The sequence below is a fragment of the Thunnus maccoyii genome, chromosome 17, assembly GCF_910596095.1.
Source record: "Thunnus maccoyii chromosome 17, fThuMac1.1, whole genome shotgun sequence".
Lineage (NCBI taxonomy): Eukaryota > Metazoa > Chordata > Actinopteri > Scombriformes > Scombridae > Thunnus > Thunnus maccoyii.
Genome location: NC_056549.1, coordinates 8,215,621 through 8,336,887, shown reverse-complemented (window position 1 = coordinate 8,336,887; position 121,267 = coordinate 8,215,621). Strand labels below are relative to the sequence as shown.

Genomic DNA, 121,267 nt, shown 5'->3' with positions numbered 1-121,267 from the left:
AATCGCGGTTCACTTGTTCTGTAATCTCTCTAAAGGCTAACGGTAAAGATAGAGTGTGTATTAAAGGATGCAATTAATCAATATCTAGATGACTTTATTAGTATGCATTTTTATTCCTACCCTCTGCTTCCACTATTTCCAGAGTGACTGCAGAGCACATTGCTTCATTTTGACCATCCGACATATTACAATAACAACTTATTTAAACCCTGTCGTCATCATCATGTGGAATATATGGAAATGTCTGCGGCTGGTTGCGGAGCACAACATTGCCTTAAATTATTCCCGTTAAATAAGCTGACAAATACTACGAAACCTGTGAAACCTGTGAAGACAATTTTCTTTTTTTTTCCACTTAACACAAAGAATTTCATTTAATGTCATCCATAAGCCATATATATATATATATATATATATAAACTAAACCATACACACTCCTGCCCTGTATTCACTCAGTTAATTAACATAAAGTTATAACATGTTAGGTATCTACCATTCATTTAAATATGCTCCTCATTTTGTATTTAGTAATATATATATATATATGTGTGTGTGTGCGTGTGAGCCATACTTTGGATGATTTATATGCAATGAGTGAAAACTGAACGTGGACGAGACTTAAAGCGAGGTGTACGTATGATACTGATATTTCATATCGGACTGAAGTGTCTTTTTTTTTTTTTTAATTTAAAGAAATCGCATCTTCTGTCATGATTGATGTACACGAAGCTTCCTTCTTTGCCCAGGATATGCTACTGTGTGTTGAATGCAAGATGTTTTGAATTTTTTTTTTTTTTTTTGTCTTTAACTGACGATTATTGTTTAATATTTTTGGAGCTCAGACTCACTGTTTATATAAATTGCTTTGGCTTTGTATTGCATACTGAATGGGATGTGTGGATTGGATAATAAAGGTGGTACATTTCTTATACAGACCAAGTTTCTGTTGGCTTTCTTGTTTATAATACTGCATGAGTCATAGCAGCTTGAAAGAAAAAATAGTAAAATCTGATTATTCATTCAAAAAAAAACAAGAAATTACATGTAAAAGTTATTTAAAGACCCTCTCCAGACATTTATTAAGACATGTAAAGATACTCTGCTTGGAACAATAATGCATGTCTGATATGGTTTTTGCACAAAAAATGTATAATTACCTTGTTAAAATCCTTCTTTCTCCCTCAAAAACCCAGAATCTATGAATATGCAAATGTATTTCATGTCAGACGTTTAACTGCTGGACACAAGATGTCTTCTACTTCTGTAAAGTCAATTCTTAGTGTTTGTGCTCTGGAGGCTTCACATCACGCTTAAGTAAGTTGTTTACTGGATCACGATTGGCTCCGAGCCAGTTGTGATGTTATGAATCGTGCTTGTCGTTAAACGCCTTTAACTCAGATTTAAGTTGAGCACATTGAAACTTTCCACTTTCAGCAGATAAAAAGTGAAAACAGCTTTTGAGTGTCAAACTCTGCACATACATCCTGCAAACATCTAAAGTGAAGTAACAATATATATATATATATATATATAATATATAAGATAGAAGAGAGACTTTAAAGTTAGAAATGATTGAGACCTTTAGTAATTTCTGCAGTTATTTTCTCACAGTGTCAAAATAATTATTTGTAAATGTCAGCTCTGTCTTCTGCAGTTGTAGATTACATTACATGTGCCAAATACATCAAAATACATCTCGTGACATGAGTTCAGATTCTTGTTCTGGTGTCTTCCTGAAGGGGGCGACATGCTTCACTCCTCATCTTCTGTTTGTGCTGCAGGTTCAGTTCAGGGCTGAAATTCAAACAGCGGAGTACCTGGGATTGATTATAAAAATCCATTTAGCAAGTCACTTTTCCAATAAAGGTTTAAATTGTTAAACAAAACCATTTTACATGTGAGAAATCTGATCAATCATATGCTCCAGTGGTGCTGATGGGGTCACATTAGCCGCAGTGGTTTTGGGTAGTTTCATGATGCAGATGGTTGCAACACTTCTGCCAATAAGCAAATTATTTAAGCTCCTTTAATAATGAACATGGATGTCATTAACACATTCCTGTTAGATCATTTTAACTACTGATTGTCTCATGTGCTCACGTGATATTTAAGACTGCTCTTTTTTTGTTGTCTGTCGGCAAAATTCAAGAATCAGAACACTTCCACTTGTTCGCTTTAGAAAGTTGTTGCATTTTGCATTACGATTAATTATTAGAAAGCCATCATTGGCAAATAATGTATATTGAAGAACTTAAAGACAAGTGGAATTAAGCCATTATTAATGTTATTGACTACACAAGGCAATTCACTCTGCTGTAATGAAATATCTTTGAGTAAAATAAGACCAGTGGTGGAAAGTAACTAAGTACATTTACTCAAGTACTATACTTAAGTACAATTTAGAGGTACTTGCACTTAACTTGAGTATTTCCATTTGATGCTACTTTATTCTTCAACTCCACTACATTTCAGAGGGAAATACTGTACTTGACAGCTTTAGTTACTTTTCAGATGAAGATTTGACACAATGGATAATATAACAAGCTTTTAAAATACAACACATTGTTAAAGATGAAACCAGTGGTTTCCAACCTTTTTGGCTTGTGACGTCTAACAAAAAGCAGTGTGTAGTCGGGGTCACATTTCACATGTCTATGAGTTGTTAACAGCTCCACCAAATAGTGATTTTTCCCTCTAAACTTCTCACATGCTTTCATTTCAATAAATGTTTAATATTTCACCAAAAATCAAAGATTAGAGAAGAAGTCCAAAAACTGAAAACAGATTTATCTGGTGACCATTTGGAGGGGCCCAACCCCTAGGTTGGGAAACAATGGACTAAACTAGCTAACTGTATATAAAGTAGTTGAAACTAGCTCCACCTCCAGCAGCTACAACAGTAACATGCTGCTCTAACACTGATGCTTCACTATTAATAATCTAATGATGTCATATATAATAATATATCAGTCAGAGGGACCAAACCACTACTTTTACTGCAATACTTTAACTACATCAAGCTCATAATACTTATGTACTTTTACTTAAGTAGGATTTTTCATGCAGGACTTTTACTTGTAATGGAGTATTTTTTATTTACATTGCTGTATTGTTCCTTTTACTTAAGGATCTGAGTACTTCATCCACCACTGAATAAGACTCATACAAGAGCAAACAGAAATGTTCATACTTTTCTAACAACAGTTCATCCTAATGGAGATCCTTCAATGAGAGAAAACCATCAAGTGTAGTTATAAATATTTTGTATTTTGTCAGACAGATGTTCTTTTAGCGAGATACTTCTACCGCTTTACTTTAGGAAGACTAAAATGTTCCGAATCAATAATTTACATCCACTCAAGACTTAGTTACAATACATAAAACATTGAATTTTTCTGCAGAATCAGTCGTTTTTAACCCCTAATTTGTCCCCAATGCATTTCTTGCTGTGTGCTTACATCATATTCAGCCCAGAGGAGTGAATGAAGGAGCTATGATTACTCACTGGGAGCGCTCCTGTGTGAGCGCTGGGATGCCCTGAGTGCCTCCACACTCAGCCTGGGCACCGCCGTCCTCACCGGCCCCGGACGTATCCCAGCATTCCACTGGGCCAGCCGCAGCAGGGTCTTGGCGGTCTCCTTGGCGATGGGGTAGTCAGGACTGCGAGACGCCCAGTGGGGTCGAGACTGATGAGGAGGAGGAGGAGGAGGAGGAGGAGGAGGAGAGGGAGGATGCTTAGGTCTGCAGTTTGAGCTGAGGAACATCTGGAGGACGTGAAAGACAAAAGTTTTCAGAGAACCGGGGTTTCACTGGTTACCAAACAATTAGAAAAATGAATCTTTACTAAATCTGAATCTCTATTATGTTACATTTCACAACAGTTCCCTTGTTTTTTTGCTTAAATGTTGCAGTTGTGACTATAACCAGGCACTAAGGGAAGGCAGCTTAATTTATATAACACATTTCATACACTGGGGCAAATTTAAAGTGCTTTACAGAGTAATAAAAATACAGTAAAGGTAAAAGATTTACAATTAAAAAGAGTGAGAGAACAGACAGAGATACACAAAATAAAATACTCAAAAAGCAAACTAGTGCAGTTCAAATCAAGTGAAATAAAAAGATAAAAGAACACAACCAATACTCCCACTTTTAGCTGCACATTGTGAGTGAACCCACGTGTTTTTCTGTAATTTTCTTATCTGTCGTCCTCCCTGATTCTACTCTTGATCCAATATTTACCACAGATCTCACCGCCTGAGGCAGACGAGACTCATAGATTCTCCTTTCAGTCAAAAATTGATGGATGCTTTTCATCCATCTGTGGATGGTGAGGTTTCTGACCGATGGTGACTCGTGTGTAAGTAAGCATTACCGGGAAAAAACAATTAAAATGAAGACTACTTAAAAGCTCAGCTAAAAAGATGAGCTTTTAGCCATTACAAGATAGAGTAGACAGTGTAAAATAGCAAAGTTTTTAGCTTAAAAGTGGTCAGTCGGGGCTTGTCTAATATGATCTGGGAGGTTATTCCAGGTCTGTGTTGCATGATGACAAAACGCTGCTTCACCATGTTTTGTTGGGACAACAGATGTCCTAAGAGTCCTAGAAGGTTCATATGACACAAGCATGTCAGAGATGTATTTTGGGCCCAGTGTAAGGATTTTAGAACTGGTGTAATGTGGTCATATTTCATAGTTTTCATTTCAGTTATTACAATAAATTCACCAAAGCCTGAATATTTAATGCCGCAGTGTCCTCTATCTCACCCTCTTTTTCAAACACAATCATCAGCATAATTTGGCTTCCCCCCTCCTGTCACCTCCCTCACCGAGCAGCTCATCATTAACATGCATTACTGTGTAAACGCTGCTCCATAATGCATGATGCCTGCTGGTTGCGCAGTCTCCCCCGACATTTATCGGCTCCCTTTGATTCATACGAGGAGGTCACAGCCACAGTGGGGTGACGGTGGTGATGATGAATGGAGGGTAGTTTACCAGCGATTTGGCTTTGCGTAGTTTGTAATTCGCCTCAGACAGTGTTTTCTTCCTCCCGTCGTCTGGCTTCGGTGTGATACTGGGGCAGGTGGTGGCTCTGCTCCTTGTTTGCCTGCAGGTGGAACAACAGGATGAACATTTCAGTGGATCTGCGGTACCCTGTGAAAGTATTCAGACACATTAATCATTTATCTCCACCAGTTACAGTGTATATTCATTAGCTGCAGCAATGTTTTGATCTCGGTAACCCCCAGTTAATGGTCAAAGAGCAAAATGTGGATGTTGCTCTGCAAAAAAACACACATTTTGTTAATTATATTATCTAATTATACAATATAGTGTACGTCTAAAAGTATGTGGACAACCAAACATTATTCCCAAGTGTGCATTCTGCAACCATGAGCACTAATTTGCTGCTAGAACAGTCTCCACTCTTCTGTTTTCAGGCTTTCCACAGGATTTTGGAAACCGGCTGAAGGGATTTGCCACATTTCAGCCACGAGAGCACATCGGGCGCTGATGTTGGGCCATAAAACCTGGGTCACGGTCAGTGTTCCAGTTCATCCCAGAAGTGTTGGATCGGGTTTGGTCGAGGTGGGAGGTCTGTGCAGGCCGGTCAAGTTCTTCCACAGCAAAGTGGGAAAAACCATTTCTGTGTGGAGCTGGTTTTGGGCACGGGAGCATTGTCATGTTGAAACAGGAAAGGCCAAAAACAAACTGTTGCCAAAAAGCTGGAAGCACACTAGCATTAAAGGATGCTTTGACGTTTTCTCAAGTCTATCTTAAAACAATGCTCACATACCCATGTACACATTAAAAGGGTTAAAGGTTGCTGTAATTGTTCTTCTTGTCCACACTGGCTGTTAAGAGACTTCCTCTTACCGCAACTCCAGTTTAAGAAATGGGGACAAAATCTACAGGCCTCCGTGCAAAAATGCATGCAAGGTTTCAGCAGTCAGGGTTATCACAATATATAACAAATCAAGTGGGAATTTCCCAACATCATGAATGTCTTTTCAGTTTCTTTCAGTTTGCACTACATGAATGGACTTTGCAATGCATTTTTGCACAGAACAAGGACTGCAGAATTTGTCCCCTCATGTGTTAGATTGAAATCATGTTAGGGAAGGGATCTCTTCATGGCCAGTATAGACAGCAACCAGAACTGTTTCAGTGTACATATGGGCATGTGAGTGTTATTTTAAGACAAACATGAAAAAAGTGGAAGATATCCTTCAAGATTTCCTTTAGGAACTAGCACAAACTTTGAAATACAGCCCCAGAACAAACATACACAAACATGTCCACATACTTTTGGCCATATAGATTGAAGGTGAGCATTGCATCTGAATATCTATCAGTTTAACTATCTACTAACTACTAACAGTTCTTGATATACGATCCATTTATGGATTTATGGACTTTCTAATGACACTAATGAGCCACATGAAAGCAGTCTTACGCTCTGAGGGCTTGCTCGATGGAGTCCAGGTTGTCAAGGTAGTTGAAGCGTAGTGTGTCTTTAGGACATCTGTCAGAATCTCTCCATGGCGGCGGTACAGTCGGCTGCTTCTCCTTTCTCGCACCAGTCCTGGAGATGCTTTCACCTCGCTGTGTGGCCGACGCTGGACACTCCTCACCGAGGAAAACTGCTTCTGATGGATCTTCATGTCTACTGCTGATTGTTGTCACATCTGGGACCACAAACTGCTGCTGAGATAAGGCAGTGGAGGTGAACAGTACATCTACCTTTTTTTTCTAGTGCTTTATATTTAAGAAAAACAAATCATGAGAACTGAATAAGCTGAACTTTGAGCTAATTTTAAGTCTGACACAACTTGAAAAATGACCTCTGCAGACCTTTAGACGTGGCTTGAGTTGCAGCTCTTGCACAGTCTGGATGTAGTGTCTCTTCCAGACGCCCTGCTCAAACGGCGTGGGGGAGAAGTTGATGCACCAGCCGAGCCTCAGACACTTAGGCATCCACAGCTGGTCCAGCTCCACTATGCTCTTCCAGTGCCAGCTCACCTGCCCGCAGAGGATAACACCATACGTCACACCAATAATCTCCAGGGCACCAGAAATGAGTTTTGCCTCCAATCTGTAGATACTGTATGTATTATGAGCAGTTTGTGTACCTGGGCGCAGCGGCAGAGGCTGCGGGGGTCAAGGAAGGAGAAGAGGTAGAGGCAGAGGGCTCTGGGCAGCAGGCAGGTGAAGTCTGCGGCCTGCAGAGGGAGCCGTCTGCTCACACTGAGGCTCAGGAACCTGAGCTGCTCCACCGAACAGCTCAGCACAAAGTCCTGCAGCACTGCCCTCCTCTGGCTGTCAGACCACCTGTCAAACTGACAAGGAAGATGAAAGAATATAATAATGCTTCAGTTGAACCGAGCTGGTTGCGAAATGGACTCCACAGAGTGTGTGTGTATATACTGGATCTCTGCTTGTCTGCTTTCAACTTACCCACTTTGCCAGAAGGCTTCTTCTCTCCTCAAACACCTGAAGAAGAAGAAAGATGACCTGATGTTTGGCCCAAATGAGACCTTTTGGGTCCTACTTATAGTATGACTTGTTGTAAGCTGTTAAAAACCTAATTTCATAAACACAGTAAGATTAACTGTCTGTGACTTCATCCCTGGACTGCAGACGTATTTCAATCTTATTTTTTCCTACAAGAATGTGTGAGGATTTACTATCTACTATCTTTACTATTGTTTAAGGGTGCAAAAGGCTTAATTCTGGTCATGCTAGCACAAAGTAAACCACGTCTTATCTGTGCGTCAATGGAAACTTTTTAACTCCACTTTTTTTTACTTTACTAAATATTCCTCTATGAGAATGTCCAAAACATTTCAGTTTATAAAACTACTTCAAAATCCATCAGATAAAGTCAGACAACCAGTCAATAGTGAGAAAACTTTCCATCTAATAATCATAGTTGACAGCATCTGTACGATGTGATATTATAATAAGTCAAAGGGTAAGTATATATATAATAAAAACTGTATAATGGATTGTAAACATCTTGTTCTTTCCTTATTGTTACAGGAGAGATGAGCAGACCCGACCTTGCTGTTGGACAGCGGGTGGTTCAGAGGTGTCCAGGCGCTCAGTTTGGTCTGCATCTTTGCACAGTTGGCAGATGATCTCGGTGCAAGTGGCATCTTTCTGCTCAACTGGTGACACAACAGATGGATGATGTGCTAAAATACATAAAATGTAACATTATTCATGTGTTTGGTGCTATTTCCACAGAGATTTTTTCACATTTTCAGTGGTTATTCACTTCAGCTTCATCACTTACAGGCTTGTGTTTGACCTTCTTCTAAACTATTGATGTTATGTAACATACCAGCTTTATAACACTTAGAGTGTATGTAGTCTAGTCTAATCTAATGTGATGTCAGATGATAATCTTGCTGCCTCTCTGCTATATATTCTCCATCTCTCTTGTTATCATATTAGTGCGAACTGTAAGCTAATAACAAACCATTTTTAATTCTGTATCTTGTAAAAACAAGTCAGGAGAAACTTCCATAGTCGAAAAAGATTCCAACGTGACACACACACTTAACACCGCAGTGTTATATGAGCTAACAGTACATTGTTGCTCAGAACTGTACAACACACTCCTCTGGTATTTAACTCACCATCAGTTCTCCTCTGCTGGCAGAAGATAATAAATCTAACTCCTAAAAACACTTTCTCTCTACGTGCATTCTCCTCATGGCTTTTATGTCCGTACACCCAACTCTTCTCTTTCTCTTCTTCTTCCCACTTTCCTGTGCATAGTTTACTTGTTTCCATAGGAACCGCGAGTGCAGCTTTCCTTACATGGACAGGCTGTCACAGCCTGTCACACACAGGGGGTGCAGCGCTGCAAAGCAAACCACAGCGGAGTGTGTGTAGTGTGGAGCGTGCAGACGTCAGTGGCTCTAATGATGACAAATGTAGTGCAGAAGGCCTGACGCTGCAACTGCTGCAGAAGACACCATCTGTTTCTGATACACTGAGCGCACAAAACATGTTTCACAGCTTTAAGATTTCAGATTATGTTTGAGGACATGTGTGTCAAACTTAAAGAACAGAATTAATTCAGTAATTGGAATATATTTTTGGACACTATTCTGTATCAATAATCTTCTACACCACTGGTTCACAACCTGGTGATCCCAACCCCCACCAGGGGTGGCCTAAGCTTCATGGGGGGTCGCAAGGCCTTCTTGATTTCTTGAGGGCCGTGAGAAAACTGTGAGAAAATATATATACAGTATGTCTCAGCATTTCATTAATTTCTGTGAAGAAAAAAAGTAAATGTAATTGTTATTTTTAAAGTTTAGATTGTTATTTAAAATGTAAACTTAAATAGACATGAACACAAGCTGCATTCACAGAGCTTCACTCTCACTTAAACAGCCTTTTCCTGCATTAGAAAAGCACGTAGTTAAAACAACCAAACAGTTAACATCAGGGAGATAGAAACGCTGAATATATCAAAAAGAAGCCTATTAAGTATGTATGATAGTTAAACATTAAAAACTATATATAATACAGACAGAATTGCATAAGAATTCCTAAAAATAAGAGGAAAACTCATCTCTGATGCAGTGAAATATTCACAGGAAATAATCTGCTCAATATTCATCCAAACTGCCCGCTTTGCATAAACTTCCTGCAGTTACTGTGTTCACTACACTATTAGTGTTCATTGTACAGTTTATCAGTTATTCTTTACTCTTATTGTTATGCATTGAATATAATATGAAATATCCATAAGATATGTCAGTTGGTCAGGGGTCTGTCAGTTTTCTCTAGAATAGGGGTCCCTTAAGGAAAAAGGTTGTTGCACATACACAAATACAGCAGGTCAACCTGGTAAAGGTTAAAATTAATGTTTAAATGTATATATTACATACAGTATATTATATATATGAAGTATATGTAACTTCAAAATATTCAAAATTCAAATTATTTCCATTATCATTATTAGTAGTAGTACAAGGAGTTGCAGTAGTACAGCAGGTCTTGGCTTGCTGGTTTTTCTAATGTGGGCCTGATATCAATTTTTCGGCCTATTTTGTAACTAGCAACAACAAAAAACCCTCAGTCCCACCAGTCAGAGAAGTTTTTCATTCAAAAGCATAAAACCTGCTCGTCCTCGGATGAGCGGCCGCGCGCAACGAAGACAGAAAACGTGCAGTGAAGAAAGAGACAGAAAGTGCGTCAAGTTACACAAACACACACAGAGCACAGCCGGAAACAACGCAGCCGGCCTTCAAAGTAAAACTCCTTGTTTTCTTAATTTTTTTCTATATTAATAACTTAAAATTTTTGCTATTCTTGTTATCTAATATCTTACTTTTGATACTTCACATTTATATTATTGAAGAAAATTGGTTGTATTATGTTTACAAACCTTTAAACTTTGACTTGCTGCTGTAACAACTCAATTTGCACAAGTAGGGTGCATTAAAGTCTTAATACAAATTGGTCAGTACCTCGTGAGTACCTGAGGAGTAGCCTACAATATAATATTTCTGCTTTCCAGTCTTCCTATTCATTTTAATTCTGGGTAAAGTTGTCTTATTGCTGCAGTGATGTGTTTTGTTCCTGTGGTTGAAAGTGAAGGTACTTTCTTTACAAACAGGTTTATCATGGAGGAAATGAAAATCTCACCACTGGGTCCAGCGTACTTGTTGTTTCCAAAGCTTTCAACCACATCTCTCAGTTGTCATCAAGATGTTTTCACTGTTATTAAGAATGAACAAGAATGTTATTTGGTGTGAAACTCCCGGTTACTTAACTTCAGTCTCATCAGAGATCATCATAACTATGCAACAAGAGGCAGCTTAACAAACATTATTCCTTTCAGATTCAATTTCTGCAGACAAAAACACGTTTTTACACACTGCTGCAGTTATCTGGAACAGTTCTCCAAGTTCTCTGAAGGAACAACAGACAGAGAGTGGTTTTGAACTTTTGGTAAATAAATGATGGTTGGTGAGAAGCCAATCATAAGTGTGTTTTGCTTGTTGTATGATTCTTCTGTTTTTGTCTTTGTCTGTTGGTTAGTTTGATTGTGTGTTTTGTTATTGCATGTGTTTGGTTTTAACCTTTTATGGCTTGTGACCCCATAAAATAAAGCAATGTCTACCTGAGACCCCTTGTCACACGTTGCATTGTAATGAAAGATGACTTATTATGTTTTATTTTAAAAACTTAGAAGCTTACGGAGATAAAATGCAGGAATTCACAAATAAATAAAGTGTATATACTAAGTTGTGTATTGTCAGGACTGAGTGACTGCAGTATTACATGTGCTTTTATTGTTGTCAGATAAGTCTATCTACCTCGATGAGGCTTTTCATTTTTCTTTTTTTTTCTCACAGTTTTGATTATTGAAATTTTCCAGGCATATGTGAATCAGTAGTTCAGTTTCTAAGTCTAAATGTCCATTTCAGGACAGGTAAGTATACATAGGTAAATACCGCTATACATGGAGATATAGACATTAATAGTGATAATAAAAGTGAAGTAAAATGTACTTAACTGAAAACAAATAGAGAGATAGTAGTAGTGATACTAAAAATCTATGTTGAAAATAATTAATTATACAGACAAGAGTACTCCTCTATTTGGAATAATCCATCTATTGAAATAAGACAAAAAAAACCTTGTTTATGGAAATCCTGGCTGGAGGGGAATTTGAATAAGATTGGAGATCTGTATAAGGTTAGGGTGTTTTTATCATTTCAAGACATTAGTGAACATTTCAGTCTGAAAGAGAAGAGGGATTTTTGGACACACCTCCTGTTAAGAAGTAGCACTGGAGCCCCAGGCGACCCTCATAGTTGATGATGCGTGGGATACAGTATTAAGTATCAAATGATGTGCCTTAAAATGTTATGTCTATATGCTGATACCTTATTTTCCCTCTATGTATTTGTATTTAACATGGATGTATTGTTTATATGGAAATGTTTGTTTAGATAAAATGTTTGATGATTGTAATGTTTGATAGATAAATAAAAAATAATAGAGAGATGGTGGAAGAGTGATACTAAAAATATAAGTAAAAAAATCGAAAATTAATAAATAATAAATAAAAATAAAATAAAATAAAAATAGAGAGATAGTAATGTTGATGCTAAAAATCTCAGTAAAATGAATTCATTAAAAATAAATAAATAAAAAAACATTTTGAAAAAGAGGCTTTTAGTTGGACAGTTTAGACGGGAAGACATTTTCAAAATGGCGTCAGCTTGACGCTCAGCAGGGAGGAGGAGGAGGAGGACGAGAAGGAGGAGGGGGGAAGAGGTTAGAGGAGGAGGAGGAGGAGGAGAGGAGAAGAGAGGAGAGGAGGGGACATTCAGACAGACATTGTTACCAACTCGAGGAGCGGCGCAGACCTCGTTGCTACACGTGAATTTTTCGGCACAACATTCAGGTAAAAAGTTCCTTCAAATTAAACCGGTTTATCTTTCATCTCGTACCGGGAGTGTTTCCCATCAACGGCCGCCTCCTCTGCTGCCGCCCGGCTCGGCTACATTTGCAACGGTTACTCTCAGTTAGGATGAACTAACCGTCATCTTTTGTCTCCCGCTGCGTAGCTTCACATTTTATCTGTTTAATTCAATAAAAATCCGCTTTTAAGTGTGTCAGTTACAACCGGACACGAACAACCGTTACACTTTTAACGGCAGCGGTTTAAATTCATGCTAGGAGGAGGCAGAGGAGGACGCGCAGGTAGCTGCTAACACACTAAATATCACTTACAAGAAAAATTAACCTTTAAAAATGTTCGCCGGGTTTGTTTTAACATTCGTGTTGTAAAGTAGACGCATGTTTACAAGAAAGTCTTATTTGTGTTTTGCTTGTCAAGTGAATGGAAAGCTGTTGGTTGTGTTTATGGGTGTGTACCGTTAATTTACATATAATTGTCTAAACTGTGTCACAGCATTAAAATACACCAGTACCAGAGATAAATGGATAAATTACCATAAGGTCACTTCTACTTATTCTACCATAAAAACACTGTTAATACCCAAAGAAATACATTTATACCACTAATGCTTTGTTTATTCACCTTATATGTGATTATTACTCCTGACAATGATATATAGCTGTTAATTAATGCTGTTAATTTTTATCATTCATTCATACAACCCACCCACTACAGCACTTAAAAAGCAATTACCACCCCTCTTGAAACAGGCTTTTGTGTGTTTTTTTCTCAATTACAGCCTGTAATTAGTCAAATTTCCATTAAAAAATGGTCAGTTCTGTGGTACCATCTTCAAAATGCACCGTATATGTTGCTAATGAGCAGACTGAATTGAATTTTCCTGCTTTCATTTTTCAGATCACAGGCTGAAACATCATCTACGTCAGCGGCGGCTGTCAGACATATTTGTCCGGAGCATCACTGCCTGTCCTTCCGAGGTGGGAGGAGGGAGTAGCGCGAGAGACGTTCGGTCACAGCTCAGCATCTTAAAGGACCACAGCATCTCTCAGGTGATGGAGGTCTTGTGACGCGCCGCCGCAGCCTGCCGCCGTCCGAAATCCCACGGGCAATGGATGCAGCCAGCTTCAGCCATGGCCGTGTCGGATTACGCCGCCAGACTGTTTCTCTGTGATGTGAAGAGGAGGAAGGGTCGCAGACTACCAGACAGTCCTAAACACTCCATAAGCCTTGTGATTTCTCCTTCCTGGTGACGGAGCCAGATGCAAACAGGGTTTAACCTCTCTTCCTAACCAACCACCCTCCCCCCCACCCTCTCTTCTTCTCTTCTCCTGTACGGACCAATCATGGATCTCCTGTGGGCGCTGTCTGTGTCCATGTTGACCGTATGTGTCGCCATCCCCATGGATGCAGCTGCTGGGAGCCACAGCCTGTTCACCTGCGAGCCCATCACCCTGCGCATGTGTCAGGGGCTGCCCTACAACTCCACATTCATGCCCAACATACTGAACCACTACGACCAGCAAACCGCCGCTCTCGCCATGGAGGTACAGTAACAATGCTGAGAGATGTAAAAAGCTTCTGCTATGTCCATATTATTACTGCTCAACTAGAGCTGAAACAATCAATCAATCAGCAACTGTTTTGATAATTGAAAATGCCTAATATGTGTTAGTTCCAGCTTTTAACTTGTGAGGATTTGCAGCTTTTCTTTGTCTCATGAAAGAGTAAAATGAATATCTTTGACCTGTAGACTGTAAATCAGACACAACAAGTGTTTCGAAGACGTCACCTCGAGCTTTAGGATATTGTGATTTTTACTATTTTCTGACATTTTATGGACCAAACGATTGATCGATTCATTGAGAAATAATCTCTAGCTGCATACCTTTATCCGACATTCCCTAAAAAATCCAGGACAGATAGTTGCTGATATTTTGTGCTGTTGAATTCTGACCAATAAGGTGTCACTTTCTCCTTGTTGTCATTTCGACCATAATGAGACTCACTGAAATGTAGGATTTGGAAGTTGTTTTAGTTGCATTAGCAGGTTTGTGGACCTCACCCATCTATTCGATGTAGGCTTTTTAAAATAAAACCTATAGTGTGCATATTTATAAATATTCTGATTATAAGTAAAAGTGTAAAAAGTGCAAGAAAAATGAAATAGGGGCGTCTGATCTAGTCTTAGTCATAGATAAACCTTTTTATTACAGGTGAAGAGCATAACTAACAGATATTATATAAAAGAACAAATGTGTATTGTGTGTTATTCTGAAGTGTTAGCTAGTTGTGTTGCTGTTGTTCTTATTCCCCACAAAAATTGACTTTTTGGAGATAACAAGGTTTTTATTACATCTTATTTTTTTAACTCCGTGAGCATGTTTTTGATCTGCGTTTCCTTGCCGCTCTCTTCCTGTCTCTGACCTTTTCTGAGCGTTTTCCTTTCTGGAGCTGAAACGACGAGTCGATCAGTCGATTTAGTTGATAGAAAGACAATTAATTGGCGAGTATGTTGATAATCAATTAATAGTTTCAGTCATTTTTCAAGCAAAAATGTCAAACATTGTCTGGTTCCAGTTTTTCTTACATCAATTTAAACTGAATATCTTTGGGTTTGGACAAAAGAGGACATTAATATGAAAATAATTGTTAGTTGCAGCCTTTAATATTTGAAAATTTAAGCATATTTCCATATCAGCATATATTTTTTTACAAGGTGACCTTTTCTCGTTTGTTTGCTTGTAGTATCTCCTCTCTCTTTCTTCTTGTCTGTGACCTTTTCTCAGCATTTTTCCTCGGGTCCTTTCACTCATAGTACAGTCAGACACACACACACTCACATTCAAAAGCAGACAGCATCTCTATCCACATGTATACAGTCAGGTCAGGGGGTTTGTGGAATAATCCGGCTTCCTCACATGTTAAATAAGTGCTTCTGTGTGTGTATACGTGCTGCACCACCTGCCCCATGGACATCACTAGCCTAGATTGCTATCACCACGGCTAACTGGGTATCTGCTGAGAGTTGGTAATATCAAAGTGCTAGCCTACTTTAATTTGGCTCCTCTCGCTCGGGGGATTGGGAGTGTATTACCAAAACATTAAGCAGAAAATTAAGTTTTAATATTTGTCCCTGGGGGCCCACGAGAACAGTGCATTATTAAACGCCACTGATTTAACAGGGAGTGTTGTCCTAAAATGGTTCCAGGCCGCACATCTGGCACGTTGACAGACAGACAGACAGAGTGATTTACCACAACATGTAGGGACTCCTCACATCATTTGCTGTGCTTCAAAGCCATTTTACATAACAGGCTTTTGAGTTATAAGTCAACTTGGACTGTGAGTGAAGATAACAAACTGTGCCTTGTTTCAGTTTGGTTCAGCTGATGGATTAAAGCTCTGCTTCCAGTTTTCACTCCGTGTTTTATTGTTTCTCCCCTTTTTAGATAATCTATAGATTCACCAGCCACAGCATCTCGACTGTTGTGGCTGCGTTATCCTCTTTCAAACGCGGAGATGAGCATTTAAACACAATCACGGAGCAGATGCATCACCTCGTTAAGTTAATCCCATCTTTTATATATGGCTGATCCCTCTCGAAGCTCAATCTATCGAGCAATTACTGGTCAAACGGCACCAAAACATTAGACTGGAGGCTCCGCTGGCTGTAACTATCCGCCGGTCTGTCAATCTATATTTATCTCGGTTTATCCATTCGCAGCATCGCGCATCCCATTGGCTCCCGCTCCCTCTATCACTTTTACCCTTCGACCCCACCCCGCCCTGCCTGGCACAGCAGTGATGTGGACGCGTAGAGAGAGCCCTGCCGGCCATCTGTGCCTGCTCCACCTCGCCGTGCTCAGCATAGATGCACCGAGAGGATGAGAGAGAGAGAGATGAGAGAGATGGAGGGCGGGAGGAGCCGTGTGCCACGAAAATCAGGGTTATGTAACCTCTGAGCATGGCATGCCCGGCTCTGGGAGCACGCATCACATCCTAACACATCACAGCTGCACTCGCGTTCGGAGCTCGTCTTTAGAAAAAGATGCAAACGCTCCCACCGCTGCTGTCTCGCCTGTCTGCTCATAACCACGCTCTGTGTTGAAATATTCACTCTCACAACTTCTGGGTTCAGTCACTCTATCATGTTGCACTCAAACGTCTTCACAGAGTGATTTTTTTTTTGATGCTTTCAGGAAAATACAGTTTGATTTACATTGTGCAAATCAGATAGATGTGTTTTGGCTGTGTTGTTTTTGAAGCCAAGTTAGCTTTTTACGCCTAATCACAGCGCAGTGAACAGAGAGGCACTTCTGGTTTAGACGGTGTTCACTTCGATTGGTCATGGATCAACAATTAAGTCTCTTTTAGAGCTCACAAGTGCTCGCTGAGTTTGGAAAACATATAGAAACCCCAATAGGTTCCAAATCACGGAGACTACGCCTCTGTTTGGCTCTTGTTTTTTTTCCAGATAACTCTGCCTGCATTCAGTTCATGGGAGAATTCAAAGCCTATAAGATGTTGAGTGCAGCCAAATGAGAATTGACAGTTGATTTTAAAGGGAATTAGGTCCACTGAATAGCCATGATAATGATGATGAATGCCCTGCACCGTGGAGAAACTGGGAGTTGGACGAGAACCAACGCCTGCCGTTCTTGCTGTTTTTGTCTGAGCCCCCTGAAGTGTTGTCTCTCTGAATTTCTTTTTTTTTCATTCAAGGTTTTTTCAAGGTTTTGGAAAAGTGGACGCTATTTGTCTTGATATTGTTATAAACTTATGAGAAATACCAGTAATATTTCTAAAACCAGTCTAGCGATGTTCTCATGATCATATTTCATCTAAAGGTTGGTGTTTAGGATGGTGACACAGGACCCGTTTGGTGTATGAGAGATAGACAGAAAACCACATTTACAGGCTGGATTCACACAGGGAGAAAAAAAACAGGTTTTTAACCTCATTGCACAAATAAATCTTTTATGGCTGTCTGAACAGGAAACAACACAAACAAGTCGATTTCTAAAAAAAAAACCAACAGGATTTTCTGTTTTCGGTGTTCATCCTCGCTCAGTCAGTCTTCGCTGACCGCCGAATGACCTCGCAGCTGAAGTGGGACAGTGACCTCGGGGCTGGGAATCGGCTATTTCTGTGCCACAATGATACTGTGCCACACTCTTACAAGACGATTCGGAGCGTAGCGGATTTGACTGGCATTACAAAAAGAAAAAAAAAAAAAAGAAATGGGCTAAAATCCCCTTTTTTTTTTTTTTTTTTTTTTTTTTTTTATAGAGATAGATGCACGCTGTAGCTACCGGATGAATGTAAAGTAGCGTGGCTTCATCACAGTAAATCAATTAATCTGGTACAAACTGTCCTGGGCATCCAAAGCAGATGGCATCAGGATCACGGCTTTGTGATAATATACAGAGTGATATCATCTCTTTAATGGTCATAGTTGATCAGTCCTTCGCCAATGGATTTACATATTCTTCAAGAAAATGTCACGATATGGTCCTAAACCTTCCTGTTGCTTTGTCTCTTGAGAAACAACATTTCTAAAACCTACTGTGTTGTTAAAAGTGACATTTTATATTAAATTTTCATATCAATCAACACAGCAAAAAAGGTTATTGTAGATTTTATTGTACAGTTGAAAGAAGACATCAAGTGCAGAATGATTGCAAATATCTTTTATTAGTAAAGAATTCATAGATAAACAGGAAAATAAGCTTCTTTTCCTCCTTTTGTGTTTATCAGGGGTAAATAAATGATGCTTCCATGAGGAGAGGAGATGTGGTGACGTGGTTTTCAGGAAGGGTCGGAGGAGTCATGTGACTGTCGTCGTAAAAGTAATGAGAGCAGGGACTGCACCAACGTTTTCTTCAAGGCCAGATGAGTCGAGCGAGGTTCAGGGCCGACTGAAGATAGACGAAGTTAATTCAATTAGACTGATCGGAGGTTGTGTTTACATGAAGCCAAAGCAAAGTCAAAGCAAATCATTTTTTAACGGCAGCAAGATAACAAAAAACGAATGTCGTCTTGGCTAAACAGATCCTGGTGTGTTGTTTTGTATTCTGCCCGTTTAGGCCTTTTTACTCGCTCATGTCGGTGTAACCTCTGTATATGGTATCTGTTTGTTGCGTGCAGTGACACAAAGACTAATCAATAGTCTGCTCAGTCCCACTCACACCCTTTCCCTCCTCCTTTTCCAGGTTGTTAAATCAGCCTCTTGTCTCGGGTTTTACAGTCGGTCCAGATAAACTGTGTCATGTTACAACTGTTGTACAGAATAACCCAGATACTCCACCCAGTCTGTGTGAATGGATCTGTAAAGGAGAGGTGAGGTGTGTGAGTCTCTGTAAAACGCTGATAACAGCCCTCTGATGGCTGCAAGTTTGCTCAGACATGCAGCAGTGTGCTTTAAAAAAAAAAGAAAAGAAAAAAGTGCACCATTTAACTGTTAGCTTATTGTGTTAGCAAGTAAAGATGTATCCCAGCTAAACACACACACACACACACACGTAGACACACACATAGACACACACATAGACACAACATGGTCTGATAAATCCTACCCAGCGTGACCCAGGCTATAAAAGAGCCTCTTGTTTTATTTAATGTCCAACACCGTGTTTATTGGCTGGACTGAATGAGAAGCACATCCAGAGAGCAAGTCGCTGGTCCACAACAACCTTTCTCCAAGTGTGTGTGTGTGTGTGTGTGTGTGTGTGTGTGTGTGTGTGTGTGTGTGCGCAGACACTACACACTGTCAGAACGCAAGGTTTTCAAACACTTTCTTAGCGGTGAATGACACGGCTGACTCGGTCAACCCATCCCTCTTCTCCCTCCCCCCCCTCCACCTCCCTCACCCATCTCTTTTGTCCTCCCCTTCCCCCTATGCAGGGCTCACCCGTTGCCCAGGAAACGGTCCCAATTGTGTTGTTAACAAAGGGAGCAGAGGCTTTCTTGCCTCCCGGGAGGTGGTCCCCTCCGCCCCGTACCCTGACCTCCTCGAACCCTGCTCTCCTCCTTCTTCCTCCTCCTCCTCCTCCTCCTCCTCCTCCTCCTCCTCTTCCCTGGTGATGCATCACTCGTCGTCATGGCGCTGCGCTTGGAAATTTGGAGAATTGGAATGGCAGCAGAGGAGAAAGGAGGATAAAGGAGGGGGAGAGAAATGTAGGAGGCTGAAGGAGGGAGGTTGGGGGGGTTGGGTGGGGGGGGGTGATGGGAAGAGAGGTGACTGGGACGTATTTCTAAAAAGAGCAAATCAACACAGACCAGTTGGCCACGGTGGGCTTCTTTGTCAGCAATTCATCAGTCACAGCATCTTAGCAGCTGACTCAAAGCCATCATTAAAAACTCATTACTTTAGCATTTGGAACGTACATGGAGCCACATTTGGATGCACTTCAATGGATCGGGCGTTTATTAATAATTAATATCACGCCATTCTTGATCTTTATTCAAAACGCGCTGTATAATCTTAAAACTGCATAGAGGTGAAACTAAGGTCAAAGCTGTTTTTCTCAGTTCTTCAAAGGCCGACATTTAGGATATTTTAGGTTTTCACCCGAGAGAAATATTCTTAATTAGACACGTTTATGTTTATGTTGAACAGCAATATAAAGTAGTATCATTTTATACTATGTATTTACATATTTGGCTCCTCGTTTCAGTTTGTGAAGTATTTAATCTTATCACCAAAGTCAAAGTCAGTCTGGTTTTTGAGATGATTTACACTCAGTAGCTTGCAACCATGTGAATGCAATTAACTACAATTAATGAGCTGTAGGACAGCAAACTAGCAGCAGACTCTGCAGAATTATGTCTTCAATACCAGATCATCAAAAGGAAAGCAAAATATTTTCTCTATTCTAAAAATTTTTAGGAAAAACACAGGTATAAATAACAGAATTAATGACTCCATGTCACTGCTAATGTTATTAGTAACACATGTTCTTCAAGTAAGAACAGCTACAATAACCAGCGACATCTAACCAGACATTCAACTAACCAATCAGCCTGAAGTAATGGATCCAGTCAGACAAGTTAGCACAAGACAGGTCATTTCAGGTATTGAAGGATTATTTTTCATAAATGTGACCTTTTATTGTTTCTTCTCTAAGGGCTGAATAAACCCCCTGAATATGAGAACCAATCATGTTGCATCTGTCTGTTTTTAATCAGGACAACGTCTTGTTGCAATGACATGATGGCAGAAAGCTGAACACTGTGAGTTCTCTGTTTCAACGTCTTTATATAGGAAGTCATATTCATCTCTTAACATTTGTGTCATTAAATTATATATTTTTTATCCTTTATGCTATATTTTGTACTTGTGACTGCATCTGGTAGTATTTGGTTTTCAGCTGTCAGGAAACACTTCTCCCTCCTGCAGTTCTTCTTTTGTTGTGACAATTCATTGGGATATAGATAAATCATCTAGGGCTGCAAGTAATTATCTTCATGTATTAATCTGCAGATTATTTTCTCAATTACTCAATGAATCATTTGGTCTATAAAATATCAGAAAACAGTGAAAAGTGCCCGTCACAATTTTCCAAATCTTTGTTATTTACTACATCTCACTGTAAGACGAGGAAAAGCTGCAACTTTTTCAAATTGAGAAGCTTGAAGCGTCAAATGTTTGGCATTTTTGCTTGATAAATGACTCCTATGATTAATTTATTATCAAAATAGTCACAGATTCATGTTAGTTTAAGTGATAATCAATAAATTAACTAATCGTTGCTCTTAACGTCACTGATATTTAAAAACTGTAGCCGTTCTAACTACATTTACCCTCCTCAGTGGATGGTTTGTCGGCTCCTCCAGTTCTAACTGACACATGTGCGTGTGTGTGTGTTCTTGCTATTTCCAGATCGACATATTATTCCACATTTCATCAGAAATCCCCTAACAAACTGCCATGAATACGTAATGACTGTAGCAGCGGGTTTGAGGCTGAAATTACATTAGCATACTGCCCCCCCACCCTCCCTCCCTCCCTCCCTCCACCCCCTCCCCACCCCCCCCAGGCCTGCATCATTCCACAGAGTTGTGTATTACACGCTTGATTCTCCTTACACGGCCGGCTCTAGGGTGAAAAGCGCCATGAGAAACCCCTGGCCATTCATGGGACCAGCGGTTCACCAGCTGTTTCCAGTGTGGCCATTAACAGCAAATCACCATGGAGAGCATGTGGTGCTCCGCTGGGCCCTAAGATGTCGGTGTTTGGAGTTGTTTGGGCTGCTGACTCAGCCATATGCCCCATCCACCAGCAGTTCAGTTCAGTCGTGCCCACACTGGCTCACATGATGGCTTGACTGTAATAAAATGGCTGAATGGAGATACTGAAGAGATGGAGGGAGGAGGGGGGGGAGGGGGGCTGAGGATGATGGAGGAGTATAAAAATAGAAAAATGAGTAGCATGATGAAAAGGAAGAGGGATGAATAAGAGGAGAGTTTCTTTTCCGAGTAGATCATCACTCGTTGTAGCCTATATATTTATTCAAGCATTTCCTGTGGCGTCTCCGCTTGTAGTACAGTACAGCGTCGTACACTGTGTTCCACGGAGCATATCGATAGCCCGCGGCAGTCAAAACGGAGTGGAAGAGCGAAGATGCAACCTCACTTGAGCTGCATTAGATCATGTTTGAGTGGTTAACTCATGCTGACAGGGCACCACTGATGAAGTAATAGATGTCACAGGACTGCAATCTGGCAACAAAACACAACGACAGGGAGGATAATCAGTACAGTAGCACCTTTTTCCCCCAGTACTCGCTGGGCGGGATGCAAATGTTCTGCCTTTTTCAGAAAGGGTCAGTGTTATTTAGAGACTCTAGTTTCCTGTCTCTCGTCTTCTTTGACCTTGTTGTGCATGTAGCTGTAGTATGATATTAAAATAATACTTCATTGAAAAATGACTCCTTAATGTGAGTTGTGTCTGCATAATAGTCACATCTAACCTTAAAGCTTTTATTTCGAGCTAGAAATCCTTTTTGATTTTGATGACATCCATGTTGCTGAGCGGTCTTTTCTGACAAGAATGTTGTCGGTTTCTTTCAATGAAGTTTGTGTTTCTGTAGGTGTTTGGGTGTTTCAGTGTTGCTATGTTCATGTATTTGCATATATGTCTTCTGCCCTTTTAATACACACTGCTGCTGCTGCTGATGTCAACAATGAAACATTTCCTGAAGAGCAAATGGAAAAGCTTTCATGAAGAGTTTGTGTAGGTTTAAAAAACTATTCTTTAATATAATTTGGTGAATGTATTATTATTATTTTTATTATATGGATTATTTTACGATTAATCCATTAGTTGGTAGAAAATTAATCATTACATTTTTTGAGAATCTATTACAAGTTACAAACGTAAAGTTTATTACAAAATTTCCACAGAATATTTACTGTTTTTCTTTATTTTCTACTATATTAAATGAATGTCTCTTGGGTTTTTGGCTGTTTTGAAATAGTCAACTTGGCCTCTGGAAGGTATTTTATGGACCAAATAATTAATCAATGAATCAAGAAAATAATCTGCATATTAAGTTGTGATGAAAACAACAGATACTTGCAGCCTTTAGTAAACTGAACTAAGTAGTTGGTAACACCAGCTGCTGGGGGAAAATGTTTTGTTACATTGGTACGCAGTCATATTTTTAATTTTTTTTATTTTTAATTGGTAAAAATTACAATTAATCTCAAAAGTCAAATTTTAAAGTACTGAAAAAAGCAGACAGCCAGTGGTGAGAAGTCCTGAGACTCAAAGGTTTGATTGTGTTTGTAGCTGCGTTCACTACAGGAAGAGTTTTTAGTACATGTGTGATTGACGGTGCACATCTGCAGTAATAGACCAAAGTGGATCACTCTCATAGCCGTCGTGTTTATGCTTCATTGATAATTCCAGCTCTTAGCTTGCCTCTATTATTGTGTCATCGTACAGCGATGCCCAATGAAACGTGATGACTCCATTTGTACGGAAAATTACACGATCGACTGGTTGATTGATCTCGGTTATGACAGGCGTGTAAGTCACCTAAATTGAGCTAAGACTCCATTTAGACGTTACGGATTCTACGTGCGAACATAAATCCTTTTTTTTCTCATCACTCATCTCTCGCTGATCCCCTCAGCAGCCTGAGCACCTCGACACCCACCTGTCTGTCTCACCATCACTTTCTGTCTCTTCCTTAGCGGCTGAACGTCCTCCTGCCACAGACGTGATATGGATAAGGCAATGACAAAAAGCTTTTTTCGGATGTGGGTGCTTTGTGCTTTGACGGCTAAGCCTAACATCCATTATAATCCTTTTTACATAGAGACATCACATGTGGGTGGCAGACTAGACTCAAACATGATGTCAGCCAGGAGAGGGATACGCACTGGTGTTACAGACATATGGCGGGAACACCATCGCAAGAAGATATTCCTCCGACAGCACCATCATGCATTTTCATTTTTAAGGCTACGGTATTACAGCAGCCTTTACTTTACAATTCAAGTTTAAAAATCGAATCTTCTCTCGGTATGCGACTCAAATCTATTTATTTTTTTATGCTTACATCTGGGTCAGAAAAAGAGAGACTCAGCGATGTGTGGAAACTGAGCCATGTATGTTTTTGTATAAACTAAACTGTGTAATAACCAACCACAGCTGCTCCTCCTTTGACTCTGAACGGTCCCATTAGTTCAACATTTTTTACTTTTAAAGCGCCATGAAAAATATACAGAGAGCCAAGTGTATTTGAATGTGTTTTTAGATATCTGCAATTCAACTTGTCTTTTCAGATAAACATACTTTCTTCAACAAGGAGACTGTGTGTGTGTGTGTGTGTGTGTGTGTGTGTGTGTGTGTGTGTGTGTGTGTGTGTGTGTGTGTGTGTGTGTGTGCAGGTCTCAATTTTAATCTAAACTGAACAAGCCGAACTAAATGTTTAGCTTGTTTAAACCACACGGACACATCCTCCTTCATATCAACCCATCTAATAAACACAAATTCCCCCCCTGCCTCTCTTCCTCCTCCTCCTCCTCCTCTCTCCCTCCCCCCCTCACTGTCCCTGTCTGTCATACAGACCTCTGTCTTTAAATTTGGGGGGAGGGCGGTTAACGTGTGTCAGACTCACTTGGGTGTGGCTGGAGGCCTCTCTTTAACACACACACACACACACACACACGCACACACACATACAGAGAAGTATATGCAAATCCACAGATACAGAAACATGTGACCGTGCACTCGTGGACACACGGATTTGTGCTTTCTCACTCGGTATTCCTGCACACATACGCACACACGCATACTTACACTCTCCCTTTTTTTTTTTTTTTTTTTGCATTTGCATATTAACAACGTTCCCTGCAGATGCTTCCTGCTCTCACAACGCCTCTTGGCTCACTTTATATGTGTGAGACCATTATTGTGCTGTTGTGTGGGTGTGTTAGCATGTAAATAATATACTTCCGTTGGTACTTTTTGCTTGTGTGTGTGTGTGTTGAATGAGTGTGTGCACAGTACTGCAGTGTGTCAGTCAGTCACAGCGTGGTCCTCCTTGTTACACAAAGGCCTTGTCAGCAGCAGCAGCAGCCCTCTGTGTGTGTGTGTGTGTGTGTGTGTGTGTGTGTGTGTGTGATGGGGGTTGTCGAGCTTGTAGCGCTCCTCCTTTCTGGAGGTTGGAGGGAAGAATCAGAGAAGGGATGGAGGAAGGGGGGAGCTGAAAATTGTGGGGGTGGAGGGGATTATTAGGAATGGGGCCAGTGTTGTTTTTATGGACTCATCTCCAGAAACTGTCAGACGACATGCTCCACTGCTCTCTTTGTGCCTCCCTTTGGCCCACATTTTTGAAGTTTGAACACTCTGGATTAAGACTGTGGTTGTTATCTTCCAAAACTGTTTCAAATAAAAAAAAAAATTGTGCTGATGTGTTTGATATATGTTTCTTTTTCTCTGCTTGCAGCCGTTCCATCCCATGGTGAACCTGCAGTGCTCTCCGGAGCTCAGGATGTTTCTGTGCGCTCTCTACGCCCCAGTGTGTACCGAGTACGGCCGGATGACTCTGCCCTGCCGCCGCCTCTGTCTGCAGGCCAAGAGCGACTGCTACAAACTGATGGAAATGTTCGGTGTCAGCTGGCCGGAGGAGATGGACTGCAACAGGTTGGTACAACAACCATCCTGCATTAGTAATTTAAGCAGATTTTCTTCTGGTGGGATGAGTAATAATGCAGCAGCAGACCAGCAAGCATGTAAAACATCATTTGTTCTTTTTTTTACCAGAAATAAAACAGAAAAGGCTTAAAGGGTTCAGGTTAACCTTAAAATCCTCAGACCCCAAAACTTTCTGTAAATGTGACTTTTATCATCCAGGTAATCAGTCACAGTCACATTTAACTCTGCGTGTTGAGTTCATGTAGTAATGAGAAGCTCCAACATTTGACTTTTGATATCTGGCTGCTAAATAATGACATTCACAACCACTTTTGTCCCAGAAGGCAAATTATAATAATTAAAGATACTCAGCCAAAACAGAATTGCAGTTAAAGGTGTATCAATTATTCCTTCTTTATATAATTTGATAGTAAACTGAATATCTTTGTGTTTTGGGCTGTTAGTCAGATAAAGCAATATAAATGTCACTTTGGGCTTCAGGACATTTTGATGGACATTTTTAACTATTTTCTGATGCTTTAATTGAACACTAATTTTAGTACAAAATGTTAACAAGAGCTACAATGTATTTCCAAATTGTCACATAATGTTCCCTGAAAAGCAAATGCAAACATATTTGCATAAAGGCAAAGGTTTTTTTTTTTTTTTTTTAAAGTTTGGTATCTTTTACCATTTCAAAGATTTTGGGCGTCCTGGTGCGTTTGGGGTCTACAGTAAGACGCTGATCATGTAATTGCAAAGTCTCCAGTTCAAGTCCAGGTGTTGACCTTTGTTGGATGCCATGTGACCACCAATCTCTCCTCTCATTTGCTGTTAACTCTCCCAAAAAACTTAAAATGGCCAATATTTACCTGCATGACCACACAGTGATAAAGTTAATGTTCACTGTGATTGTCAACGATGTAAATGTTTCACCACTGATTGTCAGTAATTTCATGTTGTTTTGTTGTAAAAAGGTTTCTATTAAAAGCTTCACATCCGTAATGAACCCTGAGGTCATCATCTCTCGTCTCCACCCAGGTTGCCGGACTGTGACGAGTCCTACCCCCGTCCCGCAGACCTGCTGTCCAGCTCAGACACGACTGAATCCCCCATCTCCGTCCAGCGAGACTACGGCTTCTGGTGTCCACGAGAACTGAAAATCAACCCCGAGTTCGGCTACTCCTTCATGGGGGTCCGCGACTGCTCGCCTCCGTGTCCCAACATGTACTTCACACGCGAGGAGCTGACGTTCGCCCGCTACTTCATCGGGGTGGTGTCCATCGTCTGCCTCTCCGCCACCCTCTTCACTTTCCTGACTTTCCTCATCGACGTGTCGCGCTTCCGCTACCCGGAGCGCCCAATTATATTCTACGCCGTGTGCTACATGATGGTGTCTCTGGTGTTCTTCCTGGGGTTCCTGTTGGAGGACAGAGTTTCCTGTAACGCTGCGATTCCCGGGAGGTTCAGGGCTTCGACGGTGACTCAAGGCTCCCACAACAAGGTCAGAAAGTCTTTCCTTGACTGTGAATCGTTTGCTGGTTTACTTCTGCGAACATAACGATAATAATCCTCCATCTCTACTTTTCTTTCTCTCCGCCAGGCCTGCACGCTTCTCTTCATGGTGCTGTATTTCTTCACCATGGCCGGCAGCGTCTGGTGGGTCATTCTCACCATCACCTGGTTCCTGGCGGCTGTTCCTAAGTGGGGCAGCGAGGCCATAGAGAAGAAGGCTCTCCTCTTCCACGCCTGCGCCTGGGGGATCCCCGGCGTCCTCACCGTCACCCTGCTCGCCATGAACAAGATCGAGGGAGACAGCATCAGCGGAGTTTGCTTTGTGGGGCTCTACAACTTAACGGCGCTACGCTGGTTCCTGCTGGTCCCACTGGGACTGGATGTAGTGGTGAGGAAGACTATAATAGAGCAAATGAGGCTGGAGAGACTCACTATTTTTGCCTTTTTGATTAATTCAGTCTCCTTAGCTTGTTATGTGTATTACAAACACAAATACCCTTTAGTAATATTGATTCTTACTGCTTCATCTTTCATGGGAGCAATTTTATTTCATTTTTTTTGCATTTTACAACCTTTTTGAAATGGATGATACTGAAGCTTTATTTAATTAATGCTGTTTGGCTCCCAGTTTGAAAGAAGCATTCCTGAATGAATATAAATATAACATTTAAAACAGGTAAAAGATACAACCTCTCAACTGTCCATGATCTATTTAACAAGACGACTGAAAACCAGCAACCCTGTCCGTCTCTCATAGGTGGGTGTGGCTCTGCTGCTGGCGGGCATCGCAGCATTAAACCGAGTCCGCATGGAGATCCCTCTGGAGAAGGAGAACCAGGAGAAACTGGTGAAATTCATGATTCGTATCGGCGTGTTCTCCGTGCTCTACCTGGTGCCTCTGCTCACGGTCCTGGCCTGCTACCTTTATGAGAACAGCTACAGAAGCATCTGGGAGACCACCTGGGTCCAGGAAAAGTGTAGAGACTACCACATCCCCTGCCCCTACCAGGTAACACACCCAACTCTGTTCTAACCAAGGAGCTCTTTAGACATAAATAAAAACACTGATCCTGATGCGCAGACTCTCTTAAACATGAAACGTCCAACTGGGACTTCAGAGCAGGAGGTAACAGCTGGAAGAAAGCTGATAAGTGCCAGATGTGTTTGGGTGCAAATACATTAGAGAGCAGGATACTCGGTGAGCTTGTGTGTCCCATATATGACTGGACTCTGTGTGTATGTAAACACAGTGTCGGACATTGACTTACTCTCACAGTCACACATGAGACTGTGTAGCCGTGACTCTCAGGCTGCTTGTTTTTTTAACAGCTGAGTTGCTTCACAGAAGCTGCAGTCGCCTCCAGCAGCGGTACACAAGTACACACACTGCAGCTCATCTGATAGAGCTGTTAATAATTCAAATAGCTATTCTCTACCCCCCTCCCTCCCTCCCTCCCTCCTCATCCTCTCTGTTGTTCCTCTCAGCCAGGTATAACCTCCCATGTGAGCAGCTGCCTTTGCACATCTGCTTTTAACGCTCCATTTTCAAAGTGTTCCTGCACGAGAGAGAAAAAAAAAAATCCAGAGTGTGAGAGTGTTTCAGGTGTGCAGCACTCGTGTGTTGGTCTGTCAAATATTTACATTTTGACTTATTGTACATTTTAACAGTTGAGATAAATCTTCGCAGCACAAGACACAGTCGAACTCGTTGCACCTGCAGAAATGACCTGACTTGACTCGGCGGTGTCGGCATTTCAATCATTTTTTTTAAAACCTGCCACGACATGACATGACTACAGCTGAGAGGAGATGCTCTGAGGAGGATTCAGATCATCATAGTGCTTAATCTGTCACGTAAACGCTGCGTTGTGTAAGAGAGCAGTGCTGTAATCCAGTGTGTGTGTGTGTGTGTGTGTGTGTGTGTGTGTTTCTGCTGGGAGAGGACGGGGTCGACGGGGTCATGATGGTTACAGCAGATCTGAACATGTGCTGCCCAGCTGAGTGCTGCACTGTCGTCATACGCTATACACCGCTACACCGTTTACGTGCTTCTCTTCTCTCTAAAAACTCTATACACCCCACCTCCAACCCCATAGTATTCATGAAAGCACACACACACATGTACAGTATGTACTCACACACAGAAATCCATAACATGCATCAAAAGATAACGTGGACTCAAAGTGCCTTTCTATATTTATCTTAAAAGCCTGCCCCGAGGCACGGACCTCTACTGTGCTCAACAGCTCCTGAGTGATGCTCGACCCTTCCTCTGCACACACACACACACACACACACAGTCAGATGCTGCGCCGCTATCACTGTGATTGGTCAAAGGAACAAGAGATGAAGGCTGTTTTCAGTCTTAAAGCTGATTTTAGCCTCAAGTTTAATGAACTACATTCAACTATTCGACCACTCAGGTTTTAGCTGCCATGTAAAAAAACGCAGCAGAACTTCTGACGTCCATCCAGTCTGTAACGAGGATGTCGGTCGTAGTCGTTCAGTTTCTTATCTCTCTGCTGTAATGAGTGTATCTGTGGATGGCCGAGCCTCGGGGGCTCTCCACCTTGCCCCCCCCCCACTCATAATGAGGCCATCATGACTGCATCTGTGTGTCAGAGAGGCAGAGAGCAGTAAACCGTATTTGTGTGGCTCTCTGCGTGGCAGCTGTAGCGCTGTCGGCGTGGCAGCGAGCAGCAGCGTGGTGACTCGTCCTGCTCTGTTTTGTCTTCTAAACTCCGGCTGGAAATAAATGACCTCATTCTCACTGTGACTAAACATCCTCTCTGTAATTACTGGTCATGAGTGTCAACTTATTTAAGATATTTACAGTCTAGACAGAACATATTTGGACGGTTAGACATGTTTTTTATTCATCAGGCTCTTTACTTGAGCACATTCAATTTGAAATAAAGTAATAGACACGACATTAAAGTGCCAAATCTCAGCTTTAAAGCTTTGGTAACTTCCTGTGAATGAAGTGTTCATACCTGTATGTGTTTTCTTATATTTTTGGGTGATTGCATCGACATTAACAAGGCTTTGTATCACATCTGCGGTAGGAAATAGTCTATTAATGTCCTGCAACTTACCGTAAGTCAGTCGTCCCCTTTCATGTATGCATACACACACTCACACACACATATTCCTCCCTGGAGGCCGTCAGTGGGTGTATCACTGTAGCTGCAACCTTATTCTGTCTCTCTACCTCCAGCTCTTCCTCCCACGTCTACCAAACACACTCATGTGATTGATCTGTTTCTCTGTGTTTGTGTGTTTTTTCTGTGTAGGTGGAGCGCACCAGCCGTCCTGACCTGGCCTTGTTCCTGATCAAGTACCTGATGATGCTGATCGTAGGAATCCCCTCCGTGTTCTGGGTCGGCAGTAAGAAGACCTGCTTCGAGTGGGCCAGCTTCTTCCACGGCAAGAGACGCAAAGAGTACGTACATCAAACACTGCGAGCTTAAAGCTTCACGCCGTACTGACTCAGCTTCAGCTTTAAAAATGATGCTAAATATTTTAGTAGCAAACTATCTTTTAAAAGGTTTCTTTGATAAGTTTTGTCCTGGTATTTTTAGCTCAAACAGAAGTATTCAGAGCATTTTGTCTCTTTGTAGTGATAATTAGATTTAAAAAAAAAAAAAGAAGCCTTCTTTCAGTGCAGATTTGGCTCAAATCAGTTGGGAATGACACGTCTGTTTTAACGGCTTCCAACTTCCAATTATAACACAATACGACATGTTGACAGTTGTAAATGATTTTTAGTTTTGATATTTTTATTGAGTCTACCTTTCTGTGACGACAACTTAATGTTAACAAAATATAAGCTCTGATAATCCAAGTTCATTAAAACATGAAAGAAGCACCAAAAATACTGTTGGATTTAACAATGGCTCAGTATCCATGGTTACAATTCCACTTTTGCTATACACACTGAAACAAATTATTATTACTGAGCGTTAAAGGCGCCCTGTGGAGTTTCCCTGTAAACAAATGAAAGTTATTTTTACATTCAGTGTTTCTCACCAGAATCGTTTGTATCCATGAGGTCTAACAAACATGTCGAGTCCTTTTCCTTTCACGTAAAACTGAACTAAAGCTGATTTCTTTTTGAATATTTTCAGTTCTGATTTGTTTATGTGCTTGATAGCAGTTTTCTTCTTCACTGCCTTTGTTGGCATGTTGTTACATTTATTTGTGTATCTGTAGATCAGTGTGTCCTTTATAATACAAACAAGGATTGAGGTCAAATGATAAAGACTGATGTTGAAACGATGCGTTGTTGTAGCCCGGTGTGTGTGTGTGTGTGAGGCTTTGTGTGGCTCGGTGGTGAACACAGGCCCTTCTCTACACTCACTCCCCTCCCCTCCAAACTCAGAGCATTAACCCCGTCTCCCACCGCCTGCTCCACACACTCTTCCATCCTCTTCTACCACACCCGACATCCCACCACCTTCCCCCTCTCCCTCCCCACCCTCCTGCGTCTCTCCCTGCCCTACCTGCCTCCATCCCCCATTTCCTCCTCCTCTTCCTCCTCCTCCTCCTCCTCCTCCACACCGCCCCCGCCCTCCTCCTTTCCCTGCTGCAGCGGGATGGTCAACGAGAGCCGACAGGTGCTCCAGGAGCCCGACTTCGCCCAGCTGCTGCTCAGGGACCCCAACACGCCCATCGTGAGGAAGTCACGGGGCACATCCACCCAGGGGACCTCCACCCACGCCTCCTCCACGCACCTGGCCATGCTGGACGAACCGCCCAGCGCCAGCACCAGCCGCGCTGGCTCGGTCCGCAGCGCCCGCTCCAAGATGAGCAGCTACCACGGCAGCCTGCACCGCTCCCGAGACGGCAGGTGGGTTTCCAGGAGTTACCGCCTCAACTTTCACTCAACAGAAATCTAATCTACAGAAAATAACCTTTCCTTCCTCTCCATCGCAGATACACGGCCTCCAGTTTCCGGGCCGCAGACGACCGGATGCCCTACGGAAGCATGCCCCGCCTCAACGACCAATCACAGTCCAGGCACTGCAGCACCAATCGCCTGGACAGCCTATCGCGGCACGGCTCCACCCAGAGACTGGAGAGCCAGTCGAGGCACAGCAGCGTCAGGGACCTCGGCACCGCCACCCAAGCTGTTCTCGGTGTCCCTGGAAACGGGATTCACAGGGTGCTGGAGGAAGACGGAGCCACAGCCTGAACTGGAACTCTTGTTTGTTTTTTCTTCCAGGAACTTAAAGAATGTGCAAAGATCCACAGAAAACGTCAGTCATGTCAGATCTGTTTCAATTTGGAAAACTGAGCTGAAGCACAAATACTTCTTTTTTTTTTTTTTCAACTGTAAGCTAGTTGACATCCAGCTGGGGACTGAGTGTGGATTGATGCCTTAAAAATGTCCTCTCAGCTTTACCTGATCTTACTAGCTGATCCCAAAAACTGATGATTTTTTTGTCTGACGTGTGAAAATAAAAAGACGAACCTTCTTCTACACTACTGAGCCAGTCAAGAAAGAAAATGTGACCAACACACAGAGAAAACTTCACTGGACTGTCTTTCCTTCTACTGTACTGTTTGTATAAAGGACTCTGAACAGGATTTGAGTGATAAAGCAGGGTATCTTTTTTTTCCTTTTTTGCACCTGTTGAGCTTCTCACGTCTCCATGTTTCAGTTTCACACGCCAGATCAAGAGTAGGTTGACTGAAATCATATTTGCTTGTGTTGTTTTCACTCTCAACTAGAAACTCCACATGTTGGTTAACAATTTGGCATTTTAGGCAACAAACAACTGGTTTTAAGTAGGGATGAGCAATATATCGATATTATACTGATATCAAATCATATTATAGCCTAAGTTTTGTTTTTTCCTGGTTTTACAGTGAAGTGATGTCATTTTCTGAACTTACCAGACTGTTCTTTTATTTCCCTTTAACCACTAAAGTCATTATATCCACATTACTGATGATTATTTATCAAAAATCTCATTGTAAATATTTTGTGAAAGCACCAATAGTCATCCCTACAATATTGTCGCAGTTATTTGGTCAAAAATAAACCAGTTGTTTGTTCCCTAAAATTCTGGCAAACACTCTCCACAAAAGCTGTACATGTCTCCTGAACTTTACAAAAACCTCCATCTCATTTTAAAAAGTTTTTTTTAAAAGTTGCATTATGTCGCTGCATTGATGTGTGTAGTAACGAGAGGAAAAATGTCTCCTTCTGTCGGTCATTTTGAATGCAAGGGCTGAAACACGGGAACAAAAGCTGAATCCAAACTCCTGCCTTACAGTGTGAATAGAGACAATAGTGAGTTTATTGCCCTTTAAATTAGAGTCAAATTCTGAATAGTGTGTCCTTACTTGTATAGTTACTGTACATGTTAGACCAACATTTCCTCTAGCGGCAACACTTGTGCATAGGATGTAAAAACTGAACTTTTGTGGGTTCATTTGTTAAATTTTGTAATAAAGTTTTTATAAAAAGAGCAGACAAAGATGTGTTTGGGTTTTTTTTGCAGAAGAAATGACCACACAGTAACACACTGGCTCAGTATTTGTAACAGCCCTCCGCTTTATTGAAATACATCGGAGTCAGGTTAATATAATGAGTTCTCCACATAAGTGTGGCAGCCAGTTCCATACATTATTTTTTGTTTTGACCTTACACCTTAAATATTTTTTGTGCAAAAAAGAATCTACATCACCTGTAGTGGGTTATCCTCAGTAAAACGCCCAAACCGTTCAAAAAGGAGCAAGTCCAAGTAAAACAACAAACCGAAAACAAAAATGATTACATCTATAACATGCAAAACTGTACAAATTATTACAAAGCAATCCTAGAAAAAAAACAAAAACAAAGTGTAATATGATATGAAAGAGCAAAATAATATAGAAGGTACTGTAGATAAGACCTCACTGAAATGCAAAGGCGTTTGAATTTTTCGAGATTTTCTTTCCTCTGTAATGTTTCCACTGTGGCACCTCAGCCATCAAAGCACCTGTCACCCTTCACCCCTGAAACCATTTCATCAACACCTGTCTGAGTCCTCACCACCCTGTTTTGTTTTTTTTTCTCCCCCGTTCCCTTCCCCCCCTCCCCTCCCCCCCGGGTCACATCTACAACTACAGCCAGACTCATCTCTGCTTCACTCACTCCTGCTCATCCACCATCCGTCAAACAAAACTCTTTTTAAAACACGCTCGTTTTCATCAAAATGAAAAAGAATTCATTGGTTCTGACATTTTCCTGAGTTTCTCTTCCTCTCTCCTTTTTAAAACTGGGATATCTGGGATCACTTTTTTTCTGTACAATAAAACACCCGGCTAAGACAGTGTCCTCACCCCCAGCTAATACATTCTACAGATAAACCCCAGCAGGAACTAAGGAGACTCGATAGCTTAAACGGTTTCTTAAGAGGTGCTCGTTTGGAATTAAACCAGCTTAGTCGCACCGTGGCGCTCCAAACCTCTCTCTCTCTCTCTCTCCCTCTCTTTATATAAAATGGAATACTTAAAAAAAAAGAAAAACATCTGGAATGGGCTGTTTGGAGCCACTTGTGTGTCAACAGGGGAATCGGCAGGAATGACCACCGAAGTATTAGAGTTTTTGTTTCCCTTTCTAACAAACAAGACAACAAACTGGAGGATTCTGACCCGAAGATTGCGTGTGTGATCCTCTGTCTGTATTAGAGTACAGTTATGCTGCTTCTTAACAGATAAATACCACATTATAACCACGTTAAAGTTAGTGTTTTAAGGACAGTTTACAGCTCCGTGCACATTGTTCCAGAACAAAATAGACCATGTTCTGCCTCGAATGAGCTATTTCCTCCAGTTAAAAACGCAGCTTGATGATCTTTGTGTGTGTGTGTAAAAACTGAAGGAGCAGAATCAGAGATGAACAGAGGTAACAGGCTTTTTGGCTGTGAATGCCGCGCACCGTAAAACACTCTTATCAGAGGCCTTTTCCATCCCGCCAAAGAAAAACCGCCTGGAAGGGGAAGTCGAGCACTGATGTTATTTCATCTGCGGGTCAGTTATTTGACACCGAAGCGGTTCGTTGTAGTGTTTTACATTCTTGTTTTAGTGTTATTGAATCGAGAGCTTTTTATTTTTAAATGAACAAATAATCAAAACATTCTTCAGAATAAGCAAAAGGCTGTGAGAAGGACAATATAAAGTCACAAAGTCTCCCTCTTTTTGTCCATTTTTGGTTAAATCGAGCTGATTAGAAGGACTGACCTACAGTTACCAAAGCGGATTTGGAAACACACACGCACGCACGCACACACACACGCACGCACACACACACACACACACACACACACACACACACACACACACACACGTTAACTTGTTGATTAAGCGATCACAGCTCTCGCCTCTTGACAGTCAGAGGAGGAGCAGGACAAGGCATTTGCTGCATAAAAACACCATCTCAGTGTGCGGATACATGTGCGGTAGGTAGGAGGTTCTGTGATAAATGCATGTGTTCACTCTACAGTACGGGCAGTAGTGTCAATCCATACACAAGTTGATTCACTCAAATGCCAACAGAGTGTTGGGGAGAGAGGGAAAAAAAAAAAAAAAAAAAAGAAACACACAATGCGTGTCATACATACGATAAAAAACAAATCTAAAATCAATCAATTAAAAAAAAAAAAAAAAAAGAAAACTGGAAAGTGGTTTAAAAATGGCTTTTGTGTGAATACAACCCCAAATCACTCAAAACAAACAAAGGAAAATATAAGTCAAAGAGGATTTTTTTCTTTCCCGTGTAGTTCTCTATAGTATTTTCCTTATCATATATTACTCTCTACTTTGAACCTATGTACATTATTGTGATGGGAATCTGTGAGTTGGTCAGTTTGGTTGTACAGCAAAGTGGAACGTCTACGCTACAACAGAGGACACGTCCAGGGTTGCTGGATGATGTCGCTCGCACTGGACCAATGAGGAAGAGAGTAGCACAGAGCAGCTGTGATGATGCCTTATTAATGCTGTTTTTGTAGCTGTTTGCTGAAAATATTATAAAGTCACTGCACTTAGTATCATGAGCAAAATAAAAAAAAAAATCATTGCTTTCCTTTCTCTCTCTCGCTCTCTTTTTTTTTTTTTTTTTTTTTTTTAACATTTTCAATTTACGCAGCTTCTGACACCCAAAGAGAAAGCATTAGAGTTAAGTGAGGAGCTGTGGCATTTAAACTCCACCTGTCTGCTTCAGGCCGTGAAGCAAACCTCCCTTTCCTGTCTAAGATTGATAAATAAATTAAAATATTGTCCCCTAAAACCCAAAGGGTCCTATGTACAAGTACAAATAATTTTCTTTCAATAGTAATCCTCTTCTTTTTGTTGTTGCACGGTGAGGTTTTTGAGTCTCAACAGGTGGGGGGAGGGGATGGGGGGGGGGCATCAAGTGCTGTGAGCGGAGTCGTGTCGATGACGCTTCGCTTGGTGGCAGAAAGAGCCGAGAGGGGAGGTTGTCATTCCTATAATCATATGCCCTTTTCTGAATAAACACATGCACACACGCTGGCGAGCGCATACAGCTTCTCTCAAACACACACACACACACACGCACACACACACACATTTGCACCCTCAATCATCAGCACCCACGTGTACACCACCACTAATTTATGATAACTTCTCCCCCAAGAATTTCCCTCAAAAAAAGACGACACTTTCTTTGTGCCCCGACTTGGAAGTACGCTGAGACAGATCGAGGTTGTTTAAAGGTGGGACAAATGTTCATCGGGGAGGTGCGCGGGGAGGTAGGGGTGGGGAGGTGGGGTTGGGGGTGGGGGGGCAGCGGCAGACAGGAGGTGCAGTTCTCTGGGCAGTGAGGGGAAATATTTCAGAAAGGATGCGAGAGGCCGCGGTGGAGTAGTAGGTGGAGGTGGAGGGTTTGGAGTCCTGTGCTGTCGGTCGGTTGGTCGGTGGGGTTGGGCGGGCGGCTGGCGGGGCTCATGTGTCCCAGCCCATCCGGTCTGTGCTCTCCAGGGACAGGGACTTGGTCTTGTGTGGGGAGGCCGGACTTGGGGGGCTGCTGAAGGTGGAGCTGTTGGAGGCCGTGGAGTGACGGGGGGAGTCCGAGTCCTGGAGGAGAGGAGAGGAGAGGAGGAAAGAGGGAGTTGGAGATGAAGAAAGTGGGTGAAGTTTAGGAAAGAAAATAAAGGGACAGGAAGAAAAAAAAATACATTTGTTAGATTTTTTAAGTTGTATCATATAACATTACAAATACCACTATGTTTAACTGAGGTGGTCTCTGCTTGGTAATATGCTGTTTGGGATGGAGCCCCCCCCCCCCCCCGCCACCTCGTCTTCCACTACATTCCACTTCATCAGCAGATGAACGGCTCAATTGACCAGAAATGATCAGCTGGAGGAAAACAAACATGCAGCAGGGCAGATGAGGGGGGGAGGGATGTAGGTTCACCCTCATACTATATATCACATACAGTATGACTTTGCATTACTCTTATATGAGTGATAATAATAATAATAATTATATCTATTTCACTGTACGAGACAGAATTTGGCCCAAAACACACGATCCTCCAGATGGATGCTGACATGTGTGGTTCAGTGTGTTTTTCCAGTTCAGTGATAATGAACTCAGATTTATAATGATCTCATGTGCTGAATGGATTCATCTTTTTTCCAGTTCAGTGAGTAGATTTGGTTTGATGTACAGCAGTCGTCTCCGGTTTGCATCTAAACTTGCACACAAACACGTTTGGCCTGTAAATACCAAAGAGCAAAGTCATCCTACTGTCTCATTTCTACCATCTACAGCTACAAGCAAAACAGACTGCAGAGCTACATAAAAAAAAACAAGAAAACAAAAAAAACACACACACACTCAACGCTTGTCATGTAAGCTAGAAGAGATGAAGCGCGCACACACACACACAGGGGTCAGTGTAGATGGGCAGTGACGGATGTTTCTTTTTCTGTCACGCAGTAAAAACTCAGTGCAGGTTCTGATTGTGTTTTGTGAGCACTGCCCTGCTACACTGAGTCAAATATTTGTCTGTTACAAAATGTGTTCGCCCATATTGACTAATCAGATGTGCATCAGGATTCCTTGTAATTATGCAGCTGTTCTTCTGTATCGCTCTGGTTCTAGTATCCAATCAGTCTCATTTATAATGAATTTGGGAGGAGTGTTTTTGCATCGCTACAGAAAGAGAACATTGCAAGATCCTGGTGAGCACAGACTACACAGCGTACATATTTTATGTTCTTCTGGCCTAGTTGTGCTCTGAGCTGGACAGCTCGTGGTTATAAACATGGGCGGGCCGCCAGGGAGCCGTATGGAAGCAGACGTGCTCTGTGATTGGCTGAGTGGGCAGAGATGGGAAAAAGTATGCAAAAATGTCTGAGCAGCAGCAGCAGCAGCAGCAGCAGCAGCAGCAGCAGCAGCAGCAGCGTTGCACTGTTCCATCAGCGCAGCACAACCACAAACTAAGAACAACAGGCTGATCGTGCATCTGATGCTCCGGTGAAAGATGTGACAAGCATCAGACGCTGCAGATGTGACGGGGCTGAAATGGTGCAGCGAGGGGCCATGACAACGTGTGTGTGTTTGTGTGTTGTCATGATACTGTGAGTGTGTGCTTATGAATACACAAATAATACAGTTTCCATGTGGACACAGTGCTCTCAGTTGTGTGTTGGGTGCAAAGTCGTTGCAGCTGTTGACATTACCTTCATCTTACTAAGCAGGGTCCTTAAAGCCCTTTTCAGATCGGGGGTCTTCTCCGACGGTGAGACTGCCTGCCACTGCAGAGGAGAGTTCAGACTCAGCGCCCAGCCCACAGACAACATGCTGGGGTGGGGCGGGCAGGGGAGGGCGGGGCGCAGCTGGATGAGGGTGGAGGGAGGCGAGAAATGGGGCAAAATGGAGTTGACAGCGTCCGGGCTCTAAGGGCCATGAGGATGGGGAGCCACAGGAAGGATGGCGGGTGGTTTGAGGAGGGGTGGGTGGATGGGGGTAGAAGTTGCCCATAACCGCAAAAGCTACCGCAGTCAATGTTGAGATGAAGTTCCATATGCAACGCAACTGAAAATGTGATCTATGGGTGAACTATGTTCTACTAAACAGGAAGCGACACAGGGAGTCATTCTAACAATTCAAGGTCTTAATTCCTTGTACAGGCTGTTAAAGGGACGTGATAAACAGTGTAGGCAACAACTAACCCAAACTAAGCCTAAAGACTGTCTCTACATTTGTGGGTAAGAGGAGAAGGCCACAGGCCTCACTATCAAGCGCTGCTGCAGAAGTATGACATCACAGGGAGCTAACCAATCGGTCGGACACGTGGGATGGGGGTGAGAGTCCTGCACGCAGAGGCTGGGATGTTTGTGACGGATGGGATAGAGGGAGGAGTTCTTTCAATGGGGAACAACGTGATCCGTTTTCAGCAAATAATTTCATTTCTAAATGACTACAATCACATGGCAAGGACACAATCATGATTTGTATTTGGACAAAGCTCTGCATTCAATCTATAACAATGTGTCCAATTAGTTAATTAAAGATGGAGTGTGCAATTAAGACAAGATTAGAGGTTTAGTTCCCAGTAAGGCCAACCAGTCCTAAACTGTCCTCTCTTATTCCTGATCAAATCTTTTTAGTGATAAGTACAGAGTCAACGACGTATGGAGCTGTGTAAGAAGTGTGGATGTATGTACTGACCTCTCTGTCGAACTGTGAGAGGGGAGCGTCACCACAGTCCATGCCTCCTCCAGAGGACAGGGAGCTCTCGGAGGGAGAGGTCATGGTCTGGCGTTTGGATCCGTAGCTGCCTCCTGACAGCTCCCTGCGCAGGGCGCTGCCGTTCTGGGAGGACGAGCCTGAGAAAGGAGGACAGATGGAGGAAGTCAGTCCTGTCCTGCAGGGATGACGTTGACTACAGTGGGTTTTGGTTCCAAGAGGTTTTATGAGCTGCTGTTACTCACGTATGCCCAGTCCGCTGCTGGCGCTCATGGAGCGACCCGGCTCGGCCCGGTTCTTGGTGATGGAGGGGATGCTGACTGAACCGCTGAAGCCTGCGCGGCTCTCCTGAACACGGACGTTCTGGTTTAAACACGCATAGAAAAAAAACGCACGCACACACACAAACACACACACACACGCACAAGGCAGAGTGCAGTGCAGGGGAGAGGAGAGGAGTGAGGAGTGAGGAAGGTGCACAGTTATACACACTAATATGTCACGCAGGTGTCATGCTCACACAACTCAACACTGATGTAGCCTATATGTGATTAACCATTGAGGGTTAGGCAGGAAAACATGCATTCATAGTCTCCATAAAACACATTAATGTGACTTCTGATGCATATGCACAACAGGTCAGGTGGAGGGAATCAGTGAAAGAATGTGACTGTGGATTTATTATGTGATTCAACTCAGTCAGGTTATAAAATGGGGAACAACATGCTGGACTCTCAGACACTGTTTCTGTACAAGCAGCACGTCTACACACAACTGTTTCTATATGTTTATGTCTTTGTGTCTGTGTTTAAAAATGTGCATATTTCATGCTTGGTTTTCACTTGTGTAATGTATTATAAATTCATGTTTACGTGTATTGTGTGTGTGTGTATTACCATAGGCAGGTCTTTAAGGATCTGGATCCCGTCTCCTGGTCCCATGTGGGCCACGTGGTTGAAGTTGGTGGGGTTGGAGATCAGCTTGTTCCTCATCTCTGGATCTCGCAGCATCTCTCTGGAAACAAACACACACAAACAAAAACAAAAACATGAGCAGAGGAACGAGTGCAGGTGCAGATGTGTGCAGCAGAGTCAGACTGAGGCAGTTGTAGAAGTGATGTTGATGATGATTTTAGAGTTTACTACAAAACTAATTTCTTTTTATCCACTATTACAGTCTTTCCCCCATATATTTTGTTTAATGAGCTGACACATTTTATAAGCTTTTGCAACATTAAAGCACATGAAAAGTGATAAATAACACAATACAGGGACGATGAAGATAAAACTTAAAAGCAGTGATGCTTCTTTGATGGCTAATATGTCCAGGGGAAAGACAACAAAATGAAGTTATAAGCTGTTACACATAAAAATACAAGCTGGAAACATTTAGAAACTAAAATAATACAGATGAGAAGAGCGATCCTAATAAAAGAATTACAACTGCTGGAAAAACTGTCAAGAAACTTCAGTCACAGGTTGTGAAAACACCTTCCTGGTGTACAGTGCAACGTGCTGCCTGGTGAACTACCTCCTCTGCTGAAGTCGCTCTTCCTCTGGCACCCTGAAGGAGAAGCGTCTCTTGTTGTTCATGCTGCGCACCATCTGCTTCCTGCTGTTGTCTGACGTCTCCGGAACGACCAGCTCATCACCTTCTGGGAGATCACAAGAAAGTTTCCATCAGCGACTACAGAGTGTTGCAAATGTACACACAGAGTGGCCGAGAATAACATCTAAGCTTCTACAGCGACTTAATTTGCTTTTCTGCTACGATGCATTAAATAAGGAACAGAAGACACATTTCCATTCAACTGTTTAGACTCTGCTACTGACTGTCTCAACAGCTGCATATCCTGCTGACTGATGCACACACACAACACACATGTAAATTCTTACCAGCCATCTTGTTTCTAAAGTAGATCAGCCGGACTGTTTCCAACCCCAGCAGGTTCAGAGAGCCGTCGATGTTCAGAGGTCGCACCTGCAGAGAAATCACAGAAATCCATCATCAATACATTTTCAATAACTGAAATGTACTCGTCTGTTTCTTTCAAGGAATTTATGTAAACTTAAAAATCTGGATTTTATTCATCTGTTGATGTTCCAAAAGAAACAAAAAGAAAGAATAAAACCAGGCTACTACGGTGACAAGGCAAATAGAAATCATTCATTTAATCCACCAGGTGGAGCCAAAGATGCTTCGTTTGCTTGACATTTCTTCCTGTTTCTGCTGAAGCTGCAGTTATGTCACATTCAAAGCATTCACCTTCTTCAGTGGGATGGTCTGGATCCACTCCATGGTGTTGACGTCAAACACGTCCACAGCGTTCTCACTGTACAGTGACAGGTAGGGGGCGTTGTAGCCTGGAGAAATAAAAGATCAAGTTAAAATCTCTTTGGTTTGGTATTTTTTGCCACATCTACATATCATTACTGTATGAATTAATTTCTACACTTACAGGCAGCGTTGGGCACAGCTGGCCACATGAGCTCCTGCTGACGTGACCTGCGGCCCTGAGAGTCCACATATACTCCTATGGCGCTGAAGCACAGCAGCAGCTCCTTGCTGGAAATTTCCACGGCGCAGAGGGCGTCCAGGCTCTGCTGGGGGATGAAGGCCAGTGTGTGGTCCTCGTGGTGGAGCAAGTTGACCGGGGACGTGTCACCGTGGACACTGTGATCGGACAACACAAAGTCAAGATTTATTAGATTGAGATTTCTTTTAATAAGAAAAAGCAGAATACTCAAAACCACTACAGGATCATCTCTAGTGTATTTAAATCAGTTGATAAACAGGTAGAGTACCTGTAGCGGGTGAAGCCGGACTGATAGCCCACATAGAGACGCTCACTGAGCAGACCCATCCACTGGACGGGCCCCGGGGCCTGCAGCTCTCGCAGCCGACGGTGGCGTGCCTTGCTCTTATTCACCTGGAGTGCAGAAGACAAATTGGTTTTTAAAATGTTGTAGTATAAATGTAGGTTCCTATGAATGGAGACAGCAGTTTAGATATGGAGGAATGTGTTTGGCTCAAGAAGATAAGAAGAGAATTAGCAACAGTCTCTTAATGACTGTTGTTTTTGGAGCCGTTACAGAAGACAGCTTCCTGGTGAATGAGTGAAACTGTTGATGGTTGTGTGCAAAGATAAGTTAGTCAGTGTTTTCTGACCTCGTAACATATGATTTGTCTCTTCATAGCCACGCAGAGGCAGGTGAGCGAGCCGTTGCGGACGGGGCCGGAGACGATGGTCTGGCAGCCCTTTGTCTCAGCTAGCTTGTAGGACTCGGTCTCGCGGCCGTCCAGGGCCTGTGTGGGGAAGAGACGGACGTGACGGTTCCTGCCGGAGATGACGGCCAGCAGCTGCTCCTGAAGGATCAGGTCGATGTGGTGCACCTTCTTGTTGTCCCCCACCCGGATTATTTCTGAGGATGGATGGAGGGAGAGGGGCCGGAGTGAGTGAGGAAACACATGAGAAGAGAACAGAAGCAGATCTGGAGACAGATCATCAATCCTCCTTCTCTATCTATGTAAACACATCTAAAAACAGCATTAACAAAACAAAAAACAAGAACATAGAACTGGGCGCCCAGCTTCCAAGCGGATCTTACCATCTTTGGTGACATGGATGACAAAAAGGCCTTCCTCGTTGCCCAGGGCGACACGCTCGTGATCTGAGGAGCAAAACAAATAAAAAGAGACGACCATTTCAGAGCCAGACAGGGGACAGAAAAGGGCATTCTGCGCAAAAAATGTTCCAATCTGCTAACTTCTATTTTCATAACACAGTGGGCGCTGAACCGCCGAGCACAGAGGGTTTCTCGGCTCTAATTGGTTGTCTTATGAATTCAGCCTGGAGCCACAAAGGCCATAACGATGTCAGACAAAGATTCAGCTGTATCTGGAACAGCTAAGCTAAAAATACACAAACAAGGAGCTATTTATCTTTCAGATGATGACACGGTAAAGATTAGATGATAAAAGGAGAGTGTGTACATCTGGGATCTTGATGAGCAGCGGTGTATTTACAGATGCAGTAAATTCGGTTTGGTCAGTGCATCTGTTCTCCGAGCTCTCGTGTATTTCACGTCTTTCACGCCCACCTATGATAGCAGCAGACTGTGTTGTCTTGATGAGCGGCAGCGTGCTGTCGTAGGCCTCCTTGGGGATGTAGACGAATCGCTCCTTGAGCTTGTTCTTCTTGAGGATGCGGTGGAGCTCGTTGAGGAGACCCACCCACTTGTTCCTCTCCTGGTCGCTGTCGGCCAGGATCAAGATGGAGGGCTTGTGGCTGCTGGAGGGAGAGAGCTGGGACGCCGTCACCTGAGGAAGAGGACGGGGGGACGGAGGGAGGGTTGTGAAACGTCACGTTAAGACGCGTTTCTGTTGTTTTTAGCTGTTGATGCGGAACTATTAGATAGAACTTACTCTGAATATACAGGGGATGTCTTTGCGGCTGGCGTGGATGACATCAGAGGCCAGGACAGAACTGACTGAAAATTCTTCGTCCCTGGATGAAAGAATTGTTGAATTGTTTTGATTATCGGTTACATATTATTGATTGTTTAAGTTGATGGTTGCAGGTAAACTGAATATTTTTGATTTTCTGAACTGTTGGTTGGACAAAACAAGACATTTGAAGACGTCACCTTGGATTGATGTGCACTTTTTACTGTTTCTTGATGTTTTAGAAACCAAATGAAAATAATCAGCAGATTAATCAATAATAAAAATAATCATTAGTTTCAGCTGTGATTTACAGTTTGTTAACATCTTCTACTGCTTCATTTCAAACAATAAATCATCCTGGACTGAAGGTTATTTAGTTGACATGTAAATATAATAAAAAGGTTATTTTCATTATTGATCTTTCTGCAGTTGAGTAATTATTTGATCAATAAAATGTCAGAAAATAGTGACAAATGGCCATTAAATTTCCTACCATCAGTCCAAAAGCCAAAGATAATTAGTTTACTATCAGAGAAAACCAGCAAATATTCATACATGAAAAGCCAGAGCCGAAGGATGAAATAATTAATCAGTTGTCAAAATAATTTTTACTGATTAATTTTCTGTCCATCAACTAATAAATGAATCAACTGACTGTTTCAGCTCTCGTGTTTATGCTACATGTGAGGACCTGCTTTGTGGTCGTCTTACCTCATATCTATGACTTGGCTGACGACTACACTTGGCTGTGTTGCTTTTCCTTCTCCCAGTTCATAGAGGAACAGTTTGAAGTCACAAACCACAGCCATCGCCCTCTGCCAACCCTTCTTCACCCCTGTTGGTTTGGGCACCTACGACAGATAAAGAAACACAGTTTAGTTATTTACCAGTTGGACCAGTACCAAAGCTTGTAATTAAAATACCTTCTTGAGTGTTAGAAATATGAAGGTGCCAAGTCAGAACTGTATGAAAACAGGTTTCATTCCTGCTTGGTGCATCTGTACTTGAGTGTGAGGAGTCATGGTACTGTAAGAAACCTCAAATCAATGCATCCACCAAAAGCCTTATTTTGTTTACTTTTGAGTGGATTCAGACAGAAAATCTGGTTTATTTCCAGAATAAATAAACTTAAGACACCAGCGCTTGTCCCAACGTCTCCAAACATCTACATTCTTCTCAACTGACTGTTCCATGTTTGTGTGTTGAGGCAAACAACCAAGTCACCAACAAACAAACAACCGAGGCCTTTGTCAGTCTCACTCACCCTGACGGTGCCTTCGTACGCGGTACCGATACCCCTCTGAGGGTCGATACCTAGCGGGCCCTTCGTCTGGTCCTGCGGCACGGGACACACAGCCGGAGCCTTGTCCGCACATGTTACGTGGCAGGAGAAGTTACACACTGGACGAAGACACGGGAGGAGACGATATGAAGACAGATGAGAGGTTTGAGATGAGAATATATGAGCTGGAATCATTAACGACAAAAGTTATGTAGGTTTTGAGTGTTTCTACCTCACGTTATTCATTTTCTTACCTTCACAGGTACAACCTTGACGTATGAGTCCCACCATGAGAGAAGTGCACTGGTTACACTTAGTGGGCGTGCTGAATGACTTCACCACAAACTGATGTGCTTTGGGCTTTAGAGAGCGAGAAACAAACGAGTGGTTATTAATCTTAACATGAGGTTGATTGTTTAACCGACGAAGTGTGACTTCACAGAAAAAACGTCTAACCTTAGGTGAGGAGCGGCCGATGCTGCCGTAGCCTCCTGAGCGCATGGTGGGGGTCTGGACTGTGCGAGGAGGATGGTCTATCAACTGCATGAGAGAACAAACAAAAACATTAAGCAGTGAGACACATCAATGCATCTTGGCTGGGTTTTTTCCCCCCACCAATGCTGTTTTTCATATACACTGGACAACATTGTGCTAGGGTGCAGTTGCACATTTTCTGCACATTTCCATGGAGCTCTACATGTTTTAAATTAAGTCCATTATTACTTTTTAATTTGAGAAACTAGCGAGGCAACTCTGCTCCCATTTTGACTAACAAGCACTTTTCCGAATGCCATTAAACAGAAACAGACTCAAGTCACAGTCTGGACACTGGTTTTCACTTGCAACATCATATTCAATAGTGAAAATGTGCCAGGTTCAATTTAGATTGGAGTCTACTGCCAACCTCAATGTTCTCCTACTTATTGTGTTGTACTGCTGTTTCTTGCATTTCTCCATAATCGAGTTACTTACAATTCACAAGCGCTGACCTATCTGACAGTCTCAGTATTGTGAGTTCCTCTGAGTAGCTGTTTCAGCTGAACATTTAATTGCAAATAGTCAATTGAACTGGTATGGAAAATATTTGGACCCATTTTTTTCTTGTTCCTCCACATGCCAGACAAACATGCCATGTTTGTGAGAGAGGTTCCTACTGCTCGGCTTCACTATTCTTCATCATTTTTTCCTGTCCTAATGTTCTAAACTAAAATAAGCCTCATCAATCTTTTTTATTTCAGCATGTAGCAGTCACTGTGGCCTGTAGACGCTCGGCTAGACTTAGGGATCGTGGGATTGTCTGACCTCTATGGGCTCCATATCGCTAGCCATGGAGGGTGAGCGCGAGCGGGACTTGAGGTGGGACTTAGGGTCCTCTTCCCGGGATGGAGTGTTGGAGGGGGTGAAGTTATCCATAGAGTCCACCTGAGGAGAGGAACAAGGTGGTGATGAGGTGGAGGGACAGAGGAAGATGAGAAGAGGAAGGGAAGGAGACAGAAGGGAAAAAGAAGTACAAAGTGTTAGTGGAACCAAATAAATCAGAGAAAACTATACAGCATCCATGCTTAGGGAGGGGTGGGTGCCATAATATACCAATGGAAAAAAAGAATAAACAGATATTGTGGTCTGGACTTTGAAAGCTACTTAGAGAGACTGACCACAACTTTATTGTTCACCATGTATAATAACATATTTCAGCCCACAGACCATGCTAATTGGTAACACCGCAAGCGTACACCATCCACCATGCATTGGTGATTCATAGAGCTACACTGAGGAATAAAAAAGGAAAAATACACACACCAGTGCACACAGGCAGCACATGTAGCAATACCCAATGTGATTAAAATATAAAACAATCAAACCAATTATTGCCCTTGACAACAAACCCATCACAAATTAAAAAAAAAACCCTGCCATGCAACCAAACAGCCACAGTAAACATACACAGGAAATACACAAACAAGTAAAACATTAACATGACGAGACGGCACATTTAGAAAAGCTCAATGGGAGCGATCACAGAGCGCAGTGATGGTGCTTACACGTCTGCCTTTGCTAGCTGGGCCAACGGATGGCGAGCGCTTCAGTGGCAGGAGGAGAGGCAGAGAGTGGCAGAGACACAGAGATGAGTGAATATCAGAAAAGACTGAGCTGAAAACACACATTTGAAAGACAAGCTTTTATTATATTAAACTACTGTAATGTCCACCAGGGTTTAACTGAAGGACAGAGGCTGGAGAGTGAGGAGATGGGTGCTAATGTAGAAAAGTACACATAATGATGGGGAGGGAACAGCTGGGAAAGTCAGTATGGAGCATGACGACTACTAAAGATCAGTTTCTGGCTGAAAAACCTATAAACAGAAGATTAAGGGGTTTATGAAGGATTTTAAAAATTATACTGTGCACTTTATGGTTCGGTTCAAACCAACTCCTAGCACTAAAAAGCCAAAGTGGAGCCATTCACATGGCCCACTAGCCTACGATCACTAGCCAGCACCTGCATACTGCACTGCAAAAAATGCCAAGTGTTTGTAAGGAGTATTGCCTTCATATTTAACCATTAAACCTTTAAAAAAGCATTATTAGGGTAAGTTAATTTCTCTCTCTCTCCAATATGATTGATAAAACTTGAATAAATATCTTTAAACATAATTTTGAGTGATGCTGAAACAATGTCATATAAAACAGGACAAATGAATATGCAATTAAGTAAGATTTCCACCTTATTAAAATGACAGGACTGACATTTTTTGCAGTGGATCCACTCTTCGTCACACTTGCACTGATGCACAGACTCACAATCACAGACGCATGTACTCACACAGATCTACACCGTCTTTGTCGGCTAGTAAATATGTTCACAGTCCTACAGCATACTGCTACTGTTGCATACACAAACATGAACCTCCGCCTAGCCAGGAGAAACTTACGTCTTCCCAAAACTCAATTAAAGAGGATGAGGAGGAGGAATAAGAGTCCTGATGTACCAGAGAATGAAGCAAGGAAACAACCAAAGAAGTAAAAACAAAAATAAATAAAAATCTGGGAAAATTCATTGGAACAAAAATGATTAAAAACCACGAAAAAGCAACAACACAGAGATAAAACTGAAAAATAAATCTGATTCAAGACAAAGAAAATGACGACAACTGATGGTTTTAAAGTTTCTTGTGATCAAACATTTTAAATCTTTTAATTCTAGACAGATATATAGTTGCTCACACCTCCAGTATATTCAAAAACGTCCCAGTAAAGATTCTTTTGCTGATTAACCGACGAACACTTACATCAAACTGGTCGAGTGCTGAGGTGGGAGCGTTGAGAAAAGCCAAGAAGGAATTCTGGGAATCCTGGTGCTTGACACCTACAGACACAGAACAAATAACACAACCGTGGTTAAGTACGTGATATTAAAACATCAAAGGGTGACTTAAACAAAATGAGTCACAGGACTGCTTGTGAGAGGTGGGGGGTGTTTCATATGACCTAAGTAACAATACATTTTCATGTACATAGCACATGATTTTATTTCTCAAATATGGGGGGCTGACGCAAAACCCTCTAATAATGGGCCCCCCGGTTGTAATATAAACCCTCTTTACAGTGATAATCTCTCAGGAAAAGTTGACAGCTCAAATATGAAGTTCTCTAATGCTGTTTCAGACCACTGTGGTGTTGTGGATGTGACCATGACAACGCCATCATCTACAGCAGTAGTGGTGGCTAAAGTGTCTTTTTGTTTGCATTAATTTGCTATTAGCACTTTGGGGGTCAGTATGGATAAAATATGTACGTTAAGACTTGCGACGCTCGAAACAACGACATCATTCTTTGTGTGTTTGTTTCATATTTTCACTCGTACCTCTGCGTAGCCGCAGCTCCTCCGTCTCCTTCTTCAGCCTGTCGATCTCTGCCAGGAGTTCTTGATTTTTAATCTCCACCTCCTGCAGTTTACTGGTGGATCAGAGAAATACATTAATGCAGCAGATGTTAACCATGGGGATGGAGAGATTTTCTTCAGAGATCACTGCCAACACGCTCATACAAATCTGTTTTTCAGTGAACAACTGCTGTTATAAAGTATCCGTACCATTCTGTGGAGATGTTGTTGGCCTTGACCTTGTTCAGCTCGTCCTGGATGCCTTGTTTGGCCCTGATCTCAGCGTCCAGAGCTGACTGCAGCTCCAGACGGGCCGACATATCCAGTTTGGCAAAACGCCTCATCTTCCACGGCATGTCCTAAAACAGGAAGGAGGGGTGAAAAACGAGATAGAAATTAGCAAATAATAATGCAGATCCATTACTACATCAATAGGACATAACATTAAAATGTAACAAAATGACTTTATCTAATTCTATTATCCTGGAAAAAACTACTCACACATTGCAATTTGATTCATTTCACAGGTTATAATCACAGAATACTTCCGTATCAGCAATAACAAGCCGTTTTGTTTCATTCAAGGGCATCTACAGCAGTTATAAATTGTTTTTGTGTGTGTGTGTGTGTGTGTGTGTGTGTGTGTGTGTGTGTTTTACCGTGGCTCTCGCTCCCAGGCTGGTGTTCCTCAGTCCCTCCAGCTCTTCGGTCATCTTTGTGGCCAGAGCCTGCAGGTAGCCGCGAGCATCCTTCTCGTCGCTCACCCTGTAGCAAACCCACACAAACACACAGATTAGCATCACTATACATGAGAGGACAACAACAACAACTTGGCATCATTCTTTATGTACTGTGACCCTAAAACAGACTGCTATCATCACTTCCACACTTCATTAACTGCACGCAAACAAACCAGAGCGCCTCATTAGTCCCCAACGCTCAGGCAGAATAAATATTCCCACTCTTAAAAGTATAAACACTAAACTCACCCTAACTCAAATATATCATGACTTTCACATGCACACACACTCAAAATGTGTAACATGTCTCATTCTGCACATCACAATTTTCATGTTCACACCCAAAAATAAACATTTAAGAAGACTGCATATAGTTTTTTTTGTTCAACAATTAATGACCTCTTAGTGACATTTTGTAACATATTCACAGCACATCATTACCACCAGGGGGCGACATCGATCACTGAATTCTTCTAAGAGGAAATTCCAGACTCAACATTTGTATGTGCATGTTTGGAATGTGTGTGTGTGCGTGTGTCTGTGTCTGCATGTGTGTGTGTGTGTGTGTGTGCGCGCGCACTATGTGTGCTATGTGAAGACAGCAGGCTTGTCCAACAGAGGGAAGGCGAGCAGCTGGCAGGGTGTCAGCTGCAATGGGAAGTGATCTGTGAGGAAGGGAGGGTCAAGTAGCTCTAAGATCTTCAGAGGTATGTGAAAAATGCTGCAGTTATACTGTGAGGTAGCAGCCATACACTGCTAGACAACATAGGAGTGTGTGTGCATGTGTGTGTGTATTTCATGAGTAAGGCGGAATTAAAGACTTTCTTTCAGTTTGTGATACTGCCTCTGTGAGAAAGTATACACCTCAGCAAGTATTTAGAGACATTTCAGGGAGTTGTTGTGTCTCACCATTGGATGATTTCTGTGATCTGGGCCTCCCAGTGAGCTACACTCTCCTTTTTGTCAGCCAGCTCCCTCATCTCGTCCTCCAGCTGCCGGTTGGAGCTGCTCATCTTCTCAAACATGCTTGTCAGCTGAGGGAAAAAGCACATGCGCACAGGTCATATTAAACTTCATATTAAAAGAGCACAGAGTCTTAAAACCGTCGTTAGGAACTATGGGACCTGGTGAATGGATTAATTAATATATAAACACACACCGTGACATAACATTTGAAAGCGGTGTAATGAGTCTAACAGGTGAGCAGCTGCTGTGCGACTACACGCGGAGGTGTCGGTCGGGCCTTGGAAGTGACGATTGGTTCAATATGTACAGTACATGTGGAAAATTAATCACTGTATTGTTGAAGGTTATGGACGGATTTTATGATTCAACTCCCAGATGCTTCAACCACACTGGACCACCGTAGGAGGTGTGAGCATTCACACACACACACACCTTCACACACACAGAGGGAATCTAAAAACGTTCTCCTGAATCCTTTAATATGAGAGGTGTGTGAGCACATTACCATGGTGTCATCATTTCAAGTCTCAAACTGCCCTATTGTTTGCTCAAATACCTCATTTTGTGGGCACATTTTTGGCGTCTTGCAACCTTCATGACTGTGAGGTAATATTCAAGCTAAGACAGTAATTTAATATTGTTTTGCAATGGCTTTGCAGTCCTGTGGGTGACTGCCAATAAATGTTTAGGATATCTTTGAGGACAGTCATGGTGATAAAGGAATGTCAGTGCTTAGGAGAAGGCCCTGAGCCACTGAAATAAACATAAACATGCAGCGAAATGAACGCTGGCTTTTCAGCATGTACTGTTACTCTTTGAATAAGAGCCTACCAAATGCCATATGCTTTATTCTGTAATGGTTTCCCTGTGATGAGATCACTCCATATGACAATATTTAATTGTAACAGCAGGCTTGGATAGCTGACGGATAATGCAAGGATATTATACCTCATCAGAAACACATTGTATAATATGGTTACAAATGTATAAAATCACACGAGGTGCTTTTGATTGATCTCTGCTGACATTTAACAATAATGGAAACAACTCTTGCAGAGTAAACGACGTGCCTCTTGACTTATTTTTAAGTATTCAACTGTTCGTTTTGGACAACCTTGGCTTATATCAAAATGTGCGATGTGCTCGTTAGATCATGTTTCAGAATGATGCTCCCATGCCCAGATGTGATGAAGCAGATATAACATGGTTGCACCTGGAACCACACATATGTTTTCCTCGGTTTGGAAATGGCCATCAAACAAAAAATCACGGCTGTAGCTAAAGCTAGCCTACTCTACCAGCTACATGAGGTCAGTTAAAAAAAACAAAAAACTAAAAAAGCAATGGACCTCATGCAAGAGCCACTAGTACGACAAAAATGTTATATACGAGTGCACCGCTAACATCAGTTAGCGGCTACATAGCTAATTAGCTGCTCAGCTGCAGCACATTAAACAGCATGTAAACATACCTGCAAATGTCACTTCGGACACGTTAGATGCTGGTTTGTTCATTGCTCTTCAAAATCCCTGTTATTTATTTATTTATTTTTCCCTCCAGGTCCCTAACATGACGACTGACTCGGCGTGAACGCGCACCTACTTGTGAACTGGCAGCATTCATCAGGCTGAAATGAGGGATTTTGACAAATTTGAGAGTTTGGTGAATCTGACTCAGAAGATTTGCATGAGTAAGCCTCGAGAGGGGAAAAAGTAAGAGACGCTCAATAACTAAAGGTTGTGCTGGTAAAATAGTCAGTCGTCAATGTCTCGAGTAGTGAAAAATGTCTTTATAATTGAAGATGGAGTGGCTTGATTTTGCAAAGCAAACAGAGTGGAAATTATGTGTCTCCCTTGAAACATTAGAGCAGTTGAACGATAATATTTTCAGATACTCTTGGATGTATTGAAGAACTGTTTTGTGCAAAAGACTGAAGACTATTCCAGCCCTAATCCGTCCTGACTGAAAATATAATTTTTCAGCATGTGAAATAACAGAATAATACATTAAATAGCAACAGAGATATGTGCTATCATTCCAGTGGCATCCACATCCATATTCTCTACATTTCATCAAGATATTTTCTCTTTTTTTTTTTTTTTTTTTTTTTTTAAATCAGCTACAGACTTTCAAAACAACACGTAGACATTTTATTCCATACGTCAAAAAGCCTCCTACTTCTAGGACATTGTTTAAATTGGGGGCCTTTTTGAACTTCCAAGAGCGATTTCCAAATTCAATAGAGCGTAATCCAGAGAGTCATTCCATCTGACTGTGTAGGAGGCTACAGGGTGTTTTTATGAGGGATATTGAACAGTGATTTCTTTGGCGCTGCTAGGAGAGAGGGGGTGGAGTGAGGAATGTGATGAAAGCACTTGGGCCGAACTAAGAAGGGTTAGGGCAGGTTAGGGAATTGTGGTCTTTTGCATGTGTGTGTTTTAGGGAGATAAACAGATCGCTAAAAAGCTGAGAAAGCAAGACAGAAAAATACTGATACAAAGAGTGACAAATATTGAAAAAGAGCAAGAGAAAACTGACTTGTGTGGGTGTTTTCAGAGTGATTTTGGTTCTGTGTGTATATGTGAATACATATCTTACCTTATCCAACTCACTGGACAGCTTTTTATTTTCTTCAATAAGAAGAACTCTTTCCCTCTCATACTTCTGCTTGTACTCGGTCTCAAACTCTTCCCGCTCGCTTTGGCTGGAGAGGAGAGAGCACAGGATTGTTAAACTTGTGACACTGTATAAAACGTAAATTTATTCCCTAAATATAATCAACAACTCTTGACTCTGTCATTTTAACATGAATACAAACTCTGCCCTTCAAAAACCAGAGATTTTGAGGAATTGTTTTCCACTTTCCAACCTCCTGAACTGAAATGCTGGTCCATGAACACTCAGCTAATCTTATGCAGCGGTTTTATAACAATGTAAATACAAACACATCACAAACACAGTCAAATGTTCTCTACGTCAAAAAGCCTCATTTCTCCTACCTTTTGTTCATGTGTGGGCCTTAGCTCCACACATTTCTTCAAAAACCTAAATCAAAGGCTCGGTACTAATACCAGGTACACATTATTCAGCCCAAACACATTAATGCAGTTAGAATCTGATACAGCCGTGTGTTTAAAAATGAATTAGAAAGTAGTGAGAATAATATGTCAGTAACACCAGGCAGGAAGGTTAGGCTAGAGGCTACAAAAACAAATCTCTAAAGCTTTCTCCTCAAAAACAAGATTTTATTAAAATTTGATTAGACCAGCGGTTCTCAAAAATGGGATCAGGTGCCCCTGAGTACCTACCAGGGGGTCTCCAGGAGAAAAATAAGTTATTTCTTGGTATTTAACCTCTGAGTTGGCACATTTTGACAGAATGTTTTTTTCCCCGACTCAATGAACCATTTTCACCCTCTCTGTACCATTCAGAAACACAGTATTATTTACTCAAATCAAGTTCTCAACCAGTAAGTTAATGAGTTAAGTTGTTTGGATTCAGAAATACCTAAACTGAGTGAATACAAATGAGTAAAACAACAACATATCATCTCTCCAGCACTGTAACCACAACTGCTTGACTTTTTGCTTTTAATTTTCATTTTGCAGCTCAGGAATGTGACTAACTGAGATAAACATGAGAGTAAAAAGGGATTTTCTCAGTTGTTAAGCTATATCCACATTTCTACAGGCTCGATAGACGTCTGCTTGGTTCCTTCAACTTGACAATTGTAGAATTAAGTTAAAGATGCTAACTATGTCATGGCTAAGTAGTGGGAAACCACAGATGCTACTACTGGTAAAATGTTTGCACTAATGGTACTGTTTGGTGCTTTGGATTAAAGCATCATCTTTCACATTTGAAAGATCGATATGGAGGTATGAAAATACTTGAGAACCCCTGGGTAAAGACAGAGTTTTACCTCTTGGTGGGTTAGGGCTAACATAACTATTGCTAACTATTCAAAAGAAACAGCACTTCACAGCTACACATTTATACCAGACAGGGAATTGAGCTATTTTTTAATATAACTGTAATTACCTCATGCAATCATCACTGGAAAAAACAAAGAAAACAACAATAATACTGTATCATCACTGTTTATGGTGTTGGATATCGGACATACACAGTACAGCAATACCACTAACCCTGCTCTACACCAACAAAAAAATTTGTCTTAATCAGAGGAGACTGGTGTTATCAAATAATGGTTACAAACTAGCCCAGAAATCAAAGACAAATGATAAAATACCTCTCCCTGCGAGTCTTCTCCAGCTTGTCTTTGAGCATCAGGATCTCTTTCTGCAGGGCGAGATGCTGGCTCTCAGCGTCCCGCAGCTCTTTACGCAGGGCCTTCAGCTCGGTGCCATGCTGCGCTTCCCGGCGCGCCAGTTCCTCCTCGTAAAGGAGTGTTTTCTTCTCCAGATCTCCCCGCAGGCGTCCCACCTCCTGGGACTGGTCCGCTGAGGCTGGGGTGGCGGAGGAGCCGGCCTGCTTCACCTGGGTGGAAGTGGTGGAGAGAGAGAGATTGGGACTGATTAGTTAAGAGACAGAAAGAAAGACGGTGACAGAGAGAGAAATTTAAGAGGCAATCTAAATTAACCTTTGTATTAATCTAAAAACGGACACAAAGCACACAGAAACCTGCCATGACACAGCTTTTCTTTTAAATTGGACATTTAGAATATAGTCTGCAAGCATTAGGACAATAAAAGGTTGAACTGCTGACTTTTAGCTTTAGTGGTATTTAGGGGTTTTCATATCCATGTTGGCTCCAGTGTAAGACGAGGTATAAAAACAGCTACAATTCTACATGAGTTATTTGTTTCTTTGTCTTCTTGTTATGGATGCAAAAACATCAAAACCAAACAAAATAAACACTTAATTTTAAGGACGCGCAGACACTCTGTAGATGAACAGGTTAATGTTCAGTTGTGTGTGTTTGCACACTTACCTTAAGCCCTTCCAACTCCTCCTCCAGCTGTCGGCTATACTGCTCGTTCCGCTCTCTCAGCTTCCTCTCCTTCTGAGCCTCTGCTGCCTGCTCCTCCGTCTGCGCCTCCATCTGATCACGGATACACACATAAACTCCAGTGACTGGATGAAAGTGTATCATCATACACTATTTATTGCTCACACACCGGGATGAAAAGTAGGGACCTTTTCACGTACGCAATACAACCCTAACCTACAGAGCTACAACAAAAACAAACACAACTTAAAACACTGAAACCACACATGTAACTACTGCACTAATACACGAGATTACATTTCAGTTTCCTTTGATTTTGTGGCCTTATTCCACTGTTTTTAGCTGTGTAGGAACATATGGAGACTTATTATGACTATTATACATAATATTACTCTAAACTGATGAAAACCTCCCCACATAATCTCCATAATGTTTTTACAAGTGTGCAGACACAATTATTACACACTGGAATAAAGCCGCTGCCACATTGTTTCCAATTTACTGTGTAAATATTCATGGAAATCTATAAAAAATTCTAGAAAGATGATACAGATATAATACACAGAGAGGAAAAGTTTGATTGGTGCACCAACCAGTGAAGGAAGGGGAACAGGGTGTGCTAGCAACCACAGGGAGTCTACTCTACCTCCTTCTTGGCCCTCTCGGCCTTTCGCACCTCGAGGCGGAGAGCCTCAACCTTCTGAGTTTGACTCTCCATCTCCTCCTCCTTGTCACGCAACTGGCGAGCCAGGCGCTGCTTTGCCGACCTGCGTGGAAAGTTTCAGAACCGGTGGTAAATAGACAGAAGAGAAACAGAAAGACAAGATTTCTACTGCGATCAATTCACTGGTGATTAACATTAATAACCAAGAAAGCAATTATGAAATGAAACGATACAGCACATTAAGCACCATAAAGAAAGAGTTGCTACATTACTGCTAAGTTAGCGCATAAATCACCACCTATTATTATAGTGTGTTCATAAAAGATTATATTTCTAGACAAACTCAATATGGCATTAAAATTCCTCAACAGGAAGCTGTGATTGTGGAGAAACAAGGAAGTGTGTTTGCTGAGGGAAATGGTGCACCGTGGCAGTGATGCTACCTGAGGTCTGTGAGTCTCTCATTGAGCTCAGAGAACTCCTGCATGGCCAGTTTTCTCTGACTGTGGGCTTCCTTTAGGTCTTTCGACTGAGACTTCAGCTTCTCATGGGCCTCCATGAGGTCCTGTCACAACAGAGAAAATGTATGAATACAGATACACACTGAAATCCTCAATATGAGGAATTTTATATGACTTTTTCTGGTTGGCCATGTAGCAGTGTGGCATGTAAGACTATTTACTTTTATGTCATTGTGTGTGTAGACAGCTACAATGCAGGGTCTAAGTGCTCACACTCAATACATCAGAAAAGCATGTATGAATGAATGTATGAATAATAATGTCATCTCAAAATATTACAGAACAACTTTTCTGAAGAAAAATAGCATCATTGTTCTTCAAGTTAACATTGTATTATTACAGGTAATATTAACTATAGTTACAGATCATTTTTCCAGTGGTGGAATCAGTGCACAGTGTCAAAATAAATAACACACACACATACCTTCTGCATGTCGTCCCTGTCCTGTGTGAGGCTCTTCATCTGTTTCTCTAGAGTCTTAACATGTTTGGATGAGTCCTCCAAGTCCCTACGAGCCAACGTCACGTCCTCAAGCTGCTTCTCCAGTTGGCCTGAGTCTGACACATACACACACACACATAAGTTAGGGTTAGTTTGAGTGAAAATGTTTGTAGAACAATGGTGACATTTTACTGTGGTTGTTTAACTATGTTCTCAAGGTTTATACACAATCTGAATTCTGTTTAGTGTTCCCTGACTAAAACTCAAATTTGTCTGGTAAAGCAGTAAAAGTAACTGGTGAGTTTCAGCCACTATGGTTGGTGTTTAAAAAAAGTTTATATTAAATATCAGAATTCCTGACCAGCAATCTGCTTCTTGAGGATGTCGATCTCGCTCTTCAGACTCCTGATCTCCACCTCCTTGTTAGCGCTGAGGGGGCCCTCGCCTGTTGGGTGCTGCAGCGCCTGAACCGTCTGGGTCGACTCTGTGCCAGGTCAGGTAAGAAGCATCAGTTATGTTCTTTTTAATCAAACATAGATGCGAGGGGGAAAATACTCAAGACAAGTGGGATCTAAATATGATTAATTTATTTAGATGATGAAAACATCTGGGCCATATTGTCATGCATGCCAGACAGACCAGAATATGGATGTGCATTAACATGTTTAGCCTCCTTTTTCAGCCTCACACCTTGCAGTTTGCGGCTCAGCTCTAGTTTCTCCTGCTCCAGGCGGCGGATCCTCCTCTCGTAGGCCTCGGTGGCCAGGCTGTCCTCCAGGCTACGCTGGACATCCAGGTCCACCTGGTCCTGCCCTGCCTTACCCGGCTCTCCTGACAGCTGTCGCAGGCAACCCCGATCAGATATGGTGCTAAAGGGGAGGAGGGTGGGAAAAGGTTAGGCAGTGAAGAGAAAGGTGCAGGAGGCATGAGATCAGTGACGTTCAGCGACAGTGATAAAACAGAGTGGTGAAAATGGGTAAAAATAGCAGAGGATTAGTGATAAGTGAAGACAAGAAACCATGTATATAGCACAGAGGTGAAGAATTGGCATAATGGTGTTAAACAGAAAGAAAATTCAACATGAAAGTGTTTGGTTAAGGAGGAGAAAGAGCACAGTAGGATATGACAAGAGAAACAGCAGGGGGAGGGAGAAAGAGGAAGGGGAAGTGGACAACACAGATAGAGATGAGTTGAAAGATGAGAGGATGTTGAGTCATGGAAGGAGGAGGGAGAGGGAGGGGAGGGTGGAGGAGAAATGACAGCGACATAACGGCACATGGGGAGAAAGAGAGGGAGAGAGAGAGAGAGAGAGTGGAGGGACAGCGGAAAGAGAGAAAGAAAAAAAAGGCAATTATCACTGAGCCTTGAAGAGATAAGAAAGCAACTGGTGGGTTTTCTCACGGGTAGCACTTCAGTGTGAAGACCTACGCTCCTACGCTTCTTAAGATAGAGTGAAAATGTTGGGCAGGATTTAAAATGACTAATCACATATGAAGCCAGCTACTGATAAGGTGTCTCTTTTTTTCATGACTATTTATTCATTTTTCCATTTTCACCCTTTTAATCAAAATTGCAGAGAAAAACTAGAGATCAACAAATCATCCACTGAAGGAAGACTTTCCAAGAATGACGTGATATGACCAAAAAAATGTAAGCAGTAATTAAAACCAACGATCCTCTATGTCCTTATCTTTTTACATATTTGTTCCCCTCGGTAGCACTTACCATTTACTGGTGTAGGTGAAACCCACAAAGGGCAGGTGGTGGCCGGAGAAGGCAGTGTGGGAGGGAGGGGGCATAGTCTCCTGAAAGCAATGAAAAAAATAAATAAATAAAAAAAGACAAGTGTGATTGTCATTATTTTCAGAGACTGCAAATTGTATCTGATACATGAGCTTTAAAAAAAAAAAAAAAGAGCACATTTACAGGCAGACAACAACACAAGTACATTTTTTGTCTGTTGATCCCTGGATGACCCTTACCGAGTTCTTGAGGCAGTCATCGTCCACATCGAAGTTGGAGGTATCTGTAGGACTGCTGACCTCTGGGATGTAGGGGGCCTCACACATACGGATGTTGTCCCAGTCAATGCCTGAACACAAGAGAGAGATCACAGTTAAAGCACAAGATAATTCAGGATTCATTAGTTAATGAGTAAACACAAGAAATTCCAATGCAGTGGTGTTCACTGGTTAAAGCTATTAAAGAGTATTAGTATTGTCATGCTGTAATATATAATGATATAGTGAAGTTAGACTCACCAGAGAAGAACGGGTGCTGCTTGAAGTCCTCGATGCCGTTCTGTCCCAATCGGTGCTCTCGACTGCAAATGAGCCGACGGATCAGATCCTTTGCGTCCTCTGAAACGTCTGTTATCTGCTGTGGAAACTGGAATCGCTCCTGTACAAAAGATAATTCCCAAATAGAAAGCTATGTTACAATTAAGTGTAGGCTTCATATTCTCTGTCAGTAGAAGTGTTTTACATGTACATAGAGGCAGCTTAAAAATCTAGCTCAAACTCTATAAGCTCACCTTGTGGTTCATGATCTTGCCATAGGTTTCCACGAGGGACTCTGCATAGAAAGGAGTCTCGCCGTACAGCATTTCATACATGCAGACGCCCAGGGACCACCAGTCGCACTCAGGTCCATACTTGCCTTTCCCATCCTCCATAGCCTGGAGGATTTCTGGGGAGATGTAGTCTGGGGTTCCCACCGCCACAGAGGACTGGACCTATAAGAGGTACAAAACAAAAGTCAACATCCGATCCAAAAAAAAATTCTTTCAAAAAAGGTCACATTGAGACAAAAATCTCACAAAGAAGCACTATTCCAGTTCAGCCTGAATGCTAATCAAAGTAATGATGATGAGTTACAGGCTGAAGTCTTGGAAACAGGAAAGATGGATACCATCACTCCAGCAATAGCAAACAACCAAACAAAGACCTATTAAACTTTCAGACCCCCACTTCAGGATGAACTCTGTTGCCTGCACTGTTTTTTGTTTATCGTACAAGATGTTTGTACTGTTATATGGAGCTCGGAGGTCTGTTTCAACGCATTTCAAAGCATTTTAGAGAATGTACCTTTCATGCTGAATCCTGAATCAAAGTCAAAGCAGTAAATAAGGAAGATTTATGATTTAAAAATAAAAGTTTTTCAGACATGACTGTCATCTTCAAGTACCAAAAGTTCCCAGAGGAAGACAGACAGCAGATGTTGGAGAGGGGAATTCAAAGAATGTTGGCATCATGTCTATTTATTAACAGATGAGACACTAAAGAAATACACTCTTCTCATGATTCACAGTTTCAATCTAGACGTTTCAATCTGACAAAGATGTTCCAAGAAGTGTCCAACAGGGGCTGAATTTGTTTTTCCAAACGGTCATATAACCTGGTCACTATGTTAACATTGGAGGAACAAACCGAGGCACTGATTTGATTCATCCATTTCATTGTGTCATTTTTCTTTAATGTAACATCTGAGGCGGACTTTTTTTCATTTTTTAGCTTGAAGAATTGTCTGAATCATAAACTGCAGGCACAGCCAAGCAGCTGAACCACACGCTCCTCCTGGGAGACCCCCAGGGGGTTGACAAAGAGGTCAGTAAAGCTCTGGTATGTTTGCTTTGGACCAGAGGAGGCATCAGCAGCAGTGTGGTAAAAACTTACCGTTCCATCCTCCATGAGTTTGAGGCAGGAGCCAAAGTCGGCCAGGCGGATGTGGCCGTTCATATCCAACAAAATGTTGTCGGGCTTAATGTCCCTGAAAAAAGACAGAGCGAAAAGACAAGGGGGGGAGGGGTGGGGGTGGGAGGAAAAGACAAATTGAGCAAGCAATTACTGGGAGAAGAATGAAGATGAAGAAAACAAGACCTTCTTCCAAACAAAACAATACTTATAAGACTTCCAAAACACACACAAGCCTGATCTCATATTACAGTGCAACTCCCTGATCAATTATCATCAAATTAAATTACATAACCTGGGGACATTCAACTGTCTTGACTTGTCTGTAAGGGCTCCAGACTAATGTTTTACATTGGTGGCACTGGTGTGCCTAACTTCTTCATTGAGGTGCAACAGCATATAATTTAGGTACACCCAAAAGTTTTCACCACGCCTTTTGGCACCACAACAATACATTTTAAACGTTAACTTGCGTTACCTCCCATACACATAGGTAATTTCTTAACACATTATATAACTGATTGTAAACGTTCGTTATTTAAATCACAGCACACTCAACAATAACTTCAGCTGTTTCAGGATTAGGCATCTTAGGACCGGGACGGGGGGGGGGGACAGGTGAACAGTTACGTCCACTGATGATGTCGAATCTGAGTTGGACCTCTAAGAGCCGGGGACGAGTTTAATCAACACTGCAGCGTTTTTCTTGATGAAAAAATAATCAATAGCTCTCTTCATTTTGAATTATGTTTTAAGGTTGTGATGTCGCCCACGATTTTTTCTCATTTGTGCGCAAGGAAAGTGGGAGGAGCACAGTCTCACACACACACACAGAGACTTGTACGGCACATGTGCAAGATGTAGCCTGCATAAAATCCTGCTATACACTGACAAAATAATCAACAAAGGATATTTTATTGTTCGTTTAAAGCCGAATGTCTATGTGTGTTTAAGAATATTTTTATACTTCAAAAAAATAAAAAAATAAAATAAAAAAATCAGACCTGCTTAATTTCAGGCACACCTGTGTGACCAATAAAAATGTTTAGTCGCACTTGACAGATTTTTGGTTGCACCCAGGAGCCCTGCCTGTGAAGCTTGTTTATAATAATTCAGATATATTTGTGATTCAATTAAGTGTAATTTCCCTAAGCCCATTTATCAGCAGCGTGGTAAATCTAAATTAACCAAAAGAAAGAACAAACATTGGAAATAGTTTGATTTGTTGTGGGAATTAGCTGTGCAGAAAGTGTGTGTCTGTGTATGTGTGTGTGTGTGTGTGTCTTCATGTCCCATGAACAGGGGGTGTGTTTTCGTCTGGCCACAGAACAGGACACAGCTTCAAAAAACACACACAAACACGCACTCTGTTTAAGGAAATATGCAACACACAAACACACTCCCACAAAAAAAAGAAAGAAAAAAAGATCCCTGAGTCCTAAAAAGACACAATCCCCTGTTTTTCTTTTTTTTTCTCCTCCATCTACAATATTTGTGTTTGTGAGTAGAAGCGGGCAGGCTGGCTGGCTGGGTGGGGGGTGGGGTGGGGTGGGGGGCGTTACTGACAACACATTCTTTTACAGATATGTACATGGTGGCCACTGTAAACGTTCTTCTCAAAATGCATCTGTTCTGCATTACTACTGCTGATGATATGTTTACAATATAGATACAGACTGTGGCTGGATTCCAGTCAGTGGGATTAATTGCTACACAGGGCAGGAGTTTTCTGTCTACCAGCTACAACGGCTGAGCCATTTTTAGAGGTTTTTTAGAGTGGAACAGGATCATCAGAGTAGCTAAAGGACTCGGATAAACAGCGTGTATCAACATTTGGTTGGTGGCATGTGCTGGTTTCTTTCCCTGTGTTCTTAAGCCCTCTGCATAAAGAATATTTTCAAGGTAGATTTGTCCAGGGAGTGGTGAGTTTTGCATCATTTGCAACTTTATGAAACAGTTGTCTACTTCATGTAAGCAAAAAAAAAAAAAAAAAAAAAAAGTAAATATGTTGCTGGAAATCTTCCAGCATGTTAAACAGGTGGTCACTGACAGGTGGTTTGTGTTGGGTTACTAGTGCAAGTGTTTCACATAGCAGTCTGAATGTAGATCACTGGCCTAGATCTACAGCCAGGCCTGGTCTAGTCCGGTCTCGGCCCATAGTGGGTGACTCTCAGCTTGTGCTACATGAGTGATTCCAGAAACAATCAGTCCATTGGCTCCTTTGTCCCCACTGACCCTCTGGTGTCAGTGTTAATATTTTGAGCTTGAAATCCATATTATAATAATGGCAAAAACATGCTAAATAACCCAAATGTTTGCTGGCCTGGACTGGTATGAAACGGAGATGTCACTGTATCCCACCGCCGTGGCTAAATATAGACTCTGTCCTTGTCTGACCATTCCACTGATTTCCCCAGAGGGCAGACCATGTCGAGCCCTGTGTCTGAGGCCCTTTTATCAACATTGAACCACGACACGGCTCAATACACATGGTATGGAGGGCACATGAAAACCTCTTTAGAGTAGTGTCAAAAGTGCACACACACACGCACACAGAACATGCAGCCACACACAAATGCCACTGGTTAAGGGGAGAATGTGTAACTTGTAAGTCAGCTAGACAGAAACTCAAACATTTGATGTCACAGGTTAAAAAACTGAGTTGGTGCTATTTCTGTCCGGTGATGTGAGCGTGGCTCTGCTTAAAATAATAAACCTGATGTTCAACACAAGCACACACACCCACCTCTAACTCATGCACAAACACATCCCTTACATAATAATGCTAACACCAATTTAAAAATATATATTTATAGAGTACTCCTCTAAAAGTTCTTGTGTGGTTTATGGAGTAAAAACATGACAAGGAGATAAAACAGGAGCACAACTTGCAAGCTCAACACATTAAAAAGGTCAAACTCCGACAGCCTGTTAAGAGTGACTACACAGTCTGCGTGCACGCGTGTGCATTGACCAAACTTATTTAATTTGGTAACAGCAAATTATTGCAGTCTTTGGAGCTACAAGAATAACCTTTTTTCTTCTATCCTTACTAATGACTTTGGCTCTAACTAGCGCCACTGTTTCACTATAGAGCACAAGGTTATACATGATACCTCGTATTTTTAGATTTGGCTTCAAACAGACCTCAAGCCAGAGCTGTCTGTCTAGTAAAAGTTACACTGCGGTCACGGATTAATTCCAGTGCATCCTGAAAGACAATCAATGTGATAACGTTGCCTGGCGAAACAATCAATTTTTGCCAGAGCGAGGCTTCAGGATGTAAAAGCTAATCAGTTAAAGTTGAAAAATTCCCACATTCCACTTCACATTTTTCTCAACTTCTTTTGAACTACTCAATAAAGACATAAGACTATAGCCCAAATCTCAGGGACTTTTGTTTTCGCTTTTAAAAGTGAACTGATATAAATTGGCTTTGAAGACAGCTTTTTTTTTTAGTGGTGGTTGAAGACAGCTTTGATGTTTCTGTCTTCAGCTAGAGATCTCTTCAAAGCCAGATGTGAAGCCTCTGTCATTTTCCAGTAGTGTTAATAGTCCCATCTCAGGGGGCTGCATGGGGGGTGGGCTAGCTATCACTCTGCTTCAGAGACACCACTAAATCTCTTACCTATAAAATACAAAGGATTAAAGTAATGTGCGCACATATGCGACTTGTACAGACACATAAAAGTTGGGCTCCAAAATGTAGAAATAAATTGACACTTACTTTTTTACCAAATCACAGTGTGCATCCTGAGTTACTTATAAGTCTTTTTAAAGACCGTGACTGCTCACAGATGAGTTCCAGATTGGACATCGCTTTCCAAAGAGGATACTGTATATAACATTTTGGACTGCAACCACATACTAAACCCAAGTGCATACATCCACGCAAACCAATCTGGAGTAACATAAGCTTGGCAGGCACAAACACACAAAAATAACTGACGTGATGCATACTTCAGGTCAGACTATCAAAGACAGCATAAAACTTGGAGACGGTGGATTAAGATTTCTTGGATCAAATTTTTACATCTCTAAGAGGACATTTCTCTTGGACATTGTTCTGTTATATCTGAATCTTAACAACTTTACTTTAAGGTGTTTACTTTAACAACACGTTGTAGGAATTAGAAATTCCTTCCCATTAGTGACACCAGTGGCCGTTAAATGAGCTGCAGTCAGCATCTTGTTGCTTGCACTCGCGTGCAGAGATAGCAGCAGCGTGAGACTATTGCAGGTGATGTCTTTTTCCTCGCTTACACTATTCATAATAACGTTAAAAACTTTAACGTTGTGTTTTTAACCATTTCTGCAAAGCATCTCTTACTCCCAGTAAGTCCGCCCCATAATTCTTCATAATTCTTACATATAGAACCTTTAATAAATGTATAGGCTAAGTCAAACATCACAATTTCACATTTTTCCAGTTGTTGTATATAATTTTTTATTTGTTAAATATATTTGTCCACACTTAATAGAGTACTGTGTGATCACTAGTGTGGCTTAACATTACACTGACAGGCACACGGTCTCTGCACATAGAATCTGGATCACCTTGACAGGAAGTGTAGGCCTAACAAATCATGAATGACACCCGTAACACTTGGACTAGACTGTGTAAGCACACAGATGTGGGTGTATGTGTGTGTATGTGTATGTGTGTATAAAAGGTGCTTCCACTGCTGCAAGGCCTTAATCTGCTCCAGAGACTTCTGGTCTGCCAAAGAGCAGACAGTGTGAGTTGACCCTTTCCTGTCCATGTGTGTAAATGTGTGTGTAGTAGACAAAAAGCATGGTGGGGGTACCGGAGGGCAGTGCTGTTGCTGCTGCTGATAAACTACTTAGGTCTTAGAAAAGCCCCTGTCTGCCCACTCCCCTCTTTTCTTCTCTTGCTCCTCTTAGCAGCAAACGTCTGTCTACCACAAATCTCCCTGACCAATCTTTCTCTCTCAGACACCAAAAGTCAACTGTACATTTTGCCTGCTACAGCTCATCTTTTCTTCAACGATCCATCTCTCAGACTGTTGTGATGAGCCCACAGATAGTGAGGGCAGCCTCTTTAACACCTCCAACTAACATATATGGTGCTTAACAGCACAGGAGCTGACTCACATTTAGCCTTCCACTCATGGAAAGACCCAGGGCGGTGGCAGCGCTAAGCTAATGCTAGGCTAGTTAGCACAGAAAATTGGGCTACAGTGTCACAGGGCTCCTGCGGTCTTAAGGAGCAGTGCAGAGACGAGAATAGAGGGAGGTAATCTCTTTTAAGACCACAGCATCCATCTGTGAGGGCCATCTGGACGCCACCTCACAATACACACACACACACACACACACACACACACACACAATGTGGCCTGCAGCAACACTGGAAACTGCACAGACAAGGCATGTCCACATGGCTCTAGCCAAGCGTTTGTTAACTAATGGTTCAAGGAACTGCTGCCTATGTGACTTCTGGCATCACTTGACACAAACACACAAACACACACACACAACCGCCATATCACAGGCTTACTATTAAAATATTTTTATTAAGTGTCCACTTCAATGAAATTGGAGAATATCTCTAACATCCAAGTGGTCCGATATATATAGTATATATAGTTAGCATTGTGAATGAAGCTCTTTGATAAATAATGGTTGTGTGTGTGTGTGTGTGTGTGTGTGTGTGTGTGTGTGTGTGTGTGTGTGTGCATGACGGAGAGAGAGCCCTGTTCTCTTAGATCACTGAGCTATGAAGAGACACATGGCCCTGATCAATAATAAAACACACATTAGGCTGCAATCAATAGGAAAACACACACAAACACACAGCACTCCAAAGTAGTGAGACCCCACTCAGAACAGATGTTAATTGTCACACATAACATCTTATTTTGTATACGTGTGTGTGTGTGTGTGTGTGTGTGTGTGTGTTTTGATGCCATGTCTGTCCTCTTCTCTTGATAGCCATAACAAATTTCCCCCTCTCCCTATATATATATACACACACACACACACACACACACACACTCACAACCATCACTCTGCACCAACCCCCACTTCTTCATCTGAATCCCCCTATCTCATGCAGTGTCTTACACACACACAAACACACACACACACACACACTCTCTTGGGGCAGACAGATGTGGTGCTAGGCAGCACAAAGCCATGCTGAGTTGGCCTATTGAAACGTTTGTCAGACCCCTCTGGGAGGCCACGCAGATCACTGACCACTGAATAAATGAACACACTCACACACACACGCTCGTACACAAGAGTCTCCCTTTGCGTCTGACTCTAACACACTCAGCCTCTCATGGGACTCGGCCGAGGGGGACAGAAGGTTGACCTCAGGGCTCTTTGCTCTTCATTTCTTTCATCTGGGCTCTTTTCAACTTCATCAGCGTCAACAGGAATGTAAATATACATTTTAGATGGGCCAGTGTTGAAGCGAGGTCAGCGACTTCACAAAACAAGATTAAGCACATGTTAGATAAGCAAAAATGACATAAATTAGACTAGAGACAAGTGTTTGTCATCATGATGATTTATTCTATGAGACTACAGACATTTGTCAATAGAGATTTTGTTTCTACCAAGGTAGCTATCCCTTTAATATCTCCTGTTGTATTTTGTATGTTCTGCTACATACGTGGACATGTGACATGCAACAGTAAACTTAACAACCATTCCAGTCCCACAAAACAGCAAAAGGCTCAATTTGAGCCAGTGATATAAACATACTGAAGGAGTAAGTCTCGTATAGCATGTCTGGGATGATACTTGAATACTTCTGATCCTGTTTAAAGCTTGAGTGGGTGACAAGGACTGCACCACTCCTGTGAAATATTCCCCTCAGTAACTGGATTATTTTTTCAGTTAATCAACAAATTATTTACTCGTCTATAAAATGTCAGTAAATACTGAGAAATACCTATAATAATTTCCCAGAATGCTGGGTGACATGTTTAAATTGATAGTTTTGTCCAACCAACAGGTCAAATGGGGGAAGATACTCTATTTGCAATGATTTTAACAAAGAAAAGTATCAAATCCTCATATTTGAGACGCTTGAGAATGTTTGCCATTTTTGCTTGACAAATGGCTTAGGGAGTCTGGTGACCTAGTGGTGGAGGCGCATGCAGATTGGGTGCAGCATCCCAAATTTGATTCCTTGCAACCCCTTCCCTCTCTCTCTCTCTCTCTCTCTCTCCCTGCATGTCCCATCTGTTGATTAACTTTCTGTTGACTGGCTAATCAATGGATCAAGTAATCCTTATAAGGCTGCACCTCAAATTAAAAATTAAGTTGCATTCAGGGATCTAGAATTCTTGTAAGAATTTATTTTCACTCTTTCCGACCAACCAAACACAAGCTTACAATCTATTTTACTTCCTGACCCATAGCTTGATGAACACTACATTTGACGAATAGGCTTCTGCTAATAGTTTTCAAAACCTGGATGAGGACCTGAACATAGTGCACAGTAGAGTTGTGTGGTACCACAAATTTTTCCAGGAGAAACTGACATCACAGTCCACTAAAATTGTAACTCCCATGAGAATAAGACTAGGCCAAAACCTAGTATATGGCTAGTATGGTCAATGTGCGTAATTGTGGCCAATTTGTTACAGGAATAGTCAGTGGTTGTGGCTATAATGTAAATTCCTGAATATTAAATGTTCATCTGCAATTTTCTGTCGTGGTCCCAGTAATATTTGTTGTTAAAGTGACTGACGTAACATATCACATGACCTGGTTAAGTAACATTTGACTCAAGAAAAGGGTTATAAATGCAGTTGCAAGAACAATACTTTCCCCTGCTTTCATCTGTTTCTATCTGTGGATGTCTGTAAACACCCATGTTTACGTACGATTAGCATGCTAGGCTAACAGTCTTTCAGCTGTGTGACTTTGTATCCACACTGTGACATGTTTCAGAGCACCGTAAACACATCTGTCACCGGTCCAGCACGATGCTGTTAAACCGGAAACACCACAGCTACACCTTATTTTTATACAGTCATGCTAGCCGTGCTAACTAGCTGCTAGCTGCTGTGCAGGCTGGTAAAATGGATCACTTGTGTCTCTTTGTATCCATGGATTGGTGCTCTTGTCAGTGTCAGACGCTTTGGTTGGTAAATCTGTGTTTTTAAAACTTATTTCAAGACTGCACTCGGGCTCCGCTGTAAACGCCTCCTGAGGACGTAACTGAAACTGTTCACACCAATTCATTTTGAAAGGTCCACGGCCAATGGGAAAACAAATTTCATAACTCAGTCAGTCAGTCAGTGACAGATATTCGGGGTTACAGGGCTGGTCTGTGGCCGGTACAGCCAAAAAAAACAAGAAAAGCAAGTACAGCCACAACTTGTCTGTTTACATTTCCAAATAGTGGTCAGTTGTGTTTGTTTGGTGCAGCTGAAAGTGAGCCATGAACACAGGGAGGGTGGCTTACTGTTAAATGGACATAGGAGCCTTTAAATTAGAGGGTTAATGCATTGTCCTTTAACTTAAGCATAAGACTAGGAAACACACCAAACTCACACATAGACACACACCATCACCAAGATAAACACACACCCTCATAATGCACCCAAACACACTCTCATCAGATGGGCCTAGCCAGCAGGACACACCCTTCTCAGGGGACCTGCCTGGCTGTCTCCACCCTCTGCAGAGCAAGCATGCAAATCTCCCACGAGTGTGTGTGTGTGAGAGTGTGAAATAGAGAGAGAGAGAGAAAGAGAGAGCAAAAGGAGGAGTTGGGGGTTGGTACATGGGGGATGTAACAGCACCACACCCCCACCCACAGACGTCCTACACCCCATCATTACTGTCCCAAAGCGTCCATGAGGGGACTTAAAGAGAAACAGTGCTGTCCCCTCCTCCGTGTCCTTTTTTCTTTCCATCCGCTTCTCCGTCTCTGCTGCCACCGCCAACCCCCACCCACGGCCCCTAGATAACACCATGCAATTAGTGGCTCCCCGCTCTCTTTCTTTACTTATACATTTATATCTACATCTATAACTCTGTTGTCGTCTCTCAGTGCGTTTCTTTCTGTCCAAGATCAACTACAGACACACCCAGAACGTTATCCCACCAGCCCTTTCTCTGGCCCTCCCTTGTTATCCATCTATCTCTCATCTTTCCCTTCTTCTATCCATGCTTCCACCCATCTTTGAACGAAATTGCTGTGACGAGCCCCCGACGAAAGCGACATTGTAATTATGTTGACATGCCGATGTGACCGCTTCCTGTCTGGCAGAACCTTACTTCCTGCTCCCAAGGGCATCTTCTATTGGCCAACAGATTCTTTTGGTGTATATGTCAGAGAAGAAAATGGTTTCAAGATCCACGGCCTGTGAACGGTCTCCTTTTAGGTGGTTTGTTTTTCATTCGGTAAGATGAGAAAAAGTGATTGTAACAGGAAACAGGACTTAAATATAACAATGTAAAATGAGCCATAACAGTGGACATGACAGCTACACAAAAACAAGCACTGAATCCTGCATCCTAACTCTCACACACAAACTTAACCTCAAATGGGAATGTTCAGGAGTGATATAATAACACACAAAGGAACACAAACTAATATACTCTACAATTAGTCAGCGGTACTGAAAATCCTCAGTGATGACTGAGGACAAACATGTGCACACGCACTCCACTATTTTCATTTATTTTCATGTAGCTCCCTGTGGCTGGAAAATTGCCCACGCAGCAAGAATAAAGTAAATACACTCAACATCCATCATTAGGTGTTATTGCTCAGTCTGTTCGTCTCCATAAAATAATTAGAGACATGTTTATACCTGTGAAATACACACATACAAACACAGTGTCTGCTCCTCACCTGTGGACGTAGTGTAGCTGGTGAATGGAGTCGATGGCCAGCACCATCTCAGCCAAGTAGAATTTGGCCATCTCCTCCGGCAGCCGGTCCTCGAACTTGCTGAGTAGAGTCAGCAGGTCACCACCCACATAGTAGTCCATGACCAGGTACTAGAGAGATAAAAAAAAAAAAAAAGAGACAGAGAGAAAACGTGATATGGCATTGTTGTTGCAGCGCAGTACATAATTTATGACAGTTACTGAATTTAGTGAGATTATTTCTGTCCGAAATAATACAAGAAAGTCACACAAGAAAGACAAAAATATAACATCTCCCCTCCATCTTTCCTCTCCCTTTTTTCTCACAGTATGATTACTACAGAGTGGCACAGAGGCAGCGATGGCCTAAACGGTTCTGAACTTTTTTAAGGTTTTCCTAAAAATAGACGACTGGACGGGCAGTGGTGTGTATTTTTAAAGCCTTGGGGAGTGTCTAGGGTAAAGCATTTGTTGTGAGAATGTGGGAAATGGAATGACAAGCAGTTCTGGCATTTGAACTCAGGGTCAGGGAGAGAGGACGGACTGTCAGGTTGGATGGAGAACGGCGGCCTCCGGCAGCCGATGAAAGTGAGGAAGGGCTTGGCTCAACACCAATCTATTAGCTCCAAAGTCATTCTTTTGGTCTTTTATGTAAATGTTTTTTTGGCACTGCTGCCTTCTGTTGCCCAATTTCCTACAATTCTAAGTCATGTTGTGTTTTGCGGTGAGAAATGAATGTGCTGGTCAGCATCTGGCAGGTCACCAGGCATCATGCAGAGGTGGTACTGTATTCTAAAACAGGAACTGGTGAGTGAAATGGTGGAAGTGGCAGGTGGAGTTACTCAGTGCCTAACAGTAAGGGACAGCGGCCATTACTTTGGAAAGGTTTAAAGTTTAAATGTCCAGGAATATATAAATGTAATGAGGTTGATGCTCAAAAGGAGCCTGATACATCTGAGTAAAGAGAAATAGTTTCCCTTGAAAAATTAAAAAAAACTGGCAGGAGTTTTTGGAAATAGACTTACGGTAGTTCCTGGAAAAAAACACATTCCTGCTCATATACACACACATAGAGAAAGAAAAGAGACTCCCATCTTACCAGGTTATTGTCATCCTGGAAGGCGTAGTGCAGGGTGGTGATCCACTGACAGTCTCCATTTACCAACACATCCCGCTCCTCCCGAAAACACGCCGTCTAAAGAAAGACACAATCAATTTTATACCTTAGAAATTTAATGTTGTAATTTGACATATTTAACCATGTATGTCATGCGATACTAGATCCCACATTCTTCTTATTATCTATATAATATATGTGACACCTCTCATGGTAAAGAAATTCTCGTATCACCTGACCCTCACCTCTACTGGGAGGTCGGAGGTCAGGATCTTCTACAGAACTGCATGCTTGGAGCAGACAAGGATTAACGATTTTGGCTCAAGGACACTACAACAACTTTCAGCCCTGTGCATTTACACTCATTTATGTGATCTGGTTGTTGTCGGCTTTGTGCAGTAACCTGATTTCTGGAACGGAAAACCTGGTTTTCTTAATTGGACTAAGGGATTAAGAGAAACCCAACTATTCCAGCTTGATTTTTTTTCTAAAGAAGCTTGTTTTCTTGCCCCAGTACACACTTAAAATTAAAATCCTTAAGATTTTTATTGAATCAAACATCGTTTTTGAAACCATTTATGGTCTGCGAAAGGACTGCCAACCTAAGGACAAGGGATTCACAAGCATGTTATCAAAAATCATTGACTGACTTCTTTATAAAACAGTTTGTTTGTCTGCTCTGTAAACAGATACACCTGTTGTTCTTCTGCTGTATTTTTGACAAAAAAGCTGCTTAACGAGTGACGGCTGTTGTATGAAACCATAGTTGCAGTTACTGCGGTAACCACCTGTGTCGCCAAACCAACCAGAACTGAAATCAAAAGTATTACATCTTTAAAGGTAGAGTCAGTCATTCTGGAGAAAGATTGTTGATATTTGAACTAAACACCCAAACAAATACACCCCTCCCTTCGTGCTCCTTCAGAAGCTCCGCCCCCCAAATTCATGGACACGCATTGCCAAGGCAACAACCAAAAGAGGAATATGACTGAATTCAGAGCGATGTGTCAGCTGTAGAGTCACTTCTGATCCTCTCACACATTATCACGAGCAGAAAAAAAGTTTCGTCTCTGCCTCTCTGCAGCCTCCCCACTTCTCACTCGACCTGCGTTCAGCGTCTCTGTCCACAGAAGCAGCCGTCTGTCAGCTGCAGCTCCTGGGAGGCTGAGAGGACGGCGGCCAGACAGACCGCCTTCACCAGGCTGACTGACAGCAGAAATTAACTGAACCAAAACGGTTTGCATGTCGGCTCCACGGGAAGAAATCAACAGTGTTTGTATTTATTGATTAATTGATATGCTTAATAAGTTGAAAACACATACACAGTGGGATATTTGTGTGATTTAAACAGCTGCTGGCTCAGATTACACATCAATAAACACGACAGAAACAAACTCGGAGCGTAAAAAAAACGCAGGGGGGTCTCCGTGAGACTGTTTTGATTCAGTGTGGTTTGATACAGTTAATAAAAGGGAAGCAAATCTGTTCCGTGAGAAAAAAAATTTGGCCGCGGCCACTCTCTCCCTCCATCAACGGGTGCTGGAGATATGAGACTGTCATGTCCTCACGTAGACAGCTGCTGGGATGACTTCCCTCTGTCCCATGCACAAGCATGAATGCCCCCTGCTGCTGATTGGCCAGAGTAGTATTGTGTGGCTCGCTCCAAACCACTGGGTTTACATGCCCGTTTACAGAGCCGGGCTGTTTATGGACTCCAGATTTTTTTTTCAGCGCACCCACAGAACAGAAAGCTAGCAGAACGTGAGGAGTTATTGCTGAATTTGACAAAAAGTGTATTGGACTAGAATCACTGACTTTACCTTTAACTGGGGTTTTATTAAATGAGTTTTGCAAGAGTATATCTGCATAACTGTCACCGATCATTACTTGTACTGGTACATCCTTATATCCAAAATAATTGAATCCAAAATCTGGAAAACTAATATTATAAATATTTATAATTTCCACAGCTTAACAGGAGCTTATGTGTCTTACATCACTCACTTGAAATATGCTAGCTTGTTAAAAAATACAGTATTATATAGAGGAGAAATCTGATTACCAAATGTGTTACAGTCACCAGATCATTTTACTGTTAAGTTGTTTTCTTAAAATGATTTCTCCCAATGACCAGGTGTCTTGTGTGCATGTAAGCGTAATGCAAATAATAGATAGTCTGTCAGTTTCTCAGACTACATTTCATTATATTCTTATATACATGCATACTCACTTTAGTACATAACTCAGTATCATATCCAAAAACGATAGGGGAAGTGGAGTTTGAAGAAGGAAACCCCACTGGATGTTAACACATAAATTACCCCTAGTGTTTGATGTTCTCTGTCTACGACGACAGTTACATGCTTGGTGCCTGCAGTTTACAGTACATCTGTTGCTCTACATTGTTTCCCATGTCCAGACTTTTGCACACACACAGCAGGGAGCAGTTTTGGCCTATGACGTATGAGGCATGAAGATTGAAGACCCAGGGGACCGACAGGAATGTCAGACTGTCAGGAAGAGGTCGATGAGAAAAACATGCAGCGGCAGCTCCTGCAGCTCAGGCAGCGACATGTTGCGCGAGCATCTATCAACGAAAGCCTGATTTGAGGCTGGATAAACAAGGGTTGTGGTTTCTTCTTGACAGCATTTTAAATGAATCATCAAACCTTACTGTTATTTTCTTAAATCTGTGCTGGTGCTGCACTGGACCGGTATCTTGACACCAGCACTGGTACTGGTTCCCCCCCCCCCCCCCACAACAGCTCAGTCAGTGAGTGATGCTCACCTCGGCTCGCTTCAGCATCTCCCATTTGTTGAGAATCTTCATAGCGAATACTTTGTCTGTGTTTTTCACCTTTACCACTGCAACCTGCACAGAGAGGAGAAGACACGGTAATTTAAAGATTAGAACAGGATTAATCATTTGTTTGACAGCAAAGTCAGCAACACTATGAGAAGCATGTTTAAAAAAAGACCAATAGGAAATTATCAAAGAGATTATATCTTTTCCCTAAAGCAACTCAAACAAGAGCTGCACAAATATTATTCATGTGTGTTCATGTTTCACAGTTCCACAAACAATTTTTACACAATTTAGAAAGCAAACTATGTCTTACAAAATAATAATGATTACACTTTTAGCAATAATTTTCCTTCTTTGACAAAGTTGTGCTGTGGTACAAGCAAGAGAGGAACAAGAGGGAGTTCGTCTCAGCCCATAAAAATCATTACACAGAGAGCCAACTATGAAGCGGCCGGATTCCAGGTTCAAATCTCTGTCCTTTGAAGCCAATAAAGTTAAAGGATAGAAGAGAAGGAAATCATGAATCAAGCTAAACCCTTAAGAAAACAATGGCACAACAAGAAGAGAAGAAGTGGAAGAAAGATTAGGAGGAAAGATGCAGGAAGGAATAAGGGTGGAGGAGTGGATAAAGAAAGATGAGTTGTAAAGTTGAAATAGGATGAGGTCAGGGAGAAAAGGAAAGGATGAAGTGGAGAGGACAAATAAGGAGAAGAAGTGAAGGACAGGAGGTAGGGAAGAAGGGATAGCATGGTAGAGCTAAAGAGGGGAGGAGGCAGAAGAAGCAGGGACAGGAAGTGACCAGAGATATCTGGATCAGTCATACACACACAGCCTCACACAGCTGCTGGACACTTGGATATTATTCATTGCTTCCAAGCTACAGTCTGCAGTGTAAGGGGGGAAAAAAATGGGACACTTTGTTAATCACTGTGTCCAATGATTTCAAAATGGGCTCAAATCAATAGTGAATGGACAGATTTGTACAGATGTGACAGTTTGGAAAAGCAGTCTCTGATCATTAACTGTTGTTGATGTGTTTACTATAAAAACTACAAATAAGCCACAAAAATTTACAGCTTATTTTAAGTCCCAGATGGATCATTTCATCATTTTAGATCAAGAACTAGCTCATACTGAATGTACAAACACCTGCGCACAGACAGGAATAATTAAATAAACAGTGGAGATCTTACCAGCTACTAATGCTACCCTGCCTGTTCTAATTTACTATGTTATAATTTAATTTAACAGACGCTTTTATCCAAAGCGACATACACACGAGAGTTAATACAACACAAGCGAGGATCCGGTCAGGAGAAAACAACACGAGTAATTAGTTTACTCAGTCTCAGAGAGGTTAATGTCTCACTTTTGCCACCTTATACTGTTCAGTCTGTTCACTTCACTCCCTTTGTGTTTCTAATACCCTCTTGTACCTCCTTAACAACATAGCAACTGCCAACTTTCCCTTCACTGATAATTGCTGAACATTACCAAGATAAACTTCCTCAGCCCTGCCTTCACATTTAACCAAAAAAGGAGCTGCATGAGCTGCTGTGACAAACCGCTGCGAGCTGACACCCTAAGCATATGTTCACGCAAACTGATTTACTAATTTCTTTTCATGATTTTTTTTTTGTTTATCTAGACAGCAGAAATCAGCTTTTAATTTGGCCTCTTGAGCGGTTAATTGAAGACAGAAATATGCAGAAATAGACAGGATAGAGAAATGCTTAAAAACACAGAAATGCACCAAGTAAACAGACAGGACAGGAATTTGTAAGTGCGCTGCACACACACATAGATGAGGATTGAAACAAACACAGGCGCCCATGCAACGGAGGGGTCTGTAGTCTATTAAATGAGCTGGGGAATGCTGCTAATGCAATACAATGATAACATTCCTGCAGTGTTTGGATTTCCCCTAGTGATCCCTCACCAGAGGAGAGGAGGAACGGAGGAGGAAGAGAGGAGGACAGGGGGGAGCACACTGTTCTTGGCAATGCCTGGCTGTTTTTGTCTTTTCCCCATCTCTTCTTTCTTCTCTCTACTGTTCTTTACTTCATCTTGTCCTCCCTCTCAGGCCTGCGGTCTACTGCAAGGCCCGAGCAAGACTAAGCAGAGTTTGCTTGTCTGCATTTCTATTTTCATGAATAAAGTGTGTATTGTATGTGTTTTTTGTTTTTTGTTTTTTTTTACTGAAGATGATTTGTTAGCTGAGTTTCAATAGTATCTTCAAATCTGGTTTAATCAGTTGAGAACAAGCATGAAACCACAACAGTTAATTTAATTATGCCACCAGCCAAGTTGTTTTCAGAGTAGTAGAGACGGACCACCCAACATTTTGACCCAATGCAACAAGCGGCACGATAATATTTTAAACTGACTTAACAGTTAGCGTGATGACATAGCCTTCATCCTTAACAAGGACAGCCGTTGGGAATGAAACCTCTAATCCACACGTTGTTTGCATCAGGAGCTGTCCGCTGACCTACACCAGAACGAGCACCGTTTGGCCCGTTTGTGCTGGTGAAGAGGCGGCTGAGTCCTAATGGGAGCGTTCTCACAGACAGCAGGCCAGTACACACTGGTCCATTCATCAGATGAGCTCCACAACAACACGCACCCGCGCCATTTCTCTGCCTGCTGCTGACAATAGGAGGATGAAATCAAAACATTCTGCGCTCAAGCTCCCTCGCCTCCCTTTATGACTCAAATATTTTGTCATTATTCTGTTTTCCTGTGTCTGTCTTTATCTCTGTCTGCTGCCTCCATGTTTTTTTAACTCTGTTTGTCAGCTTGTCAGTGGCTCTCTGTTCCCATATCTCTATCTTAGTATTATGCTCAGTTTTCTTAAAGGAGTACTCCACTGGTTCAGCACTGTATCCCATAACACTGTCAGACTCACAGTTGTCAGTTTAAAAAGAAAAAAGATCAATATCGATGCAGCAGAACAGGAGATATTGTCCTATTTATTCTGCATATTCTCCTTCCTTGTCAAAAAGGTGCCTACGTTACCCACAATGCAACTCTACGGCTTACGACTCAGTCTGAGATTGGGGTGTGAAATGTTAGTAGTGGCTAATGAAGCGTTAAGCAGAGATGAGGAGCAGGCTACAGAGGTCTGGCAACATCACTTCTTTCTTCAGAGTTTTTTCATTTTCAAACATCTTCAGCACCGAACGACACCGACTCGAGTCACATCACTCGAGGCGATTTATCAGATTTCACTCAGTTGCCTCTGGAGCCACAAACAGGTTTTTTTTTTTTACAACTTTTTTCACATATGCAGCAGTACTCCGCAACACCTCTAAACATACTTTGATGTGTAAAATCAGTTTGAAAATCTGACCACGAAAAAAAAAATTATAAATTTCCATGAGGTCTTTCCACATTCACCATATTTGCTTGGTCTGACCATAGGCTGAATGACTGTTATTACTGTCATCACACTAGAATATAATAAGACTTCCAAACTTTGTGATGCCAGCAGCCATAAAGACTGGTATGTAAATGAATGTTATGTAATGTTATGTTTGTATATTCAGTACCACTTAAACTCACATCTGCTTAATAAGACATTGTATAGTGGTGGCTGATATGATGATATATTTACAGTGAGATTATGGACTGTATATTTCCAGTTATATTGCCTCACCATTGATAGCAGGGAAGGTTCCCTCTAAATGTTTCTGGTTGTATTAAGCCATGTCACAAATCAACATGCAGGACCTGCTTTATGGCAATATGAGATTTTTATATGATTTTAACATTAACCAAAAACATCCCTGTCTGGTTATTTTATCCATAAACAGTTTTTCAAATGATTTTCCATAAAATTACTGTATTGCAATTTCTATCTATATCACAGTGTACTAAAATTACATACATGATAATTGAGGATTTTATCCATATAAAGACGAAGGAGCTCAGAAATATGTGGATTTGTGTCACATACACGACAACAAACTCTCCTTCAGATTCAGCAAGTGCTACTTCAATCCCATTAATCTTTAAAATGAGCAAAGAAGAAATATATAATCATGCAGTCCAAATGACAACTGCAAAAAAAAACAGACTTAATCTTCTACCAGTCAGCAAGCTGCAATGTAGACCAATATGACATCTTACTTTGGACATAAAACGATAATTTTGCCTGCATTATTTACCATATTTCTGTTTATTGTACCATGATGGTAACATTCAAATTACAACACACTACGCCAAGTATATTTCCATCAGGCGATTAAAAAGTGGACACATGAGATGATCATGCTGTCTATCCAGCTAATTTAATTCTTCTGTCACGTAAAACTCGTAGTAGCACAGCTGGCTTAGTGAAAGGGCACTGGAATGTTACCACAAGGTAGCACCATTCATGGGTCACACCACATCACTGAACACAAGCCCAAAACACACACACACACACACACAAACACACACACAGACACATGACTCACACATGCACATACCAACACTCTTTGCAGTGGCTCAAGTGAGACCATTAGTATTTTTGCGCTGGCGCTGCAGCTACATGCTGGCAGGTGTGTTCAAATCTATCTTCATCCATCAATCTATCACTTGTGTGTGATTTCTCTCTGTCTCTCTCCACCTGCCTTCTGTCAGAAGGAATTCACTAACTTGTTCGTACAGATGTGATCAAACAGTTTCGGAGATGACATGTTTGGAAATGTGTAACAAGGCTGCAAACGATCAATCCGGTGCTGAAACCTCACGCTGAAATCTACTGGAATGGGAAATGTGATTTTAAAAATAATTCTGCACAATGGTGAAAACTGTCAGCTTGGAGATACAAGTTTTTGGTTTTTTTTGCAGGACACTGACATTATGTAAGAGTCTTGGCTGAGGACCATGATACCTGTCCTTCCAACATTCCCCAGCTTTGACATCATTACCTGAAACCCAATGACAAATTTCAACCTCCCTACAGGCACACATAAAAGGAAAAACAAAATAAACAAAAAACATACAAGCCTGCACCGGACAGTTTCACTTGCACTCTTAATTCATTTGCAGTTCACAGGTTTAGTGTGAAAGACGAATTAAGAGGTTTTGTTCAAGCTGCAAGTAGAGTCATGCTCATGTAGCAGACTAGTATTATGCACTGCTGCTGGAATGCAGCAGAAAGTACTGCACCATCAAACTCTCTTGACTTTTATAGCTCAGGTATTAAGGTATAAGGGTATAAGAGAATGGCCTTTACTGACAGGTATTGTCCAAGGATCATATTGCAAAACCTCTGCCTCAAGGAAGAAGCTCCAGATTTTGAGATGTCTCCTGTCAAAACAGACAAGTAGACAAAAACCATGCACTGCAGATGATGCATGTAAAAAGAAATGCTTCAAACTAACCTAGAACACCTGTTTTCTAAACAAAAGAGAAAAAAAAGTGGGGGGAAACCAAATTGCGGGTTCTTGTTTCTTGCTTGTACGGTAATGGATTGTTGCATGGTGATGCTGAGTGTTAAAAACCAGAAGGTATATTACCTCTCCGAAGGCTCCTCGTCCAATCACCTTCAGGATTTCAAAGTCGTCTTTGTGCAGCCGCATCTGCTTCACTTTGGAGGTGAAGGGTTTAGCTGCAGAGAGGAAAGGAGACAGAGGTCAGGTTAATTTAAATCTGACAGGAAGTGACACATAGCGGACTCAGAAAGGATATATAATCATAAAGGTGCCTGAAATAAAGAGCATCTGCATCAATATCAGGAGACATTATTACATTTTTAGGAAATATATTAAGGTTGTTGGGCTTCATGGTGGGAAAAAAAAGTACAGCCAAGGCCATGTATTTAATGATGTAAACCATCATCTGGTAACTACAGTGATAACGACATGAGCTGCACCAGGATCTGTCTGACTCAGCTCGGCCAGTAACAGACAGTAAGTTAATAAACAGTAAGTTGATAAATCCCCTCATGCATTCACTTCACAGTAATTCATCAGAACAACATTTCGCAATTTCTAGAGAAAAGATCTGGAGAACTGACAAACCCTGCCCAGTCAATCACAATCTGGTGCTGAACTCACCGCTTAAGTTAGTTTGATAATCCCCAGTTGGACATGTTTTACCCAACAGAGTCTGCATTGAGTTGAAGTCTGTTTAAAGTTTCTATCAACCAGCTGGACTTTTATCAGCACTCTCAATCTCTACTAGTCAACTTTCCGGGGTCAACCCTGACTATCATTTACATTTTCTTCATATCAGCACATTACACATTAGTGAACTTTAATAAAACTATTGTGATGACCAGGTGGAAAGTTTCAGATATTCAGCAGCACAGGCGTATGTGAACACACTTGTCCTAGTCAAACCCACCATTTTCCCCATTACTCATGAAAGGCTGTTATGCTATTCTAATTAACTTTATCAAAGTGTCAGTAACCACCTGGTTCTTTATAGTACATGACACCGGACACAGAGAGGCTGAATGATAAAGTTGGCTATTGTTGCGCCTGCAGTTATGGTTCCTGGTGGAAAAAGGACTTGGGAGGGATCTGCAAGGGACGCCAGCGTTCTCTCACAAAGCTAGACAGAGATTCCATCTACAAAGTCAGCATTTCCCTCATTTGTGAAGAGCTATTCAACCACTTCCTGGTTTACATGATCTCAGCATGCCATGGATAACCTGGATTGGTTACAAGTTCACCAAGGTCAGCATATTGGTTATACTCATACACAGATGCTCTGATAACATGGAGGAACATAATTTAACTCTTTATTTTAAAAAAAGTACTTGCTGACTCCCATACTTAAGCAGTGCATCAGTGTTTTTTAACAGCATGGTTATCCTGGTTTAGCATAATTAATATACAGACAAGCAAGCATTCACATACAAATACCCATAGATGTTTGACTTTTACATACGGTAGCTCTTTTGGTTAACAAAAGACAAAATCTCCATCCATTATACAAACATCCTTTTTTGTTTTTGGTTTCTGCAGTGTGTGTATGTGTGTGTGCATGTGTGTATGTGTGTGTGGGTGTTGACCACCAGCCAAGCTGACACTCTAGACCTGTCTGCAATCCCTCACTGGCTAAACATCATGTTAAACTCATCTGGATGCCATGACTTTACAGACCCTCCAGTGCTGAGGAAAAGGACATTCTCCCACTGTGAGAAGGGGAAATGCCTGCAGAAATAAAACAAACAGGCCAATCATAACTCAGCAACCTCTCGCTCTTGGTCTCCCTCACACTCCCTCCTGACTCCACTGACAGCTGGCCTGGCCTGCTATGACCGCGGGGCAGAGGGTGGCATGTCCTGGCACACAGTACTACAGAACCTGTACTCATATAAACCCGCAACTTAAGCTGATTTATGGGAGGTCGCTCAACACTTTTGTAAGTGTCACTCAACAGAGATCAAAGATTCGTGTGACGTTTTCAATTTATGCTTCGGCGAAAAGGTTTCAGTCATCTCCATGGTAACCAGACGCTATCCTCCAGCCTGCTTGTTTAGTTACAGTATATCAATCCGAACAGGACTAATTAAACAAGGACAATACAAGTTACAATCTAAAGTTACACCAACCCGGTCTCTGTCACTGCATGCCTATTGAGTTAGGGTTAGGGTTGGCAAGTGATAATGCAGCTGGTTATGCAGGGTTTGGAAGCGTAGGCTATATTAATTGGTACTGAATTAATTAATTAGATTGTTTAACTACAGGATCATGGATACACATTGATTTGATTGATTTATTTTAATGTGCAATGTAAAAAAAAAAGAACTCACAAGGTTGCACTACTACGTTGCATTGCCTCTGGTACAATGAGGTATTTATTTTAATCATTTTTAAACAAGTTTTTACTCGTTTTTTTACACAGCTCTATGTAGTTTTTACCTGTTAGAGGGCAATGTAGCCACACATAGGGGACCACAGCTTCCGTGGTCAGTGTAGCAGCCTCATTTGATTATAATAGACGCGCTCTGCTGCATCCAAGCTGTCACAAACGTGTTGTGCCATTACTGTGCCCAGTGTATTTTGGCCATAACACTACCCAATCACAAAATACGCAACAAAATATGACAGTGTCCACAACATAACAAAATTCTCCAGGTGCATGACATGCAAGGAAAGTGTAAAGCAACACTTGTTTCTTTAGAAAATATGTCATTTCTGTCAAGCAACACTTATCATAAGTGTTGAGCGACTTACCATAAATCACCCTTTAGTCATCCCAGTCAGTAAGGCTGGGAACACCTGACGTGGGAAAAACGCTTAGTCACTATTAATTAAAGTTATAATTAGTGGGCGATCAATACTGGTGTGCTAGGGGTGGTGAGCCACTTTCAGGGAATTCAACAGAGTATCACCACAAGTTTGTAAAAATCATGACAAACAAGGCTGTGACACGGATCTGAATTAGTTTTTCTCAAAAGGTGTTCTTGCTTCCTCTTCTTCATGCATTATCTAACAGTACAATTTCCAACAAAAATACAAATCCAGGGACAGAAAATGATGCTGACCTGCCAAGACCCAAGATTCTGTCCTAGAACAACATATCACATCCAAACAGCCTCCTCTACAGTTCAGACAGTTAGTTGGCCGACAAAATGCACTTTCAGTTTAATTTACAGCGCAAAATCAACCACAAAAACATTTAAATCTATGAAGATGTGATCTCTGTGCATGAGATATTGAGAAGTGGTTTTATTTCACAGGTCCCCTCAATAAGGAAGTGTGGCAACGCCTACCTGGCAATGTTACATTTGATAATCACCTAACATCTTTCATTCAGGAGGGGCTGATCCGCAGGTTCTCTGCTGGTGCTAATTTCCCATCCTGCTTCCTGCTGCGAATCGCATCCTTTTCAACTGTGAGCGCTCTCTTTTAGCCACCATCTCTAATCTGATGCATTTTTACCAGGACAAAGATAATATGTCACAACTAAATCCCTTTGGATTTGTGTTAATTCATGTATCAAAGCCACACAATCAAGCCGGAGCAGCGAACGATTAAATGAGAGATTAAATCCCCTAAATAAGACTGTTTGATGTCTTCAGAATGAAGAACAAAACATTGTGTTCGTATTTATGATTTTAGTATATTTATAACTGGATTCTTATATTTTATTTCAGCTAATTTGTTCATGATACGAGACTGACACACAATTTTTGATTGTTGGTCATTACAACACACAACAAGTCCATGTTATTGTTTTTATTGTTGTCTTTTTATCCAAAGTATTAAGTGTTAAATTCTTCAGATTTTTGTCATGAGCTTAGGTATTTTTTTATTTTATAAACTACAATATCTTTAATAGCCAAAATGTCTTAATTACAATAATAAAGCCCTGCTAAGCTAACTGCAGCAGAAGATCTATAACCCTGCAGGTAAATTATATCGACACCCTTCACTGACGACAGCCCCATCAATAAATGCTCTTATCTCAAGAGGAGGGATCCATTAATTCAGCACAGTGCACACAAACTATCCAGTCTTATTAGCACTATCTGTCTTAAAGAGTTACACTGACTCGTCTACTTTTTAGAGACACAACCATGGAAACTTGCTAGTGCTTCCTGTTCAACTGTCATCCCAATTCAAAAGTGTTTATACTCAATGTCTTAAACTACAAAAGCCAGTGCTGTCTGGAAGACATCTAGGCCATCATGCAGTAGTCTGAGCCGCCTCGCTTCTTCATCTAAACTGATCTGACGTGGTAGGGTTGGTCACTGGTAGTGCTGAACTACATGGGTTGAAGGCTAAAATATATGTATTCAATTCACTTCTGGTTGAATTCTTAATAACACAAGTCAGGGCTAACAGGGTGGTAGGCCAGAGAGTGAGGGGAACAGAGTCAGGCTAGCTGAGAGGGAGAAAACACTGATTAGTAGCTGCACGCTGACTCAGGAGCTCCACTAAACCAGCCACATGAGAAATGTCTTTCATCTCTGAGCCAGGAGCCCACAGGCCCTGTCCACAACAAAGCACACATACAAACATAGACACATACAAATATGTGCGCACACACAGAGCGCGATCTAGTTCCCTAAATCTACATCTGACACATAATTGGTGGCTATGTCTTTGTCTGGCCTTGGTAGTAATACCACGACCAAACACATTATATAAATTGCTTTTCTGGAGAAAGAAAAATCATCGGCCGTCACTCCAACAGCAGGTGGTTTATTGAAGCACACAGCAGCTATTAAACTGTTATTCTGGACTGTAATTTATAAACGGAATTCAATTGTATGTGTGTGTGTGTGTGTTTTGGAAATGCTAGGCCCATATTTCAGTATGCAGGGTCAACATAAAAAACACCCTGACTCAAACAAGAACTGCCTGCCCTCCAGGGTCCGAAATTAACACCTGCCGAGAGCCAAATGCGAGTAGATTTTCCATTTGGCGAGTAACTCTCAGAAGGCTATCCGCCACGCTGGTGAGTAAATGTTTGTACCAAAATAGTCATGTAATAAAATAATGGGTATGATGGGTCAGAGGAAATTACTCATGTTGGTCTCTCTACAGTGCAGGCATGAGCACCACATGTGTTTTTTTAATGTGCGTCTAAACGGTGCCGCGAAACTGTAGGAGGTTGAGACGGTCTGAGGTGAAGAAGCGCCAGCAACAGGCCATCTGGAGCGCTCTGAGTTTGATGTACATCAGCTACTCGACATCACAGCTCTCTGCTAAACTGTCACTTGCTGCCGGTTTGCTGCTAGCTACCGTTAATTAAATAGTTATTATGTGGCAACATTTACAAGGAGTAAGCCAACCTTTAAAACAAAAACCCACTGAGGACGAAGCACAGAAAAAAAAAGGCTTTCTGTATGTTTGTACTCAACATAATACCTTATTATCTCCATGAAATGTATTGAAACAAATGTATATGTGACACAAAAAGGCAATTTATTATTTTGGCTGGTAGATAATACACTTGGCCGGTGGATTTCTTCATCTACCAGTCTTGTTGGCAGGTGAGTCATAAAGTTAATTTGAGACAAGCTCACCCACGTTTACCCAGGGATCAATGTGTCTGCTTCTCCTGTAGCTAAGATGGATTCATAGTGACATGATGCATCCCTTTTTTTACAACAGAGAGATAAATACCATAAAGTTTGGTCATACACATTAACTCACTGACAAAATATACAGGTTGACCTAAACATAGCAACAGTTGCTATGACAAGGCGTGGTAAGAACCCCTTGCAACGCTTGGGAAGGTGACTATCCAGGCTTTAGCATGACTGAAGCTCTTTGTTTTCAGAGGGTTTTGCAATGTGTAGGGCTTGTAAGCCAAGATTGGAAAAAGATGTCAGTCACGTTAATGTGCTGCGTTCTTTGCGGGAAAGACATTCATCCATCTGCCCTATGAGCACATACCCACGTGTGCTAAAAACACAAGAGAATACACATATTCTCGCATAGTCTGCACTGTGCAAAATACACACACGTGTTCAGTAGTAGGCCTTAGGATGCAGTGAAACTGGAAAAACATGAGTGACGCCAGCTAATCCACATAGCCAGACTGGTTTAACCCAAAATGCTGAGTGCTTATCAGGCCCATCTTGCTCCATACCAACAAGAGAAGTCAGAGCCATTTTTGTGTGAAACATGGTAACTGCAAGCAAGTGTGTTCACTTAGCAGCCGGCCCACAAATGATATGCTCCCTACTCACAACAGGCCTCTGTCTGGGTCCCTTCCATGCTATGTCTCGAGGGTGTGTTCATGTGAAATTCGTGAGAGTCTCATTGTGTGTGTGTCATCAGTGTACTGAGTGTTATTACGTGTATTACATGTGATTAGTTAGTGTGTGTGACTCAGTGTTGGGTGTAACTATATGACTTTTTAGTGATAAATAAGTAACTGAACATGTTACTTTTCAATGTATTTAATCGGTGACTTATTTTTACAGATGTATAATAAATTCATGAATCATCTTGTCCCATATCATCTTCAGAATTGTGAAAATAAAAAACCCATTATAACATAATGTTATAACACATAATGTGTTCTAGCTGTTAGATGACTGTCATGGGTGTGCTGCGTTTTCTGTGTTCTTAATTGCAAAAGGTACACCCATCACTTCAGTCAATATTACAGGAAAACAAACATACAGTCACCTGACACATGCTGTCAGTCTAATACTTCTCCATAATCCCAGAGTCCCCATACAACCATATACAGTTCCATATACAGTATGTCGCAAGGCTTTTAAATGTTTTCTCAAAGGACAAGTTCAAACAAATAAAAACTCAAATGAATTAATTCATGTTTTAGGAATATTTCCATATGCATTAGTAAATTAGTGATCTTAAATAAAGACTCACTTGGTAAGGTAACATCTTACCTCTTAGGGCAGGTAAACATGTGACAGAGCTGCAACGATTAATCGATTAATCAGTTAGTTGCCAACTATTAAATGAACTAGCTATTTTGATGATTCATTGATTGTTTTGAGTCATTTATTAACAAGAAAATGTCAAAATTCTGGTTTCATTAGTCCTTTTTGATGATAAACTAAATATCTTTGGGTTGTGGACTTTTGGTTGGGACAAAACAAGACATTTGAGGATGTCACCTTGGGCTGTGTGAAACAGTTAGCCATTTTCTGACATTTTATGGCCAAACTACTAATCGATTAATCAAGAAAATAACAGATTAACGATAATTGTTAGTTGCAGCAGTAGTTACAGCAGTTTAAAAAAGTAATCTTCCCTAACGCTGCTGTGTCTGTGTATATATTACATACTGTAATACTGCCCGTTTGTGCATACTGCATATGAGTCATGTATCTCTAAGTATCCACATATTGCCAGTGTATTTTTTGCATTTCCTCGGAGAGTTGACGCAAGTTCAGCAGACAGTGAATCAGTGCGGATAGAATAAGTAGAAAAAAAGAAGGGAGCCACACAGAACATCAGTGAATGAATGAGGACAAAAGAGACAAAGACTTAACACTAACTCTGAAAGATGCACACAAGACACAACAATATATGACCCCCTCCATTTATTGCAAAACAAATCTATTCTTCTCTCTTGCATACCAGGTGAAGTGAAGCATTAAATCAACAAATCTCCCAAAGTCTATATGTTGTGAACTATAGCTACAATGATCAATTACAGCTCCTGATCAATCACATACAGGTTTCAAGTTTTTCTGTGGCCATATAAAGCTTCTGTGTTTACAAACAGTTGTATTCTTCCTGTGTACAATTCCTGTAACATAGATGAAAACTATTTTAGTGTTTTTTGGTGGTACAGTCTCAGATCAGCTAATTCTGAGAGCACTGATAGTTTTATAGGAGGTAGGAGTTAGCTTGAGGTAACAGCCGGACACTTGTGTAAGTGCTTACTTGATGCCAATGTCCGCTTCTTGTCTGAATTTGAGGAATTAAGGAATGACAACCATGAGAAAGACAGAACACAACTGAAGGATAAAACCATGAGAAATAGAGACAGAACAGAGAAGAACAGAAAAAGCAATCAAGTTCAACTCGTGAGAGAAAGTGATACCGGGCAGGACAGGGTGAAAGACAGAAAATGCATCACATACTCAGGCCCAGTCAGCAATTGAGCCAGTTACAGTACGTGTCCAACCCTTTACACCCGCGCCGCGCTCCAACCCCATCCCCAATTCCAGAGTGGGACGGAGGGACATCTGGAAGCCATAACGGGGATTATTTACAACCACAGTGAGGTAACGACACAAAAATGCCGCTTGCAAGAGAGACAGGGGAGACAGAGAGATGGAAACAGAGAGAGAGGGAGAGAGAGAGAGAGAAGCTTTCCAGGATCTGACGTGAAGAGGGAGCAGAGAAGAGAGGAAGAGACCCAGGGACGGCCTTCCCTTCCATCTGACCGTGCTGGGACCACTGGAGTGGGTGAACTTAACACACCTCATAAGCAGGCTGGGAGTTTTCCTAGACTGTGTAAACCTTTGCAGAAGAAATACTCTGCATCATAAAAAAGGAGCAAATGATAGGCCTGACTAACTCTGGACTATGATTGTGCCAACATCATAAATAGCCAGTCGTAACTGGGGGCCTGATTTTTTTTTTCTGATTTTGAATGATAACAGGTGAACACATCTGATGAGAAGCAGATCACTTGAGAAATTTTTTGTTTGGCCAGAAAACACCTGCTGGAAAATGTCAACTGGAAGCGCTCCCTACTCCAATACAGTTAAATATGTATTGTTATATGTGGTCAGTCATTATTCCCTACACAAATTAACGTTAAAATTGTCACTATCTGTAGAAATCTGCCATTCAAATATTTTCCCTTTATTTTTTTTGTCAGATTCAAATAAATGTACCAGCCCTGCCATTTCCTGTGAGGTCACATGGTCAAAGACTTTTCCTAAACTATGCTGCCAGGCTGTCTGTTACATTACCTTCTAATTCAAACTGGCTACGAAAGTGACATTTCAGTGCCACTGTGTCAGCAGAAACCCCAAAGCCAAATCAAACTTGGGCCACCAGCTCCTGTATCATTTTCCTGCTATAACAAGTTCTGCTCCTGAAGTCATCCCATCATTCCTTACGCAAAGTGTAATGGTCTGCTGGGTTAATACAGTTCCAGGAAGGTTGTGTATTAAAACTACTTAGCTGCCACATAAGAAATCAAGCATACATCCGCTATTTATAGTTATAAAAGCAAAGTTAGAAACTCTTCCAGACCCATCATATCCTAATTTTTAAATATAAAAGGCTTTCGTCTCCCAGAAATAAGAGCTGCCTTATTACAAAAGTACTTCCTGGTTAAATAAAAGGCCAAATAAATACACGTAAGTGAGGGCTGAATAAATAGCACGCCAAGGTCATCAAAGGAAAAATGAAACCTGTGTGATTCTAATAACCTAGTCCTTAAAAGGGAAAGTGATTCAGCAGCCCTTTTAGCAATTCAGTTGCAAGTAGCTTAAAAACATCCAGTAAATTACCTAAATTACAGATGGAAATAGAAGCAGGCTCCTTTATGTCATAGCCAGAGGTTCTCCCAACAGATGTGTGTAGGGAGGCACGACCAACCTCAATAAAAAAAGGTTTTTCCATGTCTCAATCTCCCATAGATATATATATACACGTATATTCACAAGTGCACAGCTGTCTGATCCCCACAGGCTGTGCCACAGGGCACCAAATGGCACTGCAACACATATTTTGCCGTGTATGATGCATGTCAGCTATCAGAGGAGTGGGGGGTATGCAATTAAATCATTGATAAGCACTCGAAACGCAAACTGGGAATCACTTACATAGCACGTAAACATGCTTCGGAGCATTAAATTGCATTTAATGCTAGGCTGCACACCAGCGACACCAGAATTCCCAGTGCTGTCTGTCTGCAACAACCCCCCGCCCCACCCCTTCACCACAGCCAACCTCAAGTTCCCCTCAATGCCGCTTTCCTTTCTCTGCCACATCACCCTACATCTCCCCACTTCTCTCTCTTTCCATCCCTTCATTGCTTTTCCTACATTTTCACTCTTCCTTCACAGCTTTCCAATTCCTCCACTTGCCTCAGCCTCCACCCTCTCTCTCTGTCTGTCTTCCTTGTTCTTGGGTCTTTTCGTCTGCTGCCTCAGTACATCTTTCTTGTCCTGTCACACTAATAAGAGGGCAGGAATGGTCAGAGGCCTTAAACGAAACAATCTGTGCCCCACGACATTAAACACACAAACAGGATGTTCCCAAAATATTAAGACCACAAACACCAAAGAAAAGAGGGAGGCAGGGCTTGACAAAACAATAGATCAGATCTAGTGTGTATTACAACTCAAAGAGTACTGCAGTGAGCATACACCCAGGCCAGCAATGTGAGAAAAACTGCCTCTGAGGGGCTGGGTTACATCAGTTTCTGCTATCTGTAGAGGAAGTGTTCCCAGTACTTCAAAGAATTCTTCAAGCCCTCACATCGACCTGTTCAACCCACATTGCAAACAAGTTGATTTACACAATTCTGTGTCAACACAGCCTCCCGATACCATCTGCAGATAAAGAGAGGATATGAAAGAAGCCTGCCAGGCCATGTTACCCAGCTTGGCTGGGTTTCCTTACTGTCTGCCACTCTGTTGGTGGTAGAAGCACCAGGTGCTGCATTGTTCCTCTGGTGGGTGCTGATAGTGACAGAACGATGACTGTGATAAGACAGTGGGATGTCAGGAAAAGATAGTGCTACACAATTCCTTTCACGGTAATAATCCTGATTATATCACAAGGCACCTGAGTCACAAATTATAATGGTTTGGGAAACAAAATCACCAGTATTATTTGCCATATTTGGATCTTGTGTCAGTATGAGCATTAGTCATTTCAGTCTTTGATTGATTACCTCAGAGGTCATTTTCAAGTCACGCAGGTTTCCATAAACTTCTCTCTTTTTCTAAATGACTTGAAAATGTATCATTACTGTGCAGCCATATTGCACAGGAGGCATGAATATATGGGGGAATTTAGTTGGTATCAGTACAGACCGATAACCATGTATCCTGTAGTACTAGTACTAAAAAACTAACTTGGTGTTAAATTTGAAATGTGTCACTCCATTTAAAGCAGTGAAGTTTGCCAAAGAAGTGAGATGGTATGTTTAAAATATCCATTTAGAAGAAGAACAAAAGTTCAAACATTGAGCATATTGAACAATTTTTGTTCTTTAAAAACAATCCTGGTTGCAATATCCAGCTAAAAATGTAATACATATATGTATTTGATGTTTGCCTTCTCCAACTCCCTCTCATCTCAACTTTGGAAGGAGTTGCAGGCTCTAGAGGTGGCCACAAGAGAAACAGATGCTGACAGCTGTATGAATCTTCTGCTTTTAACGCCAGCAGAAACACTTGCTGCTCAATCCCAGGAACAAATGACTTTATGGCAGCCTCTGTGTGCCTTCACAGGCCAGAGCTCCCACATCAGCCTGAAAGGAAAAACACTACAGGGTGGTTACAAGAGCCAGAGCTAGGAATACCGGGCATGTGCTGTGGGAATGTTCAGCAACCCGGACAATATTTTCCAATACCGAGGGTGCAAAAATTTAAGCTGGCACGGTGCACATACGAGAATGTAGTCGTACTGTAGCACCTCTTCAACTTCCAGCAGCACCTTATAAATATCAAGATCAGTCAAATTAAAGTCACCCATCACTTAAACAAAGGTAAGACTTTACTGCCAGTTGTGTTCCAGCACCAACATGTCACAACATCCTGACAGATATTACAGCACAAGTTTCCTACTGCCTTTTCTGGGCTCATCCTCTCTCAGATATTTTTCCCCCTCTGGATGTCGGCAGCTTGTGGAAAATGAGGGGGGTTGTTACTATGTTACGGCCCTCTGCGGCTCAACTGGTACAGCCCAGCACTGACATTGCACCATTTAAGGGTTTGATTCCCATTGGGGCCACCCATACTATAAATGGATCCACCCAAACGGAATGAAAGCATTTACTAGGCATTCGTTTAGACCTTTGTAGCGAGAGTGAAGTGGATGACAATAAGGAAATTCAGCTGGAAGTGGCAGATGGGAGGAGAATTTATGACAGTTACGGGTAAAAGAGATAAGAGGAGGAAAGTGCTGGAGCAACGCGAGAGAGAGAGAAGGAAATTAGTAAGAGGTGAACAGAGGGTGTGAGAAAAGGGAAGGAGAGATGTGGGAAGAGAAATGACAACATAAAGGGAGGGAAGATGAGCAGAGAGGTGGGAAGAGAAAAGGCAAAAAGAAGAGAGGAGGAGCAAAGAGAGGAGTTGCAAGATGAGTGAAAATAAAAAATCTGGGGGGAGTGGAAAGAGAGATATTTCATACCTCAAAAACACTGAGATGTCCATGACAGTAAAACTACACTGCCTATATTGCACACAGACTGACGTGCACATACACCTCCCCCCTCTGCTGTCACTGGAGAAAACAACCAGAGCGCCATTTACTTTACAGATGACCTAGGTCTCTCCTATTCAACATTAAGATGTATTCGGCTGCTGGCTCCCTGTGGCGATATGTGTCATGATGGAGGTAACTGAAGCTCCCTTTCATTCTCTGGAAACCAGCCCGGCTAGGTGTGCTCTTGCTGGGGCCGACAGGAAGGACCTGAAGCTATGGTCAACATGGAGGACACGGTGACAGAAAACCAATCCAACATCACAGATTTTGATGGTGAATCATTGACAAAATTTAAAAGTGTTTATGTCATTTAAAGACCTTTTCACACCTGAAAGTCCAAACCAAGGTTCATGTTTTTGTTGCACTGTATACATTTGATCAAGTTAGTTTTGGTTTCACATTGCAATTATGCGAGCGTACTAAAGAACTTTACATGTTTGGTCCGAGGGGGGTTTCACGCCTGTAATTTTGGTTCGGATCAAACTGAAAAGTCTGAAAGTCAAGACCAAACAAGGTAGGTGTAGAAGGGCCCTAATTTGCCCAGAAAGTCTCGGTGTGGTGCGTCCCAATTACACGCCAATCAGGCGTGACCAATCAAAAGCCTGGGGTTACGGTTCGGTACAATTTTGGTACAGGAGGGAAAAAAAAGGTAGAAAACATTAAAAAAAACATTTGGGTTCTCTATTTTGAAAAATGTAAACATCCAACAATGGCTCATTGGTCAAAACTATTTCTGAAACAGTTTAGTTGTGCTGCAATGAAAAAGGAAAACAGGCTTTCTGTTTCTTGCAAGGAGCACAGAGCTGGCAGTAAGAACTGGTTCTTACAACATGCTGTGTGACCGTGTCAAAGGTGGAGTGAAAAGCCAACTGTCACAGAAAGGGGAGGGGCATGGGGCGACGTGATATCATTTAAATGTGGAGATAATGGTGCATATTTTAATAACAGTGTTGCACTCAGTCAGTGTCATGGGAGGATCGTTCAGCTCGGGTCTCTCGTTTGTCACCCTGACGACAGTGATACTACATGAGCATGGTAACCGGGGTAACCAGGGTAACCGAGCTAATTTGGCTAAGCTGGCTAAAACATTTCGGGTGGAACTAGCACTGTAGAATTATTGTTCCGCACGTCAGAGTAAGTGGGTAATTAAACTATTTTGACGGTAATTGTTTGGGTCACGAAGCATAACGAACTGAGGAAAGTTGCGTACTGAACCGAACATCATGTACCAAACGGTTTGGGATGAATACACATACCATTACACGCCTAGTCATTATCTAATCCAAGCTCCTCCTATTTGTCGGTCCACGCACATGGATGAGATCAGAACAACCAAAAATACAGGAAAAGATAGAAAAACTGATCATCTTAACAATTCATTGGCATCTATGTAAAGCCTAGAGAGAATATATGTTTGACTCCTGGCTAATACCACAACACTGCTACCAAAGTTCACTTTTCCATTGCAGGTGGTGGCCTCTCCTGTTACAAAAGAATAATGGGTAGGCTGTAAAGTCAACTGACACTGAAATCTGGAGAAAACCACTAAATTACCACTTTCTGCTCCCAAAATAAATGGAGGGGACTGAAGTGCTACGCTATATATACACACTTCCCCCCTCTGCTGCAGCCATGCACAACAGACACTTTCTAGGCCACAACCAGTCCCCGTTGCTGCAAAAGACTAGCTTGGCTACTAATTATAACCTCTAGAAGAAAGGTGTCAGTGCTGGGACTTGTAACCAAAAGTATCTTGAAAATATGCATCTCGCAACAGCTGGGCGTGTTAGGACACGCCGCCTGTTCAGAGCTGGAGGAAGGTACATTCGAAGGGAGAATACAAAGATGATAGACAGCCAGAGATCAGATTGGGGCAGGGACTGAGACTTCTCCATACTGTTATCATAGAGATCTATATACATATAGATTAGCACTTAACCTATACAAGTATTGGTAGTTAAATGCCCTAATAATCTAAAAGCACAAAAACATCTTTCAGAACAAACAAGACTATTGATATCCATTTACAAATCATGTACAAGGACAGAGAACTACATTGACACATTTTCACTACATTCAATTAACTGGCCAGTCAATTAAAGCATCCATCCAAGAGTTAAACAGGCAGGGAAAACTAAAGGCTTATCCATTTAGGACTTATCCATTAGCTCAGGCCCCATGCTGTAAGCTGTGAGAACAAACAGCGGCCATGCAGTAGCAGGCAGACACCTAGATAACAGTTACGAGACTAATGACCTCACTGATAAGCAGATTGAGTCAGCGTGGGAGGCTACAGTGGAACGAGCCCTTGTTTTGACGAGGACATGAGACATCCAGGTGATCGCAGACACAGACTCTCTCGACAGGCTGATAAACTGCCGGCTGCGATTTGTCCTCTTCCACAGTGGTGTGCATAAACTTCCTACAGAGTAGCACCAAGCACTATACTATCACCAAACATGCTCAGCCTCTACACCTGTGGCTTCGGCTTTTAAACGATAACACCTCCACAACCTCTGATGTGACTTATTTATTCATGGACGAAACAGTAAGCAGGAAAGAAGTATAACCAAGTGTTCAGAAAACAACAAAACAATGTGACGGGCTACGTTTGTAGGAGTGTGTTGCTTCAGGAACATGGAGACAGGAAATCTAGGAAGTCCAGTTTGAGTGAGAGATTTGAGATTTTGATGGCTTATCAGACATAAAAACACTATACAACTGTTTATAATATTCAGAGAGATGATGTGTTGTTGCAGTTCGGCGAAAGTTCAAATGAATGAGGGGGCTACTTTTTAAAAAATTTTAACACCTTCAGCTTAACTGTGCGCTTCATTCAAGGTGGGCCATCCAGACCTGACTGCTAATATAATAAAGATGCAAGGAGTGAACTTCTAGGGCAGAAAAAATGTAATAAAAAAACTGCTTAACTGAAACCATAATGACTGAGCACTTCACAGTCTCATGCAAAGCCATGATAGATCTGAAATGATTAACAATGAAATGGCAGCTCCATCCAGGACTGGTTGGATGGTGAGGATTTGCATTTTTGGCAAACTGCATTCGCTAACCCCCTCCCCGAATCAGTGATTGTCCAATCACAGCTTGGCAACTGCAACTAGCATGGCAGGCCTGCCAAGCTTTTCATTTCTCTATATGTTGAAGCAGTGTGCAATGGGTCTGTGTAAAACCAAAAACACAGGACAAAAAGTGTAGGGAATGGATTAAACTGTGTTTTACATAAACTGCAAAGGTTAGCATGTCCAGCTAACTAGCTTACAACCTTCAGTAGTAACCAAGTGTTACTTCAGGGCCAAGGAGCACATTATTGACTGACTGATTAGCTTGTGAGGTTACTGGTTACATTAGAAAAAAACCCTTTATGACTGGGACATCCACTACATAGGAGCTGGAGCCAGAATGAATGGATGTAATTCTAGGGCTAACTAGCACCATGCAGCACAAAAACAATGCTAAATATTCTATATTGAATGTTCACCTTTAGTGACAGTAGAAGTGCCACAGCAACTTTCTTACTCCAATGATAATACCTGCAAACTTCACACTTAAAAACCTCATTGCATTGATAACTGCACTTTCTTTTGTGTAGTGGCCGATACACACTCAGGCTAATAAGTGCACCAGTTAAGCCATTTTCTAACATTGTGAATATCATTATAATACTAATAAATGGAAATACCTCATTTAGAGGATTTCCTTATCGGAGTAGCATTTTGAAAACAGATGGGACGCAATTAAGGCTAAGTATCTCGCTACAGGGGCTAAACCATCTAGAGCATATGGAAAGTCATTATTAACTTATATCAGTAAATTAAGTGTTTTGGACAGACAGCTGCATAGAAACTTAATCATATTTAACCCCAAGTTCTACATTACAGATAGTGAAGTATGAAGCAATTTTACAGTTTGTTAATAAAATATATTGGGGCTATCGGTAAGGAAGAAGGGGAGTAAAGGCCAAAATACACTGCAGCCGAACGGCAAATGTCAAACATTTTCTATATACAACTCCCACACGGCAGTGGCTACGTGCACGCCAGCACTCGTCGTCACGCCGCCCCGTCGTCACGCCACTGTCCTATTTTCAGCTTCGCCGCCCCTTGCTTTTCACTGTAGTTTTAACTATTTCACTTGTGCCTCTATCTAAGGGGCAAAAATGAATTAATTGCTGGTTGAGCTCCAGCTTTCAAAACATAACACAATAGGCAACTGACCCATGGCATTTCATTGTCCCACGCTGTACTCATAAAAATTGAGTTACATCCAGGTAACTACTATGTCTTCCTGTTGACGTGCTGCAGAGCCACACTTCCAACTGGTACTAAGGGCGATGGGCGGCACTTGACAGGCGTCATATGACGTGCCACGGCAGCGGTGTGTTTTCAGCATTAGAGTTTTAACAAAGGGTGCTTGCTATGCTATGCTATGCTTAATAAGAATTGTGACAGTAGATACCAGAAAGCTGTGATATAAATGACACATTTCTTCATTACAGAGCATAAGTTAAATTTAATTTTCTACAAGAGATTAAACCATGCTAAACTTATTCCCAATAACCCCCCCCTACCCATTTACTACTATAATATATGAAAAATCAATGAAGAGGGAGATAGAAAAATAAATCGAGTAACTACGGCACTGATTGGTTTTGTTTGAAATGCCTAAAGGAGAAAAAAAAATGGATTGGAGGTAATGAAATTTATTCATCAGCTCCGTGTCAAACTGTTATGTCTGCATCATGACCTTCAGCAGAGAGAGGAAACAATGCGAGGCAGCTCTCTATATATAGAGATGAACAACAGAGACGACTCAGTGGAAGACAATTGAGATGACAATCGAGGCGACCACAGGATTTCCCCCCACCAGAGACGTCTAAGGAGGCAGAGAGACGGGAGCGACAGCCAAGCATGAATGATAGGCTCCCGCTAGGAGAATAGTGGGGGTGTGGGGGTTCGTCAAACCACAGATGAAACATACTGAGCGAGTTTCAAAACAGCCACTTATAGCTGCACACAAACTCAGTCTTTCAGTGGTGCGCATAAGCAGTCACAAACTCACTCTTGCTCTTACCACAAAACCCCCCTTTCAAAACCGATACCGCAAAGGCGCTACATTACTATCTGAATGAAACAACTCAGAGGAGGAAACATGCTCACGTGTGAATGTGTAAACAGATTGTCAGGCGCTACGCAGGGGCTTCGTGTTATCACTAAGAATTTATCCAGACAACACGGTTATTCAGGCCTGAGCAGGAAGACTGAGAGACTGATCAGATCAGTTGCATGTGAGACCCACCGGAGTGAATGACCGCCATTCAGGTGGAAGATGGATGAGCGGTGCTGACATAGTGCTCACCCATCTAACATGATTTGAGTCATGCGTCTGCACTATAAAGACAGGGAGGTCAGAACAGTGAGTGCAAGAAACACGCACGCATACAGCGGTGTGGATATATAGACGGGCCTAAAAATAGATCAGGTCACCGTCAAATTCGCAGCAGCACCACAAGCCAAGGTCAGCGCTCCATCAGTGTCAGCTACAGCGAGCAGCACAAAGGCAGAGGAACAATAAGTACGACGGATAGACAAACTGACTTCCAATCTTCCTCTTCTTCAGCAAATCAAAGCCAACACTGTGGGCTCATCTAACTGTTTCAATGTGTCCTCATCTCCCTCTGTCTCATCTTCTCTGCCTAATTTCTCACATCTCCTCTGTCATTATCTAATCAGGAAGATTGAGCGGAAATGCCATAAAATACAAGTTTGAATGCTTATTTGTCCAGAGAGACATTTGACTAAGCACATATGCTTTTTCTTAAATCCAGTCATCATTTGTTTTGTGCACAATTACGCAAATTTATGTCTTGGACAAGTTCTGAACAAGCGCATTCTCCAGCTGACTGGAGCAGTGCGGGGTGAAGAGGTTTGCTCGGGAGTATCTGATTAGCAGAGATGAAACAATATGTCAGCATACAGTTGGTATTTGACATTTAGCGAATGTGCAATTTACACTTGACATTTCAGGTGTCTCGTATCTAGATAAAACCCAGATGTGAGTGAATACGCTTACACGTCACCACATCACAGTTCACAAATCTCATCGCAATCCATCTTGCTTTTACTGGGCTACACGCAAACCAGCACCTGACGCTGTTAAATGAATGCCAAAAACACCAGAAGAAAAAAAATTATGTGCACTCTAGCAGTTTAGTTACAATTATATACAATACAACAACTAACACAAACGCATAGAAGACTTCCATGGATGGACTACGAGTGAAACAAAAGGTTAATCGTCTTCATGGGCTCTCGCCAACTCTGTTCCTTCACCAGTACAGATTAATGTTCTCTCATCAACACATATCATTTAAGTGGTTGAACTGATGAAAGATCAGATAAATGCTAGAACAGCTCTGAGCTCTCAGCTCTGATAGTATGCGCTGAAATCACTGGAGTCCCTTTTCTCTCTGTCCAAAATGACAAAGAGAACAATTAATTTCAGTGCGACTTCAGCTACCATTCTGTCAGGGGACGACTTTGTGAGTGGTTGTTTCCGGAGTGCTTACTGACGTAGTTACACTTGGGACACTAACATATGCGTCTTGGTGAGCCGGAATCATTTATACTTTTCAACATCTGGCTACAACACATCTGAGCCGGACTGCAATCTGTCTTGAATGCTTCGACAGCTGTCTGATCTGCCTAAGATGCATTAAGTGTCTCCCTCTGTCCAAGAGTAAATGGGGTCAATGTTGCTATCATTATTAGTGCTGACATCTGCTGAATGTGGACATTTTTGGGGACTTTAATTTAAGCCGTACATCAGTTAACACAACTCTCAAAATAGCAACATGCTAAAAAAAAAAAAAGAAAAAAAGAATTATTTTAAAAAACAGGTGTGTTCGATTAGCTTAACCTCTTTTGATTCTTACAAAAATACATATCAATATCAGCTGATTTTAGTTGTGAAATTGCTTTAAAAAACTGCATGGGCACATCGCTACTGATGTGTCATGGGGGCGAATTTTTCTGCCATTCCGGGATTCAACATGAGTCTGCTTGTGTCATCTCTGGCTGCTGCAGCACAGTTGGAATGGTCTTGCTTAGCGGATAATTTAGCCACTGGAGCGTGCGGTCTTTATTTAGCCTGAACAAATTCAAAGGGACCAATACCTGTCTTTTTCATTTGGCATGAAGTTCCTGTTACAAGTATGCCAGCATGAGATAGAGGATCAAAGCGTGTGTGTATGTGGATGCATCAGAGGAGCTTTGTCAAGGATGCAGCTTAGCTCTGTGCTGTCAGGACGCTACTGGCTGGACTGTCTGTGCTGCATGATAGACTCAGCCTTGGCACGTGTGGCTCTTTTGCACAGGCTAATGCAAAGTATACGTATGCAAACCCCCCCCCCCCCTCCCCAAAAAAGGACAAGTATGTACACCCACACACAAACGCGGCACAATGCACTATATTACTGGTACATTCCCTGCACAATGAGACACACACTCGCACACCAGCCCACCCCTCTCTGTCACTAGGCAAAGTTGGGATACGGCAGTCTGGGAAGGAGCGAGGGAGGGGGTAGAGGAGCTACGAGAGGCAGGAAGGGGAGGGGGAGGACAGGAGGAGACAGCAAACAGGGGAAATAAAGGAGGGAAAGAAACTGAATACAGGAGGGGAAAAGAGAGGGCTGATATCAAGACAAAGAGAGCCAAATGAGCAGTAAGTGGTGTGCAGCATTACAGTGTATAAGAGTAATGAACACTGAATGAATGAAGTGAGTGACACTGACCTAAACAGTGAAAGCAAGAGATAACAGAACTGACAGACAGACAGACAGACAAACAGGGAGAGTGAATGGGGCGCTTGTGGACAAAGAGGGAGACCTGGCCTCATCTAAACAGCTGCTGTTCTCCCTAACATTGCACCTCAGCTCCAAATTCCACAAGCAGCCCGGCTATGAGGGGCTGCGGCCTGAGTCAGCGCTTTTCACACACACATACACATACACACACATACACACACACACACACACAGCTGAGCCCTCTGCTCAAAGCAGAAAAGGGGATGTGCGGGCTACGGCACATGCAGAGGGACATAAGGCAGCCACATTCAAAGGTTTGGAGCTCTGCTTGGCTTTTTCAGACTTCTGCATGTAAACCATAAGCTGTGGTTATCCATTAAAAAAAACCAGCATCGCAACAAAATGATGCCAGATTTTCACATTTCGGAGGCAACTAGAATCGATGCAGTAAAGGTCATGCTGTGTTATGATGCAAAATCTAACAAGAGAGCATTAATGATACATCTTAGTGAAAGAGAGTCAGAGCCCACAGAGGTAGAGATGAACAATATCCATATCAATAAAACATAACAGAAGCTCTGAACTAAGATAACAAACTGGCTGGAATGAGCATCTAAAATGAATGCTATCATGTCCTGTGCTAACGCTAACGAGAAGCTACACTCAGACACAACAGAACCAGCAGAAAAAAAATGAGAAGTAGGAACGGATTCCAAATAACAACAATAACCAAAAGTCTAAAAACCTCTATACCATGACTAAATTAGATGAAAAACATCATTTTGCAGCTAACATGCCCAGCAAGTACAACCCTAAAGTCAGTGGTGGGTAGTAATGCATTATATTTACTCCGTTAGATGTACTTGAGTACATTTTTTTTGATAAATTATACTTCTAAGAGTAGTTTTTTTGCAGAATACATACTTTACTCTTACTTGAGTACGTTTGCGATGAAATATATGCACTTCTACTCCCTTACACTGGGCTACACACTTCTTGCTACTTTTACGGACACATTCAGCTATAAACAATTTTTATACTCAGCTGAGCTCACACGCCCGACAGTGATTGTATTGATAATTAGATTGTATCGCACTGTATTACGCTGCAGATCAGCTGTCTCATCTTCGGCGTAATAGTGCTTTTATTTCTACTTGAGTCTATATAATTATAATGTAACAATACTTTTACTTGAGTATCGTTTTTGTTTATTCTACCCACCACTGTCTCAAGCAGAGACAAGCAGAGGTCGACTGGATTCCTTGGCATCTTCCCGTGCTACCGCAGCTGGGATTTCGTGCCAAACTGCCTGTCAGAGAAACATCCTGTGATAGAGGAAAGAGGGAACAGGAGGAACCAAAGGCCGGAGAAGATCACATGCTGCAGTTTTCTTCCACGTTATTTATGAACCTGTGCCCTGACAAGGCTCCTGAGGGATCTGGTTTTAAGAGCAGCTAATAGGTTTTATCCTGGGGTCGGAGACAGTAGAGGTCCAGCCAGCAGGCACACTCCCATGCTGACAGATTTATATGAGTAAAAACTCTGAGCTTAAATTGTGTTTTAAATTTAAAGTTATTTGCCACTTATACAAATCTGTCTCCCATATTGAGGGATTGGAATTAACTAATGAAAAATCAATTGTTTGTGGAAATACTACACAAATATTATAAATAGTGTGTATACATGGTTTAAATGGGATCTGGTAGAAATTCTTTGGAAGCCAAATTGTGTCTATGGCTACTGCCCAAGCAGTCTTAGATTCTAATCCCTAGATTTAACAGTAGTTAAATGAAGTTTTCTCCAAACTTGGACTGTTTTGCATTTTATTAAGCTTTTTTCCAGCTTAAGTGTATCACAATACATACAACATGAAATACACAACTGGCACTGAACTTAAGCACCATAAAGTTTCATCATTTAGAGGTTCTTTACAACTCAAAAAATAATACTGAACAGAAAAAGTGCAAGTTACAGAGCCAACAGAGTCAGTATTTAAAAGGTGCTATATGTATGAATTATGAGGCAATTTACATGTATTAATCATTTTTTTATTGCCAATGAATGAACGGATTATAACATAACTTTAAAATTAAGACCTTCCCCGACTTTCTCAGTTGCCTATTACAGCCTTTGGACTGATTTCTATGCGAAGGACTCCGGCCTGTTTTTCCGCAAAAATCCAAAGGATGTGACATTTATGCGCGCTCCTGAGTGCCTTGCCTCTCTCCCGCTACAGCGCCAACACTAGCTAACGTTAGCTTAGAAATGGAGTCCGCTAACGTCAACAAACGACCGGCACCCACCACAACACAGAGTCCAACACAAAGTCCAGCTAAGCCCAAAAAACAAAAGTTTTATCTAGTGAAGCACGTCTGTCCGGGTGTTATTCCTCCAGAATCTCCGGCTCTGCAGCTGTCTGTCGGCAAGCAGCTGCTCTGTCCGGTCCTCCACACACACACTCTCTCACGGACTCAGCGCTGTAACATCGGCTCCGGCTCTTCCCTCGACTCTCTCTTCCGGAGCTAAGCAGCTGTCTGTAGGCGAGTAGGAGCTCCGTCCACTCCTCGACACACACTCTCATGGACTCAGCGCTGCAACATCAGCTCTGGCTCTGTCCCCGGCTCTCTCCTCCAGAGCTCACCGGTGCCCAGCAGCTGTCTCTCGGTGAGCAACAGCTCTGTCCTTCCACTCTGTCCAGTCCTCCACACACACATTCACGGACTCAGCGCTGCAACATCGGCTTCAGCTCCTGCAACACTAGCTAACGTCAACAAATGACCAGCAACCGAACTGGCTTTCTTCTTATTGGACAGGTAAGCTAACATTACTGCAAAGCATGTGAAATATATTGTGATATTGTGGTTTTAGGTGCTCGCTCGCAAGCAACAGGAGGCTGACTGCAGTTCACCACCGGCCACCGGTGTCATTAATGAGAAAGAATTTCTGATTCTTACATATAGCACCTTTAAGATGGATATTCAGTGGACTATTCCTTTTTTTTGTTTTAATTACTATGAATTCTATGCTGTTTTTGAATGAAGAAACAGACAATAATGTGCGTTGTGCATTTTTCCACTTCATTTTGATTTGGCTTTTGCTTACATCTTGCTCAGTAAGACCAGCATGGATGCACTTCCCTTTACTGGCTCACACTCCCCGTTCAGTGAGTATGGGAAGAGACAAAACTATGCGAGCGAGAGCCTTCGCCAGCTGGCCATGGGACCATTTCGTCTGAACGGGTGGAGGGGGCGAGCAGCTTTCCCAAATTCAACCGTTGACGACATAAAAAAAAAATCTTTTGAGAAAACAATGTTGTTCTGTCTGTGGCATTCGTGTGTGTGTGTGTGTGTGTGTGTGTGTGTGTGTGTGTGTGTGTGTGTCTCTGGTGTAGACTTAGCTGGCAGACTAAAAGGAAGACTTGCTAATTGCTCCTCTGAGCTGAAGAGTCATTACAGGGAGAGCAGACCAACATTTTTCCTTCAGTATGTACAGAATGATACACTCACAAATGATTAAAGGCGTTAGATGCAGCACTAAAGCCTAAACTCATCATGCATGCTAATGTCAAGGCGCTTGAGATCAGTAAAAGCATTAAAAGGTTATATTATTATGAGTGCAGATAATAGTGTACTAAATAAGTCATGCTAATGCCTAACAGGCCAGAAATTATGACACAATCTGTGGTTTTGCAAGTATGTGGTGTGTGCTTCATGCTAAACTACCTCCATCCAACAGGAGGACTTTTTTTTTTTTTTTTTTTGTTAAAGGTGCAGTATGAAAAGGAACTATTATAATGAGACAAAACCAGCCAACGGAGCAGGTTCATTTTCATCTGATCTATAAACATTGGCTGAAGTGATGGACAGACAGCTGAGCAGAGAGGTCAGCCAAACCAAGCTCACAGGCACAGCAGGGGAAGAATAAAGGAGAGAAAGAGGAGAAGAATAAAAAAAAAGAAAGAGATGGGAGGATGAGAAGAAGGGAAGGTGAAGAAAAAAGGAAAAGGGAAGGGGGGGGGGACCATTTGTAGTCAGATCCTGAGGGTCCTGCGAGGCTGGCTAATGACCTGTGCTACAGTGTGTCCTCTGGGAGACAGGAGAGAGGAAGCTGACCCCTTCCTTGCCACTTTCTGATGACACATCACAATTAGCAGCAGGCATTTCTCTGCCTACAAAGCACCCAGACAGATTGACTGAGTGTTTTTAAAAGGCCATCTGTGATATATCCAGATGCTGAAAATGCCATGCACAATTTCACATGTTAGCCTGGTAAATGTGTAGGTCATCTTCAGCTTAAAGACACTTCATCAGACCCCATTAGAACTTGTATGTTGTAAAGAAAAGTCAGCATTGTTGGATCGTCGTCATTAGGCTGAGAGCGGACTAATCTTAGTTATTTTTCAAATCTTTGCAGCAAGTTATGGATCCACCATGAGGAGAAAAAAATAATAACCTCACATGAAATGACTGACAGCGTCAAATTACATTAAATTATGGTAATTTTCAGTAGGTAGCAGACCTATATTGAGAAAATGATAGTAATTTGCGGACTGGATACCCAGTAGTTCACAATACGACTTTATCAAATGCAAGAAAATGTTTCTTCTTCAAAAATCTTAACCTCTGGTTTGACAAATAGTTTAACGGTACACTGTGGATTTTTTGGCCACTAGTAGCGCTATGGAGCCATGTTTTAGGAAGCCATTTTGTTTGTATGGTGCACACACAAAAGACTGCACATGTACGAGCCCGAGCATGTGGGTGACGCGATACGCATTCCTGTTGCCAGTTGGTGGCGATCAAGCACAAAGACGCAGAGCGATGTGCAAAAGCAGTGAAGAAGAAAACTGCTGGCAAGCGAAGAAGGATGTAAACAGAGCACTATTCAAAACCGTTTAACATAATCAAATGTCTTATAAGGACATCTGTTGAACACGTTTGTTAGGCCTCAAGGATATACAATATGTTTTTGGTGATAAACACTGAATGTCAACATGACTTTGTTTGTTTACAGGAAAACCCCACATGGCGCCTTTAACTGCTGTTAACTGAATTCTGTTAAATGCTGTTTAAAAGTAGTGTTCAAATCATATAGATGGTCCAAGTTTTTTTAAAATCATGAATTGTATTTGTATTGTATTTTTGTTGCTGATAAACAATGACATCAGTCCCAACCTTTTGCTCAGGCTGGAATTTCCATCATTACATTGTCAGTTTAAAATAATACAAAAAGTTGTTTCAGGCACTTTAAATGATCTTCTATAAATAGAGGATTTATATTTATATTCTTTTCTCTTTTTGTGGTTAATTTAAAATAATAGCAAATGAACTGTGGAGGGCAAAAAGCACATAATAAAGTGTGAGTGGCTGCTGGACTGCTCCCTTTGGGACACTAAGCTCTGTGGTGTGAGGTAGCGGACACCAGGAGAAGAGAGGATGGACTGTGTCTGATTGTCCTGAGTGTACTCACAGACAATGGGAAAAAAAAAAACTGTGTGAGTGATTGGGAGATGGAGAAAGTAACTACAGACTCAAAGAGCTTCTCAGTGTTTATGTGAGCAAACAGACATGCTGTATGTGAGCTGGTGTGAAAAGGGAAATCCACCAGCAAGGAAATAAACATGCAGGCGACCTTGCAGCTTCCCAACAACACCGAAATGTTGGATAAAAGCGAGCCACAGAGTACACAATGACACAATGCGATACAGCTGTCCCATTTCCTTGTATGACATCATGTACCCGTTTGGTCCGGACTACCTCACTGAGTCCTTGTGGTTCCTTCCTGTTCTCTGTGCCCGTCTCTGTAACAACCAGACAGTCAGACAGGAAACAGCACAACAACCAAAGAGGCAACAAGGATGTCCTGATAGGAGCCAGTCCCATACAGGATTTTCAGGTCTGAGAATAACGATACAGATTACTGATACAGACTATAGTGATGATCACACATTTTTTTTCTCGACACTCAAAGTTGAGTTTCTTTGCAAAATGTGACATCCAAATTATTTGATGACTGTCCATCTGAACAACATTTCAGTAACTTCCCTTCAAAATTGATTTTAATGCAACATAAGAACACCTACTCCTGATCTTGACCCGAACACAATAAGACACTGCTTTACAATCAACTCTCCACTTTATAATCCGCCGTAGGCTGCAAGAAGCACAAGCACCAGAGGACATTTCCTGCCTGGTCTGCCTCTACCTGAACAAGGCATTATGGGCTTATCAAATTGTTCAAGATCATTGATGTTGCTGCAGCTGCACTCACTTAGCTTAAACTGGTCTAAAGGCATGTTTGTTACTGCAAGAGTAATATGCGCTAAAAATATGATGGCAGAGGTTTGAAGTAGGGTGACGACATGTCCCAAAATATTCAGGACAGTCCTGAATTACGGACAGATGTCCCAAATCCTGAATCCTGTCCTGTTTGTCCCGAAAATTAGATTAAACCCGAGTTTTGAATAGTTAGTGTAGCTGCAGGCAGCCACGGAGGAGGATATGCACGTCACGCAGACAGATGTGATAGGCACCACATTGATGAATGAGTAAAATAAAAGGAATGTCATGTAACAGGAAATGATTTGAACTGTTACATACAATACAGTCATAGCGTTTCTTTTTTCTAATGACAGACAGTTGACTTCATGAAAAAAATAACAAATTTTAGCATTGGGTTTTGACTTTCACATGAATTACTGTTCATTGACACTGAGGGGCGAATTCAAGACGCTATTTGCATGGCCACAAAGTTTGGGGTGCATGTCACTCTTTGCAGGTGCTTTGTGAATTCTTTTTGTCTCATTTGTGCAGATTTAGCAGCCGCAAAAGCAGCACAATATTTTTGTGAATTCGCTCCTGTAAGTAATGTACAGGAGGCCACGCCCACCGTGGCCACATGACTCCCCTGTCCCGAATGTCACCCATTCTCATCTGGTCACCCTACTTGGAAGTCATAGCCCTGTGTACAGGGCTGTTTGCTCTTGGCAGAGGGAATGACCTCTGAGCAGAATTTTAAACCATGTGACACAAAAATGTTTCTTTGGAACCAACACAATTCAGATTCTCAAAAGGCATAGTGGCAGCTCCTATAGCGGGAATAACAGGGAGGGACTTCCAGCCTGTGCACTGTGAGATAGCCTAGTTAGGCAAAACCACAATAATAAGTGTGTGTGTGTATGATTATGTGTGCCTCTACAGTGCGAGTAGTGTGTGAGGCATGCTGCCAATGAAAGCCTTGCAGGGTGGAGCACACATCAGCTGCAGCTGAACAGCTGGCCACTGCGGGCTAACACTGCGTCTGGATTGAGAAAAGGTCAGGCAGCCTCCCCCATGTTTGCCAACTGTGGGCTGGCATGGCTGCCCGTTTTCATTCAGCTGCCACCGATCCGTTTCCCAAAACAGGGAAGGGGATCAGGACAAAACAAAAAGCAGGAAATGATGGGAGGTTGTAGGAAAACAGGATATCTATGAGAAACGAATGCAAGTGTTGTGTCCTGTTTAGAAACCTAAAGATAACACTTAAACCACTTGATAAAAGATTAAGTTTACACCAAAGTTGTAATCACTTCAAAAAGACCACAACTTCATGGATAGTGCTAATACTGAAACACCAACACTAGGCCACAGGAGCCATGGATCAATGTGAGACTAAAAGAATCACACTCACACATTCATCATTCAGCTCCTGACTGAAAATTGCTTGTTCTGTGAAAAGGGAGTAGGTGTAGTTCATCTACTTAGAAAGTCATAGTCTTTGAGGAATGACGCTCACCCTTTATGTTAACTCTGCAGATATTTCATCTAGGCCTTCATAATCTCATGTGTATAGTGGTATGATGACACTTAACTTTTGATATTTGCTGTAATCAACAATACTGAAACATTTAAATTCACTTAACACCTGGTAAAAATTACAGATGGGGAAGATGCTGACATAAGCTGGCTGGTTTACACTGAAGCTGACTAGCCTGGTTGTAAAAGAACAAATATAAGCACAGGCCTGAGCTAGTGAAATTGTTATACAGGGTAACTGCTGTGGTAAATGTGAGGAATCAGGATACAGCGTACTTTCCCGTGTTCATTTCCCCTGTGGCTGCGGGTCATGTAAGGGTCTCTATTTCAGCTGAAATGAGGTCACCAAACAAGGGGAAAAGCAAACCCAATACAAATGTTTGTCTTCTTCTGAGGCTCATATAAATTCTCAGGAAGGGAAGAGAACATCGGTGCACCTTTGTCACGGTTGTGCTGCTGTATCCACAAAAAAAAGGTGCACAGGCCCGGTGACTAAGGTACAGCGATGCATCTTTTCTATGAAAGCATGGCTGCGGAAACACGTCCTCTGTGTGGCTGACAAAGGCAGATCACTCACAAGTTGGAGACATATAAGGTTTCATTGGGCCCATCTTGAACCATTTACTGCATGTAGGATTAAACCGTGTTTTGAGTATGTGTTAACGTTATCCATCTGATCCAATCTGCTTTTTATAGGCTACAATTGGTCATGTGCACTCTCTGTCTCTGTTGGTACAGTATAAAGACGGGACTATAATGACGTTATCTCATTTCTTCAGCTAACATTTATAATTGTCCAAATAGTACAAAAGGTGTTGAATGTGTAACAGGTGCGCTTTTTCCTTTGACCATCTGGCTGTGTGCTCTGCCAAAAAAAAAGAAAACATGGGAGTGGTGACACTCCAAAAACTTTGGAAGACAAGACAAGACTTGACCTCAGTTATATCATATTTTGTTGATGGCTACAACAATGAAGGTGTGGTTTGCTATCTTGTGAACATGTGTTGTCATGATGCTAAAAGCACACAACAGCAACTTATCTTCTCTCGTCCCAAAACACTGAATCAGTCAGTGGTCGATGGCTGAATGTTTGTTTTTGACTGCTGATTAAGCACATACACGGCTTGTCCTAAAACACTTGACTGTGACATTGCATCATAATGTGAATCCTCCGTTAGCCTTCATACAAGACCCTTTGGGAGTCTTTGATTATAATGACTGTCTGCTGGGTCTTCCATTACTCAATATTGAATTTCTATAGGACAGAGAGGTCTGTAGCAAAGTGCAAGTTGAATCTCTCTTCAAAGATGTCTATTGCCTGCTGGGTAACCTCAACCAGGGGTTCATTTTGTTAGGGTGAGGATTTTGTGATATACTGTACCACGCCTACAAGTGTTTGTGTATAGGAGATGTATGTGTGAGCATGGAAACCAGTGAAGCATCATGGACATCTGTTTGGACAGGGTTTCCTTAACTACTTATTGCAGGGGCAGACTGCCTCCATTGAATTAATGACCATGTTTGCTTAAGTCACAAGTTGGTACAGTTTTATAAGATAAAGCTATAAACAGCAGAGCATGACAAAGGCCAAATTAATGAGTGAGACTATTGTTTACATAGTCAAGTAGTTATTTGACAAGAAAAATTAATCATGCATTTTGATAAAGACCGATCTTGTGTTTGTAGTGACAAATCTTTTGAGTTAAGCACAAGTCCCTTGGGGCTCTTATATCAGCAGGGCTACCTGATTAAGATAATCACCTCATATGGTTTACAGAACTCCAACTTCACATAATTCTGAATACAAAGTAAACGCAATTAAATGAATTGAAATTAATTGTAGAAACTTGAAGTTTTCTCAAATCTCCCTGTGGAAATACAATAACAAGCAGCAACATCGGACCTCTTCCCAACTGCAACAGCTTGGACACATGTGTATGTCGAGTGTTGTGTCTGGCCGAGCTCAGTCAGTGAGTTTCTAGTGTCAACACAGGGAAATGTCAGGATGAAGTCACCAATTGGCACCCAAGCAGAGGGCACCTCTCCTTAAAGGCCAGGGCACACCGTCATTGTTGCAGGGCCAGCTGCACAGGCAGGTTTTCTGCAGCAGTGTAGCCTGGGACTAGTCACTAAGGCAAAAATAGAGGGCTCTGAAGGAAGCATTACGTGTGTAACGAACAAACACATTTGGGTATAGCTTTGGACAGACAGGAAAGTACCTCTTTATTCTCATGCACAGACAAAAATCACCAAATCTAACCACTTCCAGCACTCTACCAGGCAGCATGCCTCCATTTTTAGCTCAGAATAGGTTGTCCAGATGGTGGCTGGTGGGGTAGACTAACTTAGCAGCCACAGCCAAATTTTACCACCATTTGACCAGTTTAACTGCCATCCTGTCCTGTCTGTCTTTGTCACTGAAACATCATAATGGGCCCAACTAATACCCCTTTAAAACTGCAATTTAAACTGTTTCAGAAATAAAGAAAAACAACCCAGCAAATATCACAAACAATGGGCCTGTTTACCGTTTCAGAAATAAACAAAGACAACCCGGCAAATATCACAAATGGCATTTTCCTTACATTATACATTTTGCTTTTCATTGACTGCTGTGTTATTTAAACGCTTTGGTCCATGTTCCTGCCTGAGAGGGCACTGATTTGCTTCTGCCTTGCTGCAGCACTTCTCTCAGGGCTTTAAAAGACAAGCAGGCCAGCCAGGCATGCTCCGGCAGCTAGCTGGGCCTCTGCGCCAGATAAAAAAGGTGAGTTGTTCACATTCCTGCTTCATGCACAAACCAAACCCCCGATGTCACACACATACACACACACAGTCCTTCTGCACAAATGATTGAGTTGTGTGTGTGTGTGTGTGTGTGTGTGTGTGTGTGTGTGTGTGTGTGTGTGTGTGTGTGTGTGTGTGTGTGTGTGGTCCTCTTGCCTCCTGTGTTTTTTCTAACCTTGCTTTAGCCAGAGGAGTGGGAAATTTACTAAACTGCAAAATAGTCAGCAAAACTGCCTTCCTGATTATGAACTATTTAAATCCCGGGAGAAAACTTTAAGCAACTGTGATCTCTATGCAGAAATGGCAACAGATCTTCTACTTTTATTTAACCATAACACTGTAGACCTGATAAGAGCTAGGAGCTAGGTGGGTTATCGACAAGCTTTTCACCTACACAACCATGAAAAAGGAAAACAAAAATTGCATGCAAAGTGGTTGAGAAAACTATGAAGGGTTGAGGCAAATAACAGAAAGGCATGTATGAGTGCATGTTCAGAAGATTAAATGGTGGCCTGGAGGATAGGACTTCTTTATGAGATCTTTCCTGGACACATATCAAAACTTTGAGTGGGCCTGTTAAAGCTCTTCCTCACTACTGTTAATGTCCTTCTGTGTATTGGGTTACTCCTTCTCATTGTCAACATGGCACCACCTTTATTAAAACATATCTGTTTTCTGTACCGAGCCTTCTGTTTTTACGTGTGTTTTTGTAAACCCCCAACATCCTATCATGTGTTTTGCTTTTCCCCAACATATAAAACATTTTAATTTGCGGGTGATTAAAGTGGCTTTGCTTTTAGTTTTTTAGGGAGTGTGAGAAGAGAGCAGGCCAACTGAGCCCCACTACTACTATAAAAGGAATGTGATGGGGAAGGGAGGGCCACTGCACCACCAACATTATTAGCCTATCATCTTACCAAAAAGACAGGGAGGCTGGATGCACATGCCAAACAAGAGGGGATTAAAATAATAATAATAATAATAATAATAATAATAATAAGACACTGCTTGCTTACCCCAGTCCAAAAACTCCAGGACATTTTTCTCTCTTCTGAGCGGGGAGTTGTTGCACTCATCGTAGAGGCAGACCAGGACATCCAGCAGCGTCTCCACACTCAGGCACTGGCCAGTAGACTGGACTGGCCCGTCCAGGATCAGCTTCTCCAGCTTCTTCAAACGCACCTCTCCCGACATGATTATTCCGGCTTGTTGGTTTCTGAAGTTATGATGATAGAGGAGGTGGATGGGGGGGAATGAGCAAACACCTCCTCGGCCTGTTAGTTAGCGCAGAGGGGCCTGTAAAAAAAAAAAGAAGTTCTCTCACCTTGAATGTGCCTCGAAAATAATAAAACTTTGAGCTGAGGGCGACGCCGGTGCTAATTCCGCGTTACAGCCGATCTATTCATGATCTTCCTACCGACATCCAGTATCTAGGAGGTGGATAAGACGTGCAGCACTTCCCCATTTTATAATACCTATCCCCACGGGGCATATACGAAAAAGAAGTAGTCACAATTACAGACCCTAGCTGCCCCGGGCCGGTTGATTTTTTTGATGAAATCCCAACGTTTTTAGCTGGCACTTTTCTGGTCTTTTCTGAAGGAAAAATGGAAGATAATCGAGTCGATGCGGTTCAGCAGATCCCCCTGAGTTGTTGTGGCAGATATTTGGGATTCTCCATTCTTGCAGCAACCCAAAAAAAAAAATGCAAGGCAGATCTGCAATGCTACAAAGCCCCAGCGCCCCTCCTCTGCTCCAGGAATGGAAAGGGCGACACAGGCTTAGTTAGCAGCCTGCTAGGTTAGCTGTTTAGCTAGCCAGCGAGCTAACGTTACTTCTCTCCGCTCCTAAATGCCATCATTGCTCCCTTTTTTTCCTCCCAGGAGTTGACTTGTCATACGCACAGTATTAACACAGCTTAACTGAATTCGGTCCCCCCCTTCTTCGACTGTGTGGTTATTTTTCATCCAACTGGAAAAAATATCCCCTTGTTTTCGCAACTCAGTGCTGGCAGATATGTTCTTTAAATCCCATTCTTCGTCCAGAAACCAAAACGTCTCTTTTAGTTTTCTTCACAGTTCAAAACGACGGTTAGCTTCGGACAGCCGCGTCAGTTAGCCGTTAAAAAAAAACAAAAAAAAAAACTGCGGGTCCTTTTCTGAAGGTTACAGAGGAGCTCGTTTCACGTCAAGAGGAAAGCTGTAGTCTAAGTCTTGCTTATTCCAAATACGGGACACACAGCCTAAATTCCCCCCCCCCTCGTCCTTTCCTTTCCGTTGCCTTGCCTGCCTCCCCCGCCGGTCGGTCGCTTCTTGCCGTCTCCGCACAGTCAAGCTACCAGCAGCTCGCTGCCAGAGATTGTCGACAGGAGAGATGGTCCAACAGACAGCTCTGCCCGGGGCGTCGCAATGGATTATGGGAAGCAGGGCTGTAAAATATGAATGAGTTACAAATGGACGCTATGTTCGGGACGCTGCTTAAACGCGCGCAAAACACACGTTTTAAAACACTCACAAAATACTTAACATGTTTTCACTTATTTAAAAATGTCTTACCTGCCACGCGAGATGATTTCAAACCACTCTTGTGCAGCATTTTTACTAAAAAAATTGCGATATTTTCCAGCTTTCGCGCATGCGCACAGCGCTCAAGCTTCGAGTCGACCATCTTTGCTGCGCTCCAGCGTGAATGAATCGTTTTGTTTGCAGATAGCAACTACTCTCCCGCGTCTTCTACCATCTCTGGCTGCTGCTGCTGCAGGCAAAGTCCCAGATCATCATCATGGCGCCCGTCACAGCATCTGCTGTGCGGAGGGGGTGGGGGTGTGCGGTGGCTGTCAATATTGTGAATGGAAACTGCGGGCTGTCTGTCAGGCTGCTGGTGGCGTGCTGCGGAGAGGAGAGGGCACATTTTCTTCAGACTAAAATAACAATGACTGCTGTCCCTTTAACTGTCTGCAAGACACCCAGTTTATGGAGATGTGCCTGTGGAGGTCTAAAACAACACAACCTGTGCTGAGACCTGATAGCTGTTGCAATAGGCCACATTCACACAACCTTTTACTTATGTTAATTTAAAGGATGGGTTGACAATTTTCTCAAAAGTGTCTTAAAACAACAATCAGTTGTCTATATGAACACTGAAAGAGGTTTTCCTCGCTGTAATCATTCCTCTTGTTCATACTGGCCATGAAAAGATCCCCTTCAATGTAAGTGATGGGGGCCAAAGTCCACAGTGTGTCCACACAGTCATTTTGTGCAAAAATGCATTTAAAAGTTGATGAGAAGCTTATATGAGGCTTCAGCAGTCAGTTAGTCATATCAAGTGGATATCTGCCACATTTACAGTCTTTTTAGCATCAAATTTCCTCTTTGTGTTTCCTTGGACAATGTTTCCCTGTTGAGCTGTGGTGGAAGTATAGTAACAAAAAGAGGGACTTTGGCACTAAAAAGACTTTGACGTTGAAAGATTTCTACTTGATTTGATTCATTTGGACGCTGAAGCTTCATATTAACTTCAGATAAACTTTTAAATACATTTTTGTGGATTTTGTCCCCCATCATTTACATTGTAAGTGCATTATGAAGGGATCTTCTTATGGCCAGTACGAACAGGAGGAATGATTACAGCAAGAAAAACATGTTTCAATGTTCATTTGAGCTCCTGACTATTGCTTTAAGACTGCAGACTTATCTTTTAGGCGTGCATAGGTTGCCTTCATGTTTTACAATATCATATTGTAAATGCATAAACCTGCAGTTTATGGTATTTTATGGAGGGTCATTCTATTTGCTGTACATAAGCAAGCAAAGTACATAAAGGGATGGACGTGACTTCGTCATCCACATTGCAGTATAGTTTATACACCTTTATGGATGACATGAAAAATTACAACTTTGCCAACTATGTGCAGGCCTTTAATTGTGGCCTGTGTGCAGATCAGAAGTCACTTGATCATAATAAAATACGACTACTGCTGTACTTTCCCATCTCACAGAGCTCTGTGTAGGGTCAACATCAAGGTGTGTCAAGTTTGTGCGGGATTTTCTGTCTCTTGGACTCTCATTCTCACGGGTGCGAGCGGCTTAATGCTGCGAGCAAACTAACCAAGGTAAACAGGCCTGTGGGCTAGAGCTGGATTTTCGAGGTCTGATGTTTTTCCTGCTGGCTGAGTGAGTCAGACGTTTCATATGTACGGATCACCAGATGAGAATTAAACAAAGATCAATACAGTAGATGAGTCACACAGATATTTTTCAGTGAATCAAACTACTGTATCAGCAAGTGGTTACTTACAACACACAAAACACCTAATCAGCATGTTAGGTTTTATTCACAGTGAGCCGACTTATCATATTTTGTTTGAAAAGGTCCCGTCCTTTTGAAGTGTGGCGCTTATCACTGTTCAAAGTACATCTGTTCAGCAGCCTACATAACTGAGGCCTTATGTGAGTGTGTGTGTGTGTATTTGTGTGTGTGTGTGTTTGTGTGACCTTACACTAAAATAAAATAATACACTTCTATATTTCAGAAATATTCAAATTGATTCTTGCTGCAATCCTTTTCCGTGCCAAGGAGTAGAAAGGCACAAAGAGGCACTGTAGTGGAATAAACACACACATACACATACACACACAGAACAACTTAGCATGCAAGATGTGTCCAATAAAATTGATTTTTGATGGTGACCAAGTGTAATTTGAAGCATACTGCATTGGCATGACTGTTTATCAGAAACAGCCAAACACCAGTTCATACATGCTTTAATACAACCACTATGAGATGATTGATTATTTGGGTTAGGAAATGTATTCTGTGTATTCAGAGTATGTGTGCTGCAATGTATAACAAGATAACAACAATACTAAAGGAGAGAAAATGTACTTGTTCTCTGACTGTCTGTTTCACCATCGTTCATGACTCCAACGTGCATAGCGACGCAGATCCAGGCCACCTTATTAAAGGGGAATGTACTCTAAAATTGAATTGACATACATTACATCTGTTATAATGTGCAGCACAGTTTTCATTTGTCAATGTGAATGAGGCGCTTTTACTATTATAATCATATTTATTATAATGTTTCCTCTTCCATGTAACTGACAACTATTTGGGACATTTTTGATACATTTGAGAAATAGTCCCGCTCTTTGGGAATAATGTACTTTTTGATTGAGTTTCATTGTGTAGTTATTGAATTGTTTTGAGATGTTGGGTTGGTTGGTTAACATAGGATAGTTATCATGGAGCCTATCAGCCTATTGGTATATATAGGTTACATATGGGTGTGGTGGCCGTTTTTAAACATTTTGACCTGACGAAGATCTGACTGGGATTTAAATTTTGTCCATTAAGATACATATGAAGTTTGGAGTCAGCGTGCAGGTGTTACTCTTCAGTAAATCAATAAATCATGGCGAACACAACTAACAACAACAATGGTGATTTTAATGGGATATAATGGCCTGTTTTGATTGACAGCTGGAAGTCTTACACTGAAGCAGAATGTAAAATCTCAAAATATGGTACGCGCCCTGGCAAGGTGAGGCAACGCTTTATTTGTACAGAACGTTTCAGGCACAGAGTCAGTTCAAAGTGCTTTACATGAGGTAAAGAAATGTTATTAGAACCACATTTAAAAACACAATAAAAATAAAAATTCATTTTAAACATCAGATAAATTAAATAAAACACAAATAGACAAAAAAATAGATGAGAATTACAACTATACAGCAAACAGAGGAAATAAAAGTGCAGTAGAGAAATTGATCAATTAAAGAGTTTGTATATCAGCAAGTGTGAACTAATGACGTCATCAATTCAAGTCTTGATTTCCTGTTTGGGCTGACAGGTGTTTTGTTTTCTTTTGGGTTTTTTTTAAAAATAAAATTACATGAAAAGCAGCGTGTAAATACTTTTTTAGGGTGGATTTTCCCTTTAAAGCCTCCATGTGCTTGTTCAGTGTTACCATAGCGACCTCTGGTGGACAAACTGCCTTCCCACAGCTGTTAAACTGGTAAATTTCTGTAGCTGTTTGTACTTCTTGGTTGGTTTTTAGTCTTTTTTTCCGGCAGATATTAACTAATTTAAACCATTTACAAGATTTTCTTTGTTTGGTGAATACGAATCCACCGACATAACCAACTACAGCCACTATAGATGTGGTTCTATATATATATTATTGGTTTCTTTGTGTCCATCTGCTTTGCAACGACACACACCCTGCACACTAAAAGTCTCCCCTCTGTCAATTAATTAAAAGTTAATGAAAATATTAATTGTTAGTCCTATCTAATCATGTCTGATCCTATTTGGTTAAGTCTACAGTACTGGGATTAACCCTCCGTGTCTGCGCTGATTGACGCGTCATTAGCTGTGTGAAATGCAATTAGACTGTCCTGTACTTTGTCTAGATGTGGAGACCATTGAGCAATAATCGTATTGTCCTTGCACAGGTCTAGCGCTTTCCCCTCTGACAGACTGATCGATGATTATTGGCAGCCAGCTCCATGGATTGATTCCAGACTCTGCAGCCGCAGTAAAGAAAAAAAAACGTCTTATATGGGCCATTAAGGTGCAAACTAGACCGGTTCATTCCCCCAAATATTTGATGTTAAGATAAAGCAGCCAATAATAGATCAGGAAGTCGGTGACAATACAGCCATGTGAATAATGAGGAATTTGCGCTGACCACCAACACAAGTTCAATATTGACTTTCTGGAGCAGCTCCGCCTTGTTCCCATGCAGAGAGACGTTTAAAATGCCTGCTTTGCTTTAATGTAATGTGCAAACCACATGGAAAGAAACTGCACCCAGTTCTCCCTCCTCCTGAGAGGCTTCCTCTGATATATGTATATATATTGCATCGTCTCCACAGCATATTGATGTAAGCGTCTAAACTTCCACAAACAGCAGTTCTGGCAAGCAAAGGGGATTTCATGTTTCACAAATGGAAGGGAATGACCTATAAATTGGACTGCTTTTGAATGCAAATGGCTGGATGTTAATTAACACCTGTGTTGTTGATTGTAGGAGCTTGTTGGCCTTTGATTGAAAAGAAATGGCACCTAGGAGCATCAGAAGTGGCTTTGAACTAGGAAACCTGTCTTTGATTGGCATGGGAAGGAAGAAAGACTGAGAAATATCACACAAAGGGCATCTTAATTTCCCGAATTAGGGGTTGTAATGTTAGGGAGAGGGGATACCATATGTATTTTAGACTGTGGAGAGGGGGCATTTAGACTGGCCTTTGGCTGGACTGGACAATAGATCTACTGTGTATTTACATGTCTGCGCTGATGTTTCTGACATCAGACAATCTGATTGACCAGTTTGTACCTCACTTGTAGGCTTTGATGGAGATGAGTCTGAGTTGGGGATCTTACACTCATCTCCTAAATAATCCCTGTGGATTTAAGTTTTTGGACAGAAAGGTTGCCTTTTTTCATTTGTCAATACTTAAAAAAACATAAATAAAATATATAATATTGTAATTCTCCCCTCAAAAATATAACTGTGTGCAACTGTATTTACTGATGGATGTGTTTTGTGCATAATTATAATTCTGTGTATGTGAATTTTAGAATATATGTAGTTTAATTCTATGTTTAAGGTGCCTTTTTAACATCTGTCAAGGGACAGGGATTAACAGCTCTCTCTGTTGATCAATGAGCAGTGTCCATGTCAAATGAACTAATAAAATAAAAAACATAAAGTGTAACTTCCCAGTAATTTTGGATGAATAGAATAAAATGACCCACTTTAGAATGAAACACTTACATTATTAATATAGTTATATTATGCACAATACAGTCTCTACATTACTGTTGTGCGATTGAAAATTGTATACCAAAAGTTGCGTGCAAAAAAAGTTGCAAAAACGGAGCAAATCTCATCAAGCAAGTGTCGTATTTTCAGTAAAATTGCAATTTATCAGGTTTAAAGACAAAAACAACAGCATAATGTCATCAAAAATATAATAAAGTAGGTATTATAGATCTATAATAAGAGCAGTCATAAGTTGTCTTAACTCTACACACGTGCACATAACTGTCTTTGCACACATGCAGTTGGATAGTTTTTTAAAATGTTTTTCCATAGTGTGAAAGATTTCAGTTATGCATCCTGTGATTGTACTATACATGAGCTGTGTCGTGTGGTATCATGTCTACAGCACTAATTAATATTTCTGGCACTGTAGCTGGAGTGAGCGGGTCTGGCAGTCATCTGTCATTTGCTCTTCCTGTGAGCCCCTTCAGTCTGTCTGACATCTCTAAGCAAACACAGCCCAATACACAACCGCAGGCAGGGCCTTCTGGGCAGCCAGTGAGAGCACCCCTCTTCTAATGTTTGTGTGACAAAAAAGGCAAGGCAAATCCTCGCAATGGAATCAGATAATCACCAACCTGTGAAGAGCCTGCCCCAATCCACATCCACGCCGGCCCCCCGGCCCCTGGATTAACTGTCTGTTTGGCTAATAATTTTAATCTGCCGGAGAGGGCCAAGAATGGGTGACAGGGCTCGGAATAAACATCTAATCCTATACTCCCCTCCTCCCCTCCCTCGGAGCCTTGCATTTCCTCCTCGACCCTTCATTTTGGTACATTTATACCAAAATGGACATACTGGAGGTTGTCCTGATCTTGGTCCGTCTTTGCTGGACAAAATTGCTTTCCAGCCACCCAGACAGAAATAAGCCCGCTGTGTGACAGACTGTTGCCAGACTGCCCCGGCCTGACATCGTCCAGTGGAATGTACACGTCAGAGCGTGGGGTGTGTGTATAGACAAGGGTGCTACTGAAGAGAGGGCACTTCAGGTTCACAGGGTCAAGAGATGTCTGTCTGGGGCTCATCTGTGGCAGCAGAGGACACACGACGGGTGGAACGGAGAGGAAAGTATTCTGGAGAAATAAAAGAAGACATTAAACTATTTGTTCAATGAAATGAAATAAACACCAACTATAACTGTAAGTCCCGTCAACCTCTTTCTGATTTACTGTAAATGAGAACAGCAAGTCACATAAAATCCTGATGAATGTCAAACTCTCCTTGGTGATGACTTATCTGTTAATTATGGCTGGACAGATGTAGGTTTTTGAATCACAATACTGATATTTGTAGTCAATTATATTATTTGTTGATGGTCATTATTTTAAATTTGATACATTTCTGGCCAAATAAACACACAAATTAGTTGTTTCCCCTACAATCTTATTCATTTTAGGGGAGAAAAGTCTCATCATGTAATCATGCAATCATGTAATACTAAACAATGCACCAATTTAAGCATTGAGATACTTGGTTCGGCCTCCAAAAATATAGTTTAACAATTATAAAAAATACATTAAATGCACAGAAAAAAAACCCTAATTTGATTGTCTGATTTTGCCAAAGCAAGATAAATATAAACGAACTTGTTTATTTACACTATAAAGACCAGATTTTAGATCCTCATTCTGGCATCAAATGCAACACAGGCCACCGACATCAAGCATAGTTTTAGTGGAACTATGGTGAAATTACACCCACACAATACGGATGGCACTCGAGTCTAATTGTTGCTGTTTGAAGTATGGCCACTTAGATATCCTGTTTAGGATGGGGCTGTATTGTCGCACCTTTGTTCTGATAAGGGTCCCTGCCCCCATCGACAAAGTGCGAACGACTGGGAGGGCCGCAACAATATAAGGGGCCGGAGGAGTGTCAGGGGGGCACTGTCTATCTCTGGGTGACTTGTGCTACCGTTCTGCTGTCGATCACACTGAAGTTTTCCTCATGGATTTCCTCCGCGCTT

The 121,267-nt window shown here is 41.8% G+C and overlaps 4 protein-coding genes across 20 annotated transcripts in view; 2 read left to right on the top strand and 2 right to left on the bottom strand.

The window, feature by feature from the left end:
- Positions 1–1,529: 1,529 nt before the first annotated feature.
- fbxo16 (F-box protein 16) lies at positions 1,530–12,670 on the bottom strand. 10 transcript variants are annotated; one of them, XM_042390903.1, is made up of 10 exons: positions 12,492–12,570; positions 10,675–10,746; positions 8,067–8,174; positions 7,462–7,497; positions 7,137–7,343; positions 6,859–7,026; positions 6,461–6,711; positions 4,999–5,110; positions 3,506–3,764; positions 1,530–1,794 (listed from the first exon to the last, which is right to left on the bottom strand). In XM_042390903.1, the coding sequence occupies exons 2-10, from the start codon at positions 10,717–10,719 to the stop codon at positions 1,784–1,786; spliced, it is 1,197 nt and encodes a 398-aa protein (XP_042246837.1). In that variant the 5' UTR covers positions 10,720–10,746; positions 12,492–12,570; the 3' UTR covers positions 1,530–1,783. The 10 variants fall into 10 exon arrangements, with proteins under 10 accessions (XP_042246837.1, XP_042246831.1, XP_042246832.1 ...); XM_042390897.1 differs by having other exon boundaries at positions 1,531–1,817; XM_042390898.1 differs by having other exon boundaries at positions 1,531–1,817; positions 6,461–6,708.
- Positions 12,307–33,601, top strand: fzd3a (frizzled class receptor 3a). 3 transcript variants are annotated; one of them, XM_042390894.1, is made up of 9 exons: positions 12,307–12,445; positions 13,361–14,007; positions 25,423–25,619; positions 26,652–27,114; positions 27,214–27,513; positions 27,883–28,134; positions 30,419–30,567; positions 31,507–31,974; positions 32,061–33,601. In XM_042390894.1, the coding sequence occupies exons 2-9, from the start codon at positions 13,807–13,809 to the stop codon at positions 32,317–32,319; spliced, it is 2,289 nt and encodes a 762-aa protein (XP_042246828.1). In that variant the 5' UTR covers positions 12,307–12,445; positions 13,361–13,806; the 3' UTR covers positions 32,320–33,601. The 3 variants fall into 3 exon arrangements, with proteins under 3 accessions (XP_042246828.1, XP_042246830.1, XP_042246829.1); XM_042390896.1 differs by having other exon boundaries at positions 12,309–12,445; positions 31,717–31,974; XM_042390895.1 differs by lacking the exon at positions 12,307–12,445 and adding an exon at positions 12,656–12,744.
- A 65-nt stretch (positions 33,602–33,666) lies between these two features.
- On the bottom strand, positions 33,667–113,836 carry cdc42bpab (CDC42 binding protein kinase alpha (DMPK-like) b). Of its 6 annotated transcripts, none has more exons than XM_042390887.1 (44): positions 112,798–113,836; positions 112,490–112,689; positions 80,739–80,830; positions 75,214–75,297; positions 72,408–72,503; positions 71,292–71,440; positions 61,427–61,520; positions 60,286–60,486; positions 60,014–60,152; positions 59,735–59,844; positions 59,478–59,557; positions 58,443–58,621; positions 58,114–58,236; positions 57,735–57,868; positions 57,233–57,354; positions 56,772–56,892; positions 56,108–56,218; positions 55,406–55,653; positions 53,752–53,857; positions 51,097–51,221; positions 50,107–50,212; positions 49,658–49,806; positions 49,430–49,521; positions 48,855–48,931; positions 47,608–47,646; positions 46,868–46,987; positions 46,022–46,105; positions 45,820–45,925; positions 45,548–45,684; positions 44,995–45,134; positions 44,263–44,344; positions 43,938–44,157; positions 43,446–43,508; positions 43,006–43,259; positions 42,642–42,766; positions 42,296–42,510; positions 42,103–42,200; positions 41,733–41,817; positions 41,368–41,491; positions 40,734–40,851; positions 40,083–40,200; positions 39,820–39,977; positions 38,829–38,903; positions 33,667–37,214 (listed from the first exon to the last, which is right to left on the bottom strand). In XM_042390887.1, exons 2-44 carry the CDS (start codon positions 112,665–112,667, stop codon positions 37,083–37,085), a joined length of 5,409 nt encoding a protein of 1,802 aa, XP_042246821.1. In that variant the 5' UTR covers positions 112,668–112,689; positions 112,798–113,836; the 3' UTR covers positions 33,667–37,082. The 6 variants fall into 6 exon arrangements, with proteins under 6 accessions (XP_042246821.1, XP_042246822.1, XP_042246823.1 ...); XM_042390888.1 differs by having other exon boundaries at positions 112,490–112,769; positions 112,997–113,836; XM_042390889.1 differs by having other exon boundaries at positions 40,083–40,185; positions 112,490–113,836.
- Positions 113,837–120,844: 7,008 nt separating this feature from the next.
- Positions 120,845–121,267, top strand: part of lft1 (lefty1) — a 2,733-nt gene continuing 2,310 nt past the window's right edge. Inside the window, exon 1 of the mRNA XM_042390984.1 lies at positions 120,845–121,267. This exon is cut by the window's right edge and continues 246 nt beyond it. Coding sequence (XP_042246918.1) covers positions 121,249–121,267 — 19 coding nt within the window. The 5' untranslated portion in view covers positions 120,845–121,248.

What these genes read in the sequence shown, in the direction of transcription:
- fbxo16 (XM_042390897.1), bottom strand. Translation starts at nt 10,719, where the DNA reads ATGTGGTTGAAAGCTTTGGAAACAACAAGTACGCTGGACCCAGTG. An exon ending in GCCTCTGCCGCTGCGCCCAG is followed by an intron (nt 7,027 to 7,136) that starts GTACACAAACTG and finishes CTCTGCGGGCAG; the next exon opens with GTGAGCTGGCACTGGAAGAG. An exon ending in TACGCAAAGCCAAATCGCTG is followed by an intron (nt 3,765 to 4,998) that starts GTAAACTACCCT and finishes CACGTCCTCCAG; the next exon opens with ATGTTCCTCAGCTCAAACTG.
- fzd3a (XM_042390894.1), top strand. Translation starts at nt 13,807, where the DNA reads ATGGATCTCCTGTGGGCGCTGTCTGTGTCCATGTTGACCGTATGTGTC. An exon ending in CCGCCGCTCTCGCCATGGAG is followed by an intron (nt 14,008 to 25,422) that starts GTACAGTAACAA and finishes CTCTGCTTGCAG; the next exon opens with CCGTTCCATCCCATGGTGAA. An exon ending in CTCAAGGCTCCCACAACAAG is followed by an intron (nt 27,115 to 27,213) that starts GTCAGAAAGTCT and finishes TCTCTCCGCCAG; the next exon opens with GCCTGCACGCTTCTCTTCAT.
- cdc42bpab (XM_042390887.1), bottom strand. Translation starts at nt 112,667, where the DNA reads ATGTCGGGAGAGGTGCGTTTGAAGAAGCTGGAGAAGCTGATCCTGGAC. An exon ending in CGTACGAAGGCACCGTCAGG is followed by an intron (nt 45,135 to 45,547) that starts GTGAGTGAGACT and finishes TATCTGTCGTAG; the next exon opens with GTGCCCAAACCAACAGGGGT. An exon ending in CAGCAGCGGACTGGGCATAC is followed by an intron (nt 39,978 to 40,082) that starts GTGAGTAACAGC and finishes CTCCTTTCTCAG; the next exon opens with GCTCGTCCTCCCAGAACGGC.